This window comes from Leucoraja erinacea, chromosome 24 (assembly GCF_028641065.1).
Source record: "Leucoraja erinacea ecotype New England chromosome 24, Leri_hhj_1, whole genome shotgun sequence".
In the NCBI taxonomy this organism is placed as follows: Eukaryota; Metazoa; Chordata; class Chondrichthyes; order Rajiformes; family Rajidae; genus Leucoraja; species Leucoraja erinaceus.
The window spans coordinates 15,876,371-16,015,266 of NC_073400.1; the positions used below are offsets into that span (position 1 = coordinate 15,876,371).

Sequence of the window (138,896 nt, forward strand, 5' to 3'; positions counted from 1 at the left end):
ATACACAATGCAGTGTTTCTCTTTCAGATCAGATTGAAATCTTGTTTTCTGTCTCAGTCTAAAAGATCTTAAGAGATAACTAGGAAGAGACACAGCATTCTTTCACTCTGGTTTGATGTATATTGTCCAGTCAATTAAACATCGCTTTAACAGATAATCTCATTTGTGTTTTTGTGCATTTGTGCTTTTGTACACAGCACCATATGTACACGTGCTGTCCACATCTCAACTCCAACTTTCAAAGCAATTATTTCAAAAATAAACTAACAAGGAGGCTCAGTCGCTGGGTTTATTCAAGTTATGAAGATTTTTTGACATTAAGGTATCAATAGATATGGGGTTAGTGTAGGAAAGTAGCATTGAGTGATAAATTTAGCCATGAATCTTGTTTAAAAGAGGGAATGTAGCCTAATTCTGCTTCTATTTCTCATGTTCTTATGAAATACATTACATATACTCCCTTTTCTCCCCCTCTCCCATCAGGCAAGAGATACAGAGGTTTGAAAGAAGTCTGTCCAGATTCAGGGAGAGTTTCTTCCCAGGTGTTATCAGTCAACTGCACCGTCCTCGCACCAACCAGAGTGACCCTGACTTCCCATCTATCTCATTGACCTTCAAACTATCGAAAATCAGACTTTACTGGACTTTATCTTGCACTAAATGTTATTCCCTTCATCCTGTATCTGTACACTGTGGCTGGGCTGATTCTAATCATGTATAGTCTTTCTGTTGGCACATTACTCTCTGTGTAAAGAAAAACCTGCCCCGCGCATCTCCTATAGTTTGCTTCTCTTGCCTTGATGCTATACCCTCTAGTTTTTGAAAAATCCTGCTCTTATAATTTTATTTTTTCCTAGTATCCTTCTTCAACCTCTCCTCTAGTTTGCCTAATACTCTCCATTCTTTTGTTCATAAAACCTCTGCCTTGTTGTTCTTTGAAAGGTTCTGTCTATCTATGCCTCTTATAATTTTATTTTTTCTATCTAGTATCCTTCTTCAACCTCTGGTGTTCCAGAGAAACCAATCCAAGTTTGTCTAACTTCCCTTATAGCTAATACTCTCCAATCCAGGCAGCATTCTGGTAAAAATCTGAAAGTATTATTAATGAACAGCAAATATCATAATTACCACATGGCTTTGTTCAGGGAAAATAGCAGTTTTGAATAACATTAATAGCCCATTAAGTAAAAATAAATCTCCTTATGTGCTGCTTAACATGTAGATCAAAAAGATGGACACAAAGTGCTGGAGTAACACAGCGGGTCAGGCAGCATCTCTGGAGAACATGGATAGATGACGTTTTGAGTCGGGACCCTTCTTCAGACTGAAAAATCACCTTCATAGGAAGCCTGTACAGTTAACTGATTACATGATACAGTAGTGCAGCACATGGCACAAAACATTGATTGGCGTTAATAGGATTTTGAAGCTCAGGGGAAGGCATTATGATTCTTTGCAACACTGAGGATTTTCATGTCACAAGGCTAACGGACCTGTAGTATTGGGCTATTTAACAGCTACTCACAGTGGTGTTAAATTAAATGTTGGATGAACCTACTTTCACATATGTGTAGCCAAATGAAAGATTTAAAAAAAATAGTCAAAAAGTTAAATAGACAGTCATCTATCTAACTAAAAACATAAATATGACAAGGTAAGCAAAAACATGGGTGAGTTTTATTTTAATTTAAGCTTGGAAAATAAGGGCATGACCGTATTTAAACACTTTTATTACATGATAAGTATAAATACAGATAGAGGAAGAGCATCAAAGGGATTAGAAAAAATTCAAGCAAGTCTTTCAAATAAGAAATGCTAACAGAAATGTTTAATTCTTGCCATTGCTAATCGTGAAATGTGCCTGCTTTAGATTAATAATGTTATCCTTGGTATTATTGACAGTCGCTGAAACCATTTATCTCATCTAGATCTCATCTCAGCTATAAATGCAATCGTGTTTAGAGGGAATCTCTTTAGAAGATAAAGACAACACTAAACCATATGGTCATTCAATGGCCGTAATCCATAAATGTGGCTTGGATGGAGCTGGATTGTGGCGACTCTTTGCGTGCTGGTCCCAGAAGAGTCTGCCATCATCCATTACAATCGTTCCACTCTTTAATCTGTGCACAAACATTTTTTCTCAAGGACCAGAGGATATAGGTTTAAGGTGAAGGGGAAACTATTTAATAGAAATCTGAGGGGTAACTTTTTCAAAGGGTGTTGGGTGTATGGAACAAGCTGCTAGGGAAGGTAGTTGAAGTAGGGACTATCCCAACATTTAAGAAACTGTTAGACAGATATATTGATAGGACAGGTTTGGAGGGATATGGGCAAAACACGCGCAGGTGGGAATAGTGTTGCTGGGACATGTTGGCTGGTGTGGGCAAGTTGGGCCAAGGGGCCTGTTTCCAAACTATAGCACTCTAAATTTTATGACATTCTTTACGCAATTGTTTAGTGCTTTTATATGGTCTCTGAAGCACTACACAGTCATTTATTGCATTAAAACCAATAGTTCTTATTTCAGTTCTCTCGTTGCAAGGATCCATCTGCATGTGCATGGTATTTCAATTATATTTTGCTGCTGGCAAATAGTTGCAAAGTGAATCATGCGTATGAAGAGTTTCATATTTTCAATGCAGATGTACAATCAGTGACTCCTGGGCAGTTAATATGTAAAGGCGTAAATACATGATGGTTATGGAAACAGGATGTTATCTGGTTTCATGTTGAGTGTTGAGTGGAAAGTTCTCATACACCAACCAATGGTTGAATTGTGCTCTATTGTCACATATGTTGGTCGGTGTGGGAAAGTTGGGCGGAAGGGCCTGTTTCCACACTAAATGACTTCATGACTAATTCACTTAATTCACCTTAAACAAATAGTGTGGAGGGAGTGGACGAGAAAGTAGGACATGTGAAAACAGGAACTGCAGATGCTGGCTTATACCAATGATAGACACAAAGTGCTGGAGTAATTCTGTGGGCCAGGCAGCATCGCTGGAGAAAAAGGATGGGTGACATTTCAGGCCTTAAAAAGAGTCCCAACTGAAATGTCAACCCATCCTTTTTCTTCAGAAATACTGCCTGACCCGTTATATTTGTGTCTAACTCTAGAACTCGTGATTGGGTGATCGATGGTCAGTGTGGGCTCAACAGGCCGAAGGGCCTGTTTCCGTGCTGTATCTCTAAATGAAACTAAATGGACTCATTTAGAAGTTTGAAGAAGACCAGAGTTGCTTAAGAGCTGATGGGAAACAGCTGTAAGGCTGAATTTATTAACAGCTTTGCTTGCTAACCCTGCCAATCCTGTCTGACAACATTGCGGTCTTGTCTTGGTTTCATTGGTGACTTATATGAACAGCGTTTGGGAAAACCACGTACAATGAATCAATCCTGCCCTCGGATGCTCTGTGTGGAGTTTGCACGTTCTCACAGTGTGTGAGAATTAGGTTTCCTCCGGGTGTTCTGGTTTCCTCCCACATTCCAAAGACATGCATGCTTGCAGGTTAATTGACCTCTGTAAATTGCCCCCAGTGTGTAGGGAATGGATGAGAAAGTGGGATACCAATAACAATAATGTGAATGGGTGATCGATGGTCGACATGGACTCGATGGGCCGAATTGCCTGTTCCCTGCTGTATCTTTAGTTTAGTTTCAGAAACAGGCCCTTCGGCCCACGGAGTCTGTGCCGACCGGTGATTCCCATATACCAGCACTATCCTGCACACTAGGAACAATTTACAATCTTTACTGAAGCCAATTAACCTACACATCTGTACGTCTTTGGAATGTGGGAGGAAATGGGAAAAACCAAGCGGTCACGGGGAGAATGTACAAAACTACACACAGACAGCACCCGTGGTCAGGATCGAACCCGGGCCTCTGGCTCTGTAAGACAGCAACTCTACCGCTGCACCACCATGCCGCCCTACTGTATCCCGAGGTACAATCAAATTGTATACAGTTGTAAACAATCTGTTTTGTATACAGTACATGTATCACTATACATTAGCACTTAGATAAGCATGTGTGGGAAAGAACTGCAGATGCTGGTTTAAATCGAAGGTAGACACAAAGTGCTGGAGTAACTCAGCAGGACAGGCAGCTTCTCTGGTGAGAAGGAATGGGTGACGTTTCGGGTCGAGACCCTTCTTCAGACAGCATTTTAAATAAGCATCAGATACAGTACAAGTGTACAGTAGTAGTACATTGAGACATAATACCAAGACACCAGATTTGAGTCCCATTTTCAAGTCCCAGTTGTTGTAAGAGCAGGGTTCTTGGCCAACCATGACGATGTTGCAGGGTCGGCCTGGCCAAGCGTAGCTGCGGTATCCCCCACCGCTGCTCCACCGCCCTGTGCCGCTGCAGGTTGCATCCAGTCCTTGCGATTGGCCTCTTGAAGTGGCGCCCGGTACAGCCGAGTCCCTTGTAGTGGCGCCCGGTTCAGGCTGCTCCGAGACCTCCAGTGGCCCACTCCACTGTCGAGGCATGTGAGTGTCAAGCAACAAAATGATTTAATAGAAATATAAAATACTGACACGTACAATGCCCAAATTCATAACTTAGTATTGTTTTTTAAAAATGATATGTAGTGCTAGAGAAACTCAACAGGTCAGGCAGCATCTCAGGAGAACGGAAAGATGACATTTCGAGTCGGGACACTACTTTAGACTGTGTTGTTTTAGTTTAGTTCAGGGGTGGGAGATTGCAACCTTCAAGTGGTCCGCCCTGTTTCAACGAATGCAATCAACATAGCGTGCACAATCAAATAATATCAAATAGAACAAGTTGTTCTACAACTTTAGGCTGTACACGCCATACGCAAGAAGAAGAGTTTAGTTCAGAATTTACTAAACTTCATACCGTCTCAGAAAAGTAGCCAGCAAAACCAAAGACTTGCCCCACCCTGGCCATTCCTTCTGCTCCCTGCTCCCATCAGGCAGAAGGTATAGAAGCTTGAACGTGCACTCCACCAAACTCAGGAACAAATTCTCAACTACTTCTTAATAACTTCTAATTAAGGACACAAATAATGATTGTAAGATGCTGCGTTGAATATTTAGCAATTTCTTTGTTTTGATCAAAAGCTAGAAAATTTATCCTGGTAATGTAAAACATTTTGAAAACTTTGTTTCTAGTTCCTGAGTTGCATGATCACCACCCTGTGTCTTCAGTCACTTTTCAGTGCAAGTTCTGAGTATCTATGTCATCAAATCATGTTTCCCCATCATGGAGATACAACTAATGGTTAACATTTTCAAACAACTGCCTGTACTTACATTCAAAAACAAATTTGGCTTCTTCTTCTGATTTCCTTGAAACACTCACACACACTGAAGCAGTATGTGAATTGTATTAACCTGTAATACAGGCACCTCGTGTTTTTTAAGCCTGCTTGATTTATGCCTTTTTAACATAACCCGCTTGTTTAATTTATACTAAAACCTAATTTACGCAATGTATCTTTGAAATAATGTGCTCAAATGTATACCTGTTTAAATGTGTACAGTATCTTTAATATACCCATTTTGGAATTACGCGCTGCCTTTCAGGAAGGTAACCCCGGCTTAAAAAGAAACATGTATAGGTTAATCATGACTTTAAAATGCCTTTATGGGAATGGTCACATAATCTATTTACAATTGTTGTGAGCCAAAGCTCAAGTTTAGATCTAATATTGGAAAATGAATTCAATAAATCTGATCCCTTCTCTCCAGTGATGCTGCCTGACCCGCTGAGTTACTCCAGCATTTTGTGTCTATCTTCGGTGTAAACCAACATCTGCAGTTCTTTCCTACACTCAATAATCTGTGACCTCCATTGCAACAGAAAGGTTGTGCAAGAAGGAACTGCAGATGCTGGTTTAAACCGAAGATAGACACAAAAAGCTGGAGTAACTCAGCGGGGATGCTGCCTGTCCCACTGAGTTACTCCAGCTTTTTGTGTCTACCAGAAAGGTTGACTAACTGTTGGTTAATACATATCTGACTCCCTAACATTTTCTGGGGATGTGAACATTTAATTTATGCGTTTTTGAATTACATGCTACTTTTTAATCTCTTGGGATGGTTTAGAGACACCGCATGGAAATTGGCCTTTCAGCCCACCGAATCCAAGCTGGCCATCGATCGTCTGTTCACACTAGTTATCCCATTACACACTGGGGGCAGTTTACAGAGACCAATTGCCATGTAGCAACAGCTCTACCACTACATCACTTTCTCTTAACCCAATCTAGCTTTCCTGAGTTCAGTCCTATATCTTATGACTTATCCTTAATGTCCTCTGAAGGAATACAAGCAGGCTATGCATTTATGCTGGAGTAACTCAGTGGGTCAGGCAACATCTCTGGATAAAATGGATAGATGAGATTTCACCCGAAACGTCAGTCTGAAAAAGGGTCCAGACCTGAAACTTCGCCTATCCATTTTCTCCAGAAATGCTGTCTGACCCAGTGAGTTACTCCAGCATTTTGTATCTATCTTTGGTATAAACCAGCATCTGCAGTTCATTTCTATCATGAAGTAGGCATTTAACACATAATTCAGACTTTATAATTAACTAGTCCCAAGAAGCAATATATAAAATGACCTTGGGTAAATTCTTGGTCCTTTTATTTCCCATAGATATCATATCTTTAACGATCAAATTTTAATAATACAATCACTCACAGAAATTTAATATCACAGGAAATGAAAGTCAGTTTAATGTGGCTGTTTTATGTATTTTTACAATGAGGGGAAAAAATATTAAATTTTCCCAACTTAATCAGGAATGCACTGAATGTTGGACAGGTGTACAATGTACATACAGTAGGTTGGTGGAGAAGAACCAGAAACAATAGAACTAGCTTTCTAGTCCAGCATGTGTCCATAATGTGGATATAACTTTCATTGAACATAGCCTTTGTTATTATCAGGTGACGACAGACTATATCTAATTTACTGAAAGTATTCCTGTTTATATTTTTAAACATTCGAGCAAGAAATATTAATGATCGAAAACAATGCACCAGCTCTGTATAATTTTATATATAAAATAGCATACACATTGTGAAATATGGTTTTTTTAAAATATTTTTATTTGAAGCAAACACATATTATAAACATTTCTTGTATATTAGTCGTACATTATTAATATTATCAATTGTGGATTGGTTTGTGGAGTCGACTTGTTTTAAACATAAGTTCAAGCATCATAGGTCATGAGTTTAGTTTAGTTTTAGTTTAGTTTTAGTTTAGAGATACCGCATGGAAACAGGCCCTGCGGTCCATCGAGTTCACGCTAATCAGCAATCATCCATACACTAGTTTTACCCAACAAACTAGGGACAATTTACACGAGCCTACACGTCATTGGAATGTGGTTGGAGACCAGAGCAGCCGGAGAAAACCCACGTGCTCACAGGGAGAACGTACAAACTCCACACAGGCAACACCTGGAGTCAGGATCGAACCCAACTCTCTGGTGCTGTGAGGCACCAACTCTACCGCTGCGCCATTTTCACTTAACCCAATCTGCCTTACCTATGTCATAAGATTCACCATTAATGCCCTCTGAGGCACCGGTGGACAGGGTCGAACCCTGGTCTCTGGCATTGTGATGCAGCAGCTCTGACGCTGTGTAACTGGGCCACCCATGTGAGGCTTATCAGTTTCTAAAAATATTAATGAAATATAATGATGACTATGATGCCAGGCAAGACTCATGTTTACCGTCAGAGCGAGTCCCAAACAGTACTAGCAGCAATACAGTTCCCAGTGCTCTGCTGGTGTCTCTGTGATGAGCTCCATTGAGAGGCAGTGGATTGTAAGTAGTTGGAAAAAATCATATCATACAGTGTGGAAACAGGCCCATTGGCCCAACTTGTCCATGCCAAACAAGATGACTACGTTAGTCTCACCTGCTGCATTTGTCCCATATCCCTCCAAACCTGTCCTAACCATGTACCTGTCCAAATGTTTCTTAAACATGGCGATAGTACCTGCCTCAATTACCTCCTCCAGCACCTTGTTCCGTACACTCACCACCCTTTGTGTGAATAGTTGGCCCTCAGTTCCAGTTAAGTCACAAATGATTCATTTTTTGAAATGTTTGGTTTTCTTACATTACGCACATATTAACACTAGTTATTATTGCTAATGGGTAGGAACTATCTTACTTCAAGAGAACTGGAAGCCACAAATAAATCTTTCCCCTCTCAAACCTGTTATCTAGTAGAGCATGGTCTGCTTTGATCTGTCATTTTTACACCTTATCCTTCCATATATCTCTAGTCTCCCTCTCCCCTGACTCTCAGTCTGAAGTAGGGTCTTGACCCAAAACGTCACTCATTACTTCTCTCCAGAGACGCTGCCTGTCCCGCAGAGTTACTCCAGCATTTTGTGTCTATCTATGTTATCTGGTTCTTGATTCCCCTACTCTGGCTATTTATCCTATCTATTCCCCTCATGATCATGTACACCAGTATAAGATCACCCCTCATCCTCCTGCGCTTCAAAGAACTCATTCCTAAACTAATTTTGTTTATATCTGCACTGCCTTTGTTGTATGGCAGTTAGCCCACCCTTGTATTTTGCCACTTGTTCAGTCCTTGCTGGAGATAAATAAAAAGTAGGCTTTGCAAAAATAAATAAAATCCCTATTGCACCAACGCCCATGATTATTTGGTCATCAGTTTTCTCTTCCAAATCATCTTTGTTTTCTTTCAGGTTATTTCTTTTTAAACACTTGCCATTTCTCCCTGACTTCCATTCTTTAAACTTTGAATTTACTTTTATGTTGAGTAAAGTAGCGGTTGTCTTTATAACAAAACATTTATCTGGCATTGGTGATCAGGCCAACAAGAAGTCAAGTTTTATGTCAACACATAGGAATTTAAAGGGTGGCCAATTACTGCTGGACATCACAGCACAGATTCCTCAGGGGCATCATCTTTTCCACATATGTGGTGAAGTGAAAGGGTGTTAACTTTTCCTCGTTAATTTATAACATTTGTCTTGGAAAAAAGCCCCTGGGTTGAATGCAAATTGTCTTTGATATGGACAAAAAGAATCAAGATATAATTATCTTTGCCTGCCGTCCACTCAGCTGTATCTACTCTTTGCAAGATGCGGATACTTCTTTCCATTTGAAGGTCTCTTATTTTGTCAGGTGCACTATTTAAAATCCCATACCTCTAAGAGAAAATGTACAAACTCTGTACAGACAGCACCTATAGGCGGGATCAAACCCGGGTCTCTGGCGCTACAAGGTAGCAACTTTACTGCTGCCCTACTGTGGCGCCCATAGTTGCTGAAGCCAACAGCATACAGCCCAAAGCAAGAGCGGAACTCGCTATCAAAACATGGAGGGGACGGGGGACACAATTTTTTGGCGGTTACGCGAGCATGCGCACACTCACACGCGCGAGGCTTCAGAGGCTCAATCCAGCGCTAAATGCAGCTCAACTCTGCCTGTCTCACCGGGTTAACCTACAAGCCCTGACTGGACTGACGGGATACCAGCGCTGCTTCTCCGCGCTGGCCATATTTCCCGCAAGTCCAGGGAGGGCTGTAGGTTCACTTGGCGGGACAGGCAGAGTTGAGCTGGGTTTAGTGCTGTTTGTCTGTGCTGGCTGTGGGCCTGGAGGGCTACTCGGGACAGAGCTGGAGACCCGGCCGGGATCGATCCTGCCTGCGGATGAGCGCAGGTCTGTGCCACGTCTCCCTCCTCCAATCGCCGCGCTCTATCCTCAGTCCCACCCCCCCAACCCCACTCGTCCTTCCTCCAATCATCACGCCCTCGATCATCAGTCCCACCTCCACTGTCTCGCGGAAAGCGGAGATTTTAAAATCCGGATCACAAAAACTTGGGGGGACGTGTCCCCTCTGGCCCCCCCCCCAGGGTTTTCCGCCCCTGGCCCAAAGGAAAATATGAAGAGCTTTTAAAAGTTTAAAACAAAACAAAACAAAAAAAAATGATTTTGTGCGTGGAAAGGATGCATTGATTTAGAATATCTTCAAATGCATGTTTATTGCGATGAAAAGGGGAAAAGTTTGTCCTAATGGGAGACAGAAATTATATTACAGACCATAGACAGTATGCCACAGGAACAGGTCCTTAGGCGCACAATATCTGTGCCAAACTTGATCCCAAGATCAATAAATGGGAAAATGTTGAGGAAGGATATTATGGGTGGACACTCTTAGATTGAATTGTTTTCTCTGAAGTGTCGGAAGCTGAAGGGAGACTTGATAGAGACTTGTATATAAAAATTATGAGAGGCATAGATAGGGTAGACAGCCAGAACCTTTCCCCCCGTGTGGAAATGTCAAGGACGAGAGGGTATAGCTTTAAGGCAACATAGGCAAAATTTAAAGAGGATGTACAGGGCAAGTTCTTTACACAGGGAACGCTGGGTGGTTGGAACACGTTGCCAGTTGTGCTGCTGGAGGCAGATATGCTAGTGGTATTTAAGAGGCTGTTCTACAGGCACATGCATATGCAGGGATCGGAGAGGTATGTGCAGGCTCAGGAGATAAAATTAACCAAAGTTAGGACCCCTTCCATTGTGCAGTTATAATTCTTTTATTTTTTATTTTTTATTTTTTGATGACCTGGAACACTTTAGATGTGAACAGCTGGTACCTAGCTGCACTGAATGTGCAGCCCTGGGTGCAGTTGGAAACTTAGTTTAGTTTAGTTTAGCGATACAACCTGAAAACAGGCCCTTCAGCCACCAAATCCGCACTGACTATCAATCACCCGTTCACACCAGTTCTATGTTATTCCATTTTCTCATCCATTCCCTGCACAGTAGGGGCAATTTTGCAGAGGCCTATTAACCTACAAACCTGCACTTCTTTGGAATGTGGGAGGAAACCGGAGAAAACCCACGTGGTCACAGGGAGAATGTGCAAACTCCATACAGACAGCACCCGTAGTCAGGATCGAACCCGGGTCTCTGGCGCTGTAAGGCAGCAACTCTACCAAAGTGCCGCCCTCTGCACCCTGTGCCAGAACTGTAAGTGATGCAAAAATGTTTTCCAAAAATCATCAAATAATATAACCAAGGTGTATAATATAATAATGTTATAATATAAACAAATAATATATAAAATGATATAACCAAAATAATATAACCAAGTATTCAAGGTGAGATGATAATTTAGGCTAAAGTTTTGGTATTTTCATTTTGGGAATTTTCAATGATAGATCTTTATTGTCCACTGACATTTGAAATGGAGATATTGTTGGAATCAAAAACCAAACACAAAAATGTAGAATGAAGAGGAAGATAGCATAGTTGAGAATATAGTGTCTCAGCATTGTAGTGCAACAGTTCCAGAGAAAAAGTACAATGTCTGTCTGCAATGAGATAGGTTGGAGAATCATGACTGTACTTGAGCTTATGGAAGGACTGTTCAGAAGACTGATTACAGAGGGGAAGAAGCTGTTCCCGAGACTGATGGTGTGTGCTTTCAAGCTTCTACATCTTTTGTCCTATGGGAGGGAATGGCAGTATCCATAATTCTGGAATGGGAAGTTAAATCGTTTTTTTTGCCTTAACGCTTGAGGCATTAAATATAAAGATGGGGAAGTCATGCTGGAAATGTTAAAATATAACACTGCTTAGAGGTCAGAGGTGGAGTAGTTATTTTGTTCTTGTTGCCATACCACTGTACATGACAACACAAGGCAGGGTGTAGATGAGATTAATGGGAAGATTCCCAGACTTGGAGTATTCATTAAATGCTGAGACTGACCAGGTGGAGATCGTTGTTTGCCTTGGAACCAAGGAGACTGAGGAATAATTTGATTTTGTTTTGTAAATTTATGAGAAGCATTGACCTCGCGGTTGAAGGATTGGCAGGGATCATAGACAAAGAAAAATCATTGGCTGTGCCTGAAAGGATAATGGTGGTACAACCCAAATATTATCCTGGTTACATTTACTGTATAACTATCTGAACACTCGAACGGTAACATCCAAGGCATGAATTGGGAGAGCATAATGGAAGGAGGTTGGTTTTTAGGCAGAATGGCCTAAACAGTTTCCTATGCTGCAAATGTCTACGATTTGATTATTTTTTACATATGGAAACAATAAGGTGCAACAAAATATTACAGTTGAACCCTGTTTCCGTTTAACTAACAGCTGTGCATCGAATTTCTGTCCACAAGGGTGGGGATGGAAACAGATGGTTGTTTTTCTTGCAATTCCTATTGCCACTGAATCATAATTTGGACTGAGCCTTGGTGAATGACAATACTAGTTATGCCAAAATCAACTCTGTAGATATCTGGAACATGAACTCATCCAGACCACTTAGTGACACTAAATGAAAAACAATGTAATAAAACGTACATTTGCAAACTTAAGGACCTCTTAAGGCAGGCACATGCAAGCATATGAGCAAAACTGTTGACATATCACACATGCATCACTTTGTTCTTTACTGCTGAAAATATCCTCACTTAAGTCCTTTCGGACACTCTAGCAGCACAGTGGCTTCGCTCGCAGCGCCAGAGACCCGGGTTCAATCCTGACCTCGGGTGCTGCCTGTGTGTGGAGCTTTGCGTGTTCTCCCTGTGAACGCATGGGCTTCCTCCGGGTGCGCCAGATTCCCCTCACATCCCAAAGACGTGTGGGTTTTGGTTAATTGGCCCTCTGTAAATTGTCCCTAGGACAAAGACGATAAATAATGCACCAACTTGCACCAAACAACCCCTACACAGAACCGAACATCCTATCACTTGCCAGACTCTGTTCCGCCCCACCATTTTCTTTTCCAGATTTCTCCCCGCCTACTACAATCAGTCTTGGAACCATCCCAACCAGAAACATTGTCTCTCTATTCCCTCCAAAGATGCTGCCTGACCCTCAGAGTTCCTTCAGCATTTTGTGTTTTGCTCAAGTTTCTTTGTGCATTTGTCAGGAGCTGTCCCTCCACTAACGCCAGCATTGATGATGAAATACACCACCTCCGCATCAGCACCACCTTTGGCCTCATAAATTGCAAGTGATGGTCAGTGTTAGGCTTGCTTCAGACAAGTTTCAGCATCAGTTTTAGTTCATTGTCATGTGTACCGAGGTACAGTGAAAAGCTGCCTATGCTCTCCCCACAAACACTTCAGGATCCATGAAGAGCGAAGTGATGCCGACGTCTGTGGATTAGGTGACTGTTTCGCCGAACACCTGCGCTCGGTCCACCAAGGCTTACGGTATCTCCGGGTTGCCAACTATTTTAACTCTTCCCATTCCCACACTGACCCTTCTGTCCTGGGCCTCCTCCATTGTCAGAGTGAAGCCACGTGCAAACTGGAGGAACAGCACCTCATATTCCACTTCCGTGTTGATCATTGAATTCTCCAATTTTAGTTAACGCCAACAATAACCCCTCTCCCCTTTTAACTTTCCCCCTACCTTCTCCACACCCCTTAGTGCACCCATATCTCCCACTATCCTACCCCCCCTTTCCTCATTCTCTGTTCTCTTCCACCTGTAAATCACCCATGATTGAATGGCGGAGTAGACTTGATGGGCCGAATGGCCTAATTTTGCTCTTATAACTTATGGAATGAACTATACCCCTTCTTCTGGCTTCATGTTTTGTGCGCCTTTTCTCCTTATCTCACTGCCATTTGACCATTCATCTTTGGCCTTTATCCACCCATCTCAAAATCGAACCCCCCTCATCAACATCCATTTATCACCTGCAGGCCTTCTCTCGCTCCCATCTCCCTTTTCCATCTCTCTCGCCTGTACTACAATCAGTCTGAATAATGGTCCCAACCTGAAACTTCACCTACCTGTGTTGTCCAGAGATGCTGCCAGACATGCTAAGTACCTCCAGCACTTTGTGTTGTGTTCATGAGTCTTTCTCAGGAGCCATCTCTCAGCTAAGACCTTCTGTGCATCAGTGTATCCTTTGGGCTTCATGATTTGTAGTGACCACTATCCTCCAGCTTGCTCCATAGATGCGGACGATTTACCACAGGCAGCCAGGAGCCTGAGTGCTGCTCTCCACTGTCTCCACCAAGCCTTCCGGATGCACCAGCGGAATAATCAAACTAATGTCAACACCATCTCTGGGCCAAGATGTTTGGGACTTTCACAACACTCAGCCCAGCCCCAGGAGTGGGTCTCGCGATGAGCGTTTGATACCAGACGTCTGAGGAAGGCAATCTATTCTAAGCTCTTTCACAGCAAGATAATACCAGGGGTCCAGTGGAAACAGGCAGCACATTGGTACAGCGGAAGAGTTGCTGCCCTACAGCGCCTGTGACCTGGGTTCGATCCCGACAACAGGCTCTGACTGTGTGGAGTTTGTACATTCTCCCCGTGACTGCGTGGGTTTTCTCCGGGTGCTCCAGTTTCCCCCCACTTTCCAAAGCAACAGGTTTGTAGGGTTAATGTGTAGGAAGGAACAGCAGATGTTGTTTTATACTGAAGATGGACACAAAATGCTGGAGTAACTCAGCGAGTCAGGCAGCATCTCTGGAGAAAAGGAATAGGTGACTTTTCAGGTTAAGATCTTTCTTCAGACTGAGAGTCAGGGGAGAGGGAAGTCAGAGGTAGACCCAAAATGTCACCTATTCCTTTTCTCCAGGGATTATAGTTTAATTGGCTTCTGTAAATTGTCTGTATTGTGTAGGATATGAAACAGATAACACAGAACTAGTGTGAATGGATGGTCGACATGGAAACATAAAAACATAGAAAACAGGTGTAGGAGTAGGCCATTTGGCCCTTCAAGCTAACACCGCCATTCAATATGATCATGGCCGATCATTCAAAATCAGTACCCCGTTCCTGCCTCTTCCCCATTTCCGTTGATTCCTTTAGCCTTTAGAGCTAAATCTAACTCTCTCTAGAACTCAGTGGGCTGAGTTTCCATCCTGTATCTCTAAACTAAATAAAACTAACCTAAAACTCATGGAAGTTTGGAAAGCCTCAAGAAAACAAAAGTACAAATACTCATGAATTTGTGATAATTCCTGGACAATAAACCGAGAAGGTTGAAACAAGAAATTGCGGATACTGGTTTACAGACACAAAGTGCTGGAGTAATTCACCAGGTCAGGCAGCAACCCTGGAGGACATTGATTGGTGATGGTTTGGGCCGGGAACCTTCATCAGACTGATGGACTGAGAATGTACTGCACAAAGACCATGAAAGGAGGTTAATATCAACAAAACGAATCACTAGTCAGGTCAGGATTGAGGCCTGTGGCGCTGTGAGGTTGCAACTCGACCAGCTGTACTACTAATCTGGAGAAACAAGAAACTGCAGACACTGGAGCCTTGACCAGTCTGGGAGGGTATATTTCCCCCAATAGTTGTTGCCAGACCTGCAGAGTTCCTCCAGCACTTTGTGTTTTGCTTAGAAGAAGTGATATTGAATTGTACTCATGCTTCTCGTTATACTAATGCATCTGTGATCTGTAATAAAATGTAGTTGTGCGAGTTAATCTGCCATCCAATCCACAAATTGGTAGATGGTAAGTGATTAGACATGAACAGGTACAGGCAGAGAGTGGATAAGTTACTGCCCACATACAGACGGATGGATCAATAGGCATCATAGGTTGATGGGTTCCTAAGTCATAGTAGCTAAATTAGACCGTCGGCCCAGCGAATCTATTCATTCATAATAATAATAATAATACATTTTATTTATGGGCGCCTTTCAAGAGTCTCAAGGACACCTTACAAAAATTTAGCAGGTAGAGGAAAAACATGTAAGGGGAATGAAATAAATAGTAGAGACATGACTAGTACACAAAGTAAAGACAGAATACAATTCAAAACACAATATGAGGCAATTAATGCACAGATGAAAAGGGAGGGGAACGTGGGGCTAAGGATAGGCAGAGGTGAAGATCATGGCTGATCTATCCTTCCCTTTCAATCCCATTCTCTTGCCTTCTCCCCATAACCCCTGAACACCCTTACTAATCAAATAATCTGTCAATCTCTGCTTTGAAATACCTAATGACTTGGCCCCCACCGCCGTCTGTGGCAATGCATTCTACAGATTCACCACACTTGCACTAAAGAAATTCTTCCTCATCTCCTTTTTAAAAGTACATCCTTTTATTCTGAGTGATTCTAGTCTTGCCCTCTGGTCAGAAATTCCTTCTCATGGTCTGCACAGACTCCATGGGCCGAAGAGCCTGCTCTACTATACTGTTCTAAGACTAAAAACCAGTGAATAAATGTTTCTAAATGTTACTCAGCTCTTTATAACTCTAACTTGATCTGTTCCTCGCCTGTTAGTTTAATCAGGAATGACTTTATATTGGTTTTACACAATATCTATTGAAATTAAGAATATGTAAGATATTAATACTGCCTTACAGTGCCAGAGACCTGGGTTTTTTACATTCAACCCGTGACCTGCATGGGTTTTCTCCGAGATCTTTGGTTTCCCCCCACACTCCAAAGACCTACAGCTTTGTATGTTAATTGGTTTGGTGTGAATGTAAAATTGTCCCTATTGTGTGTGGGGTAAACATAGGAACATAGAAAATAGGTGCTGGAGGAGGCCATTCGGCCATTCGAGCCAGCACCGCCATTCATTGTGATCATGGCTGATCGTCCCCAATCAATAACCTGTGCCTGCCTTCTCCCCATATCCCTTGATTCCATTAGCCCCTAGAGCTCTATCTAACTCTCCCCATAGTTTTAATGTGTGGGGATCGCTGGTCGGTGTGGACTCAGTGGGCCGAAGGGCCTGCTTCCGTGCTGTATCTCTAAACAAAAAAATGAAATTAATACTTAGCTAATTAATAGTTAGAAAGTTGTTTGTTTAAGACATGATATACGGCATTGAATGATTATAGCCATTGCTTTGGAGAATTCAACTTTGTCGGAAAGATATTTAGGGGACCCGTATATGTTTAATTACAAATAGATAGTGAATGGCCTGTTATTCCGTTAGTGCACCATGGGGAAGTTTATTGTCTGTACATAAATATTTTCTATGTTTCTGTGTTTCTAATTCCTTCACAGATGCTGTCTGACCCGCTGAGAACTTTTGTATTATGCTCAAGATTCCATCATCTGCAGTCTCCAGAATGAAATTGGCTTTCTCTAAGGAAAACAATTCCATCTAGTTTGCAATAAAATATACAGATCTTCCAAACCCATTTTCCAATCCAGATCTTTCCCCCAAATTTACATTTTCCAAAGCAATGCCTGTAATCAGTCATGGTCTTAAATAAACAAAACTTTCCAAAAACGACCCCACCCAAAACGTCAGTTACTCCAGCACTTTGTGCCTTTTGTTTTGTAAACCAGCATCTGCAGTTCCTTGTGGCTACATAATAACTTTTCAAATGTTTGACACCTTACATATTCTTCAACTCAATATTAATGTTGATATAAAATTGTTCCCAGTCAAATTATAAATTCTGAACATGATCATTAATTCACTGGTATTTAGTCATGGAACATTGAAGTACAGGAACAGGCCATTCGGCCCACACTATCTGCGTGGACCATGCTGCCAATTGGAATTAATCCATCTGCATGGAAACGGTCTATGTTCACTATTCCCTGCCTGTACTTGCACCTGTCTATTAATGCCTCTTGAATGTTGCTGTCGTTATTAAAATTAATCTGGATTTGTGAATTTCTTGGAGCTACGTGTGGATAGTTCTCCACCCATCTCACTGAGATCTCCCTGGGGCTCTCTCCGTTTCAAAGCACGTGTCCTCTGAGGCGTCAAATGTTCTTGGAAGCAAGAACCGCCACAGCTTTTAGTGTTCAAGTGGTCGCGTCAGTGTTGGCACAGTTATAAATATGAGCAATGGGCTTCGCTTTGACTGAGAGACCTCGCTCGTAAATGCACAAGCTCGCCTGGACGGAAGGATGGCGGTTGGATCTATGAAAGCGTTGCTGCTTCTTTCCTTAATATTCCTGGAGCGGACCCTTGCTCTTTCCGAAGCGGAGAAGAAAGATTTGGTCGATGTTCACAATAAATATCGAGCTCAGGTGCAAGATGCCTCCTACATGCTGAGAATGGTAATTGGCTTTGATTCTTCTAGGCTTGTGTGCAAACCAGTTTACGTGAATCTGTTTTTAATCTATCTCGGCTGGTAATATTGACATTAAAATGAATATATCGAGAGGTTTGTTGGGAGAATGAAATGGAGCAAAAATGTGCTGGAGGAACTCGTAGGGTCAGGCAGCATCTGTGGAGGGAATGGACAGGGGATGTTTTGGACGGGATCCTTATTCATTCTTATAGACATTCTGAAGAAGGGTCGCGACACAAAACATTGTCTGTCCATTCCCTCCCCAAATGTTGCCTGGCCGACTAAGTTCCTCCAGTACTTTGTGTTTTTTCAAGATTGCAGCATCTGCAGTTCCTCGTGTCGCCAGAATGAAATTGGATCACTTAGCCAGGGAACACGGTTCTATCTCGTTTGCAATAAAACTTACAGCTCCTCCAAACCCATTTTCCAGGCCAGATCTTTTTCACTAATTTAGATTCTCCAAAGCAACGCCTGTAATCAGTCATGTTCTTAAATAAATAAAATTCGTTCCCAAAACGTCCCCACCCGAAACGTTACCCACCCATGTTCTCCAGAGATGCTGCCTGACCTACTGCGTTACTCCAGCAATTGGTGCCTTTTTTTTTTAGTAAACCAGCATCTGCAGTGCCTTGTGTCTACATATAACTTTCCAAATGTTTAACCTCACATATTCTTCAATTGATTGATGTCAGTTTACGTGAATCTGTTTTTTTAGTTGATTTAAAACTGTTACCAGTTAACTTAAGTGGCACGAAACAGATCAGATTGGTGTTATGAGCAGCTGATTAACATTTATAAACACGCTCATTTATTCACCGGTTTTCAGTCATAGAACATAAGAACCTGCACTGTACAGGAACAGGCCCTTCGGCCCACGGTATCTGTGTGGACCATGCTGCCAATTGGAATGAATCCATCCATATAAATGGTCTATATTTCTCTACTCTCCGTCTGTACTTGCACCTGTCTAAATGAGTCTTCAATGTTGCTATTGTTATTAAAATTAATGTACACAATTATATTTTATGGAAAATTATATTACACTTGGTTGGTGGATATATGGAAATGGAGAAGGTTGTTGAGGCAGGTACTAGTCGTGGAGTCATACTTTGGAAACAGGCCCTTGGGCCCAACTTGCCCACACCTGCCAATATGTCCCAGCTACACCAGTCTCACCCATGTCTAACTGTTTCTTAAATGTTGTGATAGTCCATGCCTCAATTACCCCCTCTGTTAGCTTGTTCCATACACCCACTGCCCTTTGTGTGAAAAAGAGGGGAGAAACTAGTGCAAGACAGGGTTCAATCAAGGGGTGGGGGGGGGGTGTCTAGATTGTTTGGGGGGGGGGGGGGGCGTCTAGATTGTTTTGATGCATCAGGCAAGAGGTACAAAAGTTTGAAAATGCACACCTCCAGATTCAGGGACAGTTTCGTCCCAGCTGTTATCAGGCAATTGAAACGTCCTATCACCAACTAGACTAGAGAGTGGTCCTGCTCTACCATTTAACCTCATTGGATACCCTTGGACTATCTCTAATTGGACTTTACTGGACTTTATTTTGCACTAAACTTTATTCCCTTTTTGCTGCATCTGTATACTGTGGATGGCTTGGGGTGGGAGATTACAATCTTCACGTGGTCTGCCCTGTTTCGACGAATGCAATCAACCTGGCATGCACAATCAAATAAGATCAAATAGAACAAGTCTTACAACTTTAGGCTGTGCACGCCATATGCAAGAAGAAGAAGAAGTGGATGTCTTAATTGTAATCATGTATGGTCTTTCTGCTGACTGGACAGCACTCAACAAAGAAAAAGCTTTTCGCTGTACCTCGGTACACGTGACAATAAAACACTACACTAAACTGTACAATTCTTCTGCTGAAGTTACTACCACGCCGTTGTTGAGGGGGAGTTCCAAGAATGAAACCAATTTGTCAGGTAGATGCAATGTTGTATCTCTGTATTGGAACAGCTTTGGCCAATGGAGCAACTCTCTGTGGAAGTTGACTCCCGCACCACTGTCTGGATATGGTCTGGTCATTCAGGCCAAATGTCTCAGCTGGTTCTTGATACCACATTGAGCTCATTGAGTTGGCTGAAGATTGGTGTCTGTAATAGTGAACACCATAGGGGAAAGCCAAGATGGTTATCCATTCCAGGCTGAAGATGCTCATAAGTCCTCCAGCCTTATCTTAGGCATTCACATGTTTCTGACTGCCTAAACTGAGGAGGAGAATGTTCTGGAAGCCTCCTCCTCCCCAATGTATAAATTCAATGTACAGGACCAAGACAATGTACTGCAATAATGCAAATTGGAAAAACAAATAAACAATGTGTGGATATATTCAGCACTTTAATTCACCATCCCATTTTCACTGAACCATCTCACTCCAGCTCTTGCATTGTTACAAAGCTGAATCCAGGTATAGTTTAGTTTAAGAAGGAACTGCAGATGCTAGAAAATCGAAGGTACACAAAAATGCTGGAGAAACTCAGCGGGTGCAGCAGCATCTATGGAGCGAAGGAGATAGGCAACACCGGAAATTGGAGGAACAGCACCTCATATTCTGCTTGGAGAGCCTGCATCCGGCGGGCATGAACATTGAATTCTCCCAATTTTGTTAGCCCTTGCTGTCTCCTCCCCTTCCTTAGCCCTCGAGCTGTTTCCTCCCTCTCCTCCCATCCCCCAGCCCTCGGGCTCCTCCTCCTCCCTTTTTCCTTCCTTCTCCCCCCCACCCCCTATCAGTCTGAAGAAGGGTTTTGGCCCGAAACGTTACCTATCTCCTTCGCTTCATAGATGCTGCTGCACCCGCTGAGTTTCTCCAGCATTTTTGTGTACCTTATAGTTTAGTTTAATTTAGTTTACTTTAGTTTAGAGATACAGCGTGGAAGCAGGCCCTTCCGCCTACCGAGTCCATGCCAATCACCCCTTCGCACTAGTTAAGTTTGATGTTATCCCAAAGACAGACACAAAATGCTGAAATAACACAACAGGTCAGGCAGCATCTCTCGGGAATGGATTGGTGACATTTCAGGTTGGAACCCTTCTTCAGTCCTGACCCGAAGTGTCACTTACCTGTTTTCTCCAGAGATGCTGCATGACCTGCTGAATTACTCCAGCTTTTTGTATCTACCTACGGTATAAATCGGCTTTTCTGCAGTTCCTTTTTATTACATTTTATTCGCACTCGTTCTATCATACACACAAGGGACAATTTACAGAAGTCAATTAACCTACAAACTTGTACATCTTTGGCATATGGGAGGAAACTGGAGTACCTGGAGAAAACCCACGCGGTCACTGCAAGAATGTACAAACTCCATACAGACGGCACCCGCAGTCAGGATCGAACCCGGGTCTCTGGCGCTGTGAGGCAGCAACTCTACCGCTGTGCCACTGTACCACCCAGTATCAGCACTGGCCACGTTTGCTGTAAGTCATCCACTAGCTACTTTGGATCAGATCTCCACCCATTAGCACATACTGATCCGTTTATATATCCCATAGCCCCAATACCTAATTCGGGTAAAATCATCATCTAACCATCTAATTTACCAATTTGACCTCTTCTCATCCTATGACAGATATTTCCTTGTCCAATCCATTCCTCCCACCACCTTCCCTGCTACTATACTCCCTGACCTGCCATCTAACTGATCGGAGAACTTCGGACTGTCTTTAATCAGACTTCACTGGACTTTATCTTGCACTAAATGTTATTCCCTTCATCATGCATCTGTACACTGTGGATGGCTCGATTGAAATCATGTAGTCTTTCCATTGACTAGTTAGCACGCAACAAAACTAAACTTAAAGTTTTTTTAACCTCTATTCCCCAGTTCCACAGAAGAGTCTCTCACCTGAAATTCTAATTCTGTTTCTCTTTCCACAGGCCGGAGATTATTTTTATTTACTCGACAGGACCTACACACTGAATGGTCGGCTCTGGGTAGTGTTGTAGAGCAGAGGGAACTAGGAGTGCAAGTTCATAGCTCCCTTAAGGTGGAGTCGCAGGTAGTTTGGGTGGTCAAAAAGGCTTTTGGCCCATTGGCCTTCATCAGCCAGAGTATTGAGTATAAAAGTTGGGAGGTCATGTTGCAGTTGTATAAGACGTTGGTGAGGCCACATTTAGTATTGTGTTCAGTTCTGAGCACCATGTTATAGGAAATATGTTGTCAAGCTGGAAAAGGTTTACGAGGATGTTGCCACATTTCCACCACCATCTTGTACCTTCCAAGTATCAAGTTGCTAAAAATATTGAGTCTTATTTTGTCATTTGAGGCCCGTTGTCCTGGCAGTGGCACTGGGTCGGAGTTGCAGGGGTTGGCCTGGCTTGGCGTGTTGTCGGTGTCCTCCACCGCTGCTCCACCACTCCGTGCCACTGCTACAGTAAAGCACAGTGGCGAAGCAGTAGAGATGCTGCCTCACAGCACCAGAGACCCGGGTTCAATCCTGGAGCCAACTGTATGGAGTCTGCTGTACCAGAGTACAGTGAAAAGCTTTGTTTTGCATGCTCTAGAAACAAAGACATGCAAGTCTGTACGTAAATTGGCCTCTGTAGATTGTCCCTAGTGTATAGGATACGAGAGTGCAAAAAATGTAATAACAAGGAACTGCAGAAGGCGTAGATAGATATAAAGTGCTGGAGTAACTCAGCAGGTCCGGCAGCATCTCTGGAGAAAATGGGAAAGTGACGCTTTGGGTTGGGGTTGAAGAATTGAATTGAATTGAATCCTTTATTTGTCATTCAGACCTTTCGGCTGAATGAAATGTTGTTGCCTGCAGCCATACATGTAATAATAAACAACACACAATAAACACAAATTAACATCCACCACAGTGAGTTCACCAAGCACCTCCTCACTGTGATAGAGGCAAAAGTCTTCGGGTTGCTGTCTCTTCCCTCCTCTTCTCCCTCTGCGCTGAGGCGATACCCCACCGGGCGATGGTAAGTCAGTCCCGCAGTTCAAGCTCCGCGGCCCAGGGGTGGTCGAAGCTGCCCCCCTCCAGTCCAGCGGACGCAGTTGTTGCCATGGGAGCTCCGGAAAACAGGCATCAACCTGTGACCCGCGAGCTCCCGACGATGTCGTCCACTGGCCAGCGGCCGAGCCCCGGATTCAGGTCGCCGCCGCCAGAATGCCGCCTCAGCCACCAGAGCACCGTCTCCGCCCCGGGCCGCCCTCATGGGAGCGCCTCTCAGCCGGGAGCCAGGCCTGCACCGTGGCCCCGCGCCCTGCCCCACGGGCGCCGCCTTCCAGCCGGGAGCCCCCCCATCCTCACCGGGGGAGCGTCTCCCCGCGCCAGCCACCGGGAGCCAGGCCGCCCACACTCGAAGACGAGCGCGTTGGTTCCTGGCTGGCTCTACCTCCGATCCTCGAGGTCGGTCACAGGCACCCGCCACATTAGGCCTCGCCTTCCAGAGAAGGGGAGCGACAAGGCCGCCATTCCCCGGGAGGAGTCAGAAAGTGATTGTCAAGTGACTGTCAATCAGTACAGAGTGACTGTTTAGCAGTACTCACAGCCTGTGGTAGGAAGCACTGTTTAGCAGTCTTAAAAAGTCCAGTCCCTTATGGAACAGTATAAATAAATAGTTAAAAGTAGCTTTGATGCGTTAAAATACAATTCGTGGCCAGTGCCAGTTATTAAAGTGTCCGTGCCAAGCCGCAGAATCTACAGAGTTGCCTGATGATGCTTCGATATCTCTTGCCTGATGGCAGGAGATCCAGGTGTATGTGGAGGGGGTGCAGTTTGTCCTTAGCAATTCTCTGAGCTTTTTTCAGACAGCGGCTCTGGAACAGTTCTTGTACCGAGGGTAGGGAGATGCCAATGATCCTCTCTGCTCCACTCACTACCCTCTGCAGAGCCTTCCTGTCCGAGCAGTTGCAGGTGGAGTATCACGTATTTATGCAGTACGTGAGTACAGACTCCACCGTGCCCCTGTAGAAAGTCCTGAGGATGTTGGTGGGGAGTGAGGCCTGTTTTAGATTCCTCAGGAAGTGCAGTCGCTGATGGGCCCGTTTGACGGTCCCAGTGGTGTTCCTGGACCAGGTGAGGATGTCTGTAATCTGCACACCGAGGAACTTTATGCTCTCCACTCTCTCCACGGCGGTGCCACTGATGTTGAGGGGTGTATGCTTTGGCTGCGCCCTCCTGAAGTCGACAACCATCTCCTTCGTTTTGTCGACATTTAATTCTAGATTATTTTTGCCGCACCAGTCCACTAGTTGTTTTACTTCCTCCCTGTACATTGATTGTCATCTCCGCTGATGAGTCCCACCACTGATGTGTCATCCGCGAATTTTATGATCTTATTGTCCCTGAATCTGGCAGCACAGTCATAATAACCAAAAGTTTAACTGAACAAGACAAAAAAAACAACACAAAAAAGTAAAAACAGACAGACTGCAGGCAAGCCGCAGCCGTTTCACAGCACCGCAACTTAAGGGTCACTTATCCATGTTCCCGAGAGATGCTGCCTGACCTGCTGAGTTACTCCAGCATTTTGTGTCTACCTTTGGGATAACATGGAATTTAACGAGTGCGAAGGGGTGATTGTTGGTTGCCGTGGGCCGAAGGGCCTGTTTCCACGCTGTGTTTCTAAACAAAACTAAACATGTGATAATCTTAAACATAAACCTAACCACCACCATCTAGTGTTCCTATTTTGACTTAACTCGTTCATAGTTTCTTATTTTTACATTTGTGTATTTTTAGAAATGGGACGACGATTTGGAAGAAATGGCTTTTAATTATGCAAAGGAATGTGTCTGGGGACACAATAAAGATCGGGGAAGAACTGGTGAAAATCTATATGCAATTACTGACTCCATCGACCTGGAGGGTGCTGTGGAGCATTGGTATTTAGAAGTTTCAGATTATACGTATGATACAATGGAGTGCACTCCAGGCAAGATGTGTGGACACTACACCCAGGTATGACATTTCAATTTATTTTTTTAAATATATAGATACAGCATGGAAACAAACCCTTCAGTATTTCTTACTTTTCTTCCACATGTTTAATCCATCAGGTCCATCGTGGTTCAGAGGTGAATAATCCCATCGGGTTTCACCCCCTCCTCTTACTTCCCTGTACAATTGCATGTTATTCTCTCCCTTACTTACCCATCAGCTGCCCTTTGCTTTTTAGTTTAGAGATACAGCATGGAAACAGGCTCTTCGGCCCACCGAGTCTGTGCCGACTATCAATCAGCCGTTCACACTATGTTAATCCCACTTTCTCATCCACTCCCCACACACTAGTGGCAATTTTACAGAGGCCCAATTAACCCACAAACCCGCACGTCTTTGGGACGTGGGATGAAACCAGAGCACCCGCAGGAAACCCACGCAAGTCACTGGGAGAATGTGCAAATTCCACACAGATAGCACCCGAGGGCAGGAACGAACCGGGGTCTCTAGCGCTGTGATGCAGCAGCTCTACCAGCCTCTTTGCTGCAGTTTTACTCTCTGAATAAACATCCACCCATCACTGACAAAACAAAATAAAACAAAAAAAGGCAGATGCTGCAATTCTGAAATAAAATCAGAGAATAGCAGGGAACACCCAGCAGGTCAGGCAGCATCTGCGGAAAGAGAAACAGAGGTAATATTTTTGGTGCAAGTTCTTCGTCAGGCTGATGCTGTTCAGAATGAAGTGTTTCTAAAAAGTGTGAATAATCATAACTGGTTGATGGATTCTTATAATGTGACACGATTCCAAAAGAATATATGATTGACAATGTCACAAGCTGATAAGAGGATCAATACTAGTGATCGGGTTTTCTTTGGATCCATTGTCAATGCAATGGATTGGATACAGCAGGTTAGACGAACATGTATGTTTAGGCATAAATAGGTTGCACAACCACCATGGTTGAGAATTGATTCATGATGATGAACATAGAACACAGAACAGTATAGCACAGGAACAGGCCCTTCAGACCCCAATGTCCATGCTGAACATAATGCCAAGATAAACTAATCTCCTCTGCCTGCATGTGATCCATATCTCTCCATTCCATGTGCCGATCTAAAAGCTTCTTAAATACCACTACCATATCTGCCTCCACCATCACCTATGGCAGTGCATTCCAGGCACCCACCACTCTGTGTAAAAAAACATACCTCACACATCTACTTTAAACTTTTCCCCTCTCAGTGATGTCCTCTAGTCTTTGACATTTCCACTTTGGGATAAAGGTTCTGACTGTAAAAAAAAAAAGGTACAATGTGCTGGAGTGACACAACGGGTCAGACAGCATTTCTGGATGGCACCATTTTGGGTCAAGTCCCTTCTTCAGACCTATCTACATCCTCCAGAGATGCTGCCTGATCCGCTGAATTACTCCCACATTTTGTGTCTCTTTTTTGTAAACCATCATGTGCAGTTCCGTTGTCTAGGTTCTGACTGTCTATTATATCCCTGTCTCTCGTAACTTTATGCACTTCTATCAGATCTCCCCCCAACCTCCGGTGTTGCAGTGAAAACAGTGAAAACAGAAGTCTGTCTAACTTCTCCTTGTAACTACGATCGACACAAAGTGCTGGAGTAACTCGGGGGATCAGGCAGCATCTGGAGAGAAAGGATGGGTGACGTTTCGGGTTGGGACTTTTCATTTGACTGAAGAAGGGTCCTGACCCGAAATGTCGCTCATCCTTTTTCTCCAGAGATGCTGCCTGACCTGCTGGGCTACTCCAGCACTTTGTATCTATCTATGGTATAAACCAGCATCTGCAGTGTTTTGTTTCTACTTCTCCTTGTAGTTAATGCCCCTAATCCAGGCAAATTTGGTGATGGTGACACATGGAACTCTGCAGATGCTGGTTACAAAAAAGACACAAACTTATCCATGTTGTCATGAAACTGTTTTTAGCAGTTTAGTTTAGAAATACAATGCGGAAACAAGCCCTTCAGCCATCCAAGACTGCTCCGACTGTTGGTTCCTGCACGCTAGCACTACCCTACACACTAGGGGCAATTTACAATTTTACCAAAGCCAATTAACCTGCAAATCTGTACGTCTTTCTTCTTCTTACTTCTTCTTCTTAAGCCCTTTGCTCCTCTAGGAAGCATAGGCCATTGACAAATGTCCTCCACCTCACTTGGTTGTTGGCAGTTCTTTCGAGATCTCCCCAGTTGAGCCTACTCTCAGATATTTCTGTCTGGACACCTCTTTTTCCTTTGGAGTGTGGGGAGAAACCGAAGCACCCGAGGAAAACACACGCAGTCACAGGGAGAGCGTACAAACTTTGTACAGACAGAAGTCTGTAGTCAGGATCGAACCCGGGCCTCTGGCGCTGTAAGGCAGCAGCTCTACCGCTGCGCCTCCGTGCAGTATTGAAAGTTTAAGAATATTTGAATGGGTGTGGAAAAATAATTTAATTGAACGAAAATGTTGTTCTTGATAATTCTATCCTGACCACAGGTTGTCTGGGCTGACACTGATAAAGTGGGCTGTGCCAGCCACTTCTGTGATGAATTGGAAGGTCTGGAGGACAAAAACCTGTCCATTCTGGTGTGCAACTATTTAGCTCCGTAAGTACAAATATTAATTAAGTTTTTGCTGTTCCCTCACAGCTCCAGACACCCAGGATCAATCCAGACCTGTGGTGGTGTCTGTTTGGTGTTTGCATGTTCTCATTGTGACCGTGTGGATTCCTACCAGATACTTTGGTGTCCACCAACCTTCCAAACATAATTTCCAAAGGTTAATTGACTATTTTTAATAATGCCTTGACATGGACACAAGCACAATGGTACAGCTAGTACAGCTCCAGAGACCCTGGTTCAATCCCGACCTCGGGTGCTGTCTGTGTGGAATTTGCATGTTCTCCCTGTGACCATGTGAGTTTCCTCTGCATTCTGGTTTTCTCCCACAGCTCAAAGGCATGCGGCTTGCAGGTTAATTGGCCTCTGAAAAAGTGTGTAGGGAGCGGATGTGAAAGTGAAACAAAGAACTAATGTGAACGGGCGATCGATGGTCAATGTGAACTTGTGGGCTGAAGAGTCTGTTTCCATGCTGCATCCTTCAATCAATTAATCTTTACACTCTGTCAAAATATGGTGGATTATACTTGGTAGAAATAGGTGAAAATACGGTGCTTTCTCATTAGAAGTTGGACGATGGTACAGTGATTTTTGATGCTGCTTCACAGCTGCAGTGACTCGGATTTGATGCTGACCTTGGGTGCAGGTAAGGATACAGTGATGCAGCCGGTAGAGCTGCAGCCTCACAGATACGATCCTGATCTCGGGTGCTGTCTGTGTGGAGTTTGTACGTCCTCCCTGTGACCACATGCATTTCCTCTAGGTGCTCCGGTTACCCCCCACATCCCAAAGACGTGCGGGTTTGTAGATTAATTGGCATCTGTCAATTGCCCCCAATGTATAGAGAGTGGATGAGAAAGTGGGATGACGTAGAACTAGTGTGAATGGGTGATCGATGGTCAGCATGGACTCGGTGGGCTGATGGGCCTGTTCCCATGCTGTATCTCTAAACTAAAAAGCTAATACCCTTTAATCCAGGCAGCATTCCGGAAAATTCTCCTGCACCCTTTCCAAAGCCTCCACATCCTTCCTGCAATGGAGCAACACAATGTTTTCACATGCTTACCTCACACAACAGTCACAATAATTCTCACCTTTTTGGATATCTCTTTAGATTGCAAAGAATGATTAAAAGCTGTTGTAATCTGTTGCTTTATGGCACAACCTTTCATGACCTCTCCACCACGGCCAGGCTTGGCCAGGCCGACCCTGCAGTGTTGCCAGGACAACGGGCCTTCATGGTCAGGTCAAGAACCCTGCACTTACAACAACTGAAACTTGAAAATGGCGCCAAATCTGGCGACTCAGTGTATTATCTCATTGTACTGCAGGTGTAGACCTGCACTGTATCTGACAATTTGACCATTAAACAATGTCTCTGACAGAGGATTTTGCTAACATATTGACTGCCTTTTTAGGGGCAACGTGCTTGGAGAAAATCCTTATAAAAAAGGAACCCCCTGCAGCGAATGTCCCGATGAATTTAAGTGCATTGATAATCTTTGCGGTGAGTATCTTTGTGGTATTTTGAGGGCTGGTTCGACTGAAGAATTGACCCAACATCCCCAGAATGAGTAACTTTCAACAATTCTGGCATTAACACGCCAGTAATTTCCATTTACTTCACATTGTTAGATCTGACTTAATAGGGCGGCACAGTGGTGCGGAGGCCTGGGTTTGGGCCTGACTACGAGAGCTGTCTGTGCGGAGTTTGTACGTTCTCCCCATGACCGTATCCGGGTGCTCCGGTTTCCTCTCACACTCCAAAGATATACACGTTTGTAGGTTAATTGTGCTTTGGTAAAAATGGGTAAATTGTCCCTCGTGTTGTAGGTTAATGCTAGTCTACGGAGATCGCTGGTCAGTGTGGACATAGTTCATAGAGTTCCTTCCTGTGCTCCGTCTCATCATTATTTGATATCTGGCACACTACGGTGGTGTCATCTGCAACTGCAGGTGCTGATTTACACCAAAGATAGACACAAAATGCTGGAGTAACTCAGCGGGTCAGGCAGCATCTCTGGAGAAAAGGAATAGGTGAAGTTTTGGGTCAGAACCCTTCCTACAGTCTCTCTTTGTATCGGCACCTGTAATTTGGTTTGGGTCTGAACTGGGAGGTCTGGAACCGGAGTTAGAAGCCACGAGGCATCAGATGAGGGTGCAGACAAGCGCAGAGGAAACACCCATGACTGGAAGTGAATCCGGGTTAACACGTGGTCATAGAACCAGAGAGCGGTTGGAATCACAGAGGGGGAGCCGTGTTGGGGGGTGTTGCAGAAGTATATTGAGTTGTAATTCGAATTGTGAGTTGAGTTGGTATTTGATGCACAGCTGTGCAAGCTGTTCTCCTTGTGGGGATTAGCAGTATATATAACCCAATTTTACTGCAAGGAACATTCTATGTTCAATGTAATAACATTTGATTTTTTGGGAGTTAATGTAAACAGATGCATGACAGTTGGCATTGTCTTTAGTTTAGTTTTAAAGATCCGGAGCGGAAACAGACCCCTCGCCGACCAGGTCCGCGCCGACCAGCGATCCCCGCACATGAACACTACTCTACACACATTAGGGACAATTTACAATTTCTAACAAGCCAATTAACCTGCAAACCTGTACGTCTTTGGGGTATGGGCGGAAACAGAGCTCTCGTGGAATACCCACGCAGGTCACGGGGAGAACGTACAAACTCCCCAACTACAGAGTCAGGATCGAGTCCGGGTCTCTGGCACTGTAATGCAGCAACTCTACTGCTGCTCCACTGTGCTGATTTGATGGGCCAAAGGGCCTGTTTCCATGCTGCATGTCTCTATGACTCTATGAATGTGACTGTAAATAGATTTTGAAAAGACATTGTAATCCACATTATCCACGAGGCGGGCAATTTGTGATAATTGAGGGTTCTGTACACTTTATCTTTACTGACTTTAATGTGGGCCAAGCTTCCATTACAGACGGGCGGTGACCAAACTAAACATCTGAAAATCTTGACATCAGTGGCGCAACAATAACATATTAAGTTTGGTATCCACGAGGGGAGCAAGCGGCCAACTTGTCCGAACTGCATCAAAGCATAACTCGGTGGAGATTCAGCAGCCAAGTCTCATTGTTTACTTTCACATGTGGTGGGAATCTTTCTCTCAGCCCCACAACGAGAACTTAATCCTCATTAGCTTTGGCCTGCCTTTGCTTTTCTGAACAGATTCTGAATTAATACATCAAGACATTGTTGATAAACTGCAGCACAAGAGACTGAGATGTTGGGACCTTGAGCGAGAAACACACTGCTGGAAGAACACATCAGTTCAGACAGCATCTGTGGAAGTAAATGGCCTGAGCAGCCCAGCGGAAGAACCTCAGCCCGAAACATTGATTATCCATTTTCCACCTCAGATGCTGCCTGACCCACTGAATTCCTCCAGCAGATTTTTTTTGTTGCTCAATTTAATGGACCGAGTCAAATTAATAAAGGGTCAACATAGATTTCCTTCCTTTGACTCAGTCTACACTTCCCGCTGCCTCGGCAAGGCCACCAGCATAATCAAGGATGAGTCTCACCCCGGTCACTCCCTCTTCTCCCATCTCGTATCTAAGAATACAGATCTTGAAAACCAAAGCGAAAAAAAATTGTATTCTCTTTGGCTGCAACGGTGAGGGCTTGATATGAAATGTATGTTCAAGATAATGGCTGGTGTACCTAGAGTAAAGAAGGAAGTTGTTTTAAGAGTTGATGGTAAAGTGACAGGGAAACATTTTTTTAAGAGAAATGAGAGAGTAATTATTTAGTTTAGTTTAGATTTAGAAATACCGCAAGAAAACAGGCCCTTCAGCCCACCAAATCCAAACCGATCACCCATTCAAACCAGTTTGATATCATCCCACTTTGTCTTCCATTCCCTACAACTAGGGGCAATTTACAGAGGCCAATGAACCTACGAACCCGCACGTCTGTAGGATATGCGAGAAAACTAGAGCATCATCTCAGGTGGGCATGGGTAGGTGACGTTTTCAGTTGGAATCCAAGTCCAAAATTAACTCACCTATTTTATATAACATTAGTGATATTGTAGAAGGGTACATATGCAGAGTTGTCTCTGGTTTATATAACTTAGACCGGTTATGCAAATATTACCTACCACTTTGTCAAACTCTAAATTTAACCCAAGTACTCCAGATTGAAAGGATTAGAATTGGAGCTGAACACAGTGAGACTATAAGGGTGAAGTCGCACTTTAGATGGTACTTATGTCTGTGTTTAGTTTACTAAGGGGTTTCCGCATTGACAACCTGGGACAATGGTCATCATACCTTTGGAAACAATTATATTCCGCTTTGTAATGTACTGCTTTACCGCACTGGGAAATGTTCTCGTTACTCTTCACTAACCAGTTTAGCAAGGGCTTCTTCATACAAAAACCATCCAAATCCAGCTCCTATGAAATTGTGGCGACACAGTGGTGAAGCGGTAGAGTTACAGCCGTACAAAGCCAGAGATCCGGGTTTGATCCTGACTATGGGTGCTGCCGTTAAGGAGTTTGTACGTTCTCGCTGTGACCATGTGGGTTTTCTCCGGGTGCTCCGGTTTCCTCCCACATTTCAAAGACGTACAGGTTTGCAGGTTAATTTGTTTCTGTAAATTGTAAATTGTCCCTAGTGTGTAGGATAGTGCTAGCATTAGGAGTGATCGCCGCTCAGCGCAGAATCTGTGGGCCAGTGAACATCTTTGTGTATGTCTAAAGTAAAGCCTAAAGTATGGTAAAGTGTAGCATCTCCCAATTCTTCAGGTAGTGAGGGAAATATTTTTTAAATTAACTTCGAAGGTGCTATGTAATTTGTTTTACAGAGTCTGAGTTGGAACTGGATCTGGGACAGGAGCCATATCCACAGCCCACAGTGAAACCAGATGCAGAGACAGAGACAAAAGCAGAACCAGAGATGGAAGCCAAACCTGAGCCAAGTCCAGAGCCGGAGGCACACATGGAACCAAGTCTAGAACCAGATATTAATCAGGAGGCAAGCCCAGAGATCGATGATAAACTTGAACCAAGCAGAATTAGATGAGAATGTTCAGAACTAGATGATAATCTGGAACCAAGCACAGAACTGGACGATAAATTTGCACCAAGTTCAGAGATAGATGATAGCCTTGATCCGAGCTCCAAACAAGATGACAACATTGAACCAAGCTCAGAAGTAGATGATAATCTTGAACCAAGCACAGAACTGGACGATAAACTTGCACCAAGTTCAGAGATAGATGATAAACTTGAACCAAGCTCAGAACTAGATCAGAATGTTGAACCAAGCTCAGAAGTACAATGTTGAACCAAGCTCAGAAGTAGATGATGACCTTGAACCAAGTTCAGAGATAGATGATAGCCTTGATCCGAGCTCCAAACAAGATGACAACGTTGAACCAAGCTCAGAACTAGATCAGAATGTTGAACCAAGCTCAGAACTAGATGATAGTCTTGAACCAAGCTCAGAACTCGATGATGACCTTCAAGGAAGCCCAGAAATTGATGACAACCAGGGACCAATTTCAGAACCAGACGACAATCCTAAATCAGGCTCAGAACCAGAGATGTACATTGAATTAACCGCAGAGCGAGAGGAAAACCTGGACCTGAGCCAAGGGGAAGTGTCTAAATTTGAAGTTATATTGAAGACTGTGATGGAGACTGATCTGAAGCCAAAATTAGTGTCTGAGCCAAGGGAAAAACTGGAATCAAATCCAGGATCAGGAAAGAAAAGCATGCCAGGTTCGAGGAGAAAAGGTAAGAAACTATCTGCTCGCTGTTAATGTTATTTCTCCTTGCACATCAAACCACTGTTTGCCCATGTCCATTCTCCCAAATTCATGTTGGTTCTATTCTTCACCCTCTCCTCCCTTCAACCTGAAGACTCTTCATCGATGGAAGAGAAGGGTTTCTGTCAGATGGGACCTATGGTAGAGATACACTCAGGTTTCATGATACACTCAGGTTTAATGTTGCTTTGATTGGAAAACAATTACTAATATTGATGGAGGCACTGTATCACAGCGGTAGAGTGGTTGCCTTACATAGCCAGAGACCTGGGTTCGATCCTGACTATGGGTGCAGTCTGTACGGAGTTTGTACGTTCTCCCTGTTACCACACGGGTTTTCTCTGTGAGCTCTGGTTTCTCCTCGCATTCCAAAAAAAAAGATTTGTAGGTTAATTGGCTTCTGTAAATTGTCCCTAATGTGTAGAATAGAACTAGTGCATGAGTAATCGTTGGTCAGCGTGGACTCGGTGAGCCGAAGGGCCAGTTTCCATGCTGTATCTCTAAACTAAAATAGTACTTGGCACCAGTTACTGTGCTCCAGAACTCCTGTGATAATTTCTAATCTGTCTTTTGACCATTAGTATAAATTTTCAAATACGTCTCACGATGTCTTAATTCCTCTCAGTTTAAGCCTTTAATTTAGCTTAGAGATAGAGCGCGGAAAGAGGCCCTTCGGCCCACGCCGACCAGCAATCCCTGCACATTACTACTACCTTGCACACACTAGGGACAATTTACATTTATACCAAGCCAATTAACCGTCTTAGGAGAGTGGGAGGAAAGCGAAGATCTCGGAGAAAATCTATGTTAGTCACCGGGAAAGCGTACAAACTCCATACAGACAGCGCCTGTAGTCAGGATCGAACCCGGGTCTCTGACGCTGTAAGGCCATAGCTCTGCCGCTACGCTACTTTGCCGCCCCCTCTTTGTTAATAATCCATATTTCTGTGACAACTCACAATTACTTTCATCAATCGTTTTTGCTTTTCCAATGGCTGTGAACAGTTGTGACAACATTGAATGGATTCATAAGATCATAAGTTCTAGGAACAGAATTAAGCCATTTAGTCCACAAATCTACTCTGCCATTCATTCATGGCTGGTCTATCATTCCCTCCCAATCCTATTCTCCTGCCTCCTCCCCATAACTCTTGACATCCTTACATATCAAGTATCTGTCAATGTGTTGCATGACTTCTTTTCAGTGTCATTAATTGCAAGAATTGTATTTGGATAGATACATGAATAGAAACGGTTTAAAGGGATATGGGCCAAACGCAGGCAGGTGGGACTAGTGTAGAGGGGGCATCTTGGTCGGCATGGGCCAGTCGGGTCAAAGGTAGACACAAAATACTCTAGTAACTCAACGGGTCAGGCAGCATCTCTGGAGAAAAAGGATAGGTGTTGTTTCGGGTTGGGCCGTCGAAGCGACAATGAAACGTCACCCATCCTTTTGCTCCAGAGACGCTGCCTGACCAGTTGAGTTACTCCAGCACTTTGTGTCTATCTTTAATAATAATAATAATAATAATAGTAATAATAATAATAACTTTATTTGTATAGCACTTTTCATACAATTGAATGCAGCCCAGAGTGCTTTTTCACAAAAACGCAGATCCAAACAAACATACAATTTAAAACAGTAAGGACATAGACAGTTAATAACATAAAAAGCACAGATTTATATACAAATATAAAATAAAAAATAAAAATTGAGAGTGTAAAAGGACAAAAAATAAAAACACTGAGGTCAAATACAGAATGAATGAATGAATGAATAAGTTTATTGGCCAAGTATTCACATACAAGGAATTTGTCTTGGTATCAGTCCCATATACAGAGTCCCATATACAGAGTCCCATATACAGAGTCCCATATGCTATATGAGCACACAACCTGCTGACGGGTGTGCTGAGATAAATATAAGAGGATAAAGGTAATTTTTACAATGTCAGCAGAATAAGTAAAGTCAGTTAAAAACTTGATTAAAAGAGACGTTTTTAGCTGCCTTTTAAAAATGTCAACTGAGTGGGTGTCTCTCATGGCCCTGCGTAGGGTATTCCGCAGCTTGGGGGCGTAATTGAAATCTGCTTCACCAATTTTCTTATTGCTGTGGCATTGAGAGGATAACATGCCGGCATCAGAAAGCCTGAGTGCTTGGGTAGGGGCAGAGGGAAGGAGGTACTCCGTAAAATATGCTGCTCCTAAGCCATTTAGGGCTATAGACAAGAAGGTGAACGTTATAGTCGATCCTGGATCTCACACGGACCCAATGAACGGAGTATAATACTGGGGTGACATGTTCACTTTTCTTGGTATTTGTTAAAAACTGGGCTGCGGCATTTTGAATGAGCTGCGACTTGTTGGTGGATTTTAAAGGCAGACCGGTAAATAAGGCATTACAGTAATCAGGTCTGCATGGTATGAAAGCATGTATGAGATTTTTACAGTCATGTTGAGTTAAGAAAGGCCTTACTTTAGCAATATTTCTGAGGAGATAGAAAGCACACTTTGTTACCTTATTTATGTTAGATTTAAAATTAAGATCATGGTCAATTTTTACCCCCAGGCTTGTGACTTCTTGTTTGACAGGCAGTCAAATTTCCCAATTTACCGAGTAACATCTCTCTCTTGGGTTTTGATCCAAGTAATAAAATTTCATTCTTGTCATCGTTGAGTTTAAGAAAGTTAGCATTCATCCATTTTTTCATGGAAAATAGGCAGGAGGTCAGAGAACTCAAGGCATTTGCATCAGTGGGTTTGACAGAGAAGTATAACTGAGTGTCATCAACATAACTTAGAAAATGTACATTACGTTGTCTGATACCTTTTTTGTATGGCTTTGTAAATATTTGATTAATGTATAAATGTAAATAATTTGGTGTACATATAGCTGGTGCTGGTGTACATATAGCTGCTAAATTTGTATAAGATAATTATAAGCAGTTGAATAAGGGGTGGGAATGAATAAGCTTTGGCTTCTTCCTGCTCCTTTTCGGACACATACGATTTCATTTATTTATAGATATTGTTTATGACACTTTATAAATATTCTTGTTTTGTTTTTTGTATGCTGTTTCACACTTGCTTTTTATTCTGTCTGAAATAAATAAATGGATAAATAAATAAATAAATAAATAAATAAATAGATAAATAAATGAATAGATAGATAGATAGATAGATAGATAGATAGATAGATAGATAGATAGATAGATAGATAGATAGATAAATGGATAAATAAATAAATAAATAAATAAATAGGTGGATAGATAACTCCTCCTAGCGGCAGCATATACAAGGAAAAGAGTACCGGGCCAAGGCAGCTACCTTGTGCTACACCAAAGAGTATATCAGTTCATGCAGCTGTGACACATAGTCCCCAAGGCTAACAAAGTACCATCTTTGGTATTATCCTGCGTCAGCAGTTCTTTGTTTCCAAGTTAGGTCAAAGGGCCTGTTTCCGTGCTATATGAAGCTGCAACTCTAAATTATGTTATTAGTTAAAAAATGAAGCCATGAGGAACTCACTACTTGTATTTTATTCTTTGACAGATCGGCAACACCCGGTTGGCAGCAGGACCCCAGCACTCTGCTCAAGTATTATTCTCACACTGACCATGTTATGGATTGTATATTGTGTGTAAAATTAGAGATAGCGACTACTGTAAATACAGCGTATCAGGATACGAACGATACGATAGACATTGGTCTGCCACAGTCATGAAATACAACAAGATACATGAAACATGAAATTAAAGTAATGAGTGGAAAGTCTAGGATTGGGGATGTGCAAAGATTGGGGATGATGATGAGGGGGAGTCAGTCCACCCCACGACAGAAAGGGGAGGAGGTAAATTTAGTCGCTGGAAACCTACCCAGTTATAAAAATGGAAGCGAACACGGAGACCAGCACATCAGTTCCCCTAACCGCTGCAGTTTTAATGACAGAGTAGCAACAAAATATGTTTGGACATTTAGAAATCATTTTTAACTTGAATTTTATTTCAAGCATGGGAGGGGTGTAGAAACATAGAAAAACATAGAAAGTAGGTGCGAGAGCAGACCACCAGGTCCATCGAGCCCGCACCGCCATTCGCTCATGGCTGAACACTAAACAGACACACTTACCCACAAACAGTAGACACAAGACACAGAACACAAGACACTACCCTCCCCTTTATACCGCTATCACCCCTCTCCACCCCAAGAACCTCGTGATCTCCTGGGGGAGGCAAAAAACCGGATAAAAACCCAGGTCCAATTCGGGAAAAAAAAAATCCGGGAAATTCCTCTCCGACCCCAATCTAGGCGATCGACACTTGTCCAGGAGATCACTCAGGTCTTACTATACTAACCATACCTAGGTCCATATCCCTGCCCTCTCCCCGTAGCCCCTTATCCCCTTGGCAGCTAAAAAAACATCTATTTTAGTCTTAAATATATTTAAAGTTTCTGCTTCCACTGCTCCCTGGGGCAGTGAATTCCATAAATTAACCACCCTCTGGGTGAAGAAGTTCTTCCTCATCTCAGTTTTTAAAAAAGAGCCCCCCTTATTCTGCAACTATGTCCCCTAGTTCTAGTTTTCCCGATCATTGGGAACATCCTCGGTGCATCCACCCGATCAAGGCCCCTCACGATCTTATATGTTTCAATGAGATCGCCTCTCATTCTTCTAAACTCCAAAGAGTAGAGTTCCAGCCTACTTAACCTTTCCTCATATGTCAATCCCCTCATTGCAGGAATTAATCTTGTAAACCTTCGCTGCACTGCCTCCAGGGCTAGTACATCCTTTCTTAAGTATGGACCCCAGAACTGTACACAGTATTCCAAATGTGGTCTCACTAATACTGTGTACAGCTGCAGCAAGACCTCCGTGTTTTTATACTCAATCCCCCTAGCAATAAAGGCCAAAACTCCATTGGCCTTCCTGATTGCTTGCTGCACCTGCATACTAACTTTCAGTGATTCATGTACTAATACCCCTAGATCCCTTTGCGTTGCATTACAACGCAGCTCCTCCTCATTTAGAAAATAACTTGCCCTATCATTTTTTTTCCCAAAGTGAATGACTTCACATTTATTAGTATTAAATTTCATCTGCCCAGTTGTTGCCCACTCACCTAGCTTATCTATATCCTTTTGCAGACTCTTCCTATCCTCCTCATCCCCTACTTTTCCTCCCATTTTTGTATCGTCCGCAAATTTTGATATATTACACTTGGTTCCCTCCTCCAAATCATTTATATAAATTGTGAACAACTGGGGTCCCAGCACCGACCCTTGCGGAACCCCGCTAGTTACCGGTTGCCATCCCGAGTATGAACCATTTATCCCCACTCTCTGCTTCCTATTTGTTAGCCAATCCTCTACCCATGCTAATATATTACCCCCAATCCCATAATTTTTTATTTTTAGCAATAGTCTCTTATGTGGCACCTTGTCAAAAGCCTTTTGGAAGTCCAAGTATACCACATCCACCGGTTCCCCTTTATCCACCCGGGTTGTTACTTCCTCAAAGAATTCGAGCAGATTCGTTAAACAGGACTTCCCCTTCACAAAACCATGTTGGTTCTGTCCGATGAAGTCATGTTTATCCAAGTGCCCCGTTAGTGTTTCTTTAATAATTGTCTCTAACATTTTACCCACCACCGATGTTAGACTAACCGGTCTATAGTTACCCGCCTTCTGTTTACTTCCTTTTTTAAATATAGGTGTTACATTGGCCATTTTCCAATCCACTGGGACCGTTCCTGCCTCCAGGGAGTTTTGGAAAATTATCACCAATGCATCCACAATCCCCACCGCTATCTCCCTCAAGACCCTTGGATGTAATCCATCAGGCCCAGGGGATTTATCCTCCTTCAGTCTCATTAATTTCCCTAATACCACCTCCTTGGTGATCTTAATAGTATTTAGCTCCTCCATTCCTACCGCCCCCTGTTTATCCAGCGTTGGAATATTTTTTGTGTCTTCTATGGTGAAGACTGATACAAAATACTCGTTTAATGCCTTTGCCATTTCCATGTTCCCCACCAACAACTCTCCAGTCTCACCCTCCAATGGACCAACGTTCACCTTAGCCACCCTTTTTCTTTTTATATAGCTATAAAAACTCTTACTATTAGTTTTTATGTTGTTCGCTAAATTCCTTTCATAGTCTATTTTCCCCGTCTTAATTAATCTCTTAGTTATTTTTTGCTGACCTTTAAATGCTTCCCAATCCTCTACCCTCCCACTATCTCTGGCTACCTTATATGCCCTTGCCTTCAGCCGAATACTATCCTTTATAGTTTTACTGAGCCATGGCTGACTGTTCTTACCCTTACCCCTTTTTTTCTTCATAGGAATAAATTTTTCTTGAAGGTTATACAGTATACCCTTAAACGTACACCACTGCTCATGTACCGTCTTATTCTTGAGTCTGCTATCCCAGTCAACTTTGATCAGCTCAGTCCACATACCTTCATAATCCCCCTTATTTAGACTAAGCACCCTAGCCTGAGTTTCAACCTGCTCCCCTTCTATTTGAATATGGAATTCGACCATATTGTGGTCACTTGTTCCCAACGAGTCCCTAACTATGACATTTTTAATTAATCCTGCTTCATTACACAGGACCAGATCCAAGATTGCCTCCCCCCTTGTCGGTTCTGTGACATACTGTTCTAGGAACCCGTCTCTAATACTTTCTATAAACTCTTCCTCTAGTCTACCCTGCCCAGTTTGGTTTGCCCAATTAATATGAAAATTGAAGTCCCCCATGATTACAGCAGTTCCCTTTTTACATGCGTCAACTATTTGCAGATTTGCAGATCCTGTACATGTCCAAACAGGATACTTTCTGCTCTTTAGTGGCTAAGGATCAAATCCAGCAAAAAAACGAGAGACAAATAGAAACATTAATTAATTACACAATTCCTGTGAAATGTTATAATAGTCTATCTAACATTTTAATCCTATTCCTTGTTTAGCAACACTGAAAGTGCGGAAAAACAATCATAAAATTGATCAAATGTTCAATATAAATATGTTTATAAAGAAAGATCGACAGCATATTGCTGATGTTATTTGAATTATATAAATAATATTCATTCTGTATCCATAGGGAGGAGCTACTGTAGTTCAATAACGGGACGTTTGAAGTCAAACAATGAATGCATCTTGACAGCAGGTCAGGAGAACATGGATAGGTGACGTTCTGGATTGGAATCATCTCAACCCAAAACGTCACCTATCCATGCTCTCCAGAGATGCTGCCTGACCCACTTAGTTACTTCAGCACTTTGTATCACTTTTGTCCACATATGTAAAATCAGCTGTATGTTTAAAAAAAATCTTCTATCTGTTTAGTATGAAATTTATTACCATTTGTTTACATCAGTTGGAACACACAAATATAATTGTCTATCTCGACAAACAATGTACTAGTGTACTTTATTTTTCTAGTGAGGGCTGATAGTTCAATGAAGTGAATAATGTTCATCTCAAATATAGTTTAAATTGATGAGCAGCACCTGGCTAAATCTTTCCACAGGTTTTTGTGCTGTGTGTTTCATTTCTCATGCTAGTGGCGCAGCTGGTACCCGGATACCCGGATTCGATCCTGACCTTGGGCGCTGTCCATTTGGAGTTTGCACGTTCTCCCTGTGGTCACATGGGATCCTTTCTTCCGTGTGCGCCAGTTTCCTCCCACGTCCCAAAGACATGTGCGTTTGTAGGTTAATTGGCCTCTGTAAACAGTCCCTAGTGTGTAGGGAGTGGAAGCGAAAGTGGGATAGCATAGAACTTGTGTGAACGGGTGATCGATGGTTGGCATGGACTCATTGGGCCGAAGGGCCTGTTACCATGCTATCTTTAAATCCATCCATCTATTAAAGTGATCAGATTCTGATTGTTTAGATAAATCTTTACACTTACTAAAAGGTTTGAAAATTCTAACATAAGGTTTCATATTGTTATTTCAAATCGCAAACCAGACATTGTATTTTTTTTAATTGAACTGGTGTTGATATTTTGTACCTAGTTTCAAAGATTAAGGAATAAAGGTTGGTCTAAGGAATAAATACTTGGGGATAATTTTACAATTCATCCCCTGAAAGACGATGGGACCTCCTGCACTCTAGTACACTGACGTGACCAGAGGTCACATTGATTAAACGACTTGAATCAACAATGATCCAAATGTGTTGCTGAGGAGAGAGTTGGTGCAGGTGGGGGGAGGGGCAGATTGGGGGCGGGAGGGGAGGGGAAGGGAGGTCGAGGAGGGGGAGCGTGAGTACAAAACTATACATACCATGGGTGCTTCAGGTTTGCTGTGAATATTTAAATGAATGCCCAATTAAAGGTAACCCTGGGAGCGGCACAGTGGCGCAGCGGTAGAGTTGCTGCCACACAGCGCCAGAGACCCGGGTTCAATCGTGACTACGGGTGCTGTCTGAATGGAGTTTGAATGTTCTCACTGTGACCACGTGGGTTTTTCCCGAGTGCTCCGGTTTACTCCCACATTCCAAAGATGTGCATGTTTGTAGGTTAATTAGCATCTGTATATTGTCCCTGGGACTAGTGTACTTAGTGGTGTGGTTGGCGTGGACTTAGTGAGCCTGTTTCCCTAAAGTAAACTAAACTATAAACTACGGAGGATAAAATGGAGAAATATTGAGCATGCAAACAGGCTCTTTGGCCCAACTCATCCACGCTGACCAAAATGACCCATTTGCCTGTATTTGGCTCATATCCCTGTAAAACCTTCCTATAAAAATGTGCCTGCCCAAGTGCCTTTTACATGTTGTTATAGTACCTGCCTTAAGTATCTTCTCTGTTCCATACACCCATCACCCACTGTGTGAAAGTGTTGCCCCTCAGAATGGTATTAAATATATCCCCTCTCACATTGGATATGTGCTCTTCACCTCTTAGTTCCCCTATCTTGGGCATAGGGTAGTTGCAGAATTCTTACAGCTTTTAAAAACCCTTGAAATAAAACAAAACTTTCTGGAAAGAATCGGTAATGATGGAGAATTGAACAGGATTCTTGCTTCAGGACAATGGCAATTACAAGTCGCCATATTTTGGTGGCATTTACAAAAGTCTAAAGTCCTGTCCACGTGCTCGATATACTAAAGCAGCTCCTGATCCAGGTAAGCCCCAGGCTGCTGCACCCTCGACCAGCTCGGCCCGTGAACCGATGTACCTCTCCTCTCCCGATGGCGTCTGTGTCCCTATGAGTCCATATCGACTGTCCTCTGTCTTCTAAAGTTTAGTTTAGTTTAGTGTAGAGATACAGCGTGGAAACAGGCCCTTTGGCCCACCGAGTCTGCGCCGCCCAGCGATCCCCGCACACTAACACTATCCTACACACACTAGGGACAATTTTACCAAAGCCAATTAGCCTACAAACCCGTACATCTTTGGAGAGTGGGAGTACATCAGAGCACCTGGGGAAAACCCGCGGGGAGAATGTACAAACTCCGTACAGACAGCACCCGTAGTCAGGATCGAACCCTGGTCTCTGACGCTGTAAGGCAGAAACTCTACCTCTGCGCCACCATGCCACCCTGTGGATGTGGAAAGGGGGATGACATTGAACTAATCTGAACTAGTATGATCGATAGTCAGCGTGGATGGAACTCGGGTATTTGGCGCTGTAAGGCATGTTCAATGCCAACATCCCTTCATGCTGATTTAACTGTACCAATCATATTCCAAGCCAACATATCAGTCTGTAGAAAGTGGACAGTCACAGAAACACAGTGGTGAAGATATTACCTTAATTTGGTGACCCTTTTTTAAAAATCTTAATGGGAAGGGGGGATAAATGATGCTTTCAGTGTTGAGCAAGCTCAGAGCAATCCAACGCTGATACGGGGATGCTGGGATCTGATGTAACAAACAAGCTACTAAAGGAACTGAGTGGATCGAGCAGCATCCGTGGGTGGAGATAAATGGATGGTGTTTCAGGTCGAACCCCTGCATCAGGACTATGAAACATCACATCACCCTGACCCAGCCTGGCACCTGGTTCAAAAAAGAACACAAAGTGTTGGAGCAACCTAGCGTGTCAGGTAGCATCTCGGGTCAGGACCCTTCTGATCTAGAGTCATACAGCATGGAAACAGGTCCTTCGGCCCAACTTGTCCACACTGGCCAACATGTCCCAGCTATACTAGTCCCACCTGCCCGCGTTCGGTTCATATCCCTCCAAACCTGTCCTATCCATGTACCTGTCTAATTGTTTCTTAACTGTTGGGATAACCCAGCCTCAACTATCTCCTCCGGCAGCTTGTTCCATACACCCACCATCCTTTGTATGAAAGTACCCAGGTACAGTGAAAGGCTTTTGTCTGTGCGCTAAGACTCAGGTTAGATAACACTCTGCATGAATGCAATCAAGCCAAAACACGTACAAAAGGTAGAGTGAAATGAAAGATACCAGAGAATAGTTTATAATTCTCAGCGTCGCACTGCTACAGTTCCAGAGAAGAAGTTCAATGTCCACAATCAGGTAGGTTGCAAGATGAGGACTACACTGTAGCTAATGGAATGACCATTCAGAAGCCTGATAACAGAGGGAAGAAACTGTCCCTGAGTCCAGTGGTGTGTACTTTCAAGTCTCCATGTCTTCTGCTCGATGGGAGTGGGGAGAAGAAGGAGTGTGCAGGGTGGGACAAGTCTTTGATTATGTTGGCTGCTTTACCGAGGCAACATGAAGTGTAGATAGTGTCAATGGTGGGGAGTCTGGTCTGTGTGATGGACTGGGCTCACATCTTCAACTCTCTGTAATTTCTGGCAATCTTGGACAAAGCTGTTCCTAAATCAAGCCGTGATGCATCTCTTCCAAAACACTGCACCATTCTGACATGGAGCAATAATAATATCTTCATTCATACTGGGTCTAAATCCTTACCCAACCTCACTAATGCAGTACTTCACCTGAAGGGCTACAGTAGTGCAGGAAAGCAGTTGACGCCAATATCTCTCGGGCAATTAGTTTAGAGATACAGCATGGAAACAGACCCTTCGGTCCACTGTCTGCCCCGACTTTAGATCACCCATTCGTACTAGTTTTACTTTACTGTTTACCGCTTTTTCACCCACTCTCTACACACTTGGATCAATTTACGGAGGTCAATTAACCTACAAACCCGTACATCATTTTTGGGATGTGGGAGGAAACCAGAGCATCCAGAGGAAACCCATGTGGTCACAGGGAGAACGTGCAAACTCCACGCAGACAGTTGGGAACAAATCTGGTGCTGTGAAGACGCAGCTCTAAACAACAGTTTAGAAGGGTTAGGGGCAACCTCAATGAAACTTACCGAATAATGAAAGGCTTGAATAGAGTGGATGAGGAGAAGATGTTTCCACTAGTGGGACAGTCCAGGACTAGAAGTCACAGCCTCAGAATTAAAGGATGTTCCTTTTGGAAGGAGATGAGGAGGAATTTATTTAGACGGAGGGTGGTGAATCTGTGGAATTCTTTGGTGCTTAAAGGCTGTGGAAGCCAAGTCAATGGATATTTTTAAGGCAGAGATAGATGGATTCTTGATTAGTATGGGTGTCAGAGGTTATGAGGAGAAGGCCGGAGAATGGGGTTAGGAGGGAGAGATAGATCAGCCATAATTGAATGGTGGAGTAGACTTGATGGGCCGAATGGCCTAATTCTGCTCTTATCACTTATGACATTATGACCTCTACCAGCTGCGCCATTGTACCACCTTAAAAGGGGAGAGTCAATAAATGTTGTCCTGGCCCATAGGTTCCCAAAGTAGAGACACTGCCCCTTGTACAGCTGTGCAACACATACACCAGCTCCCCCACACTGCCAGCGCTTTTAGGAATGGATGTGCCCCATCATCATCACAACCTCCGGACCCTTCGGGACCCTTCTTCAGCTGCTTCTCTTATTTTTTCTCTCCAGAGATGCTGTCTGGCCCGCTGAGTTACTCTGGGACGTTGTGTCTGTACGTGTTTGGCTTGATTGTATTTATGAAAAGTATTATCTGAAACTTAACGTCCAGGTTCAGGAACAGCTTCTTCCTTACAACCATCAAGGCCATTAAACACTACAACCTCCAAATAAGCTCCCAACCTCATAGAGTTGGGAGCGTTGGTTTTGTTTTTTTGCGCTATTATTGTTTGTTTGTTTGTTTTTATGTGTATGTATGTGTGTGTATATCTGTATATGTATTAGGGCAGCACAGTGGCGCAACGGTAGAGTTGCTGTCTTACAGCGTCAGAGACCCGGGTTCGATCCTGACTGCGGGTGCTGTCTGTACGGAGTTTGTACCTTCACCCCGTTTTCTCCTGGTGCTCCGGTTTCCTGCCGAGGAAAACATTTTTCACACAGAGAGTGGTGAATCTCTGGAATTCTCTGCCGGAGAAGGTAGTTGAGGCCAGTTCATTGGCTATATTTAAGAGGGAGTTAGATGTGGCCCTTGTGGCTAAAGGGATCAGGGGGTATAGAGAGAAGACAGGAACAGGATACTGAGTTGGATGATCAGCCATGATCATATTGAATGGCGGTGCAGGCTCGAAGGGCCGAATGGCCTACTCCTGCACCTATTTTCTATGTTTCTATGTTTCTATGTTTCCTCCCACACTCCAAAGACGTACAGGTTTATAGGTTAATTGGTTTCAGTAGAAATTGTAAATTGTCCCGAGTGTGTAGTGTAGGGGGTGAGATCGCAGTCTCGGTGGGATGAAGGGCCTGTTTCCATGCTCTCTAAAGTCTAAAGTGTATATATATGTGTGTATATACTCTGTACATAGTACTCTGTAAATGATTAATATACAAGAAAAAAATTCACTATATGCTGAACGTTTTCCCTTGTATATTATATCGTTTACAGAGTACTATGTTAACATATTCAGTTGTGTTGTTGCAAGTAAGAATGTCATTGTTCTGTTGGGACATGTGACAAAGAAGGGTTTCGGCCCGAAACGTTGCCTATTTCCTTCGCTCCATAGATGCTGCTGCACCCGCTGAGATTCTCCAGCATCTGCAGTTCCTTCTTAAACACTGACAATAAAACCCTCTTGACTTTACTCTTTTGATTTATTTGGAGAGCAGACAAGCAAAAGTTGTATCTGTGTCTTTGATCCGTATCTTCGTTCACTTAACAACAATAAACCAGAAACCTCAACCTATCATTAGTTTGGAAGTTGCGCTTTCGGCACCTGCCCTGTGGTTTGCAAGCGGCACACACTGCAGACACTGCAGACGTGGTGTATCAGTGCTGGGTGGGAGGTTAAGGCGGTGGGGTGGGGTGGGTGTGAATGAAGTGGGATGTTGGACACTTTGTCGCCAGCCTCCTCTCTCTCCCTCTCTATGTCTCCCTCCCCGGGATGAAACGGCGCCGCGAAATAAAGTGGAGTCGTCATAAAGTGGTCGCGTCATTGTTTCCAGGGTTATCATCCTCCGGAGCTTAGTCTCCTCTCTCCCCCCCAACCCTCCCCAGCCACTCTAGAAAGCTGAAGCCGCCCGCTTCCTGGCTGTTACTGGAGCAGCGAGGAGGTGATGGAGGCGACCTCTCTCTGTTTGCTCATCCTCGCCTCCCTGGCGCTCATTCAGCCCCTTCTCGCTCTCTCCAAAACAGACAAGAATAGCTTGGTCGATGCCCACAACAGGTTTCGCTCCGAGGTCCCCGATGCAACCAACATGCTGAGAATCGTAAGTGTGCTTTAACTCTATCAAAGTGACTCCAAGCCCCGTAGGAAGGCACTGTAGATGCTGGTTTACACCGAAGATAGACACAAAGTGCCGGAGTAACTGAGCGGGTCGGGCAGCATCTCCGGAGAAAAAGGCAATGGGTGACGTTTCAGGTCGAGACCCTTCTTCATTCTGAGAGTCAGGGGAGAGGGAATCTAGAGGTTTGAAAAGATACAAATAATATATCTCCTACCTGGCGTTTCTCCCTGTAACTAGAAAGACATTTCCTTGGTCCAGCATTTGTCTGCCCGCGTTTAAACTTTTCATAAGTTTCATTAGGCTAGCAAGTCGACTTTGCTATTCAATCATGACTGATCAATCTTTTCCTCTCAACCCCATTCTCCTGCCTTCTCCCCGTAACTCCTGACACCCGTACCAATCAAGAATCTGTCAATCTCCTTTAGAGTTCAGACACTGAACTTTCTTGTGTTTATTATATTGATCACAGGGTACTATGTTTATATATTCCGTTGTGCTGCTGCAAGTAAGAATTTCGATGTTCTGTTTCGAGCATATGACAATAAAACACTCTTGATCTTGAAGATGGACAGAATGCTGGAGTAACTCAATGGGTTTGGCAGCATCTCTGGGGAGAAAGAATAGGTGAAGTTTTGGGTCGAGACCCTTCTTCTGACTGAGAATCAGGGGAGAGGGAAACTAGATGTGTGAAAATGTACAAAGAACTAACGAATGAAAGGTATGAAAAGAACAAATCAAAGTCAGCAAGATGGAACCCACAATGGTCCATTGTTGGCTGTGGAAAAGGTGATAGCGAGTGGATACAAACAGTGAAACTGAACAGGACAACAATGAAACTAGTATGACGGCTAGGGTGGGGCAGGACAGAAATAGAGGGAATGCAAGGGTTACTTGAAATTAGAGAAATCATAATTCATACCGCAGGGATTATCAGCTGCCCAAACAAAATATGAGGTGCATGTTGGTTAGTTTAAGATACCCTGTGCATCCGTAGGACTGCTCAGATATAGGTCCCTACTCTCCTTCAGTTCACTGGTGTCTGAAAAAGGGACCCAAGAAGTCGCCTCTCCATTCCCTCCACAGTTGCTGCACGACCTGTTGAGTTACTCCAGCACTTTGTGTTTTGTTAAGTTGGCTTTTCGCACATTTGTCTGTATCTGATCCCCATTAGGGTAGGGATAACCGCATGGGTTTCCTGCATGGGAGCCTCTGTAAATTGTCCCTGGTGTGTAGGGAGTCGATGTGAAAGTGGGATAATGTAGAACTAATGTGGACACAAGGAACTGCAGTTGCTGGTTTACAAAAAAATGCACACAGTGCTTGTAACTCAACGGGTAGTATCAATGAAGACCATGAACAGCTTTTAGTTTAGTTTAGAGATTCAGCCCGAGTCTGCGCTGACCAGTGATCCCCACACACTAACAACATCCTACACACAACACATTAAGGATAATTTTACCAAGCCAATTAACCAACCGACCTCTCCGACTTTGGAATGTGGGAGGAAACTCGAGCTCCCGGGGAAAACGCACACAGGTCACAAGGAGAACGTACAAACTCTGTACAGTTAGCACCCGTAGTCAGGATTGAACCAGGGTCTCTGACGCTGTAAGGCAGCAACTCTACTACTATACCACCATGCCGCCCTGTGGATGGGAAAGGCCAATGACATAGAACTAATCTGAACTAGTATGATCGATGGTGGGTGTGGGTTCGGTGGGCCGAAGGGCCTGTTTCCATGATGTATCTTTCAAGTAGTTTAATCAATATTAATTTGGTTTTGAAACATTTTCCAATGGCCGTGAACTTTCTGAAATAATGCAAATAACTTTACTGCATTTATTTAGTTGTGCATCTCCCTGAATTCAATAAATCCTTGGTTAAGGACAAAAAACAAAGTTGAAACGTAAAGATTGTAAACATCGAATACTGTGGACAACATTCATCACCTCACAATGCATAACCAACTGTTTTGCATAAAGTTATCAATTGGTCTTTCACACTGTTTGTCATGAATTAAATTTTATATCACCACATAATGTGCTGTTTGTAGGCTAATTGGCCTCTGAAAAAATAACCCCAGTGTGTAAGGAGTGGATGCAAAGGAGGAATAACTTAGAACTAGTGTGAACAGGTCATCAATGGCCAGCAGGGCCAAAGGGCCTGTTTCCATGCTGTATCTTGAAACTAAGCTAATTTCTTAGACACACAATGAACTGGTTCACATAAAAAGCCACAAACTGCTCGGTAGATCAGGCAGCATCTTTGGAGAACATGGATTGATGAAGATTTGGGTGGGGACCCTTCTTCTGAACAGGATCAAGCTATCAAAGATAGACACAAAGTGTTGGAGCAACTCCGCAAGTCAAGCAAGTCTGGGGAAAAGAGGGTGATGTTTCGGGTCGGGACCCTTCTTCAGACCACTCAGATTCAGACGAGTCTGAAGAAAGGTCTATCTTTGGTATAAACCAGCATTTGCAGTTCCTTATTTCTACAGGGTTGAGCTATCATTGATCTTTCAACTCCAATGGATTTAACTCAGATTTGTCCTAACTTTAAGCAATCTATGTATAGTCGTAGAGACAGAGAGCACAGAAACTGGCCCTTCGGCCCAACTTGTTCATGCCATACCAAGATTCCCCGTTTACTCTAGTCCCTCCTGCCTGCATTTGGTCCATATCCCTCTAAACTTTTCCCATCCATGTACCTGTCCAAATGACTTTTATATTTTCCATATTCTCATCCATGAATTTGCTTTCAGAAATGGGATACACACTTGGAGAAGATTGCCACAAAATATTCAAAGAAATGTGCGTGGAAACACAATCCAAACAGAGGAAGAGTTGGGGAGAACTTGTATGCAACGAATGGTGCCTTAGTCCCAGCAAAGGGAGTTGAGGACTGGTATATGGAGATCTATGATTATGACTATAACACAATGGTCTGCACTGCAGGAAAGATGTGTGGACACTATACCCAGGTATGAATTCCTTTTTTTTTGTATCTCAAAATGTTAACATGTCTAATTATTGCAGAGAAATTGCAATAAGAAGTTCCAGAGAATTATGGACACAGCACAGACCATCACATAGACCAACCTCCCTTCCATTGACTACATTTACACATCACACTGCCTCGGCAAGGACTCCAGCACAATCAAGGATGAGTCGCACCCTAGCCACTCCCTCTGCTCCCTTTTCCCATTGGGCAAAGGTATAGAAGTGTGAAACCGCCCACTTCCAGATTCAGGGACAGTTTCTTCCCAGCTTTTATCAGGCAACTGAACCATCCTATCAACAACTAGAGAGCAGTCCTGTACTACTATCTACCTCTTTGGAGACCCCTAGACTATCTTTGATCTTGCATTTGATCTTTTACTAACTTTATCTTGCATTCGTCTGAAGAAGGGTCTCGACATGAAAGATCACCCATTCCTTCTCTCCAGAGATGCTGCCTGTCCCGCTGAGTTACTCCAGCTTTTTATGTCTTTCTTCCCTCTAATGTTTCACATCCTGGGAAAAAGGTTCTGAATGTCTGCCCTATGCATGCCTCTCAGAATTTAATAGACTTTGGTCGTGTCTCCCCCTCAACCTCCAATGTTCCAGAGAAAACATTTCAAGTCTTTCCAATCTCTCCCTATAGCTGGAACCTTCTGAAACCAGGCAAGTGATGCTTTGGGAAGGTCTATTCCATTCCCTAGACAGTTGCTGCCTGACCTGCTGAGTTACTCCAGTATTTGTGTTTTGCTCGTTTCAATGGTTCTGTTGACATCTCAAACAATAAGGTTTGTCTTGGAAATTATGATGAACCTATGATACTGTCATCTGTTTATAAATTGGACGTACACTTCTTGGGACATGTGTGTTGTTCAGAGGTCAGGATGTTGTTGCCTAAGAGATTCATGTAAAAGTTACATTCTAACGGTATCTCATCTCTGTTCAATTGATTAAAAATATTGTGAAATTTATGTCGTTGTTTGACACAGATGACCTAAACACCCCAGAAAACGGGCAAGTTGCACATACAGGATAACAGCCCTTTTAAACGTGTGAAGTGCATTGCTACCAAATCAATTCTGTTTCTAGGAATTATCTTCTTCCAAGTGCTGAATCTCCTGCATCCCCAAAACGTGTGGGTTTATAGGTTGACAGACCTGGATCGAGTGGATGTGATGTGGATGTTTCCACTAGTGGGAGAGTCTACCACTAGAGGCCATTAGACGTACCTTTGGAAAGGAGAAGAGGAGGAATTTCTTTAGCCAGAGTCTTTGGAATTCATTGCCACAGGGGGCCAAGTCAATGGATATTTTCAAGGTGGGGATTGGCAGATTCCTGATTGGTATCTAGCCATAGATCAGCCATGATTGAATGATGGAGTAGACCTATAACTGAAGAATTTAGGAAGGCACAAAGGGCTTGAGTAACTTGATGGGTCTGGCAGGAGCTCTGGAGGAAAAGGACAGGTGATGTTTCGGGTCAGGACCCTTCTTGAATTTGAAGATCAAAGGTCGGTTGGACCTGATGGGCCGAAGAGCATGTTTCCATGCAGTATCTTTTCTTCAGTATGAAGATGGGTCCCGATCCAAAACATCACCCATCCTTTTCCTCCAGAGAAGTTGCCTGACCCGCTGACCTATACCAGCACTTTGTGTCGATCTTTGGTGTAAACCAGCATCTGCAATTCCTTGTTTCTACTGCTGGGTTTGTAGATTAATTGGCTTCTGCTAAATTGCCCCAAGCATGTAGGGAGTGGATGAGAAAGTGGGATAACATAGCACGAGTGTGAACGGGCCAATGGTTGGCATGGACTCGGTGGGCTGAAGGGCCTGTTTCCATGCTGTATCTTTCAATCAATATTGCATTACAGAGGTATGAGGAGAATCTTAGACCTTTCAGCCCTGAAGAGAGGTTGTCTATAGATACTCTCCTTGAAGAATGAAATAATTAAATACAGATCCAAAATCAGTTTTACCGGCAACCGGTGGTCTGGCCCCTCCTTTAATCCGGACAAAATTACGAGAGCGCACTTGAAATCGACTTTACGGGCCGGTATCTCGTGATCAAAGCCGTGACCTCTGTTGGTCCGGCAAATCAAGGAAGGCTCTGGAACCAAGGGTGCCGGAAAACCGATGGTGGACCTGTGTAGCTGGCACAATGGAGCAGATAAATGAGTTGATGCCTCACATGCCATCAACCTCTGTTCAATCCGATCTCTGGTTGCTGTTTGTTACGTTTATAGGTTCTCCCCTGTATGGGATTCTCGTGATCAAAGCCGTGACCCCCCCCCCCCCCCCCCCCCATATCCCTCCCCCCCCCCCCCCCCCCCATAAGATGCACAGATTGGATAATCGGCAGTATAATCATTTGGTGTGTAGGGAGTGGGAATTTGGGGAGAGTTAAGGAATAAAACTGGATAGTGCAGTTGGTCTGTGATTGATTATTTAAAAGATACAGTGTATAAACAGGCCCATCGCCCCACCGAGTCCACGCCGACTGTAGATCAACCATTCTCGCCAGTGATAAGGTCATGAGGAATAGACGTAGAATTAGGCCATTCAGTCCATCAAGTCTACTCCGCTATTCAATCATGGCTGATCTATCTCTCCCTCTAACCCCATTCTCCTGCCTTCTCCCCATGACCTCTGACACCTGTACTAATCAAGAATCTATAAATCTCTGCCTTAAAAATATCCACTGACTTAGCCTTCCATGGCAAAGAATTCCACAGATTCACCACGCTCTGACTGAAAACATTTTTCCTCATCTCCTCCCTAAAAAAATGTCCTTTAATTCTGAGGTTATGAACTCTGGTCCTAGACTCTCCCACTAGTGGAAACATCCTCTCCACATCGACTCCATCCAAGTCGTTCACTATTTTTGTTCTACGTTATTCCACTTCCTCATCCACTTCCTGCACACGGGGGGACAATTTAGAGACCAATTAACTGAAAAACCAGCACATCTTTGGGATGTGAGAGTAAACCGAAGCATCCAGAGGAAACATCGCATGGTGACAGGGCGAATGTGCAAACTCCACATAGACAGCATCCGAGGTCAGGATCGAACCCGGGTCTTGGGTATTGTGAGGCAGCTGCTCTACCAACTGTGCCACTGTGCTTAATCTTAATCTCAGACTTCATCAAATTTTTGACGTATTTACAGCCAAATTTCAGTAATTGTGTGTTCTGCTTCACTAAATGTTCAAGTTCTCATTCATTTTGTTATTTTACAGGTGGTATGGGCAACTACTGAAAAAGTGGGCTGCAATGTTAACTTCTGTGATAAGCTGCATGGCCTGGATAATAAAAATCTCACTATTCTGGTATGCAACTATTCACCTCCGTAAGTACAAAATGTCGCTGAAATTCTTGAACGTAATTTGGAATTGCTAGCCTAAACTAGGATATGCTCTAGACTAAAATACAGCAGACACTTGTTATAATGGACCTCTTTATAACGGAATTTGGTTATGGCGGACGGACCTGCCAACACTTTCCCCATCCCACATCGTCTCCCCGGCTGCCCAAACCACCCTTGGCACGCTCCGCTTCCAGGTCAGATCTCCTGCCGCTACCTCCAGCCCACACAGCTTCCTCGGCCGCTTCCAGGCCTCGCCCATTGTCATCGCCGACCCTCACCTGGTCTCCGGCTGCCCGTGGGCCGCAACCATTGACTCCGCCGATCCTCGCCTCTCCACCGGCCGCCAGCAGGCCAGAGCCGTCAACTCACCGGGATTCCAGGCCCAGTTCCAGACCGTGAGTCTGAAGAAGGGTCTCCACCCAAAGTGTCACCTGTCCATGTTCTCCAGAGCTGCTGCCTGACCCGCTCTGTTACTCCGGCACTTTGTGGCCTTTCGTGTGTTAACCAGCAACTGCCGTTGTTTGTTTCTACTACATTAATTTAGTTTAGATTAGGGATACATCGCGGAAACGGGCCCTTTGACCCACCGGGTCCGCACCGACCAGTGATCCCCGCACATTAACACACATTAGGTACAATTTACATTTATAGCAAGCCATTTAACCTACAAACCTGTATGTCTTTGGAACGTGGGAGGAAACTGAAGACCTCGGAGAAAACCCACGCAGATCACGGGGAGAACGTACAAACATTATACAGAGATTCGGGATCGAACTTGAATCTTTGGCGCTGCAAGCGCTGTAAGGCAGCAACTCTACCGCTGCACCACCGTGCTGCCCTATGCAATGCAATGTTTTAATTATACAATGAAACTCTATTATTCAGTTAGAGAGAACAATCGACAATAACGGACACCATTTCCCTCCCAAGACCCATTATAAATAGTTCAAGAAGGAACTGTAGATGCTGGAAGATCGAAGGTACACAAAATTGCTGGAGAAACTCAGCGGGTGCAACAGCATCTATGGAGCGAAGAAAATAGGTGACGTTTCGGGCCGAAACCCTTCTTCTGAAGAAGGGTTTCGGCCCGAAACGTCGCCTATTTTCTTCGCTCCATAGATGCTGTTGCACCCGCTGAGCTTCTCCAGCAATTTTGTGTACCTTCCATTATAAATAGGGTTTACTGTGTAACGTATATGGCATTGTTGCATTTTTTATTTAATTTATCCATCTTAAATTCTAGAATATGGAGTTATGGCGCCACAATTGATCTTATTGCATTGCAAAAATCCCATGTTTAAAAAAGTGTTTTTGCCTCATTGTAGAATTCTAATTACTGGACTCAGACTTTTGCATAATATTTCCATCTCCAGGGGTAATGTGGTTGGTGTGAAACCGTTTAAGAAAGGTGCTTCCTGCAGTGAATGTCCATCTGGATATAAGTGTGTCGATAAACTTTGCAGTGAGTATGCTTTTGCAATCTAATTGGAATCAAATCTATTCTGAGTAATACACAAAATGCTCGGAACTCAGCGGGTCAGGCAGCAGCTCTGGAGAACATGGATAGGTGATGTTTCAGTTCGGGACCCATCTTCAATCCCGACCAGAAACGTCATCTATCACGGGTTATTGATAGGGGACTATCAGCCATGATCACAATGAATGGCGGTGCTGGCTCGAAGAGCCGAATGGCCTCCTCCTGCACCTATTTTCTATGTTTCTATGTTTCTATGTTACCCATGTTCTCCAGGGATGCTGTCTGGTCCACTGAGTTACTCCAGCATCGTAAAATTCTCAATGCAAGATATGGATTATGTATAAAGACATAAAGTGCTGGAGTAACTTAGCCGATCAGACAGTATCTCTGGAGAACATGGTTGGTGATGTTTTGGGTCGGGAACCTTCTTCAGTCTCAACCCGAAATGTCACGTACCCATGTTTTCCAGAGATGCTGCCTGACCCGCTGAGTTACTCCAGCACTTTACGCCTTTTTTTTGGTAAACCTGCATCAGCAGTGCTTTGTGTCTACATACAATGGCTTGCAAAAGTATTCATACCCCTTGAACTTTTCCACATTTTGTCACGTTACAACCACAAACGTAAATGTATTTTATTGAGATTTTATGTGATAGACCAACACAAAGTGGTGCATAATTGTGAAGTTGAAGGACAATGATACATGGTTTTCAAATTTTTTTACAAATAAAAAACTGAAAAGTGTGGTGTGCAAAAGTATTCAGCCCCCTTTACTCTGATACCCCTAAATAAAATCCAGTGCAACCAATTGCCTTCAGAAGTCACCTAATTAGTAAATAGAGTCCACTTGTGTGTAATCTAATCTCAGTATAAATACAGCTGTTCTGTGAAGGCCTCAGAGGTTTGTTAGAGAACATTAGTGAACAAACAGCATCATGAAGCCCAAGGAACACACCAGACAGGTCAGGGATAAAGTTGTGGAGAAGTTTAAAGCAGGGTTAGGTTATAAAAAAAAATCCCAAGCTTTGAACATCTCACAGAGCACTGTTCAATCCATCATCCGTAAACGGAAAGAGTATGGCACAACTGCAAACCTACCAAGACATGGCCGTCCACCTAAACTGACAGGCCGGGCAAGGAGAGCATTGATCAGAGAAGCAGCCAAGAGTCCCATGGTAACTCTGGAGGAGCTGCAGAGATCCGCAGCTCAGGTGGGAGAATCTGTCCACAGGACAACTATTAGTCGTGCACTCCACAAATTGGGCCTTTATGGAAGAGTGGCAAGAAGAAAGCCATTGTTGAAAAAAACCCATCAGAAGTCCCGTTTGCAGTTTGCCACAAGCCATGTGGGGGACACAGCAAACATGTGGAGGAAGGTGCTCTGGTCAGATGAGACCAAAATTGAAGTTTTTGGCCTAAATGCAAAACGCTATGTGTGGTGGAAAACTAACACTGCACATCACCCTGAACACACCAACCCCACTGTGAAACATGATGGTGGCAGCATCATGCTGTGGGGATGCTTTTCTTCAGCAGGGACAGGGAAGCTGGTCAGAGTTGATGGGAAGATGGATGGAGCCAAATACAGGGCAATCTTGGAAGAAAACCTGTTAGAGTCTGCAAAAGACTTGAGACTGGGACGGAGGTTCACCTTCCAGCAGGACAACGACCCTAAACATACAGCCAGAGCTACAATGGAATGGTTTAGATGAAAGCATATTCATGTGTTAGAATAGCCCAGTCAAAGTCCAGACCTAAATCCAATTGAGAATCTCTGGCAAGACTTGAAAATTGCTGTTCACAGACGCTCTCCATCCAATCTGACTGAGCTTGAGCTATTTTGCAAAGAAGAATGGGCAAAAATTTCAGTCTCTAGATGTGCAAAGCTGGTAGAGACATACCTCAAAAGACTTGCAGCTGTAATTGCAGCGAAAGGTGGTTCTACAAAGTATTGACTCGGGGGGCTGAATACTTTTGCACGCCACACTTTTCAGTTTTTTATTTGTAAAATAATTTGAAAACCATGTATCATTTTCCTTCAACTTCACAATTATGCACCACTTTGTGTTGGTCTATCACATAAAATCCCAATAAAATACATTTACGTTTGTGGTTGTAACGTGACAAAATGTGGAAAAGTTCAAGGGGTATGAAAACTTTTGCAAGCCACTGTATGGATTGTATAATCAGGCGGAGGATGGAAACACAAGATCTTTGAATATCTTCCATGTTCATTTCATGGTATCCCGCAAATTACATATGGACACAGAATAACACAGGCATTGTATTCAACTAGTGGAAAGTGAATATATAAAGGCAACGTTTATCCAATATTTGTTCTTTGATGCATGCATAACTATTTAGCACCCTAAATCTTCATGCTGTGCAGCAGCATGGGGTGGTTTAAGCTAATCTTGACTTGTACACTGAATACCTAACTCACATAGACAATTGTTTCCCAACCACTATATACTGTACATCATCCTGGCCTCCCATCTTCTTTCCGAGCTGGTTACGCTTCCTAAGAAGTACTTAACTGATAGGACCTGCTGAGTTCCTCCAGCACTTTGTGTTTTGTTCAAGATCCCAGCATCTGCAGTTTCTTGTACTCCACATGGTAATGTTACTTAGTGTACCAGCGCTACAAATGTGAGCAGCTTTTCGATTGGATTTAAAGATTCGTGGATGCTGAATTTATTCCTATTTGGCATTCAAAGTACGCGCACAAATTAATAGCATGATTCAGATTCAGATTCAGATTCAATTTTAATTGTCATTGTCAGTGTACAGTACAGAGACAACGAAATGCATTTAGTATCTCCCTGGAAGAGCGACATAGCAAATGATTTGAATAAATAATAATAAGTGTCCGGGGGGGGGTGGTGATTGGTAGTCACCGAGGTACGTTGTTTAGTAGAGTGACAGCCGCCGGGAAGAAGCTGTTCCTCGACCTGCTGGTTCGGCAACGGAGAGACCTGTAGCGCCTCCTGGATGGTAGGAGGGTAAACAGTTCATGGTTGGGATGAGAGCAGTCCTTGGTGATGCTGAGTGCCCTCCGCAGACAACGCTTGCTTTGGACAGACTCAATGGAGGGGAGCGTGGAACCGGTGATGCGTTGGGCAATTTTCACCACCCTCTGCATGAGTTGCAGCAGTTCTGTTTTGGTGAGGACAGTGTGAGTGCAGGGATCACGACAGTGTAGGTAAGTTGTACCATCAATCGACAGGCTGTGTTCATGGGCACTACTGTAATTTTGTTACACCATGATCTGATTAATATCCGAGCGCGTCGGAGCAAGCATTAGATCAAAGAGAGACCCTCACCAGCAACATAGAAAGCAGTCACCAAGTTGGTTTCAACTATGTTACCAGGCTTGTGAATGGTCCTTCCATAAGCTAGGGTACTGTCTAATTCACCTCTACCCCATTGAGGACATTGGACTTTGTCTCTGGAACTGGTGCGCCACAATGCTGAGAACTACAGTATATTCTACGCTTTTATTCTTCCCCTTTGCTCTATTTATTGTGAGTTTGAACTGATTGTATCAATGTGAGTTTGATCTGATATATATCTGAAGACTGACGAAGAGTCTCAAACCAAAACGTCACCTATGCACATCCTCCAGGGTTGCTGCCTGACCCATTTGATTTACTCCAGCATTTTGTGTCTTTCCTTGGTAAACTAATATCTGTAGTTCCTTGCTTAGACTTTAGAGATACAGCGTGGAAACAGGCCCTTCGGCCCACTGAGTATGCGGCAACCAGTATTAGCATTATTAGGGACAATTTACAATTTTCTTTACTGAAGCCAGTAAAGACTGAAGCAAGTGCTCGAGGTTCATAGAACTTGTACGTCTTTGGAGTGTGGGAGGAAACCGAAGCACCCGTCGAAAACCCATATGGTCACAGTGAGAACATACAATCTCCGTACGCACAGCAGCGGTAGTTAGATCTCGGGCGCTGTGAGGCAGCAACTCTTCCGCTACGCCAATAAGCCACCTATGTATATCTGATCTGTTCAGATAGCATGCATAACAAAGCTTTTCACTCTACCTCGGTGTATGTGACAACAATAAACCTACAAGTGCCCTCCATAATGTTTGGGACAAAAATCCATAATTTGTTTATTTGCCTCTGTACTCCACAATTTGAGATTTGTAATAGAAAAAAAATCACATGTGGTTAAAGTACACATTGTCAGATTTTATTAAAAGCCATTTTTACACATTTTGGTTTCACCATGTAGAAATAACAGCTCACTTATCTTCATTGATGATACAACTGCTGAAGTTAGTAGCATAGTGAATTCTGAAGTGTATAGACACATCCTTCTTCCCTCCTTTTCAACTGCGGTCGAGGCAGTTGAACCATCCACATTCGGGGCGATCAAATCTCCCGCAGCTGGCGATGGAAGCTCCCGAATCGGGGCGATCAAAGCTCCCGCGATCGGGGCGGTCGTAGCTCCTGCAGCATGGAGCTCCCGTAGTCGGTACCTAACCAAGGGACCACGAACTCCACGATGTTAAGTCCGCAAGCTCCCGCGGTTGGAGATCCCAAAGTTGATCCCCAGCAAGAGGCCGCCAGCTCCACGATGTTAGGCCGCAGTGCGGACGGAGATACAATACGGAAATACCATCTGTAGCTCTTGTTTACCTATCTGACAATCAAGCCCCTTCACCTAAATCCACCAACACTTGCAAGGCTTGGTCCCCCCTCCCACTCCCCACACCCCCTCCTCTTTTCCAGCTTTCTACAATGTCTGAAGAAACATCGCCGATCCTCGTCTTCCAGAGTTCCTACCTGACCCTTTGATTTACTCCAGCACTTTGTGTTCTTTTTAACCTTATTATAAATGGCAACAATTGGTATGAGAACATGGGTCTAAAGGTGGAGACACAAGGAACTGTAGATGCTGCAGAACACAAAGAACTAGAGTTACTCAGCGGGCCAGGCAGCATCTCTGGAGGACCCGACCCAAAACATCACCTATCCGTGTCCTCCATAGATGCTGCCTGGCCCGTTGAGTTATTCCAGCGCTTTTTGTTCTATGTGGGTGCAAAGAACGCAGACCTCTTCAGGGTACACAGTATCATTGACTGCATGCATAGTAACTTGAAGAAGAGCAACTCAAGATCTCCCCGGTTAGCTGACAACACAATGGCATGAACATTGAATTCACCAATTTCATTAATGCCCCCCAGTCTAAATTCTAAAGTCATTTCGCACCTCTCTTTCTCCAACCCCTACCCACGGTACACATATATTTCTCCCACCACCTTGATCACCCTGCTCCTTTCTCCTTTCCCTCCTCCGTATGCTTATCTCCCATCCATGAGTCCACACTATCCCTTTTACCTCACCTCTTTCCTCTTCCCTCCCTTTCAACCAATATCCCTCCCTCCGGCATTACATTTCCCTCCTCCCCATAGAATATAATAGAATAGAATAGAATGCCATTTATTGTCATTCAAACAGACATGGTTTGAACAAAATTTCCTTCCTGCAGTCATAACATCAAAAAAACCAAGACACACAATTTACATAAACATCCATCACAATGAGTCTCCAAACACCTCCTCACTGTGATGGAAGGCAAAAGTCTTCCTTACCGTTACATCTTTCTTTACCCGACACCCTTTTGTCTCCTTTTCACCTCCAACCTTTGTCTCTTGCTCCACCCATCTGCCAATTGCCCTCCCTCATCACGTGTCCACCTATCTCTCGCTAGGCTTTGTCCCAGCCCCGCCAGTTTTATCCTGCTTTGCTGCACTGAGGAGATGTAGTCTAGGTAGCTGTGGGGGTCAGTGGGTTTGTAGTAGATATCAAAGGGTAGTTTGTCTCCTGAGATGGAGTTAGACCGATTAAGATGGTGGAGAGTGGTATTGGAAATGGTTCTAGTGAATTTGAGAGCAGGTTGATATCAGGGAAGAAAAACTATCATCTGATATCTATTACAAACCCACTGGAAAATAATCTATATCCGTTATTCTTCAGGTGTTTTCAGAACACGTTGCTTTTTGTTTGCTTTACAGCTTCTAACTCAAGTCCTGAAGGTAAGAAACAAGGCTTTGTTGCAGATTCTAATGGTCAATACTTATCTGATAGTGTTACTGATTTGGAAGTAACCTGCAAATTTAGGTGGATGCGTTGAGTAATACAATAGTATTACATGCAGTGCACAAACAGGCCCTTTGGCCCAACTTGTCCAAGATGCCCCATCTCAGCTAGTCGCATTTGGATGTGTTTGGCCCATATACCTCTAAACCTTATCTTTCCATGTACCTGTCCAAGTGTCTTTTGCTGTTTAGTACCTGACTCAACTATCTCCTCAGGCAGCTCATTCCATATACTCACCACACACTGCGTGAAAAAGATACACCCTGAGTTCTTATTAAATCTTTAAACAAAGTCTGCAACATGTTTCTGCCTGGTACTTGGCGACATTTTGTGGTGGTTAGGTTTAGGGTGGGAAATATATATATGTGTGAGTGGTAAATATATTTCTTATAATACAAAAATTTGAGATGCACATTATGGTTTATTTTATCGATTCCTCATAACGATGTTAAGCCAAATTTCTGCTGACTCACACTACAAAATAGATGTGTAATGGGCGACTTTTTAGTCGACTGCAGGAGACTATGCAGTCACCACATGGTCGCGGGTGGTTGCCGGGGAGTCGCCTTCATGGTCGTGAGGTGTTCCCGCATTCTGGGGACTAGTGGCGGCTTCATTATGGTCACCGCAAATACCGGAACAATGAAAGTATTACTTATAACAAGGTCCAACTGAACTAATTACAAGGCTGCCTTCTCCCTACTTTCCAACAGGCACTGAATTACCTCAATCCACCACCTCAGGTGAGAATTCAGCTTTGGCAGATATTTTATCCTGGATACTTAGGTTTAGGTTTATTATTATTATTATTGTCACGTGTACTGAGGTATAGTGAAAAGCTTTGTATTGCATGTCATCCAAACAGTTCAAATATACCGTGCTTAGATTCAGACATCAGTTAAAACTCAAGTACAATAGATGGAGCAAAGAGAAAGATACAGAGTGCAGAATACAGTTCTTAACATTGTAGCGCATCAGTTCCATAGACAATGTCCAATGTCTGCAATGGGGTAGAGGTGAATCGGACAGTACCCGAGCTTATGGAAAGACCGTTCAGAAGCCTGATAACAGAGGGGAGGAAGCTGTTCCAGAGTCTGGTTGATCAAGCTACTGTACCTTCGGTGCCATATGAGAGTGGGGGGTGGGGTGGGGTAGGGGGGGAAGAAAGAATATGAAACAAATGCCTGCAATGGGCAAGCATGTATATGTACATTTTATTATAAATTAATATGTTTGCTCAGAGAGTGATTTATTTCCCTTGAAAATTAGGGGAAAAAGGCACAGGGCATAAAAAGCAACGGAAATCTTAAGCACAACAAAATAACAGAAGCAAAGCCTGCCTGATTCCTCAACCTGTTTCTTTGTGAGGGTTGATTAGTGTTTTGTGCCAATTGTACTTTTAATGCATCTGTTACTGCATATATTTCCACTCATTTCCACTCTCTAGTCAGATCGGGGGGAGATCCCCCCCCCGCCACGGGTACCATGTAATCCCGTGCTACCTGCTCCATGGTCGGATAGTCGGCGACTAAACCGTCTCCCCCACCTGGTTTGCCAGGTGAGGAGGGGGCTGTGGACCCCCAGCAGAACCAAAAACAAGACCTGTCAAAGGGCGGATGAGCTTTTCTAGTGAGCCAACGGCCATGCAGACTTCAGTAGAAGTTGCGATCACTGTCGTACATAGCAGTGCAAAGAACTGTACCCCTTGATGTTTTCAACGATGATGATGATTGATCAATGACATGCATCTCATATTCTTCAATGCATATGAGAAGTGCGCATATGTTATCCGTAACATTTTTTGCATCAAATGTTTCTGTTGTAATGTACGTTTTAAACAAGTGTGGCCACTTGCAATATCTGTATGGATTAATATGTAGTGTGGCTTTGTGGAATTAATAGACTGAGATAAGAGTTTGGTTAGCATACAAAGAAACAATTGCCTTCATTCAATGGAAGTTCTGTTAGCGCACATGAAAACAATGAGCCTCGTCCTTGGAAGTTCTGTAATTGTATAAGAAACAATGAACCTTATCCTTGACAGACTATCAATTACAATTATAAGATCATAAGTCATAGGAGCAGAATTAGGCCATTTGGCCCATCAAGTCGACTCCGCCATTCAATCACGGCTGATCTACAATATCTTTCCCCCTCAACTCCATTCTCCTGCCATCTTCCAATTCTGCATTGGGACAACATGGGTGACATCTGCAAGTCTGGACAGTGTGGATGCTTCCTCCTCCCACCTGACAATATGAATACCAGCAAAAGATACACACTCAGATGCACATATATGCACACACACACACATCCGCACACACACACACGCACACATGAATATTCACATGCACACATGAACACACACACGTGCACATACATATATATCTATTATCCATATACTTTACATATATATATTTTTTTACAATTGTAATGTTCTTCATTGTTGAATTTAATGACATGAAGCAGCCAGACTAAATACCAATATGACGTTTTAATTCGATTTTCAAAAGAAGTGTTGGATCTAAGCCGTGTTAAACCATAATGAGAAGATCACTCCCTACACTACCTCAGCAATAAGGTTTTGTTCAGTTCTGTTTGTGTAGAAGTGGTGTGTAGTGCTTCTGCTAAAACGTATAGAGATGGTTTACACTTACATCAACAAACATGCAAATTGATGTCCAATAAGTGGTCAGAGTGCCGAGGAGAGCATTCAACAGTCAAGTGTGTTTTACTGTCATATGTCCCAGATAGAACAATGAAATTCTTACTCGCAGCAGCACAACAGAATATGTAAACATAGTACACTGTGTTCCATATGTTCCATAGCTGCATGAATGTGTCAAAAGAGCATTGTAAGTGACCACACAGGTCGTTCATCTCATTGAAACCGTTAAACTGATCAATAAGGCTGTGGCTGTTTGGTGTCTTTATTCCATTACCTGACTAGCCTCCATACTCTGCAGTATCCTTGCCCAGCAAAAGAAGTCGGTCAATATTAGTTCTGAAATTTATCCTCAGTAGTTTTCTTTGGAGGGAAAGGGGATGTGTGGAGGTGGTGGGAAGAAGATGAGATTCATACTACCAGACGTGTGAGGAAGGACTTTCAGTAAATACTCCTGAACTGCCTCATTCTCAGCGTTGTAGGACTTGGTTAGGCCGCATTTGGAATGTTACGTGCAGTACTGATCGCCCAATTGCACCCGTTCACATGGGTTATCCTGTTATCTACTATAATATTCTTAGATGGTTAATATATGTAGACCATTATATTTTTTTACAAAATACATATTTTGTAAAAAACATATATATTTACAGCGGCAATTTACAAAAGCCAATTAACCTACAGACCTGTGCCTTTTTTGGGATAATATCTCAGAGATACAGCGAGTAAACAGGCCCTTCGGCCCACCGACTAACGATCACCCTGCATTATTCTACGCACTGGGGACAACTTACAATTTACAGAAGCCATTTAACCTACAAACCTGGACGTCTTTGGAGTGTGGGAGGAAACCAGAGCACCCAGAGAAAACCCACGTGGTCACGGGGAGAATATGCCAACTCTCGCCCCTCAGAGAAAATAGCTTCTTAGTATCAATCCAGTTAAATACTTTAATTGAGGTAGATCCATGTATAATTTTGCATATTGAAGCCTGGTCTGTCCATTTCAATTCTCCTAATTTGGTGGCACTAGCCCAGTGTCACACTGTCCACCATTTCCTCATTATTGTCTGTTAATTTGAGAAACCTCGGGGGAAGGAATGGGCACTAACTAACTTTGTCGACTGATGTGTGTTTCCAACCTCGCCCTACTCTCGTGCCCATAAATTGAAGGGAGATTTCAAATAAATCACTTGCTTATTTTTCTATTCTTAAAAAAATAGGGTGGGGGCACTCTGAATGTTTGTGCTGCATTGCCACTTTCCAACCCACTTCCCCTTCAGATTGACAATGGAAACTCCACTTCTAAATTTGAGTCTGTCTCTTAGAAACCGAGAAGCAAACAAAGAGGTGTGGTTGATCCACCCCACCAGCCCTTTCACCATCCAATTAAATCATTTCTATTTTGTGCATCTGCATCATTGCCCTGTCTTTGTTCTCTTGACATTAATGTCACAAACCGATAAAGATCTGTCATTCCCAGCCCTGCTTCATTCAGCATGTTCAGGGACTTTAGATCAGATATATCTGCACTCAATTATGTAAACATTTATTTTTGTAAATGCCTCCTCTGCATTAGAATGGCTCACAACCTGCTGAACTTGAGGTATTATTTTAAAGATTGAAGCATACATACAGCATACTCTAACGTAGGGTGGCACAGTGGCACAGCAGTTGAGCTGGGTGCAAACAAAGGCCCAGGTTTGATCCTGCCTACGGGTGCGGAGTTTGTACATTCCAGCAAGCCCACATGTCTTTTGATGTGGGAGGAAACCGGAGCACCCGGAGAAAACCCACTTGGTCACAAACTCTGCACAGACGGCACCTGAAATCAAACCCGGATTTCTGGCGCTGTTAGGCTGCGGCTCTACCGCTACGCCACTGTTGATGGCCAATAATCCAAAGAGCCAAAACAGTTCAAAGGCTTTGCTGAGCTAGGAAAGGGGACATTATTCCAGTGGAAATGCCACTTTAGTCACCGTTATAAAATGGTTGCTAAGTAACCGTAATTCTATTTTACAACAGGTAGCAACGAGACTGATAAAACCACACAAGGTGAGAACAATGCAAAATGTCACTCTGACACACGTAATGTTAAAATAGTTGTAAAAACTATAACATTTTGCATTTAATATAACATTGGATATATATTAGTTTTACACTGGGCTTAAGACAGAAGAAACAAGTGTTTAGACAAGAGTTATAAGCAAAACAGAAAGGGCTGGAGTAACTCAGCGGGTCAGGCAGCATCTATGGCGGGAATGGACGGGTGACGTTTCAGTGCGGGATCCTTCTTCAGACTGTAGATGAGTCCCGACCTGAAACATCGGCTGTTCATTCCCTCCACGGATGTCGCCTGACCTGCTGGGTTTTGCTCAAGACTCCAAAATATGCAGTCCCTTGTGTCTCCAAGGCATGTTATACATTGGAGACACAAGAAACTGTAGATGCTGGAATCTTGGACAAAACACCCCAGCACTCTGTGTTTCGCTCTCAATTACAGTGTTGTGTCCAATATTGTTACGGAGTCCAAAATAAGTTTTGTGGTCAGGTTCATTAGAGTCATAGAGTTATAGGGCACAGAAACAGGCCCTTCGGCCCAACTTGTCCATGCTGACCAATATACCCCATCAACACCAGTAGTCCCACAGGCCTGCATTTGGCACATATCCCTCTAACCTTTTTGTTCCCTATAACTGTCCAAATGTCTTTTAAATGTTGTTATAGTACCAGCCTCAACAGCCTTCTCTGGCAGCTCGTTCCAAATACTGAGTGAAAAGGTTGCCGCTCACCTTCCTAAAAAATCTTGCCCCTCTCACCTTAAACCTTTTTGCAAATGTGCGCATTTACATGTCAGTCAATTAGGGGACTAGATTATTAGTTCAGTGCAGAGATACAGCATGGAAACAGACCATCGTTCATCCATTCAAACTAGTTCTATGTTATCCCACTTTTGCATCTACTCCCAACACACTAGCAGCAAATTACAGAGGCCAATTAACCTTTGGAATGAGCACCCAGAGAAAATCCACGCGGTCACAGGGAGAACGTGCAAACTCCTCACGGACAGCACCCGTGGTCGGGATCGAACCTGCGTCTCTGGCACTGTGAGGCAACGACCCTACCGCTGCGCCACTCTGCCGCCTCTGTTGCACTTACGGGGGGGGCAGAAACTCTTTTGAGTTTTTCTCCAGTGTGATAAAAACATGATTGTGTTACCCAGTCCACTGAACTGAATCTCAGGCAGATACCTCTATTTCCCAGTGTGTTGGGGGTGGGGGTAGCTCCTAGCTTCCGGCTTAGACATGGAAATGGGCCCAATTGTTTATCTTGCCTGAATTCAATGCAAATAAGAGTCATGCCTTCGTTCTGGCTCCAGACGTCTGACCAGTTACTTTTTCCATCACTTCTTATCAAAGTAATTGCTTGGCAGACTTCCATTCAGGATGACGACTGAAAATTGCCACTGAAAATGTTTGTCTGTCGTAGGAGACATGAATACTGGGTGAGGAGGCTGGAGACAGTGGGTGTGTGTGTGCAGGGAAGGATGGACATAGTAAAATTCCATGAGGTCATGGTAAAATTCCTCCTTTAATCAGAAACCCCTGAAAGCTAACTATATTCCACACTCCTTATCTTCCCCTTTCTATTGTACGAGTTTGACGATTGTATTCATGTGGAGTATTAGAGCACGGAAACAGGCCCTTCAGCCCAGCTTGCCCATGCGCACCAAGATGCCCCATTTACACTCGTCCACCTGCCCACATTTGCCCATATCCTCCCAGACCTTTCCTATTGATGTGTCATGTTCCAAATGTCGTGTAAACGTTGTTATAGTATCTTCCTCGTCTAAGTTAGTCCCACCTGCCTGCATGTGGCCCATATTCCTCTAAACTGTTCATAACCATGTATCTGTCCAAATGTGTTTTAACTGTTGTTATAATTTCTGCCTCAACAACCTCCTCTAATACCCACTACCATCTGTGTGAAAACGTTGCCCCTCAGATTCCTATTCTATCTTTCACCTCTCATCTCAAATTATGTCCTCTAGTTCTTGATTCCCCTACTCTGGGTAAAATACTCTGTGCATCTACCCTATCTATTCCCTATCATCTATTATCTTTAAATTATTAAGGAGTTGGACAGGCTAGATGCAGTAAGATTGTTCCCAATGTTGTGGAAGTCCAGAACAAGGGGTCACAGTTTAAGGATAAGGGGGAAATCCTTTAGGACCGAGATGAGAAAAACAGAGAGTGGTGAATCTCTGGCATTCTCTGCCACAGAAGGTAGTTAAGGCCAGTTCATTGGCTATATTTAAGAGGGAGTTAGATGTGGCCCTTGTGGCTAAAGGGATCAGGGGGTATGGAGAGAAGGCAGGAACAGGATACTGAGTTGGATGATCAGCTATGATCATATTGAATGGCGGTGCAGGCTCGAAGGGCCGAATGGCCTACTCCTGCACCTATTTTCTATGTTTTTCTATCTGATCTGATTGAATAACATGCAAAGCAAAGCTTTCTATCTTTATTATCACATTTAGGTTTAGGTTTATTATTGTCACGTGTACAGTGAAAGGCTTTGGTTTACAAGCTATCTAATTTTGATCAGATAAATACAAGGAACCGCAAATGCTGGTCTACACAAAAGGACACTAAATGCTGGAGTAACTCAGCGGGTCACACAGCATCTCTGGAGAACAGGAATAGCTAATGTTTCGGGTCAGATTCTGACCTGAAGCATCATCTATCCATTTTCCCCAGAGATGCTGCCTGACCCGCTGAATTACTCCAACATTTAGTGCCCTTTCAAATCGGGTACAGGTGCACAACCTTTTATCCGAAAGCCTTGGGACCAGACACTTGTCGGATTTCGGACATTTTCGGATTTCAGAATGGAAGATTCAGAATGGAAGGTAGCGCGGGCGGCTTGAAAAATCTGGAGCAGCTGCCTCCTCCCCGGAGACCGGGAGAATCATTGCATAAATGTTAGTCAGTTAGTTTGGAGGGATTTTATGTGGTGGTGGTGGAGTAGGGATGAAGGGGGAAACTTTAATTCTTAGTCCCCTACCTGGTCGGCGACTCCCAACCTCGCGGAGCTGGGGGCTCCGTCCGGCCGCGGGCGGCGCCGGTTGTAGCTCCGACCCCGGCAACTCTACACCTGGCTGCGAGGCGCTCCAAATCCAGCGCGGCCCGCGGCCGGACGTCCCAGCTCCGGGAATGTCGGGAGTCGGCGGCATCGCAACGCTGGGATACCAGCGGGGAGCGGGCAATGCCTTACCGGCTCGCCGTGCGGCAAGCTCCGGAGCGCTGTGGCCGCCGACTCCCAACATTCGCGGAGCGTCGCTGGATTTGGAGCCGCGGAGCTGGGGGCTCCGTCCGGCCGCGGGCGGCGCCGGTTGGAGCTCCGACCCCGGCAACTCTACCCTTGGCTGCGCGGCTCCAAATCCAGCGACGCTCCGCGATGTTGTGTGTCGGCGGCCACAGCGCTCCGGAGCTTGCCGCACGGCGACCCGGTAAGGCATTGCCCGCTCCCCGCTGGTATCCCAGCGCTGCGATGCCGCCGACTCCCGACATTCGCGGAGCTGGGGCGTCCGGCCGCGGGCCGCGCTGGATTTGTAGCGCCTCGCAGCCAGGGGTAGAGTTGCCGGGTCGGAGCTACAACCGCACCGCCCGCAGCCCCACCGGCCACAGCGCTGCGGAGTTTACTGCACGGCGACCCGGTAAGGCATTGACCGCTCCCCGCCTCTCCGACCAGGTAGGGGACTAAGAATTAATGTTTACCCCTTCACCCCCCCTTCACATAAAAGCCCTCCAAACTAACTGACTAACATTTAAGCAATGATTTACAGATGTTTAAGCGTCTCCCGGTCTCCAGGGAGGAGGCAGCCGCTACAGTAGTACAGACCTGGGTTGACCGTGGGTCGTTTTGGGTCACGTTTGGCGCCAAACGCGATCTTTGGTGCGCAGACGACATCTGGAAAAAATGGCCGGTTTTCGGAGCTTTTCGGTTTCTGGAACTCCGGATAAAAGGTTGTGCACCTGTAATACTATACATAAATACAATCAAGTCAAACTCAAGGACAATAGGAACAGTGAAGGGGAAGATGCAGAGTGCAGAATATAGTTCTTAGCATTGTAGCGCATCGGTTCCATAGACAAAGTCCAATGTCCACAATGGGGCAGAGGTGAATCAGACTGGACCCTAAGTTATGGAAGGATCGTTCAGAAGCTTGATATCAGAGGGGAAGAAGCTGTTCCTGAGAAACCGTGTCCCTGACAAATGAACAGCTTGATAAACAAATATGCAGATTTGTACAGCTTTTAAATGTGAGAGTTGTCAGAAATTTAGTGACAGTTTTGTGTCAGCAATTGTGCTGAAAAGAAGCTTTTACTGCATGGCGGGATATTTTATCCTCTGTTTGGCTGTGTAATAGTTGGCAATTATTTAATTCTGAAAGTTGGAAAATGTTCTGTTCTTACTTAAAGTATCTTCAGATTTCTAGTTACAGTTTTATAGAGTGGAAACAGGCCTTTGGCCCACCGAGTCCACACTGATCATCAATCACCTGTACATCAGTTCTATGCTTTCCCACTTTTTCATCCTACACACCAAGGACAATTTTATAAATTTACCACAGCCAATTAACCTACAAACCCATATGTCTTTGGAGTGTGGGGGAAAACTGGAGCACCTGGAGTAAACTAAAAACTAAAATTAAACATGCCCTAAGTGTAAGTGACATGTGTCTGCTGTCTGCCAAAGTAAGCAATGTGGCCCAAATGGGAAGAAGACAAAGAGTAGTGGCAATCACATGGCAGCACAGTGGCACAGTTGGTAGAGATGCTGCCTCACAGCGTCGGAGACCCCGGTTCAATCCCCACCTTGGGCGCTGTCTGTGTGAAGTTTGCGCCCTTTCCCTGTGAGCCCGAACAGTTTCTTCCAGGTGCTCCAGTTTCATTGAACTTTGATATAGAACACAGAACAGTAGAGCACAAGAACAGGCCCCTCCACCCAAAATGTCTGTGCCGTACATGATGCCAAGGTCTGCATATAATCTATATCGCTCCATTCCCTGCATATCCAGATGCCTATCCAAAAGTCTTTTAAATGCCACTAATGTATCTGCTTCACCCACCGTCTCCTGGCAGCACGTTCCAGGCACCCTCCACCCTCTGTAAAATAACATTCCCTGCATATTTCCTTTAAACATTCTCCTCCCGTTTCCAAAAGTTATGCAGGTTTATAGGTTAATAGGGCCTCTGTAAATTGCGTAGGGAGTGGATGAGAAAGTGAGATTACATATGTAGCGTGAATGGGTGATCGACGGTTGGTGTGAACTTGGTGGGTTTGTTTTCATGCTGTATCTCCAAATTAAACTAAACTAAACTAATCTGTGTTATTAATAATCTGTGTTATTAATGGGTGGCCCCTGATTCTTAGCAATGGTCTCTCCTACTATGCAGTCTTCCACAAGAAGAGCTAGTTTAGTTTAGTATATTATTGTCATGTATACCGAGATACAGTGAAAAGCTTTTTGTTGCATGCTATTCATTCAGCGAAAAGACACTATCAAGCCGTTCACAGTGTACATATACAGGATAAAAGGAATAACATTTATTGCGTGAAAAAGTCCAGTAAAGTCCGATTAAAGATAGTCCGAGGCTCTGCAATGAGATAAATGGTTTCTCTAGTTGGTTCAGTTGCCTGATAAGAGCTGGGAAGAAAACTGTCGCTGAATCTGGAGGTGTGCGTTTTCACACACCTGCGTCTCTTGCCCGATGGGAGAGAGGAGAAGAGGGAGTAACCAGGGTGAGAGTGGTGGTCTTGCTGAGGCAACTCCCCTGTCTACATCCATCCTGTCAACACCCCTTGTAATGACAAGTTTTAATGCAGCTGCCCCCTACGCTTCAAAACTCAGCAGATACAAACGGAGTCTGTCCAACCTCTCTGCAGAAGCCAATCTGCACGTTCCAATATCAGCATGGTGAGCTTAACAAACAAACATCCCTGCAAATAAGAGAGAAACATATGGAAAAGATGTTTAGTTTGAATTTTATGTCAATGTGTCCAATATTCTTGGCATTGAGTGGACACATTCCTCTACTCCCCCTGGACGATACAGTTGCTCAGCTGGAAGTGTTACGATGTGAAGTGTTGTGCTGAGCTTAAACAGGAAGAAGTTTTTCCACTGCTTTTCATTTATATTTCATTTATCAATCATAGAACAGTACAGCACAGGGACTGACCCTTCAGCCCACTATGTCCATGCTAAACGTGATGCCAAGTCAATCTAATCTCCCCTGTCTGCATGTAATCCATATCCCTCTATTCCCCTGCATATCTATATTAGAATGTAGACTTTAGATATACAATGTGGAAACAGGCCCTTCGGCCCACCGAGTCCATGCAGACCAGCGATCCACACACACTAGCACTATCCTACACACTAGGAACAATCTACAATTTTTGACCGCAGCCAATGAACCTACAAACCCGCACGTCTTTGGGAAGTGCGCAGAAACCAGAGCACCCAGAGAAAACCCACGTGGTCACAGGTAGTAAGCACAAACTCCATACAGACAGGCACCGATAGTCAGGGTTGATCCCGGGTCTCTGGCGCTGTAAGGCAGCAACTCTACTGCTGCGCCACCGTGCCGCCCTTGCCGCCCATACCTATGGAACTGATGCGCTACAATGTTGACAACTCTGTCAGATTGAAGAAGTCTCGACCCGAAACGTCACTAATTCCTCTTCTCCAGAGATGCTGCCTGACCCACTGAGTTACTTCAGCATTTTGTGGCTATCTTCTATGTTGATGTTATTACCTCAAATGAAGGAAACCTTAAAATTGTAACATTGAGTCACTTTTGAGGACAAATAATTCATTGTTTCGAGGTTAAATGGTGAGTAACGATGGCCAAAATAGATCGCATGATTTCTCTAGTTGCGGGAAAGCGTTGGGTGTTTGTTCATAATTAATATCCCTTTAATATCTGTTCCGAAATTGTTGTAAGATGAGCATTGTCCTATTTCTTAACAGGTACCCAAACATCGACAACAGGCTCCGTAGGTGAGAATGCAGCTTCATGCTATATTTTGCTCAAACCTCCGTAATCCCAGTAGTAATCTGCTGTGCATCGGGAAGCCCCAATTACATTATTGATCAATGTATGACTTAATTCGACTTTGCTAATGAGCATTTGGTTTGCTCCAAACTTTGATGTGAGTGCTGTAATCAATAAAAGAAACAAAAAAGAAACAAATATCTACAAAATCTTGTGTCCGGACATTCACGAGGGGGTTTCAGAGAAAACAATTCAAGCCCGTCCAACCTCTCCCCTGTACCTAATATCCTCCAATTCAGGCATCATTCTTTAGTTTAGTTTAGTTTATTATTATTGCTACGTGTACTGAGGTACAGTGAACAGCTTCTTTGTTGCATGCTACCCAGTCAGCGAAAAAAAAATATACATGATTACACTCAAGCTGTCCACAGTGTACTGATACGGGATAAAAGGAAAAAAGGTTTAGTGCAAAATAAAGTCCCCTAAAGTATGATTAAAGATATTTTGAAGGTCTCCAATGAGGTAGATGGTAGGTCAGGACTGCTCTCCAGTTGGTGATAGGATGGTTCAGTTGCCTGATATCAGCTGTGAAGAAACTGTCCCTGACTCTGGAGGTGTGCGTTTTCAAACTGCTGTATGTCATGCCTGATGGTAGAAGGGGGAAGAGCAGTGGCGGACTGGGTCTAAAAATATTGGTTGCCAGGAGACAAAGGGGGGCCCACTTGATATAGGGGGCCCACTTCATCAGGGGCCCACTTGTCATCGGGCAAGCTGACCCCCTGTCCACCACTGGGGAAGAGGGAGTGATCACGGTGAGACTGGTCCTTGATTATGCTGCTGGCCTTGCCGAGGCAGCGTGAAGTGTAGATGGAGTCCAATGGAAGGGAGGTTGGTTTGTGTTATGGTCTGGGCTATGTCCACAACTCCTTGTAATTTCTTGCGGTCTTGGATGGGGCTGTTCCCAAACCATGATGTGATCCATCCCGATAAAACGCTTTTCACGTGCTGGTGTACCCCCTCTGTTCCCTTCCAAAAGCCTCTATCTACACCCTTCCTGTAATGGGACAACCAGAAATGCACGATGTGAGTCTATTTTCTGTGGCAACATGCATCGGGCAATCAGTCAGCAACAATTCAAGGAGGAATTGATGTTTGAATGAAAGTTTACACGTTCATCGAACTTATAGAAATAAAAATGATCATAGCAAGTCTGTGCTTGGGTCTGATCAGACATCTTTCCTTGCCCCAAATTTGTCTCCCAGCCTCAGAAATCAGAGAGACGGTGCATTTTAAGAAGTGGAGAAGGCCAATGTTTTATAATTGGAATATTGTAACGTTCCTCTATTTAATGACGTCACAAAATGCCTTTTCCTATCAATTTGCCTCTTGCTCTTCTTCCACATGATTTGTCTTGTAAGCCTCAGCATTACCCTTTGTTCCTGTCAGTTAAGCCCTTTTTAGAAGATGGAACGATGGGGGAACGGAGACCAGGGTGATGTGTGCAGTGTTTAGTGTGTAGTCATTGGGAAATGGTTGGCTGTTTGAGTTAGTTATTCACTATCTTGTAAAGACCATAAGACCTTAAGGCTGGGGAGCAGAAATAGGCCAGTCGGCCCATCGAGTCCAGTTTAGTTTTTGTTTAGTTTATTGTCACATGTACCGGGGTAAAGTGTAAAGCTTTTTTGGTGCATGCTGTCCAGTCAGCGAAAAGACTATACATGTTTATAATCAAGCCGTTCACAGTGAACAGGAGAATAATGTTCAACGCAGGCTTTAATGCAGTCCAGTAAAATCTGATTAAAAATAGTCTACGGGTAAATGCTGCTGTTGGAGTAGAGGTTTAAAAGAGTGGAGTGATTGTAATGAATGATTGCAGATCCACTTCTGGGACCAGCACATAAAGAGTCACCTGGCTTGGGCGTCGTCTTGGCATAACAGAGTCTATTCCGCCATTCGATCACGATTTTTCCCTCTCAACCCCCTCTCCCCGTAACCTTGGACACCCTTATTAATCAAGAATCTGTTAATCTCCGCTTTAAAAATACTCAATGACTTGGCCTCCACAGCCATCTGTGGCAATGAATTCCACAGATTCACCACCCTCTGACTAAAGAAATTCGTCCTCATCACCTTTCTCTTTTCTTCTGAGTCTGTAGCTTCTGCTTCTGGACTCTCGCATTACTGGGTGAGGACAGATCTTACTTAAAGTAAAGATTAGCTAAAGCCCTGTGCTTTTGCACGGCATGGGGCCTTAGAGTGTTATTCAAGCATCAATGAATAATTATTGGATAAACATCACCTCTACATATTCACTTTCCACCAGTTGAATATAAAGCCTGTGTTATTCTGTGTCCACTTGTAATTTGAGGAATGCCATGCAATTAAATGGAATATATTCAAAGATCTTGTGTTTCCATCCTCTCCGCCTGATTATACAATCCATGTGTCGATACAAGGAACTGCAGATGCTGGTTTACAAAAAAAAGACACAAAGTGCTGGAGTAACTCAGTGGTTCCGGCAGCATGTCTGAAGAAGGGTCTTGATCCGAAACGTCACCCATACCTTCTATCCAGAGATGCTGCCTGTCCCGCTGAGTTACTCCAGCATTTTGTGTGTATCTTCAGCATCTCTGGAGAACATGGATATGCGACATTTCGGGTCGTGACTGACGAAGGGTCCCGACCTGAAACATCATCTACCCATCATCTACACACAAGTTTCCTCCAGGTGATCACATCCAAACGAAGTGCGACCTTGTTGGTTAATTGGCCCTCTGTAAACTGCCCCTACTGTGCAGGGAGTGGATGGGAAAGTGGGATAACATAGATCTAGTGTGAATGGATAAGCAATGGTCGGCGTAGACTCAGTGGTTTGAAAGGCCTGTTTCCATGCTGTAACTAAACTAAGCTAAACTAAACTAAGTTACTGATAACCTTACTTTCATGATGATTGGCATCTTATTTTACAGCGGGCTCTGCCAGTGGAGAAACCACAAGCGCAGGTGAGAATGAAGCTGTGGGTTGTTTTTATATATCAGTGGTTTTATATTACTAATCATCATTCTCTTCATTAATGTTATGCTCATTGCCTTCTCATTCTATCCATATACTCCTGAAGGCTCATTGATGAATCTGACCATTCTTGTGAACGATCCAATTGGCCACTGGAATTTATTGATAGCTAGTTACGCTGATAAAGCAAAGGTGTCGTTTTTCTGATTGAAAGATACAGCTTCTTTGACCCTCCAAGTCCACGCTGACCATCGATCGCCCGTTCCACTGCCTTAGCAGAAGAATGGAGACGCAAATGACTGCAGATTAACAGATTTGTTTAGTTTAGAGATACAGTATAGAAACAGCACAGAGTCCACGCCAACCATCGATCACCCGTTCACACTAGTTCTATGTTATTCCACTTTCTCATCCGCTCCCTACACATGAGGGAGCAATTTACAGAGGCCAATTGACCAACAAACCCACACGTCTTTGGGATGTGGGAGGAAACTAGAGCACTCGGAGGAAACCCACACGGTCTCAGGGAGAACTTGCAACGTCTGCACAGACAGCACCTGAGGGTCAGGATCGAATGCGGGTCTCTGGCGCTGTGAGGCAGCAGCACTACCCACTGCACCACTGTGCTACCCGAATGCCCTAATAATTTACCTCAGGATGAACTGTGCAGCTTACGTCTGCGAGTCCTTATATCGTGATGATCAGACGTAGACCAAGCACGTAACCTATATGCTTAAGAGGAAACGCACGTAATCAAGGAAGAACATGCAAACTCCACACAGACCGTGATCAGGATCGAACCTGCTATGCATTGTGAGGCTGCAACTCTACCAACTGCGCCACTGGATCAGTGAATATTTTTTAGCTGTTTTATTTCCCAACCTTTTTCTTTTCTGTCCTCTAACTGAATGCTGTTCATGTGGTTTTTTACACTTGCTCCACCTTGCACTCCTTGACCCCAGGAATCCCCACCTCTGTATCCGCCAGGAGATCAAACACCATCCTAGTTTAGTAATACTCCCGTTTAGTTTATTGTCACGTGAACCGAGGGACAGTGAAAAGCTTTTTCTGGCGTGCTAACCAGTCAGCGGAAAGACTATACATGATTACAATTGAGCCGTCCACAGTGTACAGATTCAGCATTAAAGGAATAACGTTTAGTGCAAGATAGAGTCAAGTAAAGTAGAATTAAAGATAGTCCGAGGAGTCTCCAATGAGGTAGATGGTAGTTCAGGACCGCTCTCTAGTTGGTGATAGGATGGTTCAGTTGGCTGATGGCAGCTGGGAAGAAACCTGTCCCTGAATCTGGAGGTGTGTGTTTTCACACTCCTGTACCTCTTGTTTGACGGGAGAGGGGAGAAGAGGGAGTGACTGGAGTGAGACTGCTTCTTGTTTGCCTTGCCGAGGCAACTACCCTGTCCACATCCATCCTGTCAACACCCCTTGGAATTACACGTTTTAATTTGCCGAGGCAGGTCATCATCGATGTGTTAAAAATACTGGAGGATGGTAGCTCACTGCAAGCATCTCATGGTCAACAAATTGCGACTTAGTGAGGCAAAAATCCTATGAAAGAATAAATGTGAAAAAAACATGTCGCTTTCAGTTGCAGAGAGATTTGGGGCAATATCTCTGGAAGGGTGAGACCAAATGCGTTAATTTGGCCTCTAGAAACAGATTATGCTTCTTTATAATAGACACAAAGTGTGCTCAGCAGGTCAGGCAGCATCTCTGGAGAGCATGGATAGCTGATGTTTTGGGTTGGGACCCTCCTTCAGACTATGCTGATTTATCTGAATTAGGTGTTGCCAATAGCAAGACTATGGGTGGGTATATGTAACGAGCTGCCAGAGGTAATTGAGATAAGCACTATAACAGCTTTTAAAATATAGTTGGACAGGTACATGGATAGGACAAGTTTAGAGGGATAGTCAGATTTCAGATTAGATAGTCAAAAATTGCAGAAGGATCTTGAGCATTTGCCCAGCTGGGCAGAGAAATGGCTGATGGAATTTAATACAGAGAGATGTGCGATGTTGCATTTTGGAAAGTCGGCAAGACCTACACAGTGAAATGGCAGAGCTCTGAGGAGTATTGTAGAGCAGAGGGACCAAGGAATGCAGGTACAGAGTTCCTTGAAGGTGGCGTCATGGGTAGATACAGTGGTCAAAAAGGCTTTTGGCACATTGGCCATCATCAGTCAGAGAATTGAGTATTGAGAGGTCATGTTGCAGTTATATAAGACATTGGTGATGCTGCATTTAGACTATTGTGTTCAGTCTTGGCACCATGTTATAGGAAATATGATGTCAAGTTAGAATGGGTACAGAGAAAATTTACAAGGATGTTGCCAGAACTCGAGGGTCTGAGCTATAGGGAGAGGTTTAGGCTGGGACTCTATTCCTTGGAGCACAGGATGATTAGAGGTGGTCTTATAGAGATGTATAAAACTATGAGAGGAATAGATCAGAGGAATCGAGAATCAGAGGGCATTAGGAGTAAGGTGATGGGGAAATGATTTAATAGGAGTCTCGGGTAACTTTTGCACACAAAGGGTGATGGGTATATGGAACGAGCTAACGTTGGGACTGTCACGATGTTTAAGAAACATTTAGACAGGTACAAGCGGCGTCTACAGCCCGGGATCCCTCATGGGGGACCCAGGGTAAGAAGAAGCCATCACTGCCGGCCCGCGGCCAACTTCTACCACGGGCCCGGCGTGGACTTACCATCACCCCTGGAGGGGAACTTCGACCGCCGGCCCTGCGGTCTGCGGTGCTTCTGGCTGCGGCGCGGCGGGAACTTTAAACTTTAAATCTTCGACCGCCGGCCTGCGGCCTACACCAACTTAAAGCCGCGGTCTCCGGTGGGGAAGAGCCGACTCTGGACTTACCTGGACTTGTACCTTGTCCTTTTACCATCTGGACGCCCGCAGCAACGGCTGCGGAGGATTGAGGTCCCGACCACGGGGGAAAATGGAGGAGGACTGGCCAAATTGTGTGCCTTCCACCACAGTGATGAATGCTGTGATGGATGTTTATGTTAAATTTTTATTGTGTTTTGTGTGTGTTCTTTATAATTGTACCGCTGCTGACATATTCATTTCACTTGCACTTTATGTGTAATGTGACAAATAGACCGTATTGTATTGTATTGTATTGTTTGGATAGGACAGGTTTAGAGGGATATGGGCCAAATGCTGGCAGGTGGTACTAGTGTAGATGGGGCATGTTGGTCAGCATAGGCAAGTTGGACCGAAGGGCCTGAATCCACAACCTATGACTCTATGACTCTGTAATGGGTTAAACGCGGGCAAATGGGACTGGCTTACATGGGGCATCTTGGTCAGCATGGGCGTTGGGCCGAAGGGCCTTTTTCCATGCTGTAGGACTCCATGACAGCAGGCTAGACTATATTAACAGAACTGAGCCAAACACCACTTAGATAGAGGAAAGGCAAAAATGACATTCTGATACAGAGGAAGAAAGAACAAGCTACCTAAAATTGGAGAATGTGATATTGAACCCAAAAGGTTGAAGCATGTTTGATTTTATATCTTTTTTTGCCTAGTGAAATAATTGTATGGAGAGACAATAGTAGCTACTTAAAGCTGTCAGAATCACTGGCTTCAGGCATGTAGGGGAAATTGGGAAATTGGGAAATTGGGAACTTTAAAAACATGTCAAATTAAGCAATTCTACCAAGGATAGACCTGATAGAAGTATATGAGAGGCATATAGACAGTCAGAACATCTCTCCCAGGGTGGAAATATCAAATACTGGAGGGCACAGCTTAAAGGTGACAGGGGCAAAGATTAATGGAGAAGTGTGGGCAGTTTTTCTTTACACATAGAATGATGGCTGCCTGGGACACACTGCCAGGGGTAGTGGTGGAGGAGGCAGATACAATAGTGGCTTTCAAGGGACTTTTGAATAGGCACATGAATATGCAGGGAATGGAGGGATATGGATTGTGCGCATGCAGGTAAGAGTTGGTCTTGACATTATGTTCACCGCAGACATTATTGGCTAAAGGGCTGTTCCTGTGCTGTACTGTTCTATGTTCTATGTAAGAATCAAGAGAATTAAGAGTTTTATTGCCGTATGTCCTTCCTATGTTCTATAAATACAAGATGAGGCAAGCTAACATGAAGGTGGCACATTGTCCTGCTAAATGGACAATACGCTAAATGTGGATATGCATATGGAGTCATAGAGTGATACAGTGTGGAAACAGGCCCTTCGGCCCAACTGGCCCACACCGGCCAACATGTCCCAGCTACTCTAGTCCCATTTGGTCCATATCCCTCTAAAACATGTCCTATCCATGTTTCATAAATGTTGGGATAGTCCCAGCCTCAAGCACCTCCACTGGCAGCTTGTTCCAGACACCCACTGCCCTTGATGTGAAAAGGTTACCCCTCACTTCTCTTCCCCTTCACTTTAAACCTTTGTCCTCTGGTCCTTGATTCACTTCCTCTTGACAAGAGACTCTGCATCTACCTGATCTATTCCTCACATGATCTTATACACCTCAATAAGATCGCCCCTCATCCTCCAGCCTGCTCAACCTCTCCCTGTAGCTCAGCCCCTTTAGCCCTGGCATTGTCCATGTAAATCTTCTCTGTACCCTTTCCAGCTTGACAACATCAGACATAATATTCTCTTGCTGTAAAGATTATCAGTGAAGATGCTTTCATGAACATCTCTCTAACTGCGAACACAAAATATTAAATAATTATGGATAAGAGAATTATCAGCATGAAATAAATTAGTTTAATTTAACAGTTTTAGAGTTCACGTTGGTTGATATCTGAGAAACTGATTGTTTCCATTTTATTGTTTTTAGCAGGATCTCAAGGAGAAGCCACCCCCAAGCCCAGTGGGATTACACCACTATGTTATAATTTTGTGTCGACTCTTGTGATATTAGTAATTGCGTATTTTGTATAAAGCAAGAGAATATATGTTAGAATTAATGTTTGCTTAGTACGATCTGGTGTGGTTTTAACTGTTGGCAGAGTTTACTTGGAGACATTTACAAGTAATTGATCAGTCAGGATAAAATACACTGATCAAAACATAATCAAAACCTAAGAAGTATATAACCAAAAAACTAAAAGACTGCCTCTCAATCTTGTTTCCACATCAATTGTATCTGTGTGTTTTATTTTGTTGGAGATTATTGTATTTTTGCTTTTACATTGTCTTATCTTCCCTTCATGAAGTTGGCCTGGATTTTGCCGTTACTTTCAAATAATGGTACCAGCCATTCACTATATTTATGCATTAATTAAAGTTTACACTGGGACTTGGGAATGATCACAATCCATCTACAGAGTGAAGAGAACAAATAATTAGAGGCTTGCTTAATTAGAAACTTTCCTTCCCGAGCCATACAGGAACCAATCAGTTAGAATAGATCAATCAACTTGCATCAGAAAGCAAAATAAAGGTAGGAATGAATGATATGATTTCGAGAGAGGGAAAGGAGATTTAAAGAAACAGCGTGGAAACAGGCCCTTCGGCCCACCGAGTCTGCATCGACCAGAGATTACCCGTACACGAGCACTAACCTAAATACTAGGGACAATTCTACAACTTACCGAAGCCAAATATCCTACAGAGCTGTACATCTTTAGAGTGTGGAAGGAAACCGGAGCACCCAGGAGAAAACCCACACGGTCACAGGAAGAACCTACAAACTCTGTACAGATAGCACCCGTAATCAGGATCAAACCCAGGTCTTTGGCGATATAAGGCAGCAACTCTACGCCACTGTGCCGCCCCAGAGGCAAAAGGAAAACAAACATAAAATATTTAATATTGTTAATTTTTATTTAAAATCTCTAACAAACGGCGGAGACCCGGGTTCGACCCTGACCTCGAGCGCTGTCTGTGTGGTATTTGCATGTTCTCCCTGTGACTGTGTGGGTTTCTTCCAACAACCCAAAGGCGTGCTGGTTTGTAGGTTAATTGACCCTCTGTAAATTGCCCCTGGTGTGCAGCGAGCGAGCGAACGAGGAAGTGGTGATCGATGGTCAATGCGGACACGGTGAGCCCAAAGGTCTCTTTCCTCGTTGTTTCTCTAAAACTAAAACATGCAAGTTTAATTGACCTCTGTAAATTCCCCCTAATGAGAAAGTGAGATAACATGGAACTAGTGAGAACGCGTGATCAATGGTCGGTGTGAACTCGTTCGGTGGGCCGAATGACCTGTTTCCATGCCGTATCTCTAAACTAAAGCTAAATATTAAAATCTGAAGGAATGGAACCCCATTCTTGTAAAAGTTCATTTTTATGGCCAAGAGACAGTAATAACAGCGAAAATCAATTGTTTTTTGTTATTGTTGAGCTTAAATGTGGGCAAGCAAATAAGCACCAAAACTCTAAGTACTTCCGCTTTTCAATGCTGAGTCTTTTGGCAAGGTATCAGTGGAGTTAAGCTTCTTGCCAAACTGGATAACAGCATAAAACATATTTACGTGCTTAGCCATAGTGTACAGTCACCAAATGTAGCTATTTAATTTACCCTTTAATAACATAATTTATCTGCAAAATCCTGGCTCCAAACCTTTACTGACAGAGTCTGTAAGGCACTAGCCGCTCTCTGCTTCTGACTGTGTAAAAGGTTAAACTTGTCGCAAACAAGCAAACCCACAAAATTAATATCATATATGAAAGCTTTGTGTGTATAGTTTATTTTAATCCATATTGTGATTGAAGTTAATGGGACAGGATGGAACCTTCATGACAATCCCAACGAAAATATACGAAGACAACAAATAGATGAACAATTTATTTTTATGTTCAAGTGATTTCAGCGTAAACTAGAGTCACAGAGACATACAGCACAGAAACAGGCCCTTCGGCCCAACTTGCCCATGCCTACCAAGATGTCTCAACTACCTTAGACCCACCTGTCCGCATTTGGCCCATATCCCTCTAAACTATGTAGTGTGGAAACAGGCCTTTCAGCCCAAATTGCCTAGCCACCACCTACTACTAGTCCCACCTACACTAGTCCCACCTACACTAGTCCCACCTGCTTGCACTTGTCCCATACCTGTATCCATTCTAAACCTATTGTATTCTTGTACCTGTCTATATGTTTCTTAAATGTTATGATAGTGCCTGCCTCAACTACCACCTCTAGCCACTTATTCCATGTACCACACACACCTTCTGTGTGAAAAGTTGCCCCTCCGGTTCCTATTAAATTTTATAGGAACTTATGTCCTCTTGTGATAGACACAAAATGCTGGAGTAACTCAGCGGGTCAGGCAGCATCTCTGGAGAAAAGGAATAGGTGATGTTTCGGGTCGAGACTCTTCAGACTGAGAGTCTGGTTATGTCCTCTGGTTCATGATTGACTGCGTGAAAGACTCCATTCCCCGCAGGATTTTATACGCCTCTATAAGGTCACCCGCTCAGCTTCCTGCGCTTCAAGGAATAAAGTCCTAGTCTGCCTAACCTCTACCTAAAGGCTTTTAATGTAACTCCATAATGCAACAAGGCAGAAATAAGCTTTTTTAACAACCAGAATTACTTACCGCTAAAAATTAACCCCTTTTTTATTTAGATAACATTTTTAATTCACCAACGGCATAATAAAGATGGTTGTATCAGGCACTGTATAGTCAGTTTGGTCATCAATTGAATGAATGAGAGGCACAAATATTTCCTTACTGTTTTCCCAGGAGCAACACACTGCTCCAAAACCTGAGAAAGAGAGAGTTTAAGGGCAGCACAGAGATCCAGCGGTAAAGTTGCTGCCTTACAGCTCCAGAGATCTGAGTTCGATCCTGACTACGGGTACTGTCAGTACAGAGTTTGTACGTTTTCCCTGTGACCCCATGGATTTTCTCCAGGTACTCCGGTTTTCTCCCACGTTCCAAAGGCGTACAGTTTGTAGGTTAATTGGCATGTTCGTAACTGCCATCCTTGATAGACATAAAACTGCAGAAAACCAAGGTCTCTAGAGCAACCAAAATAAAATCCAAAGAAGTTGAAAGTTGAGGTTAGTGCTAACTTCGCCCCAATGATAGGAGTAAGGTGAGAGCATGGCCAGAGAGGTGTGAGCCCTTGATGATGCTGGCTGGCTTTGTGAGGCACAGATCAGCTGGTAGTGATGTATCATTAGAGACCCACACCACGCAGGTTGAATATTTGAATCTTAGCTTGAGTGCTGTCTGTGTGGAGTTTGCACACTCTCATGTGCAGCATGGGATCCCTCCAGGTGCTCTGGTTTCCTCCCACATCCAAACTTGATGGTTTATAGGTTAATTGGCCTTTATAAATTGCCCCTAGTGCATCGGGGGTGGATGAGAAAGTGGGATAACATAGAACTAGTGTGAACGGGAGATCAGTGGTCCGCATTGATCCACGGGGCCTATCTTCCATGCTGTATTTGTCAATCAAAAATGGGAACGTGTGTTTCTCAGTTATAACATTGCATAGTGCTTCTATTAGTATATGAATAGGAAGTTATTTAATTGACAGTAAGTGCTGCCTCTCATAACTGTGTTATTTTACTACTTGTATTGTTAAACACTGGAATAATATATTAAATATTGTAAAATGTAGAGCTGTTACCATCAATATTTTTAAAAGAAAAAACCTTGCTCAACGATGAACATCTCTTTGAAAGGATGGAACTTCAGGGGTGAATCAGATAAAGATGATGAAATGTCAAAATAAAGAATAGAATTAACAGTACATTCGTCTAATTTATATATAGTTTATTAATGTGATAATTGTAATACTCTGATCTAATTTAAAGAAACTAAGAACTGTCGATGCCGGTTAACACAGGAAAGGACACAAAGTAGGGCTGTGGTAGAGTTGCTGCCTTACAGGGCCAGAGACCCGGGTTCAAATCTTACTACGAGTGCTGTCTGTACAGAGTTCGTACTTGCTCGCTGTGACTGCGTGAGTTTTCTTCAGATGCTCCGGTTTCCTCCCACATTTCAAAGATGTTCAGATTTGCAGGTCAATTGGCTTCTGTAAATTGTCCCTAGCGTGAAAGAAAGCTTGTGGGAAATATAAAAACTGACTGTAAAAGTTTCTATAGGTATGTAAAAAGGAAAAGATTAGTGAAGGCGAATGCAGGTCCCTTACAGTCAGTGACGGGTGAATTTATAATGGGAAACAAGGAACTGGCAGAACTGTTACATGAGTACTTCGGTTCTGTTTTCACTAAGGAAGACACAATCTCCCGGAAATACTAGGGGCCGAGAATCTAGTGGGAGGGAGGAACAAAGGAATCCACACAAGTCAGAAAATTGTGTTAGGTAAACTGTTGGGTCAGAAGGCAGATAGATCCCCAGGTCCTGATGGTCTGCATCCCAGAATACTTAAGGAGGTGGTCCTATAAATCGTAGATGAATTGGTGATCATTTTCCAATGTTCTATCGACTCTGGATCAGTTTCTGTGGACTGGAGGGTAGCCAATGTAATTCCACTTTTTAAGAAAGGAGGGAGAGAGAAAACGGGAAATCATGCTTGCCTAATCTTTTGGAGTTTTTTGGAACATTTAGCAGAAAGGCAAAATACTTCCGATGCTGGAAGATCAGTAGCAGAGATAGAAAATACTGGAGCAATTTGCAAGAATTGTCTACGCAGAGAGAAAGAGAACATTTCAGATTTGCGATCTTTTTTCATGATACAAGCGACAATTTATTTTCAGCAAAATTCTACTCATTGGCTCATCGGGTGATTGAATGTGTGCAGTGTTTATTTTTGGTTAAAGCTTACATATATGTAATATGTAATAAAGGGCGTCACGATGGCGCAGCGATAGAGCTGCTGCCTCACAGTGCCAGAGACCACTCATGAATTCATGTCCAGTCATGAATGCTAAGTAGAGTTTACCTGTTCTCTCTGTGTCTGTGTGGGTTTCCTCCGGGTGTTCCGGTTTCCTCCCACATCCCAAAGACGCGTGGGTTTGTATGTTAATGGGCTGTTGTAAATTGTCCCTTGTGCGTGGATGAGGGGAAGAATCCGAGGGGAATCTTTAGTCTTCAGTCTTTAGAGATGCAGCATGGAAACAGGCCCTTTGGCCCAAGGTGTCCGAGCTGACCAGCAATCACCCCGTACACCAGCACTATCCTACACACTAGGGCCAATTTACAATTTTTAAAGAAGTCAATTAGTGCTGATCGTGCTTGATAGTCAGTATGATCTCGGTGGGCCAAAGGGCCTGTTTATGTGCTGCATGACCAACTCTCAGCCTTTTGTATTAAAAATGGTCAATAAATCGCAACATAACTTGGAGTCAAAGATTTAAAAAAATTATAACGTGCTGAAGAGTCTGAAGATGCGGCCTAATCTGAAACGCAGCCTATCTACACAGTCATAGACCTATACAATGTGGATCAGACCCTTCAGGCAGGGCTGCCAACATTGGGTGAGAGTTGAGAGTGAGAAATTGCGAGGGAACGTAGCGACCGAGGGGGGGAGGTGTTCCCCCTCCCATGGGACGGGGTGTTCCCCCTCCCATAGTAGGCTCCGGATGCGGCACCAACGCCCCCACTCACCCGGTCCGCTCCTGGCTCCGGACCGGGGTTAAAACTCCATGGGGTGTGGACAGAGTGGCCGACGGACATAGAGCCACTGGAGGTGAGGGTGGGAGGTGTGTGCCGTGCCGAAGGGGGAGGGGGAGAGGGGTTGGTGTTGAGACCACCACCGCCGTGTCTCACCTATCACACCATCTGCATGGGAGAAACTAAACTACTTTTTTCTCCCCCAAAATCATCCCACAGGCCGGTAGTTTGACAGCCCTGCTTTAAACCAACCAGTGTTTGAATCGCATATCCTCGGAAAAAGACTATGCATTCACCTGATATTCCCCTCATGGTTTTTACTCGCCTCTAAAACAATTTTTGCTTTATTTTGAACTTTCAGCACCCGCAGCTATTTGAGCGTGAGAGCGTGAGAATTTTATGAAATGCATGAGTCTCACGCTCAATCCGTGAGAGTTGGCAGTCCTGCTAATAATGCAAACATTTGATGCAAGTTCCAATTGTTTGGACAAAAATCACTTATTACTGCTTTATAACAGTTAAGTTACTTTAAGACCATTTCAGAAATGATGGCACTCAACAATCAATCAACTAACAAATTAAAGCTAACTAAAAATAAATAACATGTTCCCTTTCCTGACTCGACCTCATAAGTACTTTAACACTGTTAACAGAGCAAAAGGATATTAATCTCAAGAATCAAAATGGGGAAAGTGGGGGCAATTTTGCTTAAATGGTCATTCTAAGCCCATTCAGATCTTCATAGAGTTACGCAACATATACGTTGCTGGCCCAATTTGTCCATAATGATCAAGTTGGCATTCTGCATGCCCAGGGACTGGCTGCCGTTTCCAGATCAGCTCGCGTCCCAGGGACTGGCTGCAGTTCTCAGGTCAGCTCCGACCCTGCGAAAATGAATTGAAAAAAAACATGGGTTTTCGGGTTACGGGCCGGATTCAGCCCGTGTGCCATAGGTTGCCGAACCCTGTCCTAGATGTTTGGCCTCATTGTGGTCCCCCTCCATGTTTTACAACCGATTCACCTGGCTAGTTTTATCTCCGGCTGCTTCATGTTGTCAGCGGCTGCACATCCAGCCAAGAAAGAAGAGAAGAGAAGAGATGCGACGTCACTCACAGCCGCCAACTGACACGCTTCCCCAGACTGCACAGATCGTTGTGATATGGCGCAAAAAGACAAACTGCAGGGACTGAAGACAGCTTGAGAATTCTGTCATCAGCGTGAGAATTGGCTGAAATGCGTGACTCTCACGCTCAAAGCGTGAGAGTTAGCAGCCCTGCTTCAGGCCAACTTGCCCATGCCAACCAAGATGCCCCGTCTATGCTAGTCCACCTGCCTGCATTTAGCCCATATCCTTTCTGTTCCATGTAGGTGTCCAAATCCCTCAGAATCTGTGTTCTCCGGAGATGCTACCTGACAAAAAAACGTTGTTTTTTTATTTTGTAAGCCAATATCTGCAGTTTCTTACGTCTACAGATTAATTAACATTATTTCATTTCCTCAGCAAATCATTTTGTTAAAGCTAAAAACCTGATCAAGATTGCACAAAGTAAACTACAATTTAGCTAACAATCTGAATATATAAATGAATTACAAAGCTGAACTATTTATTGGATTTAGCTGCGAGTATGTTCACTGTCACCACTAGAGGGTGCCTTTGAGCTGCAGGGAGTCAAGAGTTGAGTCATACAGCATGGAAACAGGCCCATCAGTGCAACTTATCCATGCCAACCAAGGTGCCCCATCCATGCTAAGTGGCTTCTAAGGATCCAAGTCAAATCTGGCCGTGTTTGGCCCACATCCCTCTAAACATTTCCTATCCATGTACTTGTCTAAATATTAAAATGGTGTCATAGTTCGTGCCTCAACAACTGCCTCTGACAGCTCGTTCCATATACCCACTATTCTCTGTGTGAAAAAGTGGCTCCTCAGATTGATATGAAATCTTTCCCTTCTCACCGTTAACCTTTGACCTCCGATTGCCGATTCCTAGTCTGTGTAAAAGACTCTCTGTGGGCTTGTAGGCCATTGGAAAATTGCCCCTAGTGTGCATGAAGTGGATGAGTGGGATAACATAGAACTAGTGTTTCATGCTGTGTAATTCAATTCAATTCAACTCAACTCAATTCTGATGTTTTCCTGCTCTGTTCTGCACACACATGTACCTTAAAATGGAGCAAAAGCCCAAAAGGTGCTGGAGGAACCCGATGGGTTATTATGTTCATGTCATAGAAACAGAATTAGGCCATTCGGCCCATAGAGTCTACTCCGCCGTTCAATCATGGCTGATCTATCTTTCCCTTTCAACCCCATTCTCCTGCTTCACCCCATAACCACTGGCACCCGTACTAATCAAGAATCTCTCAATCTCTGCCTTAAAAAATCCATTGACTTAGGCTTCACAGCCTTCTGTGGCAATGAATTTCACACATTCACCAGCCTCTGACTAAAGAAATTCCTCCTCATCTCCTTTCCAAAGGTACATCCTTTTATTCTGAAGCTATAGCCTCTGGTCTTAGACTTCCCCACCAGTGGAAACTCTATCCAGGCCTTTCACTACTCAGTAAGTTTCAATCTGGTGGCCACTCATCCTCCTAAACTCCAGCGAGTACAGGTCAAGTGCCGTCAAACGCTCATCATATGTTAACCCAATCATTCCTGGGATCATCCTCTGCCAGCACATCCTTCCTCAGATATGGGGCCCAAACTGTAACTGTGGAAGGAATGGACAGGCGACGTTTTTCTCGTGTATTGGGAGTGAATATGAATGTGCACTAGAACTTGTGAGAATGGTCGGCGTGGATTTGGTAATCTGAAGGGCCTGACTCCATGCTGTGTCTTTCAATCAGTTAAAAACAGTTGTGAGCATAACCAATCATTTTTGCAGATAGAAACTTATTTGAATAATTGGGTAATCAATAACAACTGTGCCAAATTTTAGAAGTTGCATATTTTTTGCTTTTGCATGGAAGATCTGATCATTGTTTATTGTTTAGGCAAATTATTTTTATTTTGTTTATTATTGTAACGTGTACTGAGCTTTTTTCGCGTGCTATCCAACACACTATACATGATTATAATCAAGCAAGTGTACAGTGTACAGATTCAGGATTAAGGGTATAAAAGTTAGTGCAAGATAAAGTCCAGCAAAGTCCAATTAAAGATAATTTGAAGGTCTCCTTTGAGGTAGATGGAAGGTCAGGATCACACACTAGCTGGCAAGAGGATGGTTCAGTTGCCTGATAATAACTGTACCTCCTGCCTGATGGGAGAGGGGAGAAGAGAGAATGACTGGGGTGAGACAATACAATTGTCTGATCCTTGGTTTTGCTGGTTGCCTTGCTGTGGCAGCGTGAAGTGTTGATTTTGCTGTTTGTAGGAAAAGATAGGACATAGAACTTTAAAGCACAAGAACATGCCCTTCGGCCCACCGTGTCTAGGCTGAACTTAATGCCAAGGTAAACTAATCACATCTGCCTGCACAGAATTCATAATCCATATTCCTCAATTCCCACGAGCCTAAAATACAATTACGTTATAAAAAACAAGATTGATATCCGTGATAGAGTTGCTTTACTTTAGTCCTTTAGAGATACAGCGTGGAAACAGGCCCTTCAGCCCACTGAGTCCGTGCCGACTAACGATCACCCCGTACACTAGTTCTATCCTACATATTAGGGACAATTTGCAGAAGTCAATTAACCTACAAACCTGCATGGCTTTGGGTGTGAGGAAACCGGAGCACCCGGAGAAAACCCACATGGTCACTAGGAGAACATGCAAACTCCGTATAGCCAGCACCTGTAGTTAGGATTGAACCCTGGTCTCTGGCGCTGTCAGGCAGCAGCTCTACCATTGCACCATTGTGCCACAGTGTTGGCTTCAGGCAATTGAAAATACAAAGCACCAAGTGCAGGAGGAACTCAGCGGGTCAGGCAGCATCTGTGGAAGGAATAGACATGTGACGTTTCAGATCAGGATTGAAGGAAGATCCTAAGGATTGAAGGAAGATCCCAAGCTGAAACATCGCCTGTACATGTCCCTCCACAGATGCTGCCTGCCCCACTGAGTTACTCCAGCACTTTGTATTTTGGTCACTATTTCAGCATCTGCAGTTGCTTTTCTCCAAATGAAAAGACAATCTCTCTTTAATGGTTCATTTATTCCTTTTGTAACAATAATATCACAATGAATAAAGGATTTCAAGGAAGATATGTAGAGGATGCTGCTTTTATTTGTTAATGGAAATGGGGAAAAAATCTGCAAAGCTTTGCGTGTTTTTTAAACAGAATCCTGCCAAATCTGTGATGATTAATTAATCTCTGCAGCTTACTTGAGGCTGTGTGCCTTGTGAAATTATCCATGCTGCATGGTTTAGTTTAGTTCAGTTTAGAGATACAGCATGGAAACGGGCCCTCCAGCCCACTGAGTCCACACCGACCACCAATAACCCATTCACACTAGTCATTAGGTTATTGTCATGTACATCGAGGTACAGTGAAAAGCTTATTTTTGGATGATATTCGATCAGATCAGATAATACGAGACACAAATACAACCATGCCAAACTCAAGTGCAATAGATAGAGCAAAGGGGAAGATACAGAGTGCAGAATATAGTTCTCAGCATTATAGTACACCAGCTCCGTAGACAAAGTCCAATGTCCGCAACGGTGTAGAGGAGAATAGGACAGTACCCCAGTTTATGGGAGGACCGTTCAGTAGTCTGACAACAGAGGGAAAGAAACTGGAAAGCAGGTGGTTGAGGGGAGACCTGATAGAAGTATGTAAAATTATGAGATGCATAGATAGGGTAGACAATCACAGCCTTTTTCCCAGGATGGAAATATCAAATACTAGAAGGCAAGGCTTTAAGGTGCAAGGGGTAACGTTTGAAGGAAATGTGTGGGGCAAGTTTGGTGTCGGTCGTGACGCTGGGTTGACAATGGCTGCATGGACACTCATGCGAGGATGAACTCACGTTGTATGGTTTATTTCTGTATGACAAGAAGGCCCAGGTCCACACAGGAGTGTACACCTTCATCGGCACTGAGGAACGACTGTTAATTAGGCCCAGTCTCCATCCCCTTCCTCTCTCGCTTCCCCTTCCCCGTCATAGAGTGATACAGTGTGGAAACAGGCCCTTCGGCCCAACGCATCTAGACCAGCCAACAATGTCCCAGCTACTCTGGTCCCAGTTGCCTGCGCTTGGTCCATATCCCTCCAAACCTGTCCTATCTGTGTACCTGTATAACTGTTTCTTAAATGATGGGATAGTCCTAGCCTCAACTAGCTCCTCTGGCAGCTTGTTCCATACCCCCACTGCTCTTTGTGTGAAAAACCTACCCCTCGGATTCCTATTAAATCTTTTCCCCTTCACCTTGAACCTATGTCCTCTGGTCCTCAATTCCCTTACAAAAGACTCTGTGCATCTACCCGATCGATTATTCTCATGATTTTGTATACCTCTGTAAGATCTCCCCTAATCCACCTGCGCTCCATGGAATAGAGACCCAGCCTACGCAACCTCTCCCTGCAGCTCACACCCTCTAACCCTGGCCACATCCTTGTAAATCTTTTCTGAACTCTTTCAAGGTTGACAATATATTTCCTATAACATGGTGCCCGGAACTGAACACAATATTCTAAATGCGGTCTCACCAACGTCTTATGCAACTGCAACATGACCTCCCAACGTCTATACTCAATACTCCGACTGATGAAGGCCAAAGTGCCAAAAGCCTTTTTGACCACCTTATCTACCTGCGACCCGACTTTCAAGGAACCATGCACCTGTACTCCTAGATCCCTCTGCTCTACAACACTACCCAGAGGCCTACCCTTTACTGTGTACCATGTTATCCATCCTCGTTCCCCTTCCCCTTCTCCTTCCTCTTCCCCTTCCCTCCTGGCAGGGTTTATTGGGTGCAGGACTGACATGGTGCAGTTGAGTTGGTGCAGTGACCACTAATTGTTCCCAGCTGCGGCTCATTTAGCCGGGGCCTGGGTTTGCCGCAGAGTGCCGGTGTTTTCCAGGCGGTGTTGGTGGTGCTGAGCGTGGGCTTGCTGCGGCCTGCCTGCCGTTGCTGGGAATGGGAGCGACCCCAAGGGAGCACACGTCGTCACTCGAGGTACAATGGGACTTCATTCCAGAGTCCGGTGCTGGTTCCCTCTGGCTGTAGAGCTAATAGCTCACACTTGCCACAACATGGTGATCAAACATTCCCAAAGCCTTAAAATGTGAGGGAAACCAGTAAAAAAACGCAACACAACGGGACGTGTGCATCTTCTGTATAGTTACTATTGATGTGTTGGAAGGAACTGCAGATGCTGGTTTAAACCGAAGATGGACACAAAAAGCTGGAGTAACTCAGCAGGACAGGCAGCACCTCTGGAGAGAAGGAATGGGTGATGTTTCGGGTCGAGGCCCTTCATCAGACTGAGAATCAGGGGAGAGGGAAACTAGACATATGAAACGGTACAAAGAACAAATGAAGGAAAGGGATGCAAAAGGAAAATGCAGACAAAGGCATTTGTGCTTTCCATTGGCCCTCTCCCTCAGTGCTATTTTCAATTCTTTCCCTTGCTCCCCTTAATATCCAGAACTCCATTGATCTCTGAATGATCTCAATGTTTTAGCTTCCAGGGACCTCCAGGAAAGATATGCAACAGTTTCCGCCTCTGGTTGAAGGAATTTAACCTTGTCTCAGTCCTAGATGCTTTGTTCTGCACTCCGAGACTGTATAATCTATGTTTATTTTCCAGCGAGACTTTCCGAGAATGAGAGCAATTTTAAGTCAGTTTTCTGTTTACGTTTTCCTTATATGGTACAGTTAGACACTGAGGCAGATAACTCTGCCAGTCTTTTCCTGGCATAACAACGTTAAACAGTATAAGGTGGCCCTAAAACATTCCAGAACTTGCATTTCGTGAACGGAATCTTTCTGAAGCCTTGTTGAGTTTAAATCTTTTCATAAAATTATAAAAATAGAACACTGACACGTCAAACTTTAACTTTCCTTGTGCAAGCGGTAAGGAATTTGACTAACAAGTCTATGATAAGGTTATAGCACTGGTATTTCTTGTATAAATGGGTAGGATTATCCTTCAGAATCATTGACCTTTTAATTTAATTGCTGTTTGTAACATGAATTCCTTAGTTTGACCTTACAAGCAGCACTTTAGTTTATTTTGTGTTTTTTTATATCCTCTATGATTACAGTTCTGCAGAATCTTAGCATTCAAGAGTCATGTTGTCATAGAGTCATACAGCATGAAAACAGGCCCGTTGACCCAACTTGCCCACACCAACCAACATGCCCCATCTATAGAAGTCTTGCCTGCCTGTGTTTCGCCCTTCTCCCTCTAAACCTATCCTATCCATGTACTTGTCTAAATGTTTCTTAAGCATTGTGGTAGCACTTGCCTCAACTTGTGCCTCCGGCAGCTCGTTCCATATGCCCACCGTCCTTTGTGTGAAATTGTTTGAATAAGATTGTTAAGGGTTTGGACACACTAGAGGCAGGAAACATGTTCCCGATGTTGGGGGAGTTCAGAACCAGGGGCCACAGTTTAAGAATAAGGGGTAAGCCATTTAGAATGGAGACGAGGAAACACTTTTTCCCCACAGAGAGTTGTGAGTCAGTGGAATTCTGTGCCTCAGAGGGCGGAGGTGGCCGGTTCTCTGGATACTTTCAAGAGAGAGCTAGATAGGGCTCTTAAAGATAGCGGAGTCAAGGGATATCGGGAGAAGGCAGGAACGGGGTACTGATTGGGGATGATCAGCCATGATCACATTGAAGGGTGGTGCTGGCTCAAAGGGCCGAATGGCCTACTCCCGCACCTATTGTCTGTTGACTATAAAAAAGATGCCCCTCAGGTTCCTTTTAAATGTTTCCCCTCAACCCTTAAACCTATATCCTCTGGTCCTTGACTCCCCTACTCTGGGTAAAAAACTTGATGCATTCATCCTATCCATTCCCCTCATGATCTCATACACCTCTATAAGATCACCCCTTGTCCTCCTGCGCTCCAAGAAATAAAGTCCTAGTCTGTTCAACCTCTCCCTCAAGTCCTGGCAACATCCTCGTAAATCTTCTCTGCACTCTTTTCAGCTTAACATAATCTTTCCTCTAGCAGGGTGAACAAACGTGGCCTCATCAACTCTCAAGTGTAAATATTTTCTGCACCTTTTCCAGCTTAAATCAAGTCAAGAGTGTTTTAATGTCACATGTCCAGAAATGGGACAATAAAATTCTTACTTGCATCAGCAGCAGCACCACGGGTAAGTTTCAGTGACCAATGCCAATGTGTACAATTTATCCGAAACAGAAGCAAGTGCAGGCCCTGGGACACAGGGCGACATGGGCCTGATCCACGTGTTGGAGGACAATGTTTTCAAGCTGGCTGCTCTGCAAGGTTAGATCGCACGGGGTCTATCAGGACACAGAATTAACTTGATGCTGAAAAGCAGACAGAGGTGCTAGGCAGTTGTCTTTCCGACCGGAGACCTGTGACTAGTGATATCCGTCAGAGATGGGCCCATTGCTGGGGTAGAGGTAAAACAGACAGTAATAACTTTTAATAGATACTTGGACTGGTACATGGATAGGGAAGGTTTAGAGGGATATGTGCCAAACACGGGTCAATGGGAACAGACTAGATGGGGCATCTTGGTCGGCATAGATGATTTGTGTGAAGGGACTGTTCCTGTGCTGTACTGTCTATGTTCTGGGTTCAATTTTACTTTAGAGACACAGTGAGGAAAGGCCCTTTGGCTCACCGTCCGCAGCGACCCGCATATTAACACTACCCTCTACACACTAGGGACATTGTTTTTTAAATTTATACCAAGCCAAATAACCTACAAACCTACAATTTATAGAAGCCAATTGACCTGCAAATCTGAACATCTTTGGAATGTGGGAAGAAACCGGAGGACCTGGAGAAAACCCACACGGTCACCAGGAGAATGTACAAACTCTATACAGACAGTACCCACACTCAGGATCAAACCTGGGTCTCTGGCGCTGTAAGGTAGCAACTCTACCGGCTTTGCCACTGTGCTAAGACTGACATTTTTACACATGAAATTTGACTTTCAGGAACTCCATGTGCTGCCAGGGGTAGCGGTGGAGGCAGATACACTAGTGGCATTGAAGGGGCTTTTAAATATGCGGATGGATATGCAGGGAATGATATGGATCACGTGCAGGGAGAGGAGATTAACTTGGCATCGTGTTCAGCATGGACAGTGTGGGCCGAAGGGCCTGCGCTGTACTATTCTATGATTCGATGCTTCTAGGTTTATGAAGACGTGTCAACGTCCTTTACTCTAATGCCACCATTACATTGATGTCGAATGGCACAGTTTCCTAGTTATTAGGAGTTCTGTAGGTCTGAAGGGACAAGAGATAATATCACAGGTGTAAGGACAAGGCACTGGTAAAAGAGGCACTTCACCCTCACAGCTTGCCTATGCACAGGGCAGGAGGAAGTCGTTTAAATGTCAGTCCCAGCCTCCACTGCCAAAAACACTGGGATTTGAATCTTTGCCAAATGTAATGAGAAAGAACTATAATTGCATGAGATTAATTAGGTTCATTTCTATATATCCAGCGTTTTGATTTAATTGTATTTTGGCTGCTATTCTTTAATAGTAAAGCTTGCTGCAAATTTCAAATAAAAAGTCCATCCCTTGACTAAATGTCAGCGTGACACACTATTAATTACAATTACACATCCACCTAATAGAGATTTTTGGAGTGTGCGTGCATATATCGACCCCGGGGGTAAAAGAGAAGTTCCCATTAAATCAAACTTTGGCTGTTTAAAACATTTTTGATCGAAGTCGATTTTATTCCCACTGCCCAAATGTAGCCTGTTTGACCGTGCTGCGATATTTCCTACTTGTTCTACAGCCCTTTACAAGTTTTGTTTTTATACAGCGTTAATTGCTCCCATTTATTGCCGCCAGCTCTTGCGGTTTTTTAGAGGTTTTTTGCGAGTCTTAAGTTTTGCTGTACTTCTTCCCATTGCCTTTCAAGGCTAAATCAGCCGAACTAAATTTGGTAATGCAAGTGCTTAGGATTTCGAGGAATGTCTTCAACTTGCCACGGGGGCCGATAGGCTGTCAGGTCGCTCTCTCTCGCTGCTAACTGGCGGTTTATGCAATCAGTCTTCAAGACGGCACTTGGAGCAAACTCACTGGTGCAAACGCACATCAATTATTCGTTGCATGTCGTGTTCGGTTGCTAAATCATATAAGGATTCACTACAGTCTTGCTTGGCACACCATCATCATCTGCTGGCTGGGAGCAATTTAGAGGAAGATAGACACAACAAGCTGGGGGGGTAACCCAGCATCTGCAGTCCCCCCCCCCTACACTGTTAAAAGGAGCTCGTTTTATTTATTCCAACTATCGAAGATTATCAAATAATTCTTGCAAAGGCAAGAGACTATCTCCAACCTTTCCACGGATGTAGCCGGATTTCATCGCTACGACAAAGCAGTCGTTCACTCCGTGTTTCTGGACTGTACAGCTGCAGTTTGGGCTTCTTTTAAAAAAAAACTTTGCACCACCACAACACAGAACTAACAAACAAAATGTCACGGTTTAGAAAGCAAGATTACAAAAGGCAGGTGAGCGAGGATCCAGATATTGATAATCTGTTGGCAAATCTTTCTCCAGAGGAAATGCAAGAGCTGCAGGTAGAATTGGAGGTGATGGATCCTAATTCCAGTGTCGCTATCGGACTGAGGCAGAGGAATCAGACGGACAAGCAGTCCACGGGAACGTATGACCGAGAGGCAATGCTTACCTACTGTGAGAAATCCACCAAGAAACTGATAGAGAGAGAGCAGTCTATTGACGTGAGTTTTTTTTTAATGCATATTAATAGCGTCGACATTGATTACGGGGTTGAGTACTATAATTGCATTTTACAATGTGGTTAATAATCTACTTGAGTTTTAATGAGGATGTTGCCTGGACCTGAGGGCCTGAGCTATGAGGAGGGGGTGGGCAGGCGGTGAGGGGTGGTCTTATGGAGGTGAACAAAATCACAAGAGAAATAGATAGTGTGTATAGTCTTTTGCCCAGAGTAGGGGAATGAAAAACCAGAGGACACATGTTTAAGTTGAGGGGGGAAAGATTTGATGGACTAGTGTAGATGGAGCATCTTGGTCAGCATAGGCAAGTTGGGCAGAAGGGCCTGTTTCCATGATGTATAACTCTACAATAGTTCAACAAATGTTGTGCTGAAGATTCAATGTCTAATTTTATTCATTTATATTAGTTACTGATGTTTATTTTATGATATTCAATGGCACAGCTGGCAGAGCTGCTGCTTCACTGCACCAGAGACCCGAGTTCAATCCTGACCTCCGGTGCTGTCAGTGTGGAGTTTGCATGTTGTCCCTCTGACCTCGTGGGTTTCCTCCGGGTGCTCCGGTTTCACTCCCACATCCTAAAGATGTGCAGCTTTGTCGGTTAATTGGCCTTTGTAAATTGCTCCTAGCATGTGAGGGAGTGGATGCAAAAGTGGGATAACATAGAACTAGTGACGAATGGTTGGAGTAGATTTGGTGGGCCGAAGGGCCTGTTTCCATGCTGTAAGTTTGAATTGGTTCTTGAAGGTGAACTGGCCTAATTGTGTGTGTGTATGACTGTGTGTGTGTGTGTGTGTAAAAGATTCATTTTTCACCTTGAACTTATAGTTTCATGTAAGCCATCTGAAATTAAATATATGGACAGTTTTACTTTCATTGCCAGACCAACATCAAAACAGCAAAAGCAGAAATTATCCCCTTTAGACGTATGTAGTAAACTCGGGTTGTGATTTAAACTTTAAAATGCACGATACAAGATCAATACACTGATAACCAGAAATGGCACTACATAATTTGCCAAACTAAAACAACAAGAATGTTGGGTTATTACTGGTGTCTTGACTAAAACACTGTTAGATTCCACCATCAACTGAATCCGGCTTAAAATATTCTGATTTGGGACATTACATCGTTATATTTTCATTACATTATTGCGCAACTATAAGCAACTGTGTCTATCTTTTAAATATTGGTCTGATTGAAATTTCTGGTAATGGTTGGCATGGTTAGATTTAGGCCATAGAGAAGAGACGTTAGTGTTGGATACTTAGAACATTCTGAGAATTGCGGGTTTGTCTTTTGTTAGAGGTTGCCTTTTGCAATCCAAAAGTCAGAACTCCCAAACATGTCATCATCAATAATGGGATTCTGTTGCTGTAAACTGAAAACATGTAAAAACTTTGTTTATGTAGAAAAGGACATAAAGTGCTTGTGTAACTCAGCGGTTCAGGCAGCATCTCTGGAGAACATGGATAGACAAACATAGGACATCAAAAGGCATTTTCCAGCACTACTATAGGACAAGTTTAAATGACGGAAGAGTTCATCCAGTTCCATCCAATTCTCCTTCATGAAGCCCAGAATAATATTATTGCACAAAGGAATGTATTTGGGAGGTTATAAGACCCAAGGAGTTGGTCATGGAAATAACCAACAGTGTAACAGGTAAAACTAGAGGTGGTGGAACTGGTACTGCTTGGAAAGAGCGCGGAGACAATTATTCTCAAGTTTCTTGTGTGACTGTGGAGGTGGGTGGGAGATGCTGGCCAATTGCCAGAAATGGGTGATTGAACATTGACCGAGAGACACCATGTCAGTTCCCATTTGTCAGTCCTGTCTATAATTAGAGACACGGAGAGATACAGAACAGAAACGGGACATTTGATCTACAACGCCAACGCTGGAAATCAAGTACCCATTTACAGCAATCCCACACTCCCACCAAGATTGAAACCATAGCAAAAATAGTAGAAATAAAGAACTGCAGATGCTGGTTTATACCAAAGATAAACGGGACTTGGAAGGGTTCTGACCCGAAATGTCACCCGACCTTTTTTGCTAGAGATGCTGCCTGACCCTCTGAGTTACTCCAGCAATTTGTGACTAACCTAGTAACCTGTGTGTCTTTGGGATGTGGGAGAACGCCAAAGCACCTGGAAGAAACTATAAGAAGGATGTCATTAAGCTGGAAAGACTACAGAGTAGATGTACAAGGATGATGCCAGGACTTGAGGGCCTGAGTTTTAGGGAGGTGGGGCAGGCTAGGGCTTTATTCCATGGAGTGTAGGAGGCTGTGGGATGATCTTATGGAAGGATATAAGATCTTGAGGGGAATAGATACGGTGAATGTACAGAGTCTTTTAGCCAGGGTCGGAAATTAAAAACCCGAGGAGATAGTTTAGTTGGGAGGGAAAAGATTTAATAGGAATCTGTTAGGAGCAATTGTTTTCACTCAGAGCATTGTGGGTACATTGATCAAGCTGCCAGAGGACGTAGGTGAGGCCAGTATAACGACATTTAAATGACACTTGGACATGGTAAAGGATAGGATAGGTTTAGGATACGGCTAAATGCAGGCAGATGGGGCTAGTGTAGTTGGGGCATCATAGTCAGCATGGACAATTTGGGCCAACAGGCCTGTTTCCATATTGTTTGACTCTATGAAGTCCTTACAGTCACAGGGAGGACATGCAAACTCCACACAGGCAGCACCGAAGGATCAAAACTTTGTTGCTGGAACTGTAAGGCAGCAGTATTTATGGAGTTTTGTCAACAGTCAGGAAAATATATTATTGGAAGCACAAGAAACTGCAGATGCTAAAATGTTGAGCAAAACACAAAGTGCTGGAGGAACTCCGTGGGTTGGACAGCATCTGTTGAGGAGATATATTCATTGGCGGTGATTAAAAGAGCCAATAATCACAGACTCATACAGCACAGCAACAGGCCCTTCAGCCCATCTTGCCCATGCTGACCAAGACATCCCATTTGCCCACATTTGGCCCATATTCCTCTCAAGTGTTTAATTGTCATCTCTGTATCAACAACAGAACAATGGAATTCTTACATTACAACTTAGCACTGAAAGAGTTAATGGTGTTCAAAGATAAACAAACATTAGATTTGTGGTCTTTTCAAATGAGATGCAGACACACTTTTAAGATCATAAATATATGTACAAAAGTAAGCCAGATGATCCTTGGTGCCATTTAAAAATGATGCGTTTATGTGCTTCCTAGAAGTTAAAAGTCACAAACTGAAGTGTAGCTGGATAGAGTATGTTGGAGAATTCATTAGACCCTCATAGTTGTGGCTATGCCATCCTAATTAGGAAAAAGCTTCAAGCCATGGGTCTTAAACAAATCACTTTGATGGAATGCGGCCAATTTTTATTCTGTGGGAAACAGTTTATAAAAATCCAGTCAAGATATTTTAGTTGCAAACCAGTGCTCCATCCACAACCAAGTTCCTTGTTGTTTAACCCATTTGAGATTTTAGAGATACAGAGCGAAAACAGGCCCTTCATCCCACCGAGTCCGTGCTAACCCGCGATCCCCATGCACACATGCATTATCCTACACTAGGGACATTTTACAATTATACAAAGTCAATTAGCCTACAAACCTGTACGCCTTTGGGATGTGAGAGGAAACCGGAGTTCCCGGAGAAAACCCACACAGGTGATAGGGGGAATGTGCAAACTCCACACAGACAAGTACCCATAGTCAGTATCAAACTCTGGCGCTGTAAGGCAGCAGCTCTACTGCTGTCCCACCATGCTGCCCCATTTGGAAAACGTTGGGTGGATATTAGTGGAAAGGAGCCCGCAAGCAAATGTCCAGGGTTGTATTTCGGAACAGTGGCGTAAGTGCGGCACAGTGGTGCAGTGGTAGAGTTGCACTGAGATCCAGTATTTGGCAGCTTGATTAGAGGGCTATTTTTAAATTGTAATGGTAATGCCTTTTAGTTTAGTTTATATTTTGTTCCATTGTTCTGCATTCTGACAAGATTTTCAGCATATCTGCTTTATTTTCATACCTTCTGATGCTAACAACAGCTTCAGATGTGTAATGGAATGTATTTTTGTGGAGCATTTTGAAGACGTAAAGCTGTTATGTGGTAAAAAAACCCCCAAAGATTTTATTTTAGGTAGAATCCACCTCCATTGAAGGTTGTTGTGACATCATATAGTAATATATGTAACTCTATATCAATTTAATATAATGAATACATTAATATTATGTAGAAGGGAGAATGGGTCCTAGCTTATAATATCAAAATAGTAAGACTTGGTATAAGGAATGGGGTCCGTCGGAGGATGAATGTGCAATTGGATCCAAATAGTAAACGTGATGAAATTTTTATGAGCTTGTGTTGATAGGCTGCAGACCTCCAACTGGGTCAGTTGAGAGCTGAACTGTGTCTCATTTAAACGTGACAATTGTAATCGTGCATTTCCCAAATTTTTGGCGAAGGCACTGGTAATGCCTTTTCGTTTAGTTTAGTTCATTGTCACGCGTACCAAGGTACAGTGAAAAGCTTTTGTTGCGTGCTAACCATTCAGCGGAAAGACTATACATGATTACTATCGAGTCGTCCACAGTGCACAGACGCATGATAAAGGGAATAACAATTAGTGCAAGATAAAGTCCAGTAAAGTTGGTATTAAAGATGGTCCGAGGGTCTCCAGTGAGGTGAATGGTAGCTCAAGACTGCTCTTTAGTTGTTGATGAGATGGCTCAGTTGCCTGATAACAGTTGGGAAAACTGCTTAAGATGCAAATCATTTTTATGGCATCAAAGAGACATACTGCACAGAAACAACGCCCATCGTCCTTGTCGCCAAAAATGCCCCATCCAAGCTAATCCCACCTGGCCAGACCTAGCCCATCTCCCTCTAAACCTTTCCTATCTATGTATCTGTCCATGTGTATTTTCAATGTTGTATTAGTACCTGCCTTGACTACCTCTTCCGGCAGCTCGTTCAATATACCACCACCCTCTGTGTGAAAAAGCTGCCTCTCAAGTTCCTAACAAATCTTCCCCTCTCACCTTAAAATTCTGTCTTCTGGTTCCTGATTCCTGTACCCTGGGTGCATTCACCCTATCTACTCCCCTCATTATTTTACACACATCTATACGACCACCTATAAACAGCTGCCTATTTAATTGTGTGAAAAAGTTGCCTCTCAGATTCCATTTAAATCTTTTTCCACTACCCCAGGTTTATTCACCCTACCTCTCGTGGTTTTATACTCCACAACAGCACCCGTCAGTCTCCTTGCTCCAAGGTATACAGTCCTAGCCTGCCCAACCTCTCCCTGTAGCTCAGACCCTCCAGTACAGGCAATATCCTTGTAAATCTTCCCTGCACTCTCCATCTTTTCGTAGCAGGGTGACTAAAACAGAACACAATGCCCCAAGTAGCAAATGTTCAGACAGAAAATATCTCCTCGAGGAAAACTTTGAGCTACTATACAGTGGAAATCTGGTGATGAATTAATTGTTTATGTTCTTAATAAACAGTGCACAGTGGCTCCATTGCATACTGTTTATGAAATGACTTCATCTCTTCTATAGTAACGTTCAATCATCACTACTGAATGCAGTGATAACTTTTGCTGAAGCTCTCTTCCAAAACGTTGACATTTAGATATGGTTTTACAGATGACTTCAACTCAGATAACCTCGACATTCCTTCGAGCGCTGGTGGTTGGTCATATAGTTTAGCTTAGAGATACATCATGGTAACAGGCCCTTCGGCCCACCGAGTCCGTGCCGACCAGCGATCACCCCGTACATTCACTCTATCCTACACACACTAGGGCCAATTTTACAATTGTACCAAGCGAATTAGCCTACAGACCTGCGCGTCTTTGGAGTGCGGGGAAACTGGAGCTCCCGGAGAAAGCCCATGCAGGTCACGGGGACCAACTCTGTACAGACACCAGTAGTTAGGATCGAACCTAGGTCGCTGGTGCTGTAAGGCAGCAACTATATTGCTGCGCCACCGTTAGAGATCACCTAAAATTGGATAATTCAATGTTCACACTGTTGGGTTGTAAGCTACCCAAGCATAATACGAGTTGCTTTTAGATCCACCAGCTTCAGCGTGCTCCACTCTCCACATCCAAGTCAATGAGGGTGGACAAGTGAGTTCTGAGGTGCAGGTGATGGGACAAGCGCCGCAGAATTGTGCACCCCCCCCCCCCCCCCCCCCCCCCCTCCCTTTTGTTTTCTGTTTCTTGTTTTTTGTACTAAATTATATGTATGCACTGAGTACGAGCAGCTTTTAATTTCATTGTACATGTATAGTGACAATAAATGGCATATCATATCATCAAGGCCAGTGGGATTCAACACATAACTTGAACACAAAACTAAAATAAAAATGAAAGAGAACTATTTCACATTAGGTAATAGGATATCAAGGTTCATAAGTCTTCGTAATTCCCTCTTCACTGGTCGTAGTCATAGAGTCGAAAAGCATGGAAACAGGCCCTTCGGCCCAACTTACCCACGCCTACCAAGATGTTCCATCTACAATAGTCCCACTTGGTCTCCGTTAGCCCATATCCCTCTAAAGCTCTACTATCCATGTACCTGAGCGACTACCTTTTAAATATTACCTGCCTCGACTACCCCCTCTGTCAGCTCGTTCCATATGCCGAACATCCTCTGCGTGGTGACATCTAAAAATGTTAACGGTGTTTGCAAGAAACATATGCTGTGAGCCTAGAAGGTTTGTTATCAAATGAAATATGTGGGAACTTGTGAACAGAAGCCAGAATATAGCTTTTGATGTTAATGATCTTATTTGTAACTGTTCACATTTTTTTCCAGTGGCACCGAATAAGTCCATTTAAGGGAATGCATCAGTATAATTGCTGGGAAAAGGAACTAACATAACATAAATTGCCATGCCTTGTCAGTGTCACAACCTACACACAATCTAACAAAATCTCCAGTATGTTGAAAGTTAGACACAAAGTGCTGGAGTAACTCAGTGGGTCAAGCAGCATCTCTGGAGAAATTGGAGAGGTGACCTTTCAGGTTGGGATGCTTCTTCAGACCTGTTTCCGTGCTGAAGATCCATGAGTGTGAAGAAGGGCCCCAACCCAAAACAGCACCCATCCATTTTGTCCAAGGTCATCAGGTCAGGCTGAGATGTACTGGATTATTCATTTAGGGACCAGGAGTTAAAATAACCCATGTGTGTAGCCATGAGTCTAAAGTGAAAGGAATCCTCTTCAGCTTAAACTGATTCTGGGTCAAATTCAACCCCAGAAAATAATTTCTATTGTGATAATTTTTTCCCCATTTTCATCAATGACCTTTTTGGTCTTTTGCACGTGACGGTTTTGAAAAGACTGAGGGTTTAATATAGATTGTTCTTGATTTTGTGTTGAGATTATACATTCTCCCTGTGACTGCATAGGTTTCATCTGGGTGCTCCGGTTTCCTCCCACACCCCAAAGACGTGTGGGTTTGTAGGCTAACTGGCCTCTGGAAATTGCCCCTAGTGTGAAGTGAGTGGGTGTGAAAGTGGGATAACATAGAACTAGTGAGGATAGGTGGGCTGAAAGGCCTGTTTCCATGCTGTATCTCTAAACTAAAGACGTGCAGGTTGGTAGGTTAATTGGCCTCTGTAAACAATTACCACCAGTGTGCAGATGAGTTACATAAATCCTACACTAAACCCATTTTAATATCCCTACATTCCCATCAGATCTCAAATCCGGTGAACATTGATGGAAGTGTGGGGAATGAAACATATTAGTACAGTGTAGGATTAATGGAAATGTGTGTCTGATGCTTGGACCAGACTTAGCAGGCCGAAGGGTCCTTTTCCATGCTGTGCCTGTGTGAAACACAGAGTGCTGGGCAACTCAGTCAGCGGGGCAGGCAACATCTCGGGAAGACATAGATAAGCGACATAGATGATAGACAAAAACTGCTGGCATAACTCAGCAGGGCCAAGCAGCATCGCTGGAGAACATGGATAGGCCACGTAGAAAGTAGACACTAAGTGCTGGAGCAACGCAGCGATTCAGACAGCATCTCTGCAGAAAAAAGACGGGTGACGTTTCGGGTGGATAGGCTGCATTTTGGGTCGTTTGGGATTTGTCTGTGTGAATCTACCATCTCTGTGATCTAATCATCATTAACGTCCTTTCTTTCAGGAAGGGAAAAGCCCCGATGATTCATGCCAACAAGCCAAAGCGGAACAACCTGAAACTAAAGCAGTAAAAAAACTGGGCAATGGTAGCACGAAACAAGGCGAGGAAATGGCTAAAACACGGGGAGAGAGCGAGAGGAAAGACAAGGAAAGTGGAAAGTCTGAAAGCACAAGTCACATAGTTAAAAATACCAAGGAGAGAGAAACTGGTGACAAGGCGAAGAGCAAAGAAGCAAAGAACGAGGAGCAGAAAAGAGAGGCGATAGGAAAAGGCAATGAGGAGAATAAGAGCAAAGAGATCAAAGATAAAGGAGGAAAGCTCACCAAAGTGAGTGAAAAACCGAAGGAAATTGCCAATGAGGGAAAGAACAGCAACATTAAAAGCGAGACCAAAGACTGTAAGGAGAATGAAGTTTGCCCGAGTAATCCAGTGACCAACTGTTCCACAGATTTGACCAGAACAGGGAACCAGGAGGAGAAAAAAACAGCTAAAGTGCCCGAAGCACCGGCTACGGCTCCAACCATTTACGACGACTCGATAGAGAAAGTTAAGAACAATGATCCTGCGGTAACCGAAGTAAACTTAAATAATGCAGAGAGAATGACCAATGAGATCCTAATACGATTTGCTGATGCTCTGAAAGAAAACACTGTGGTGAAAACCTTCAGCTTTGCCAACACTCACGCGGATGATCATGTTGCATTTGGCGTTGCTGGTGTGTTGAGGGTCAATACAAGTATAACCAACCTGAATCTGGAATCGAACTACATCACCGGCAAAGGTGTCCTCGCCATAATGAGAGCTCTGCAGCAAAATAACGTCCTGACAGAGTTCCGATTCCACAACCAGCGACACATCTTTGGGGGACGGGTCGAGATGGATATCGCCAAACTCCTGAAGGAAAATACCACACTCCTTAAGATGGGCTACCACTTTGAGCTGGCAGGACCGCGAATGACTGTCACAAACCTACTGAGTCGAAACATGGATAAACAGAGGCAGAGACGCTTGCAAGAGCAAAGGCAGGGGCAAACGGGGGACAAGAAGCAAGGTCTGGAAGTCCCAAAGGCAATCGGCGTGCAGAAATCGCCAAAACCCTCTCCACAATCTTCTCCAAAAAGTTCACCCTGGTCATCCCCGAAACCAAGTCCAAAGAAGGCGGCAGCTCACACAGCTCCCCCTCCACCCCCACCGCCCCCACCGCCTCCTCCCCCGGGACTGCCCGCCAACGCTAACCCGGTGACACAGAACCACGCGTTATCAAACAAGAGGACTGTGGCAGGAAATGGCCAGGGCACCAAGCTCAGAAATTCCCTGACGCCCGTCTCGGAAAGAAAGTTGGAAAGTCGACCACCTGCTCGAGAGAGGAATTCACGAGACCAGCTTCTGGCTTCAATCCGACAGAGCAACTTGAAAAGCTTAAAGAAGGCAAGTAATCAGTGCCCTGCATTGTCCTATAAGTAGGATGCGCTTCCACAACACTGAGAACAAGACAAGTTCATTATCTGTGTAGGAAGGAACTGCAGATGCTGGTTTAAACCAAAGATAGACACAAAAGGCTGGAGTAACTCAGCGGGACAGGTAGCATCTCTGGAGAGAAGAAATGGGTAACCTTTCGGGTTGAGACCCTTCTTCAAACATTATATGGCCAATAGGTTTTATTATAGAATCTGGAAGGAAAATGTCTAAGTTGGAGTTTGCAAGTTTTCCCTGCGATAGCATGGGTTTCCTCCGGGTGCTCCAGTTTCCTTCACACATCTCCAGTACGTCAATTGGCCCTCTGTAAATTGCCCCTAGTGCAGTGGTTCTTAACCTTTTTGGCATACGTACGTGCATTTACGTACAAAATACTGTATGTGGTATGTTCCTTTGTTAGGTTCCTAAACCTGGGCTCAACAAATGGATATGTTATTTATGACCCTTCATGTCCCACGGTAAAGCCCCAAATGACCACCATAGCGGGTCCCGGGTCCCGACCCCCAGCTTATGAACCACCACCCTAGTGGATGAGAAGGTGGGTTGATGGGTTGATGGTTGGCATGGGCTTGGTGGGCCGAAGGCCCTGTTTCCTATGCTTTAAACAAACAAGGGGGGGGGGGGGGGGGGGGGGGGGGGGGGGGGGGAGAAGAGAGTTAGGAGAGAATTTAAATTGTAAATTCATAAAGTTCAAATTTTTTGCAATGGAGTGAAAAAGCAAATCGATGCAACAAGTTTAAAGTCTTATTTTAGTTGTGGTCAAAAACATTTAAAAATTATTTGAGTACGTTTATATGTAATGCATCTGCTGAGATCATTCCTATTCTATTCAAATGCAGAAAGATAAATCCGTGCAAATTAAATAACTTGTGGGGAGTAATGGAGAAGATATGGTGTCAATGATTTATTCAAAGCAGAAGCCTCTTACTTTAGTTTAGAGATACAGCGTGGAAACAGGCTCTTCAGTCCAGGGAGTCCATGCTGGCCAGCGGTAACCTGTACACTAGTTCTATCTTACACACTGGGGACAATTTATAGGAACCAATTGACCTACAAACCTGCATGTCTTAGCAATGTAGGAGGAATCCGGAGCACCCAGAGAAAACCCACATGGGGAGAATATACAAACTCCATACAGCCAGCACCCGTGGTCAGGATCGAACCCGGGTCTCTGTCGCTGTAAGGCAGCAACTCTACTGCTGTGCCACTGTGCCTCCCTAAACAGTTGAGAAGGTGGAGGGAGTCAGATGTAAGAATGAGAGTGTAAGAATTAATTGAAAGAGATTGTCAACATTGATCTGCTATCTTTTTAATTTATAGAACTAACTTTCAGAAGGGATTGTAAACAAATTAGTGGAATATATTCTTCCCCGAAAATAGCCTCACAGGTAGATGGGTGGTCAAGCAGGGTTTTGGTACATTGGCCTTCATCAGTCAGGGTAGTGAGTATAGCAGTTGAAATGTTATGTTACAGTTGAACAAGTTATTGAGGCCTCACGTGGTGTACTGTGCCCAGTTATGGTCACCCTGCTATTGGAAAGATGTCATTAAGCTGGAAAGTGCAGTAAAAATGTATGAGGATGTTGCCAGGACAAGGGGGTGAGCTATAAGGAGAGGTTGGGTGAGCTGGCACTTTATTCTTTGGAGCACATAAGACTGAAGGGTGGTCTTTTAGAGGTGTATAAGGTCATGAGGGAAAAAGATGCAGTGATTGTGCAGAGTCTTTTACCCATGGTAATGGAATCTAGATCCAGGGGACATGGGTTTAAAGTGAGAGGAACAAGATTCAATAGGAAACTGAAGGGCAACTATGTCAGCCTGAGGGTGGTGAGTACGTGGAATGAGCTGGGAAGGTGGAAGAGGCGGCTACTATATCGGCATGTAAAAGACACTTGGACAGATACATGAATAGGAAAGATTGGGGCAGCGTTTCTCAACCAGGGTTCCCCGCAACGTTCGGATTCCGCGAGAGGTCGCTAAGAAATAGTGATAAATAGGCTAATCATATGTAAATGCATTTGTGTGTCATTTTTGTGTTTAATTTCATATTCATAATTTTATTATACACGTACAGCATATTCTTGGAAATTCTAGGGTATTATAATAGTCTTCAACCTGTTGTATCATTTAGAAGTATAATAATCATAGGGAATATATTTAGCGACGTCTACCTGTATGTGGCGCCAGTGTAAAACGGCCTTTAGTAGTCAGTGGATTGGAGCTGTATGTGACGGATTTGTGTGTCATCAAGTGACTCACTCGAGTACAGACGCATGCACGGTCTCCATCTGTCCTGCCTGTGCTTCCTGGCGTGTAGATACAGTCCTTCATTTTTATGTAGGGGTTCCCTGAGACATGAAATTAATTTCAAGGGTTCCGCAAGGGTAAAAAGGTTGAGAAACGCTGGTATAGAGGGATGTGGGCCAAATGCGGGCAATAAGGACAAGCTAACATGGGGCATCTTGGTCGGCATGGGCAATTTGGGCCAAAGGGCCTGTTTTATACTGTATGACATCCATAAGTCTATCTAAATTCTATGATATTTTTATTAAGACAGATTAGAGCTCAAAATTCTAAGGAGATAATGTTCTAACTAAAATTATAAATTACTAAATCATAAAGTTCAAATTATTTTATCGGAATGAAATAGCAGGACTTGGGAATTGGATAGAAAAGGAGATGAGAGTTGGGCCAGTTGAACAATGAATGAATCATTAATGAATTATAAAGATGAATGCTCTTGCTTCGGATTTCTTATGTTTGAATGTCTCTTTAGTGTTTTCTGTGCACACTGCAGGGTCCCGAACCAGCCACACTTAATGTATTAATCTGTAAATGACACTTTACTTGGTATTTTGCCACCAGAATTGGTCATAGTGCAAGTCCCACCAGGAGTGAGGAATTACAACATCTCAGAAACTCAAGCCATGTTTCCCAAATAAACTTTCTGTTGGAACCGCTTCTCCCTCCACACTCCTCAACAGAATGTCACACTCTGAAATTTTGGCTAGTGCTTCTCGGAAACTTGGCATGTTTTCCGTGTGGCCTGACTTTGGGTAGGACATTATCACACTTCCCTGCACTTCCAATGGCTGGGTGGGGATTTGGGAACTTTGAAAGCCAAGCTATTTGCATTTTCTGTACAAACCAAGGCATCTTTGGACACTTCAATTTAGAAAATAATGGAGTTCCATATGATTTATATCAATGCAAGACCTAAGCATCAAATCAGTGGTATTCTGCTATTTTGCAACTTCATTCTTCAAATATTCCTACAGCCAAATCTTTTGCAATGCCGGAATGCTGGTTTCTTCCCAGCTGTCAGCAGGGAACTGAACCATACTATCTATGACAAACTAGAGAGCGATCCTGAGCTATCATCTATCACATTGTAGACCATCAGATTATCTTTTATCGGACTTTACTGGACTTTATCTTGCATTAAAAGATATTTTCTATATCCCACATCTGTACACTGTGGACAGCTTGATTGCAATCATGTAGTCTTTCACTGGGTAGCACGCAACAGAAGCTTTCATTGTACCTCAATACACATGACCGTAAACTAAAATAAACTAAACATTTAGAGGTAGACACACAAAGCTGGAGTAACTCAGCGGGGCAGGCAGCATCTCTGCAAAGGAGGAATGGGTGACGTTTTGGTTCGAGAACCTTCTTCAGACCCTTCGTCCAGAGATGCTGCCTGTCCCAGTGAGTTACTCCAGTTTTTGTGTCTATCTTTGGTTTAAACCAGCATCTGCAGTTCCTTTGCCACACATTAGCTCCAGGGAATTTGTTAATCTTTGGTCCTGTTAGTTTACTCAATATCTTCTCCAGTGATATGAATTGTTTTAAATTCCTCACACTTTTTTGACTGTTACTTGTGTTTTCGATGAAGAACTTTGAACAGTACAGCACAGGAACAGGCCCTTTGGCCCACATTGTCTGCGCCAAATATGATGCCAAGATAAATCAATCTCATCTGCCTGCCCGTGAAGCATATCGCTCCATTCCCTGCATATCCATGTGCCTGTCACTATCAAATCTGCCTCCACTACCTCCCTTGGCAGCATGTTTCAGACACCCAACACTCGCTGTGAATAAAAAAAAACTTGACACAGCCATCTCTCTTAAACTTTACCCTGTCATCTTAAAACTATGTCCTCTGATCTTTGATATTTCCATCCTGGGATAAAGGTTCTAACTATCCATCCTACCTATGACCCTCATAATATTACATACTTCTATCAGGTCTCCCCTGGTGTCCTCTGGTGTTCTGGAGAAAGTGATCAAAGTTTTCCAACCTCTCTAATATGGTTATATATATATATACTCTAACTAGCTAATATGCCGTAATCTAAACAGCATTCTGGTAAACCTCCCCTGAGCCCTCTCCAAAGCCTTCACATCCTTCGTGTAAAGGAAAACCAATATTGCACGCATTATCCCAAATGCAGCCTAACTAAAGTCTTACAGAGATGCATTATGGCACTATTTTTGTGTTCTCTGTGATGAGGAACCCCCATCGTTTATTTCCCCGTCTCAGTTTTAAGGGACCGACATTTACCTTTCTTCCTCTTTTACTACTTATCTTGCTGCCAGTTTTTTTTATAATATTTAATAGTTTGGCAACCATTTGAGGTTATGCTGAAGAAAATGTATGCACATTGTGTCCTTTCTGAACCACTTAAAATTCCCAGAGGCATCAAGCAGAGCTATTCCTTCTTGCCTTCTCTTTTTGATATTTATTTAGCAACAAAGTGAATTATGTCACTAAAAGTCGAGCAACATTTTTTTTGTCATCAGCTCAGGCACCTCAGACTTTTTTTAAAGTCAACTCCATCAGGTAGAAGCTGCGAAGGTGGTTGGATTGAAGAGAGAGTTTGAATATTGTAGGATCAAAGATGAAAAAAATTACATTTAAATTGAACATTTTAATTTCAAAATTAAATTAAATTAAAATTTAATTTAATTAAAAAATTCATATTTAAAATTGTAAAAGATCAAAAAAGGATCAAAATTACACCAGAAAATGGGTGTGAAAGAAAGAATATAGGGGGGCAGGGGCAGCACAGTGGCGCAGCAGCAGAGTTACTGCCTTACAGCGCCAGAGACTCTGGTTCAATTCTGACTTTGGGTGCTGTCTGTATGGAGTTTGTACATTCACCCTGTGACTGAGTGGGTTTTCTCCAGATGCTCCAGTTTCTCCCACATCCAACAATCGTGCAGGTTTTTAGGGTAATTGGCTGTAAATTGGCCCTAGTGTGGGATGAAGGGCCTGTTCCCACACTGTATCTTGAAAATGAACTAAAACTTAAAACTAAATTGATTTGGTGATGGACTAGAGTTGATGTGGAGAGGATTTTTCCACTAGTGGGAGAGTCTAAGACTAGAGGTCATAGCCTCAGAATTAAAGGAAGTTCTATGATGAAGGAGATGAGGAGGAATTTATTTAGTCAGAGAGTGGTGAATCTGTGGAATTCTTTGCCACAGAAGGCTGTGGAGGCCATCAGTGGATATTTTTAAGGCAGAGATAGATAAATTCTTGATTAATACGGGTGTCATGGGGTTATGGGCAGAAGGCAGGAGAATGGGGTTAGTAGGGAGAGATAGATCACAGTTCATAGAGATAGATTTGTCCTAATTCTGCTCCTATCACATGATCTTATGATCTTATCTCCCTGCACGATCCATGTCCCTCCATTCTCCACATATCCATACGCCTATCCAAAGTTGTCTTAAACGCCACTTTTGTACCTGCCTCCTTCTACCACCGGCATTGCGTTCCAGGCACCCGTCATCCTCTGTATGAAACAAAAAAACACCTTAAGTTCAGCATTACTGTCTTATACAGCTCCTGTTAACAATAAAGAAGTTATTTGTTTATAGGATAGACATTGAAAATATGTTTCTAATATGAAAATTAACAAATTAACAAATCGTAATCCATGACAAAAACAAGGACACAAAATGTTGGAGGAACTCGGCAGGTCAGGCAGCATCTCTGGAGAACATGGGTGGGCAAGGTTTCAGGTTGGGGTCGAATGTCAAAACATCAGCTACCCATGATTCTCCAGAGATGCTGCCTCACCCGTTGAGATCCTCCAGCACTTTGTCTCTTTCTTGGTAAACCAGCGTCTGCAGTTCCTCGTGTCTAATCCCTGATTTTATGTGTAACTTGCTACAAACATCCAGACCTGCTATTATAAGTGTATGGAAACATGGAGGGCCCTGCTACTGAATGAGATTATGACTGATAATTCCTACCTATGCCTACATCCATTGGAGTTTATTGAGACACCAATCTCAGATTAGAACCACCAACAACTGTTGTTGATGGGAAGAGAGGTACAAACATCTGTTACCTTCGAAATGAGAGCAAGTTTCCTAATTTTACTCTCTTGTCTGGTTCTGAACTATTAGTAATGGCCCTCATTTCTAGCAACCAGAAAGCATTTCTCTCCATCTGTCCAATGCTGCCTGAAATATCTTGAAGAGTTTAGTTTAGTTTAATTTAGTTTAGTTTAGTTTAGTTTAATTTAGTTTAGTTTAGTTTAGTTCAGTTCGATTCAGTTCCCTTTAGTTTAGTTTAGTGAGAGAGTGTGGAAACGAGCCTTTCAGCCCACCAGGTCCGCACCGACCACCAATCACCCGCACACTAGTTCTATGTTATCCCAGTTTCACATCCTACACACTAAGGGCAATTTTACAGATGCCAATTAACAAACCTGTACGTCTTTGGAATGTGGGAGAAACCGGAGCACCGGAGGAAAACCCATCTGGTCACAGGGAGAATGTACAAACTCTGTACAGACCCTGCACCCGTAGTCAGGATCGAACCTGGGTCTCTCGTGCTGTTAGGGGACAGGTCTGTCAATGTGCAACTGTGCCATCCTTTGATCAAATCATTCCTTAGTGTTCTAAATTCCAGCGAATGCAACCTCTGCAACAGAATGTTGTTGACCATACTACCTAGACCGCATTTATGAAGATGATTCTTTCAGATAAGATGTCAAATTGAGCCTCACCCGCCCTCCCAGAAGGATGTACGCAACCTATTAACATTAATTTGAAGAATTGCACAAGGTTTTCCCTGGGTCTTGGCATTTTTATCACTCACTCAACTACAGATTGACGTCATTTCAGTAGGTTTAGTCTATGATTACTGTTGTGTGTCTGGTGAAAAGCTTTTTTGTTGCGATTACAATCAAACCATCCACAGTGTACAGGTACATGATAATGGGAATGACGTTTAGTACAAAATAAAGACCAATTATTCAAAGATTTCCAATGAGGATAGATGGGAGGTCAGGACTGCCCCCTAGTTGGCGATAGGATGGTCAATTGCTTGATAAGAGTTGAGAAGAAACTATCCCTGAATCTGCAGGTATACATTTTCACACCTCTGTGCCTCTTGCCTGATGGGAGAGGGGAGAATAAGGAGTGACTGGGGTGAGAATGATTCTTGATTATGCTGGGGCTTTGCCTACAAGAGATTACCTACCATCTATCTTTCGCAGACCTTCGGACTATCTTTAATCAAACTTTACTGGACTTCATCTTGCACTAAACTTTATTCTCTTTATCCTGAGTCTGTACACTGTGAACAGCCTGATTGTAATCACTCGTAGACTGGATAGCACACTCATCAAATGTTAACCCAATCATCCCCGGGATCATTCTCGTCAACCATTCTTGTAAATGTTTTTACATTTTCGTCATAACAACTGTATTCCAAATCTCAATCTGCTAAAGTTAGACTCTGTCGGCAAGTTCCATTTGCTTGCTAAGGCAATCTGCATGGGATCTTTGGGTGCCAATAGTACTTCAGCTGCGGTCTAGCCCATGGTTTGTAAAGCAATGGGATATTTTACCAATCTAGAAAAAGGGACCTGCAGATGCTGGTTTACAGAAAAGAACACAAGGTGCTGGAGTAACTCAGCAAGTAAGGCAGCATCTTTGGAGAACATGGATTACTGATGTTTCAGGTTGGGACCCTTCTCTCCGAGGACTTTGTGGCTTCATAATCTTTTGATAAGTTGGTTTGATGATATTATTTAGTAAGCTGTTCTAATGTGAATGCTTTTACTGATTTTAGGTTGAACTTCCAAAGTTGCTGCAGTAAGAAGAGGTACCATTGCCTGAAGATGAAGTTGCCCCAACCTTCCAAGACTCAGAATTCTTGAATAACTGATGTTTCAACATTAATGTAATTCTGATGATTTGAAGGACTTTTGCCGATGTATCACAGTTTGCCATCTTGTGACAAATGCTTTCTCAGAACACCTTCAAGCAAATATTGCTCAATCTCTTATTTCCAACATCCTACAAATTTTTATTACTGTACATTTCTGGCAATTCTTCTTTTCTATTGGGCTAGATTCTTTGATATCAGCTTATTTTTAACGATTAGATAGATCAATAAATCCTCATCTCTGTTCTTTACAGTATATGTATTTTACCACTGCTTTGAATTCATATTTCTTGTAAAATGCTTACCTTGACTTCATTTATAAGCAGATATCCTTTTTGTGATTCCGTTTCATCACACTAATTGTAAGTGAGGGTTTTAAGCTCCCTCCTTGCATAGAATAAGGAATTACTGAGCATTTTACTCACTTCCTTCCCCCAGGTCTATCATGCATCTTGAGCAAAACACAAAGTGCTGGAGGAACTCAGCTGGTCAGGCAGTAGCAGTGGAGGGTATGGACAGGCGATATTTCGTGCCCTCAGTCTTTTTTGGAGTAGGGAAGTTGGAAAAGAGGTGTGGAGGCAGGACAAAGCCTGGCAAGTGATAGGTGGAAACAAAGAACTGCAGATGCTGGTTTATACCAAAGATAGACGCAAAGTGCTGGAATAACTCAGTGGGTCAGGCAGTATCTCTGGAGAAAAAGGATGGGTGATGTTTTGGGTCGGGACCCTTCTTCAGTCTGATGAAGGGTACCAATCCAAAACATCGCCCATACATTTTCTCCAGAGATGCTGCCTGACCCACTGAGTTACGCCAGCATTTTGTATACATGTGATAGGTGGATACTGATGAGGGGATGGGGGTTGATTGGCAGATGGTTGGAATATGAGATAAAGGTTAGAGGTGAAAAGGAGACAAAAGGATGTCAGATAAGGAGAGAAGAGGTGTGGAAGAGTCAGAGGGGGAGAGGAAAAGAGGGGGATTTCAGGGAACTGGGGGACTGTGGGATGGGAGATGAGTGTATATGTTCATCTTCCATCATCCCCACCCAGTCTGCAAAGTAAATGTACTTGGCTAATGCCTGATCTTTCAAATTGTGCCGTGAAATCTTCAAACAGGCGCTCTACAATCAAAGGTAAGAATAACAAATGATTGTTAAAGAGTTTTAATGTCGATGTTAGAAATGGGTGCTGTAGGATTATACACCCATCCTAGGCGCTTTGCAGACCCAAACTAAATAGTCATCAGTCAGGGCTTTATTTATGGGTCTGACGTTAGGAAATGCAATGGCTTAGGGAGACTTTACTTTATAAACAAAACTTACACAAGCTGGGGGGTGGTGGCACAGTAACGCAGCTGGTAGAGCTGCTACTTCACAGCGCCAGAGATTCGGGTTCGATCATGAACTCGGGTACTGTTTGTGTGGAGTTTGAACATTCTCCTTGTGACCAAATGGGTTTCCTCCCGCAGCCCAAAGACGTGTGAGTTTGTGGATTAACTGACCTCTGTAAATTTGCCCCTAGTGTGCAGGGAGTGGATGGGAAAGTAGGATAACATAAAACTAGTGTGAACGGGTGATCGACAGTCAGCATGGACTCGGTGGGCCAAAGGTTCTGTCTCCATGCTGTATCTCTAAACTAAACTAAACTAACAAGGTCATCCATCCAGCATAGAACACTAAGGAATTTTGATAAGATCTAGACCAGGACCATCTCTCGTAGGGTTCCAGAGGAATGTCCAAGGAGTTCATAAGTTCGCAAGACATAGTAGCAGAATTAAGCTATTCGGCCCATTAGGCTGACTCTGCTGTTCAATGATGACTGATCTTCCTTTCTCATTCAGCCCCATTCTCCTGGCTTCTCCCCATCCCATCAGGACTACGGATCATCAATGGGGAGAGGTTTGGCTTCTAGGAATTGGTGGTGGTGTGGGGCAGGGGGAAGGGTTGGTGGTGGGATAGAGGTGGGTGCCGCATAGAACAAACATCGTCAATCAAAGGGCAAGTCGGGTCGGCGGGGCTGCAATCTGGGCTAAGTTCACTAGTTAAGTGAAGTGCTAGAAACATGAAAGTGACGGGCACAAAGTGCTGGAGTAACTCAACCAGCATCTATGGTGAACAGGGACAGGTGCCCTTTCGGGTCAGGGCCTTTCTCCAGACTCAATCAGCTATTTTGGGTATGAGATAGGGATTGTGAATCTGGCATATGAAACATCAGACCTACGTAAGGTTTCACAGAATAGTTATCTTTAAAATTAGTTTTTATACAACTTCAAGTTCTTAAAGAGCAATAAACATTTGCAGCACAATTAAAATCTCACACTGTGTAATGAATCCATAACATTTTACGTTTATTTTATAGCATGAATCTTTGCAAATTCCTAACCAGTTGCTGGGAAGGGGATTAGTATAAATGAGATCACAAGGAACTGGAGAGGCTGGTTTACAAAAATAAAAAGACACAAAGTGCTGGAGTAACTCAGCGGGTCAGGCAGCATTTGTGGAGAACATGTATGGGCGATGCTTCTGATCGGGACCCTTCAAGGGATGTAGTCAATGGTTGTGGGGGGTTTCCAATGGCTGGGTGGGATTGGGTTGAGTTGGGGTTGGTGTTGAGTATGAGGTATGAGAATGATCCCAGGAATGATTGGGTTAACATATGATGAGTGTTTGACGCACTGAGCCTGTACTCACTGGAGTTTAGAAGGATGAGGTGGGGCTTCATTGAAACTTATCGAACAGTGAAAGGCCTGGATAGAGTGGATGTGGAGAGGGTGTTTCCACTAGTGGGAGAGTCTGAGACCAGAGGCCATATCCTCAGAAGAAAAGGACTTCTTACCTTTAGAAAGGAGATGAGGAGGAATTTCTTTAGTTGGACGGTGGTGAATCTGTGGAATTCATTGCCACGGACATTGTGGAGGCCAAGTCAATGGATAGTTCTAAGGTGGAGATTGACAGATTCTTGATTAGTAAGGGTGTTGGGCATGGGGAGAATGCTGGAGAATGGGGTTGAGAGAGAAAGATAGATCAGCCATGATTGAATGGCGTAGTAGACATGATGGGTCACCATTTGATGCCCTAATTCTGCTAAAATGTATGGACTTGTGAACTTAAGAAGGTAGGATCAAGAGATGGAGGGGATTAGGTTGGGAGACCAATGAGTGAAGAGTTTGGGGCAACGTTGTGAGCTTGGAGATTTGGGAGGTCACTTCCTTATGCAGGAGGTCAAGACTATATTAGTTAAAGAGAACCTGCACCTCTTTTGTGTAACTCTTTAAGTTGCACAGAAGCAGGCGTTACAGGTATCCTGAAAGACTGCTTCTGGATGATTGCCTTGCAGATGATGTGTCCACTCAGGTAGTCGAGGTACTCTCTGGATCTCCAATGGGGCAGCACTGTGGTGCAATGGTAGCGTTGCTGCCCAACAGCGCCAGAGACCCGGGTTCAATCCTGACTATGGGAGCGTCTGTACGGAGTTTGTATGTTCTCCCCGTGATCGTGTGGGTTTTTTCTGGGTGCTCCGGTGTATACGGGGATCATTGGTTGGCGTGGAGTCGATGGGCCGAAGGGCCTGTTAACGTGCGGTATCTCTAAAGTCTAAAGTAAAGTCAATGGACACCACAGTCTATGACTGGGGTCCTATGTGTATCAAGCATGGAAGACCCCAAAGAAAAATTGTGGTCTTTGCAATCGCAGTTTCATTTGTCATAGAAATTCGATCGCTTGGCACAATAAAAAGTGTCACCACTTGGTACACTTTCTCGGCAACATAGTTTGTTTGCAATGACTATTTTTAGTTTAAAAAATAAGAGCGACGTCTTAATCCTTAAGAAATGTAAATATTTGTCTTTGTTAGTTTTCTGTGTGATAGTTTAATATGTAATATGTGAACATTTGTAAGTGTATGCTTAATGCAAACATACTACCAAGGGATACACAGGCGACATGCAAACCATGTAATGTCCATTCCATTATCATTGTATGCACTTCACCAAGAGTATAATAAACTGCACATTGCAAAGGCCGCCAGTTCTTCTGATTAAACGCATCATTTTTTCCTAAAAACTATTAATTGTCTTGTTTCACTGCCTCTCTTATTGGTTGGCTCTGGACATCCTTCACTTATGACCTATTGGCTGGATTATTTGTGGTAATGCTGAGGCTTTATAAGGCACTGGTCAGACCGCATTTGGAGAATTGTGAGCAGTTGTGGGCCCCATATCTGAAGAAGGATGTGGTGGCGTCTTAGAGGGTTCAGAGGAGGTTTACAAGAATGATCCCAGGAATGAGTGAATTAACATATGATGAGTGTTTGACGGCACTGGGCCTATACCCGCTGATGTTTGGGAGGATGAGGGGGTACCTCATTGAAATGTACCGAATTGTGAAAGGCCAGGATAAAATGGATGTGGATAGGATGTTTCCACTAGTGGGAAAGTCTAGGACCAGAGGCTCCCCCAACTGCACACATGCGGTTGACAAGCTCGGCAAGTGGGAGCGCAGTGCCTTTCACGGTATAAAGTAAATTAAAGTTTTCAAGGGAAATACTTTGTAAAATCGAATGAAACTTGCTACTGCACACCCCAGGCGAATGGTGACTAAGGCGCCCCTAAATTTGTTGAGCTATCGTGTACCGTTTTGGCTGTATTTCGGGAACATACATACATACATACATACATACATACATACAAGATGAGACTTTTAGTTACGTATAGATGTATCAAAAATGTAAAGCAGTTGCCTGAACCAGTTACAGCACTGCTAATATTTTGACACATAGAACATAGAACATCATAAGAACAGGCCCTTCAGCCCACAATGTCTGTGCTGAACATGATGTGAAGACCAACACTTATTTACCTGCACATAATGTATATCCCTCAATTTCTTGAATGCTATCCAAAAGTCTTTAAAATGCACTAACATATACAGCATTTCAGGCACTCATAATAATATTTTTGACAATTTAACCATATATGCTTCACTGATAAATCTTGAAGAAATATTGGTACATATTGCAATGATTTCTGTATTGATTTGAATATTGATCAAAAAAACAAATTACAACATTTCCTTTTCTAAAATATCTGGTAAATACACAGAATAAAGAAATGGGAACTTAAAGGCATTTTAATCTTTTTTACAAAAAAATACAAAGAATATGCAGAGAAATGGTTAGTACCTTTTTGTTTTTTTCAATATTTGCTTTATCAAGAAAGTAATTTGAAAAAGTACTTTGCAATGTCAATAAGTGAATGTATGTGTTTTCCTAAAAAACATGTTCATAAGTTCTAGGAGCAGAATTAGGCCATTTGGCCCATCAAGTCTACTCCACCATGCAATCATGCTGGTCTATCTTTCCCTCTCAACCCCATTCTCCTGCCTTCTCCCCATAACCCCTAACAGCCGTACTAATCATGTCCTTTGCTTCTTTGCAACTACTTCATCCAAATTACCTGCGGGTTTGTAGGTTAATTGGCTTCTGTAAAAATTGTCCCTGGTGCGTAGGATAGAATTAGTGTATGGGTGATAGCTGGTCAACTGGAACTCGGTGGGCTGGAGGGCCAGTTTCCATGCTGTATCTTTAAAGTAAACCACCACAGTGGCTGCATTTCAACCTTGTCAAATTGGTTGTGTAGGTCCCAAGAAAGTGTTCAGGCCCAAAGTGAAAAAGCAGCTGTTTCCTTCAATTGGTTTGCCAGAGTTGGTGTGCTACCCGATAGGGGCTGAGTGCTTCCACTAATCAGTTGTGGCACGCAGCCTCGGAGAGCTAAATGGGCCAGCGAGGCTATTTCGGCAAACAGAAACTGTCATCCACATTTCTCAGTGTAACTTGCTCACTGCCAGTGCTTCAGTTAGCATTGCTGCAATACTTCCCTGCACAGGGTAAAATAAGATTTCTGCTTCCTGAAAGTGAGATGGTACAGTGGTGAGTGAGAATGGCAATTAACCTCCCCCACGTTCCCCCCCCCTCCCTGTGGAAGCGGCATTCAAAGGGCAGGACATTTGCTTTAAATCCAGTGGGTAGTGTTATTTTGTAACTATATTCCTGCCTCTCTTTGGCTATCGTTCTCTGTGTAACTTTAGTAAGGTGGCCTTTAGGATAACGACGGATGTAATCTGCGCAAACGAAAACTAAACCTTCAGTTTTATGCCAATCGGAAATTCATTGGATGACGTTACCCTTTTAAAAGCAAGTTGGTGTTCCACCTCCTTGCTGGTATGTTTCCGATGATGAATTGATGTTGAACTTAACGTGCAAGGTCATGCAGTTTATCACACATTGGGCGGCATTTCTTACTTTGTTGTTTAAAACAACGGTGAGTGGAGCTGAAGGGCTGAAGGAGATGTTTTTATCAGTCTGATGGTGAGTCCAGCCAGTTTAGTTAGTTTACTTTAGAGATACCTTGTGGAAACAGGTCCTTCGGTCCACCGAGTCCACGTGGACAAGCAATCACCCATATACTGGTTTACTTTAGACTTTAAACTTTAGAAATGCAGCGTGCAAGCTGGGAGATGGGGAATGAATAAGAAAGGAAGAGGGAATAAGAGAGGAAATACAGAGGCCTGAAAAAATAGATAAGAAAGCATTTTTGTGTGCATTATTAGCAACAAGAGACAAGATCATGTGGATACAAGGAACTTCATATGCTGGCTTACAAAAAAAAGACAGCGTGCTCGGGTAACTAAGTGGGTTGTGCCCCTGTCCCACTTAGGAAACCTGAACGGAAACCTCTGGAGAATTTGCGCCCCACCCAAGGTTTCCCTGCGGTTCCCAGAGGTTGCAGGTGGTTGCCGGAGGTTGCAGGTAGTGGAAGCAGGTAATGAGACTGACAAAAACCTCCGGGAACCGCACGGAAACTTTGGGTTGGGCGCAAAGTCTCCAGAGGTTTCCGTTCAGGTATCCTAAGTGGGACAGGGGCATTAGGCAGCATCTCTAGAGAACATGGATAGGTGACGTTCAGGGTCATGACCATTCTGCAGACAGAAGGAGGAGGCGGAAACTGCAGAAATAGACCTGTCAGTAGCGAAGGCTGGTGGGGTGGAAGGTGAAGACCAGGGAATGTCTATCCTTGTCCTGCCTCAGAGGAGATGAGGTGAAAGCAGAGGGGCAGGAAATGCATGATATGCAGCCAAGGGCTGTGTTAACAATAGTGGAGGAAGATGGAGCCATGGTTCAGGAAGATGGAAGGCGTTTCAGAGCCACCATTACAGTTGTGAAATTAATGTGACTGAGCTATTTCTACAATGTAAACTGAAGCAACATATTTGCGTATTCAACAAATGATGCAGAAGATGCCAAAAACCGTTGGGGAAACGTCAACTGGGAAGGGGGTGGTTTGGGTGGGAAGGAATGAGTTAACCAGGGAGTTGCGGAGTGAAAGGTCTCTGTGGAAAGCAGAAAGGGGTGGAGATCGGATGATGTGGCTAGTGGTGGGATCCCACTGGAGGTGAAAATGTCGGAGGATTATGTGCCTACTAGAATTATTCTAACTTGTTGATCCCAGTTGGGTAAGTTCCAAATGATCAGACTGTTGAGTAAACATGTTGTGATATTCACTATGTCTGAGAACTTTGAACCTTCTCTCCTGCAGAGCCAATACAGATTCAAGCAATGACGGATATGCAAACCACTTCACTATCCTGTTGTGGAATGTTTGGAGGTGAAAAGCGGAAAATGAAAGACTGTTATAAAGACGCAAAGTGCTGGAGTAACTCAGCAGGTCAGGCAGCATCTATGGAGAACATGGATAGGTGACGTTTCAGGGCTGGGCCCTTCTTCAAATTAAATGTATTGGGTGGAGAGAGGTGCAAGCTGGAAGAGAGGAGGGGCAGGACAAAGCCTGGTGAGTGATAGGTGGATACAGGTGAAGAGGGCTTTTGATAGGCAGATGGTTGGACAAAGGCCAGATAAAAAGACAAAATGTGTGACATGAGAATAAGTGTGCGAATTGTGGAGCAGGACGAAGGACATGTTTATGCCAACATAGGAAAGACACAAAGTGCTGGGATAATTCGATGGGTCAGGCAACATCTCTGGAGAACATGAATAGGTGATGCTACTGGTCGGAATCCTTGCTCAAATTGACGAAGGGTCCCGACCTATGTATGTTCTTCAGGGATACTGCCTGACCTGCTGAGTTACTCCAGCATTTTGTATCTTCCCTTGGTAAACTAGCATTTGCAGTTCCGTGTTTCCACATTTATACCACCATACTTATGTTGCTCATAAGCTAATTGCAGAAATGAACAAACTCTTTTTATCATAGCTTTATCTTGGGTAATTTAGTACATGAATACTGCTCAGCGATTTCAAGAGAAAGTCAGTATCACTGAAGTGCCTATATTTGGGCATTTATTCTGCGGCTCAATAGTTCATTCCTTTGCCATTTCAAATTATGGGATGGAGGCCAACTCACTGCCTTGATACCACTGGTAAAATAAAAACGCAAAAAAATAACAAATGACGAGACCATGAAAAAGTGGGAGAAGGCCCAGACTCCAGACAGCAGAGCAGAGACTAATGTGAATGTTTATTTTCCTTCAGGTTACAGTTGGAACTGTGAACAAAATGCAACCAGAAATACACAAAGGCAACATGGAAATCAAATCAAGGTTTATAATAGCAATCAAGATTTTTTTTTTTTATCCTGTCACAAAAAATTAAATCCACCTTGCCACATGCACGCACTTTTCATTCAAGTAAACAATACAGCTTCCAAACGATTCGGGTACAGACAGCCAAAGGAAAGATTGTCACTAATATATCATGGATATATAATGGATGATACTGATCTTGTTCAACCCAACTTGCCACACATAATAAGGTTGGGTGGCACAGTAACACAGCGGTAGAGTTGTTGCCTTACAGAGACCTGGATTTGATCCTAACTCCTGGTGTTGTCTGTATGGAGTTTGTACGTTCTCCCTGTGACTGCATGGGTTTTCTCCGGGGTGCTTCAGTTTCCTCTTGCATTCCAAAGACCATGCAGGTTTATAGGTTAATTGGCTTCGGTAAAATTGTAAATTGTCCCCAGCGAGTAGGATATTGCTAGCGTATGGGTATCACTGGACGGTGCGGACTCTGCGGGCTGAAGGCCCCGTTTCCACGCTGTATCTTTAAACTAAGACTAAAACGGAGTGTTTGGATTTATATCATAGGTGGGGGAGTTTTCACGTTGTCACTATTATATAACAAGGATTCAGAGAAGGATGCAGCTAAGTTGATCCTGAGGATGCCTGAAGTATAAGGAAACAACAATGTGGAGATCATTGTCTTGTCAAACATGGATTGGGTAGACTGGGCAATGTTACAGGTGGAAGTGACAGGAAGGATAATTATTTTCCATGAGATGTTGTAGAAGGAGATTGTGTATAGCAGGAGCTATAACAAAATGGGGAAATGATCTTACCTCTGTTTAAAAGCAAGGATGTATCAGGGCAGCACAGCAGTGCAGCTGGTAGAGCTGCTGCCTCAAACCGCAGTAGTCCGGGTTGGTTTACCTTGTGTGGAGTTTATATGTTCTCCCCATGACTGTGTGGGTTTTCTCCAGGTGCTCAGGTTTTCTCCCACATCCCAAAGACTGGGTTTGTAAGTTAATTGGCTTTTGTAAATTGCCCCCAGTGTGTAGGTGTGTACGGAAGATCAATGGTCGCATGGACTTGGTGGGCTGAAGGTCCTGTTTCCATGTTGTATCTCTAATCTAAACTAAACTATAAAACTGATGTATATATGTAAAAATTATGTAATAGTACTGTTTATGTGGAGGAAGCTTTTTGAAAATTTTAGATGTAATCAGAAGCGATGTGAGTGAATTGAGATGGAGATTAAAATAGAACATAGAACAGTACAGCACATGTACAGGCCCTTCGGCCCTCAATGTCTGTGCCAAACATGAAGTCAAGATAAACAAGAAGACAGACACAAAAAGCTGGAGTAACTCAGCAATTCAGACAGCATCTCTGGAGAAAAGGAACAGGTGACGTTTAGGGTCTGAAGAAGGGTCTCGGCCCTAGCTTTGATTTAAACCAGCTTTTCCTTCCTACACACCAAGATAAACACATCTGATCCGCCTGCACATAATCCATAACCCTTCATTCCCTGCATGTCCATGAACCATTCTAAAACCCTCCATGATCACATCTGCCTCCATTACCACCCCTGGCAGCACGTCCAGCACCCAACAATCTCTGTGTAAAAAAAGTCTTGCCCTGTACATCGCCTTTAAACTTTGCCCCTCCCGCTTTAAAGTTATTCTCTCTTTTCTTTGGACTAAATCGAGCTTATAGCTGACCTCGACCTCGATGGTTCTGTAACTTACAAAGTCTGATTTGCTAAAGTTTTTATTTGAATATGTCCCTGTGTATTTGTGCTTTCAATAAATAAACAATAGCTAACTGCTTTTGTTAAAATATATGTTATTATTTGCGAAGGCATTTGCAAACATAGAAAGGGTGGTGAGTCTGTGGAATTCATTGCCTCAAACGGCTGTGGAGGACAAGTCATCGGGTATTTTTAAAGTGGAGATTGATGGGTTCTTGATTAGTTTAGGCCATCAATGGTTACGGGGAGAAGGCAGGAGAATGGGGTTGAGAGGAAAAGATAGATCAGCCTTGATTGAATGGTGGAGTGGACTTGTGTCGGAAGGAACTGCAGATGCTGGTTTAAACCAAAGATAGACAGAAAACGCTGGGTGGTGGGAGACTATGTTGAAGCCAGGGGTCTCAGTATGCATTTCCTGGGAGTCCGGTCACTGCTCTGTGCTTGAGCCAGTCAATGTCCAAACTCAAGGTCAGTGGCAACATATGGTTGTCAATGATAGTGCACCCACAGGACAGAAGATGAAAGTGGACAACTGGTGAAATCAAGTACCATCTAGCCCTTTAACTTTTCATCTCTCCGTAAGTGCCCATCTGATGTGCTAAAGATTTACGCATTTACATCGGCATTTCAAATGCCCAGCAAAAAAAAAAAAAAATCCCAGTCTTACAGTGACAATGTTTGATTAGCTAAAACCTGAGCACTGTGGTATAATGTATCATTCCTGGTATATTAAAAGCTAGCTGTTTGTAGACCCTGCATTTCAATATGTTACTGTTGCTTCCGAATTAAACATTGTCTTATATTCTGCATTTAAGAACACTGCCTGTGGGAATGGACTTCAGGATTGTCAGATCAGATTTCAGAGGGCTTAAGTAAACACCAACTGCTGACAGGGGAGAAATAATAGACTATCTTTGCCACTTATCTAAGGTCTGGATTATACTGACAGATCTTTTCTGTTAATGAGTCATGAGGAATGCCTGGCACTTTGCACAAAGTCAGTACAGATTGAAGATGAAACTGTACTCTGCTGACTACTTTTTAAAATAACAAATGATGAGGGTGAAAATGCAAGAACACATTAACCACAGAGGAGTGAGCATAGCAGAGAAATATTTGTGCACTCAGGCTGATTACGTTGTTCCTCCAGCCTCAGACTTATCTTGGGTTTCAAGCTTGCCTCTCCACTGTATACATACTAGTTTGTGCACTGGATGACCATAAGACATAGGAGCAAAATTAGACCATTTGGCCCATCGAGTCTACTCTGCCATTCAATCATGGCTGATCTATTTTGCCCTCTCGACCCCATTCTCCTGCCTTTTCCGCGTAATCTTTGACAACCTTCCTAATCAACAACCAATTAATCTCTGCCTTAAAAGTACCCAATGCCTTGGCCTCCATAGCCATCTGGGGCAAAGAGATTCACAGATTCACCATTGTCCGGTTCCACTCCTCCTCGTCTCCACTCTAAAGGTAAACTATTTTATTCAGAGGCTGTGCCCTCCGGTCCTAGACTCTCCCATTACTGGAAACATCCTCTCCACATCCACTCTATCCAGGCCTTTTATTATTCGGTAGGTCTCAATGCGATCTCCCATCATCCATCTAAACTCCAGTGAGTACAGGCCCAGGATTCCACACTGCATCTCTAAACTAAACTAAACATGTTTTCTGTGGAAACAAGGAACTGCAGATGCATTAGTACACAAAGTACACAAAGTGCTGGGGTAACTCAGTGGTCACAAAGTGCTCATCCTGACCCAAAACATCACCTATCTATGTTCTCCAGAGTTGCTGCCTGACCCACTGAGTTATTCCACTACTTTGTGTTCTACTATGTTTTCACTGACTGGTGCACATATCAGAAAATACTCAAGGAAACAAAAACTAATGGGCCTGTCCCACTTAGGCGATTTTTCAAGCGACTGCCAGCGACCGTCAAGTTGTCAGTAGTCGCCTGAAAAACCGGCAACTGGAACGGCGACTGTCAGAGTGGAACACAACACACATCACCTCCTTCACCTGCCTGTTATGCAGACGGGGGACAGGGCAAGTGGGGGGAGCGTTGTCTGAGTGAAATTCACACGGTGCAAAGCCAATGTGATACAGGCACACTGCGATGAACAGGAAAGTTGCCGCAGTAATTAAGACGGCAAAAGCATAGTGACCTTTAAAAGGCGGGGAGGGGGGAAGAAGGGGGGAAAAGGGGGAGAAGGGGAAGAAGGAATGGAGACAACCTTTAAGAAGCCAGAGATACACGGCTGTGAAGCTCGGAGGACATTTATCATTACCGGTCGGTTATCCTAGGTTCTGAAAACTACTTACTTTTTTTTCCCCATTGAGCCAATGAAATTCACCGGTCAGCACCAGCTACAACCTACGAGAACCTTCGAGAACCTTCGACCTCCTGGCAACCCATTAGGACTGCCTAGCGACCCACCTACGGCACGAGAATTCTTGCTACTCTCCATGGCGGCTTCATTCTAGTTGCCGCTGAAAAATTTGTGCCGACTATAACGAGGCCGCGACTTGTTCACAGAATGCGGGAACTCTTCATGACCATGAAGGCGACTCCCCGGCAACCACACGCGAACATAGTCTCCTGCACTCGCCTAAAAAGTCGCCTAAGTGGGACAGGCCCATAAGACTGCAAAATTCATCTTCATTTGAATAAATGAACTCAATGAATTATGTCAAACTCCCTAACAGAATGTGGCAAGGAGAGTCATGAAGAGTCTGTGAATCGAGGACCAGAGGACATAGGTTTAAGGTGAAGGGGAAAAGGTTTAATAGGAATCTGAGCGGTAACTTTTTCACACAAAGGGTGGTGGGTGTATGGAACAAGCTGCCAGTGGAGGTAGTTGAGACTTTGACTCTCCCAACGTCTAAGAAACAGTTAGCCAGGTACATGGATAGGACAGGTTTGGAGGGATATGGACCAAACGCAGGCAGGTGGGACTAGTGTAGTTGGGACATGTTGGCCGGTGTGGGCAAGTTGGGCCAAAGGGTCTGTTTCCACACTGTATCACTCTATGATTCTGTGACTCTGTCAAATCGTAACAGCAGAAAATGTTGGGCAGTCAGAAGTAAATATAACAAAAGGAACATATTATACTACATTTCATAATCTGTTTTGTCTTAGAAATTCCCTACGTGTAAGTTGCAATTATGAGTAAGGATAAATTACAAATTAAATGTTGTAAAGGTTGTGCAATGATGATATATAACCAAGGAACTGCAGACACTGGTTAATACATAGAAGGCACAAAGTCTGAAGAAGGGGCCCTACCTTCTTCATGGGCCATATAAAGCAGTTTTTCAGGATGCATCACTGCATGGTTTGGAAACAGCTCCATCCAAGACCATAAGAAATTGCTGAGAATTGTGGATACAGCCCAGACCATCACACAATCCAACCTCCCTTTCTTTGACTCCATCTACATTTCACTAACATAATCAAGGATTAGTCTCACACCAGCCACTCCTTTTTCTCCCCTCTCCCATCAGGCAAGTGGTTCAGAAGCATGAAAACACACACCTCCAAGTTCAGGGACAGTTTCTTCCCAGCTGTTATCAGGCAACTCACCAACTAGAGAGCAATCCTGACCTCCCATCTACCTCATTGGAGACCCTCGGGCAATGTTTAATTGGACTTTACTGGGCTTTACCTTGCACTAAATGTATTCCCTTTATCCTGTATCTGTACACTGTGGACGGCTTGAATGTAATCATGTATAGTCTTTCCACTGATTGGATTGCTACACAACATATAAGCTTTTCACTGTACCTCGGTACATGTCAATACTAAATGAAACAAAACTGAACTAAACTAAACTAAACTAAACTAGAGTTACTCCAGCACTTCGTGTCTTTTTTTTGTAAACCAGCATCTCCAGCTCCTTGTGTTCACACTTTACAATGTGTAAGGTGACAGAATGTAGCAAGAGGAGCAGTCAAATTATAACAGCAGAAAATGTTGGACAGTAAGAAGTAAATATAAGAAAGGGAAAATTTGATACAACATTTTGTGATAGGTTCTGTCACACAAATTACCTCTGAATAAGTTGCAATTATCAGTAAGGATGGATTGACAATTAAATCTTGAAAAGATTGAGCAGTAATAATGGAACTGCAGATAGATACAAAATGCTGAAGTAATTCAGCGGGAGAGGCAGCATCTTTGGAGAGACGGAATGGGTGATGTGTCGGGTCGAGACCCTTCTTCAATCTCAACCCGAAACGTCACCCATTTTTTCTCTCCAGAGATGCTGCATGTCTCGCTGAGTAACTCCAGCATTTTGTGTCTACTTTCTGTGCAAACCAGCATCTGCAGTTCCTTCCTACACAAGGAACAGCAGATGTTGGTTAATACACAAAAGGGCACAAAGTCTGAAGAAGGGTCCCGCTCTGAAACATCTTCTATCCTTGTTCTCCAGAGACCCTGCCTGACCCGTGCGTTACTCCAGCACTTTGTGTCCTTTTGTAAAGTGATAAGTCGTGAGGCGTATATTTAGATGGAAACTCAGCTCTGGGAACAAATGCAGATAATTCTCAGTGCTCTTTAAGCACAGTTCCAATGGGACATGTATTGCTGCTTCAGCTGCTGAAACCTCAGTGTGTTTACAAGGAAGCACTTCACAAAGATTCTGGCTTAGCTGATGTAAAACCCATGTAAACAGGGGTCATGACTCAGTACAGATGAGAGAGTCTTGATCACAGCTGCTATTAAGAGGCCAGTCTTTCAGTGGAAAGGTTGGTGGTGTCTAACAGTCTCCATAGCCAACACAGGCTGGGAAAACGACTGCCACCATTTCAACCTTTCATGGCGAAAATTGTAATAAATGTTTATAGCTTTGGCTCAGAGATACAGCATGGAAACAGGCTCTTCGACCTTCTGAGCCCATGCCGACCATTGATCACACATTCATACTAGTTCGATGTTATCCTACTTTTTCATCCACTCTCAACACACCAGGGGCAATTTACAGAGGCCAGTTAACCTACAAACCCGCACGCTTTTGGGATGTGGGAGGAAACGGGAGCACCCGGAGGAAACCCACGTGGTCACAGGGAGAACCTGCAAACTCCACACAGACAGCAGGATTGAACCCGGGTCTCTGGTTCAATAAAGCAGCTCTACCAGCTTCGCCCCTTGGCTGCCTACAGTCAATTAAAATTAAGAAAGTTAGTCAGTGTTATTCTGTGAGAGGGCAGATGCAAAAGTGAGATAACATAGAACTAGAGTGAATGAGTGATCGATTGTTGGCGTGGACTCGGTAGTCAGAAGGGCCTGTTTTCGTGCTGTATGACTATGACACTATGTAATGTTATGGCAGTGCGTGTTTGCACCTCAAAGCAAATTGGCAGGAAAATTTTATTAAAAACTATTAAACCCATCACAGCAAAAGCATTTGAATGTGTTTAGAGTCCTAATATGCAGAAATATGACATTACTTTAACTTCAAATAAGAAAAATTGCATTCCTTCCTAGTACAACTACTGAAACAAGAAAAAGATATGGATGGATCTCTAGATTACATACCACATATCCATGTGTTTAACGTGAATTTGCATCGTCTACCTCATTAGCTCCATACAAGTGTCTATGTTTCTGGATGTTTACTTCACCAAGTAAATTGGCAGGAGAATCCTACTTAAAGAATTATGAATATCACTGCAGAAGTATTTAGATCTGGTTAGTGTCTTAATACATAGAGATCTGATGATATTTTGGATTAATATAGAAAGAATGACATACTTTCCACATGGAACAAGAAATCTATTGGTAAATTATGGTAACGTCTATCAGGTTTATATTTCACATTGTAAATGCTTCATATAATTGATGTCTTTTAGGCAATAGCAGCCAAGTGCTCATGGAGATATTTAAGAGGAAGTTAAAAATAAAGCATGAATATATTGCCTTTCGCAGTTGGGGAACCATCATATGTTAGTTCACAGTTAGTCTAGTTTAGTTTGTTTATTGTCACGTGATACGGTGAAATCCTTTTTCCGAATACTATCCAGACAAATCAAACCATACATAATAGGTGGAGGGGCTGCGGGGCAGGTAGTGGTAGAGGAAGTCGGGAGGCTGCAGAAGGACTTGGACAGATTGGGGGAATGGGCAAAGAAGCGGCAGGTGGAGTACAGTGCTGCAAAGTGTATGGTTATGCAATTTGGTAGAAGGAATAAAGGCATAGACTATTTTCTAAATGGGGGGAGGATTCAGAAATGGAAGATGCAAGGGGAGTTGGGAGGTGCTGGTGCAGGATTCCCAAAAGGTTAATTAGCAAATTGGGGTCAAGGAAAGAGCGTTCACGTCGCAGCCTTGTTTTCACCAATCTTTCCACCACCACGCACAAGAAGCACAAGACAGTCACTATTGTATGCAGATGCCGAGATGTGTGTTCAGCTCTGGCTGAACAACTTCTAATCTTGTGTATGGGCTTGATAAGAAGAAGAATTTGCAAATTGAGTCAGTAATAAGGAGGGCTAATGCAATGTTAGTATTCACTTCGAAAGGACTAGAATATAAAAGCAAGGATATAATGCTGAGGCTGAATAAGATGCTGGTCGGGCCACATGTGGAATATTGTGAGTAGTTTCTGGGCCCTGTATCTGAGGAAGGATGTGCTGGCATTGTAGAGGGTCCAGAGGTGGTTTACAAGAATGATCCCAGGGATGATTGGGTTAACATATGAGAAACGTTCGATCGCATTAGACCTGTACTCGCTGGTGTTTAGGATGAGGGGGAAATCTTAATGAAACCTATTGAGTAATGAAAGGCCTAGATAGAGTGCGTGTGGGGAGGATGTTGCCAAAAGAATAAACCAATGTACCTTTAGAATGGAGATGAGGACGAATTTATTTTGCCAGAGGGTGGTGAATCTGTGGAATCAATTGCCGCAGACGGCTGTGGAGGCCAAGTCATTGGGTCTTTTTAAAACGGAGATTGATAGGTTCTTGATTAGTGAGGGTATCAATGGTTAAAGGGAAAAAGTAGTTGAGAGAGAAGAATAACAGCCATAATGGAATGGTGGAGCAGACTCGATAGGCCAAATTACCTAATTCTGCTCCTATGTCTTATGGTCTTGTGAGTACCGCAGATTCTCTTTTGGAACATCACGCAGAAAGTTGACACAGTGGGCGGCGCAGTTTGCAGTGGAAAAGTTCCTGCCCTACAGCGCCAGAGACCTGAGTTCAATGCTGACTGTGGATGCTGTCTGTACAGAATTTGTAGTTCTCCCTGCGGCCGTGGGTTTTCTCCGGGTGTCCCGGTTTCCTCCCACGCTCCAAAGACATACAGGTTTGTAGGTTAATTGGCATCAGTAAGATTCTACATTGTCCCTAGTGTGTAAGATAGTGCTAGTGTACGGGATCATCGCTGGTCGGCGCAGACTCGGTGGGCCGAAGGGCCTGTTTCCGTACTGTATCGCTAAACTAAACTAAACTAAATATTTTGGCACATCTTGCAACTTAAGGTTAGTCTAAAGGAAATTAATATTTACTACTTATCAAAGACCTAAGAACATCGAAGATAAACAAATAGAAGGGTAACGATATAATTGGAAAGGTCCTTTTCACTGACTATCAAGCCTCCATTTACACCATCTCAAGTTTATTCTATCTATACTCCCCTCAGCTCTCTAAGCTGATAAGGTTGCCTGGTGCTCTCAAATTTCCAATTTGAGTCGACCAAACAACAGTCATATTTGCCTTCACCAAATCCACTCCGCTGAAAAATTGCTCTATTAAAACTCACAAAAATAGTCTGCTGATGGTAAATAATTGAACATAGCATAATTTGAGTCATTTCTTATCATTTTAAAATGTTAAAATAACAATTCCAATTCCAAAAGAACATTTAGTTGGCATGCAATTATTGTTTAAACCAAGCATGAAATGGTCATGAATTCAACAAATCCAGAACATTAATTTTAATTAAATTATATTTACTTCACTATTTAGTCAGTTAATGTTGAGTATGATTCAGAGTGTCTCAGAGGATCCTACAGTGCTTCTACGCAGCGGCGGTGGAAAGCATCTTGTCCGGGAACATTACCATCTGGTTTGGGAATTGCTCTGCCAAGGACAAGAAGGCTCTGCAGAGAGTAGTGCGTTCGGCCGAACGCACTATGGGAACTTCACTCACCCCCCTGCAGGAACTATACAACAGAAGGTGCAACTCCAGAGCAAACAAAATTATGAGAGACCTCTTCCACCCCTGCAACGGACTGTTCCAGCCGCTACGGTCAGGCAAACGTCTCCGTTGCCATGCAGTGAGAACGGAGAGGTTGAGAAGGAGTTTCTTCCCAGAGGCAATTCGGACTGTAAACGCCTATCTCACCAGGGACTAACTCTACAGAACGTTTTTCCTTCTATTATTTATTATGTAAAAGAATATGTGTGTTATGATTGTGTTTATAATTTGTTTGGTTGTTTTGTTGTTGTCTTTTGCACAAAAGTCCGCGAGCATTGCCACTTTCGTTTCACTGCACATCTCGTATGTGTATGCGACAAATAAACTTGACTTGACTTGACTTGACTTGACTTAGAAACATAGAAACATAGAAATTAGGTGCAGGAGTAGGCCATTCGGCCCTTCGAGCCTGCACCGCCATTTAATATGATCATGGCTGATCATCCAACTCAGTATCCCGTACCTGCCTTCTCTCCATACCCTCTGATCCCCCCCGGCCACAAGGGCCACATCTAACTCCCTCTTAAATATAGCCAATGAACTGGCCTCAACTACCCTCTGTGGCAGAGAGTTCCAGAGATTCACCACTCTCTTTGTGTGAAAAAAGTTCTTCTCATCTCGGTTTTAAAGGATTTCCCCCTTATCCTTAAGCTGTGACCCCTTGTCCTGGACTTTCCCAACATCGGGAACAATCTTCCTGCATCTAGCCTGTCCAACCCCTTAAGAATTTTGTAAGTTTCTATAAGATCCCCTCTCAATCTCCTAAACTCTAGAGAGTATAAACCAAGTCTATCCAGTCTTTCTTCATAAGACAGTCCTGACATCCCAGGAATCAGTCTGGTGAACCTTCTCTGCACTCCCTCTATGGCAATAATGTCCTCTCAGATTTGGAGACCAAAACTGCACGCAATACTCCAGGTGTGGTCTCACCAAGACCCTATACAACTGCAGTAGAACCTCCCTGCTCCTATACTCAAATCCTCTTGCTATGAAAGCCAACATGCCATTCGCTTTCTTTACTGCCTGCTGCACCTGCATGCCTACCTTCAATGACTGGTGTACCATGACACCCAGGTCTCGCTGCATCTCCCCCTTTCCCAATCGGCCACCGTTTAGATAATAATCTGCTTTCCCGTTTTTGCCACCAAAATGGATAACCTCACATTTATCCACATTAAACTGCATCTGCCAAACATTTGCCCACTCACCCAGCCTATCCAAGTCACCTTGCAGTCTCCTAACATCCTCCTCACACCTAACACTGCCCCCCAGCTTAGTGTCATCCGCAAACTTGGAGATATTGCCTTCAATTCCCATATCCAGATCATTAATATATATTGTAAATGCTGAGGGGGATCCCAGACTGTCTCCGAGGATCCTGCGGTGCCCTACTAGTCCCTGCCTGCCATTGAAAAGGACCCGTTTACTCCTACTCTTTGCTTCCTGCTTTGCCCAGACCAGTTTTTCTATCCACAGAGTAGTACTGAACCCCGAATGCCATGTGCTTTAACTATACAACTATACAAGATTGTATACTAATCTCTTATGTGGGACCTTGTCGAAAGCCTTCTGGAAGTCCAGAGATACCTCACATCCACTGGCTCTCCCTATCCACGCTACGGACTGTTACAGCCTCGAAAAATTCATAAGTCTCGTCAGACATGCATTTACCTTTCGTAAATCCAGAAGGACTTTGTCCAAGGCAATTTCACCACTTTCTAAATGTGCTGCTATCTCACCATCTTTAATAACTCTAAAGCACGTTTTTTCCCCACTATTTATTATGTAGGCGAACTGGTCTGTAATGATTGTGTTTTCTCTCTCCCTCCCTTGGTTGTTTTGTGGGCTTACGTTTGCTACCAAAAGTCCTCTGGAACATTGCCATCTAAAGAGTTTTGAAAGATCTTATTGTGTATGCGATCCACTATTTCTGGAGCTACTGACTTAAGACTTGACTTGACTTGATTAGCCATACACATAACAACTATTCCAGAACCAAAGCAAAGATTAATTCAAAGCAAAGTGGCTCTCCTCTCACTTAATCTTAGTTTAGGTTATTGTCAGGTGTGCCGAGGTAGAGCTTTTGTTGCTTGCTAACCACTCAACAGATAGACTATACATGATTACAATCAAGCCATCCACTGTGTACAGATACATGATAAAGGGAATAATGTTTTGTTCAAGCTAGATGCAGGAAGATTATTCCCGATGTTGGGGAAGTCCAGAACTAGGGGTCACAGTTTAAGGATAAGAGGGAAGTCTTTTAGGACCGAGATGAGAAAAACATTTTTTACACAGAGAGTGGTGAATCTGTGGAATTCTCTGCCACAGAAGGTAGTTGAGGCCAGTTCATTGGCTATATTTAAAAGGGAGTTAGATGTGGCCCTTGTGGCTAAAGGGATCAGGGGGTATGGAGAGAAGGCAGGGATGGGATACTGAGTTGGATGATCAGCCATGATCATATTGAATGGCGGTGCAGGCTCGAAGGGCCGAATGGCCTACTCCTGCACCTATTTTCCATGTTTCTATGTCCTCTGGTAGCTCGTTCCATATACCCACCACTTTCTCACTGAAAAAGTTGCTCCTCAGGTTTCTATTAAACAAATTTTGAATGAAACATTATATTTAATGAAAGATATAGAAGCAAACTTATAAAGTGGTGCCCCCTTGAGGAGGTTTGAAGCAATGGCGGCGAAATTTTCTCGTTGCTCTTAATCAACATGAATCATTCAGAACAACTTCATATTCTATTTCTATTTTTACTTTTCTCCTTCATGATTTCACTGATTCTTGAAAAGTTATGCCACTTGGTGCAAGTTATCAAAGGCAGAACCCAACAAAGTACTTGAAAATTGACATACAGTGGCACAGCAGGTAGATCCTAAGCTAGGGTGCTGTCAGTGTGGAGTTTGCACGTTCTCCCTGTGACTGCGAGAGTTTCCTCTGGGTGTTCTGGTTTCATCTCAAATCCCAAACACGTGCGAGTTTGTAAGTTAATTGGCCTCTGTAAATTGCTACAAGTGTGTAGGGAGTGGTTGTGAATATGTGATAATATGGATCTAGTGTGAATTGGTAACCGATGGTTGGCGTGGATTTGGTGGGCTGAAGAGCCTGTTCCTTGCTCTATCTTTCAATTAATTCAATCAATCAAAATCAAATGCAAATTGAGGAAACACTTTGCAACTTATTGAGTCATAGTCAAGCATACAGCACGGAAACCGACCCTTCGGCCCAATTTGCTCATGCTGACCAAGATGCCCCATCGACACGTGTCCCACCTGCCCACAATTGGCCCAGATCTCTCTAAAATTAATATAATAGAAACCTGAATGGCACCTTTTTCACTCAGAGGATGGTGGGAATATGGAACAAGCTGCCAGAGGAGGTAATTTAGTTTTAGTTTAGGGATTCAGCACGGAAATATGCCCATTCATCCTACCGTCTTTGCTTATGATCATCTTTGGAATGTGGAAGGTAGTTGGAGCACCCCGAGGAATCCCATGCGGTCACAGGGACAACGCGCCAACCCGACGTCAAGAGTCATGAGAGTTTTATTGTCATGTGTCCCATATAGGACAATGACATTCTTACTTGCTGCAGCACAACAGAATATGTAAACATAGTCTGATATGACAAATGAGTTTAGTGTGTATACACATACTCACAATATATTTATATATATATATACGTTCACACATACTAAAAAAACAAACAAAATAGTGCAATAATAATAATAATAATAATAATAATAATAATAATAATAATAATAATAATAATAATAATGGTCTATTGTAGTTCAGAGCTTTTATGAGGTTGTAGTGTTTAATAGGGACATCAGGATCAAACCCAGATGCTGTAAAGGGCCTGTCCCACTTTCCCGAGTCCTCTGCCGAGTTGAAAGGACCTTAAAAAAATCAAGATTTTTGTGATCTACGAACTCCTCCTCCCGACTTTCTTTTTACTCGTGAACTTTTTTGTCAGCTGAAAAAAACATCCCGGCTTACCTGATGCCCCGAGTACCTACGGCTGGCATAACGAGCCGCTATGATATATCTACGGACTCCTACGGCCTCGCTACGGACATTCTCCGAGCTTGAATCAAGGGGAAAACTCGGGAGAATTTGTGAGTAACTCAGGAAAATGGGACAGGCCCTTAAGGCAGCAGCTCTACCAGTTGCGCCACAGTGGTGCCCCTTGTGGCAGGTACATTGAAAGATGGTGGTACAGGTACATGGATAGGAAATGTTTAGAGGGATTTGGACCGAACACAAGTTGGGCCGAAGGGCCTGTTTCCATGCTGTGTATCTCAATGAGTACAAATTGTCCTTCCGAGCATATCTTGGTACATGGATAAGTAACGTTTAGAGGGATAGAAACAAAGTGCTGGATTAATTTAGCAGGTCAGGCAGCAGCTTTGGGGAAAATAAATAGGTGACATTTTGGGTCGGAACCTTCCTGCTTTCAAGAGAGTTAGATTTAGCTCTTAGGGCTAAAGGAATCAAGGGATATGGGATAAAAGCAGGAATGGGGTACTTCATTTTAGATGATCAGCCATGATCATCACACTGGCCAATATCACACTGGCCAACGAACTGAACACCTTCTTTGCCCGGTTCGAAACTGGCAACACCACCAGGAGTGGAACAACCCCGGCCATGACGGAGGGACAGGCCTTAACACTGAGCACTCAGGAGGTACAGTGCGCTCTGCGTAGGATCAATCCACGCAAGGCTGCAGGCCCGGATGGAGTCCAGGGAAGGGTACGAAAGGACTGTGCTGTACAGCTGGCAGAGGTATTCACGAGAATCTTTAATCTGTCTCTATCTCTGGCAACGGTCCCCAAGTGCCTGAAAACAGCCACCATAGTGCCGGTGCCGAAAAAGTCCAAAGTCACCAACCTGAACGACTACCGCCCGGTTGCCCTAACTCCAATCCCAATGAAGTGCTTCGAAAGGCTGGTCCTCTCCCATATCAAATCCAGCATCCCTGCCTCACTGAACTCTCATCAACTTGCATATAGGGCAAATAGATCAACAGAGGAATCTCTCTGGCTCTTCACAATCCCAATGACAGAAGGGCTTCGAAAGGCTGGTCCTCTCCCGGTCATCCCCAAATCCACCACCAAACTCCACCCTGCCTCAGCTGAATCGATTGGATCATGAACTGTCTGCATATAGGGCAGGCAGTGAGACTGGGTCCGCACCTGTCCTCCACTATCACCCTGAGCACCGGAGGATGCCATCTCTCTGTGTTCCTGCATTTGACACCAACACCACACTGTGCAGACGACACTGATTGGGCTGATCACCAACCT

General features: G+C 43.6%; 2 protein-coding genes and 1 pseudogene across 11 annotated transcripts; all 3 read left to right on the forward strand.

The window, feature by feature from the left end:
- Nucleotides 1-16,174: 16,174 nt before the first annotated feature.
- On the forward strand, nt 16,175-37,416 carry LOC129708673 (peptidase inhibitor 16-like; annotated as a pseudogene).
- A 9,393-nt stretch (nt 37,417-46,809) lies between these two features.
- On the forward strand, nt 46,810-82,760 carry LOC129708675 (peptidase inhibitor 16-like). 10 transcript variants are annotated; one of them, XM_055654582.1, is made up of 10 exons: nt 46,810-47,067; nt 49,847-50,065; nt 53,317-53,426; nt 54,818-54,906; nt 60,952-60,972; nt 61,750-61,779; nt 65,726-65,755; nt 72,741-72,770; nt 75,735-75,767; nt 80,627-82,760. In XM_055654582.1, exons 1-10 carry the CDS (start codon nt 46,915-46,917, stop codon nt 80,728-80,730), a joined length of 819 nt encoding a protein of 272 aa, XP_055510557.1. In that variant the 5' UTR covers nt 46,810-46,914; the 3' UTR covers nt 80,731-82,760. The 10 variants fall into 10 exon arrangements, with proteins under 10 accessions (XP_055510557.1, XP_055510558.1, XP_055510560.1 ...); XM_055654583.1 differs by having other exon boundaries at nt 80,630-82,760; XM_055654585.1 differs by lacking the exon at nt 65,726-65,755 and having other exon boundaries at nt 46,811-47,067.
- A 9,553-nt stretch (nt 82,761-92,313) lies between these two features.
- Nucleotides 92,314-119,988, forward strand: LOC129708677 (leiomodin-1-like). The gene is made up of 3 exons (XM_055654593.1): nt 92,314-97,190; nt 105,391-106,815; nt 114,962-119,988. The coding sequence occupies exons 1-3, from the start codon at nt 96,924-96,926 to the stop codon at nt 114,986-114,988; spliced, it is 1,719 nt and encodes a 572-aa protein (XP_055510568.1). The 5' UTR covers nt 92,314-96,923; the 3' UTR covers nt 114,989-119,988.
- Nucleotides 119,989-138,896: the final 18,908 nt, after the last annotated feature.

What these genes read in the sequence shown, in the direction of transcription:
- LOC129708677 (XM_055654593.1), top strand. Translation starts at nt 96,924, where the DNA reads ATGTCACGGTTTAGAAAGCAAGATTACAAAAGGCAGGTGAGCGAGGAT. An exon ending in AGAGAGAGCAGTCTATTGAC is followed by an intron (nt 97,191 to 105,390) that starts GTGAGTTTTTTT and finishes CCTTTCTTTCAG; the next exon opens with GAAGGGAAAAGCCCCGATGA. An exon ending in ACTTGAAAAGCTTAAAGAAG is followed by an intron (nt 106,816 to 114,961) that starts GCAAGTAATCAG and finishes TACTGATTTTAG; the next exon opens with GTTGAACTTCCAAAGTTGCT.
- LOC129708675 (XM_055654582.1), top strand. Translation starts at nt 46,915, where the DNA reads ATGGAGGCGACCTCTCTCTGTTTGCTCATCCTCGCCTCCCTGGCGCTC. An exon ending in GTGTGTCGATAAACTTTGCA is followed by an intron (nt 54,907 to 60,951) that starts GTGAGTATGCTT and finishes TTTGCTTTACAG; the next exon opens with CTTCTAACTCAAGTCCTGAA. An exon ending in GACTGATAAAACCACACAAG is followed by an intron (nt 65,756 to 72,740) that starts GTGAGAACAATG and finishes ATTTCTTAACAG; the next exon opens with GTACCCAAACATCGACAACA.